The 144,179-nt window shown below is 36.7% G+C and overlaps 2 protein-coding genes across 2 annotated transcripts; both read right to left on the bottom strand.

Annotated features, from left to right (window-relative positions):
• Positions 1–41,251: 41,251 nt before the first annotated feature.
• LOC149837363 (serine carboxypeptidase 24-like) lies at positions 41,252–78,990 on the bottom strand. The gene is made up of 9 exons (XM_090005995.1): positions 78,709–78,990; positions 73,488–73,595; positions 73,161–73,256; positions 71,898–71,990; positions 52,956–53,041; positions 43,509–43,909; positions 42,897–42,989; positions 42,312–42,417; positions 41,252–41,614 (listed from the first exon to the last, which is right to left on the bottom strand). The coding sequence occupies exons 1-9, from the start codon at positions 78,980–78,982 to the stop codon at positions 41,438–41,440; spliced, it is 1,434 nt and encodes a 477-aa protein (XP_089862121.1). The 5' UTR covers positions 78,983–78,990; the 3' UTR covers positions 41,252–41,437.
• A 15,116-nt stretch (positions 78,991–94,106) lies between these two features.
• Positions 94,107–117,814, bottom strand: LOC149837362 (eukaryotic translation initiation factor-like). The gene is made up of 9 exons (XM_090005994.1): positions 117,413–117,814; positions 111,481–111,552; positions 109,560–109,655; positions 109,174–109,425; positions 96,853–96,950; positions 96,405–96,492; positions 95,963–96,313; positions 95,639–95,881; positions 94,107–95,476 (listed from the first exon to the last, which is right to left on the bottom strand). The coding sequence occupies exons 1-9, from the start codon at positions 117,596–117,598 to the stop codon at positions 94,448–94,450; spliced, it is 2,415 nt and encodes an 804-aa protein (XP_089862120.1). The 5' UTR covers positions 117,599–117,814; the 3' UTR covers positions 94,107–94,447.
• Between the last annotated feature and the right edge of the window lie 26,365 nt (positions 117,815–144,179).

Here is a 144,179-nt window from a genome sequence, read left to right as displayed (position 1 = left end):
CATCTATATTTTATGTTGTATTAGATCATTTTTGCAGGGAATATGTGGAAAATGTTATCTTCTTTCTTAGCTTAGGATTTGTAATTTCAATTTCAATTCCAATACTGTAATAGCTAGATCTTAATGAGAAACTTACATTTTCAGTTCTAGATTAGAATGAATGAGCATTTTAAATATCATAAATCGTTTGTTTTCATATCATTTTCTTCTTTTATTTCAAAAATTCATGAATGAAAACACGAATGACACGTGCACCATTCTAACGAGAGGTAATTAATCCTAAGCAAATGACTCACATTAATGGCCATAGTCAAAATGTGGGCAATGTTTAGGATTTTTATCTTTTATGGAATAACACTGGATCCACACTGAATCTCTTTGCAAAAATCAATATTTTTTAATATTTTCTTCCTTTATCAGAGTTTAACTTAAAATTGACTCAAAATATATATCAATGGCCATAGTCAGGATATATTGAGAGTTAATTTCATTTTAAACTCTATAAAGGCACCAAATTGTATTTTATTCTTCACTTGAATTTAAATATGATTACTATATAATACATTCAATGACCATAGTCAGGGATGTATTATATCTTTAATCTTATTTTAATTCATTTATAAAATGAAATATGCTTTTCAATATCCAATTTTCAAAATTCTTTAATTCATTCATAATTTAGGATAGAATTACATCATTCTTTTTAAAAGTCCAAGTGATTTCCTTCAAATATCTTCTTCACTTCTGAAATCATATTTCAACTCTTGTAAATTCAAATACTATTCTCAGATTCTAACCTTAATTTTAAAGTCCAATTTGACTTTGAAATTTCAAATTCATTTCTATATTCAAAATTCAATTTTCAATTCAAAACCAAATTCAAAGTTCAATTTTAATTCAGATTCATTTCCATTTTCAGGATTCGATTTTAAATTCAATTCAATATTCTAGGTTGAATTTCAAAGTTTAATTCAATTTTAAAATTCCAAATTCATTTCTAGATTCAAGTTCAAATTCAATTTAATTTCAAAGTTCAAAATCAACTTTGAAATTTCCAGGTCTATCACCTAATTTCGAAATTTAAATTTCATTCTCTATCCTTCTATCCAAATTTTAATCTAGGATCTCTCAGATCCAATTTCAGGTTTCATCTAGATTCCCGAAGTCCAGATCCATCTTCAAATCTCATCTGGATTTCCAAGATCTAGATCCATCTTCTAATTCCATATTTGGTTCCAAATTCAACTCCATCTTGGATTCCAGACCTCGAATCCAATTCCATTTAGGACTCTAGATTTTAGATCAAATTCTACTTTTCAAATCCCATCTTGGATTCTAGATCCAATTCCATCTCAGATTCCGGATTTTAGATCCAATTTCATCATGAATTCCAGATTTCACATCCAATTCTAAATTCTAAATCCCATCCCGATCTTTTCCACCTTTTATTCTGATTTCAAATTTTAAATCTAGAGTTTCACTCTATCTTCAAATTCTATCTTGATTCTCAATTCTAGATCCATTTTTGAAGTCCATATTCAACTTTCAATTCTTATTTCCTAAACTCCTTTCTTCAAAATTTAGGTTCATCTCAATCTTTGATTATTTCAAAACTCGAGATCTATTCTAAATCTTAAGTTAGAAAATCTAACTTCTCCAAGTCCGTCTTCAACTTTCAAAAATCATTTCTTCATCATATTCTTCATAATTTCAAAATCACTTGGATAAAATTTCCAAATTCTTCTCAAAAGAGCATACATCTTTTACATTTACACAAGCATGGTTCTTTGTGCATTTTCTAGATTGAGAATAAATTCTTAGACAATATTTAGGCAAAGTAAAAAAGCATAAATTCGATCCTTGGTTCGATTACCCCTGGTAAAGGCGTCAGGAATGGTCAAACCTCGTACCAACGAGCGAGCCCCATCTCCCAATCTTCCCGCAAAATTTTTCAAAATAGAGGCGAGTAATCTTTTAAATCTTTTCAAAAATTAAGGTCAAATGAGACCTTCGCGAAAAAATTCCTCTCTTTTCTTTTCTGGCTTTTATTTCCCCTTCAAAAAGGGAAATAGAGGTTAGAAATGGACAGAGGAGGAATAGAGAGAAACAAAGAGGAAAAATTTTGCGATGATCACACGAAGAAGTCTCTAAACATCAGTTAATCTGAGGAATATCAAAAGAGATAAACAAAACTTAAGTATGCTCAGACATCGATGAATATGATAAAAATCAAAAGAATTACCCAAACTTAAGCATGTACTACCACGACTTTATCATAAGAAACCAAAATTTTATACAACAATATAAGCATGCCAACACTGCTCTATCAGGCAAAATAAAAAATTTGACATTATAACATAAGAAGGTACTACCACTGCTACCAGCAATATAGCACTTTGCAGTATAGTAAAATGCTGGACCAAGCAAATGCTTCTTGTACTGATATACAAGAAACAATCATTTCTAAGTATATAAAAATTTGTAGAACACAACCCTTGAAGATGTATTCTTATGCCGAAAATAAAAATTCCAAACATATGTCAACCCTGCAGGGCACGCATACACTACTAGTATTCATATGCAGAAAAAATGCATATTAAAACCGCAAAATATACGTATGTTATGGGTATTCATATGTCAAATTTTCTGGGTGACCCACCCATACACACCGGCCGAACAGTTTCCAAGAAACCAATTTTTTTTTTGTTTAACAGGGAACAACAATAGGTAACATTTCAGTGTTTGATGTCCATTGACAGGGTTGATAACGTGCAGTGCGGCCAAACCACAAAGCAGGTAAAAGAAAAATAACTAGAAAGCGAGAGCTGGATCCTTTGAAATACACGACCAGCGAGAGCTGGATCCTTTGAAATATGTGACCAGCGAGCTACTGGATCCTTTGAATATGCGACTAGCGAGGGCTGGATCCTTTGAAATATGCGACTAGTGAGGGATGGATCCTTTGAAATATGTGACCAGCGAGCTACTGGATCCTTTAAAATATGTGACCAGCGAGCTGCTGGATCCTTTAAAATATGTGACCAGCGAGCTGCTGAATCCTTTGAAATATGTAACCAACGAGTTGCTGGATCCTTTGAAATACACGACCAGCGAGAGTTAGATCCTTTGAAATATGTGACCAGCGAGCTGCTGGATCCTTTGAAATATGTGACCAGCGTGGGCTGGATCCTTTGAAACATGCGACCAGTGAGGGTTGGATCCTTTGAAATACATGACCAGCAAGAGATGTATCATTTGAAATATGTGACCAGCGAGTTGTTGGATCCTTTGAAATATGTGACCCTCATAGCTAGATGTATGTGATCTACTTTCAGGATTATCCCCTTATCCTAAACGGATAGTGAAAGAATTTTTGAGATAATTGATAGAGGAATTGATTTGATTTTGCCTGCATATAGAAATTTTGAAGTAAGATAAATATAAAAATAAAATGCCCCAGTACAGAAGATCATTATTATTGAAAAAGGCTCTTTGAAGAATACAAAGGCTTAATTGAACATTTTAAGTATAAAATTTCTTCAAATATAGGGCATTGACAGGATCTGGCAATTCTACCCCATCTGCATTGATCAAACGATATGCATTGCGAGGCAGTGCTTCTTTGACCACATAGGGACCTTCTCAATTGGGTGACCACTTGCCTCGTTGGCGATACTTGAGATAAGCTGTTGATCTGAGTACCAGGTCATTAACTCGAAACCTCCTTTCGATGACCGACTTGGCATAATGTCGCGCTATCCTTTGATGAGAAGCTTGAGCATGATTTGCTGCCTTGAGTCTCCTTTCATCCAATAGGTCAAGTTGTACCAACCTCTGTTGCTGATATTGACCAAGTGACAATTCTATAAGTGAAGCAAATTTGAGAGCTGTCTTCTGAATGTGGAGAGGCAAAACCACCTCAATCCCATAAACAAGCTCTGAAGGAGTGACATTGGTTGGAGTCCGAATAGTAGTTCGGTATGTCCAAAGTGCATTTTGAATTTTCTCATGCCAATCACAACCTGTTTCCACAATTCTCTCCAAAATGTGAATTAAAATCTTGTTAGTGGCCTTTGCCTGACCATTCCCTTGAGGATAGTAGGGAGCTGAGAAATGATGACAAATTTTGAATTTTGAACAGAAGGTCTTCATCCTCTCATTCTTGAAGTGACTACCATTGTTTGACACAATATCATGTAGTATGCCGAAACGACAGAGAATATTCTTGTGAATGAAAGAAACCACATGGCGTCCTTCTACCATACACAGAGTAACAACTTCAACCTATTTGGTGAAATATTCTGTTGCGGCAAGGAAATATTTGTGGCCATTAGAAGCAGAAGGAGTAATTGAACCCACCACGTCGAAGGCCCATATTGAAAAAGGCCAAGGAGAAACTACAGACTGCAAGTATGCGGCCGACGCATGGATGGAAGGTGCATGCATTTGACATTTGACGCACTTCTTTACAAATCGATGGCAATTCTGCTGCATGGTTTTCTAGTAATACCCTGCTCGACTGATCTGCTTGATGAGTGTTTTGTAGCCGACATGACCAGCACAGATTCCCTTGTGTGCCTCTTGAATAACTTCCATAACTTCGTCTCTGTCTAAGCATTTGTCGTACTCAGAACTGAACCCACGATGGTAGAGGGTATTGGTAAGGATAAAATAGCGGGCGGACATGCGCTGGATCACACGTTGCTCCTTTCTTGGCATCTTGGTGGGAATCCACCAGTTTCAATAAAGTCCTTGATGTCTTGGTACCAGGGCTTTTCTTTCTGATTGGCCTGGTTTACCTGTTCAGCTGGAATGAAAGCAGGTTGATCAAGTCTGCCAATCTCAAAGGAATGATAGGATTCACTGTCTTTGAATGACAAAATAGAGCCCAGACATGCTAGACCATCTACTATATGATTGTATTCCCTCCTGACCTGATTGAGTTGAAATTCTTCGAAGTTGCCTATGAGAGCTAAGACAATCTTTTGATAAGGGATCAATTTTGAATCTTTGACTTGCCACTCAGCATTAACTTGACTGACAACGAGCAAAGAATCTTCAAAGGCATGTACTCTCTTGACATTGAAGTCTTGTGAAATCTTGAGGCCTTGTATTAGAGCTTCATACTCGGCCATGTTGTGAGTACATTGAAAGCTAAGCTTGAGGGAATAAGGGATCATTTCCTTTTCAGGAGTGATCAATAATATTCTGATCCCTATGCCAGACATATTCTTAGCTCCATCAAAGAAAAGGGTCCAAACTGGGGAATGTTGAATGTTGTAGATGCAATCGTTGGGAAAATCATCTTCTGCCTTGATCTCTTCTGTCAGCGGAAAAGCTGTCAACTGATCTGCGATAGTTTGGCCTTTGATTGACTTCTAAGACATATACTCTAAGTCGTATTACATCAGGAGGACTTGCCATTTCGCGATCTGTCCAGTAAGAAAAGGTTGCTCGAGAACGTACTTGAGTGGATTGAGCCTTGATAGGATTTTGATTTCTGACGCTAGCAGATAATGTCTCAGCTTTTGACACATTCATACTAAGGCTAGACATGTCTTCTTGTGATTATTGCAAAATTTTTCCTCTGGTTTCCTCCATTTTCCTTCTCTTTTCCTTTCTAACCTCTATTCCCTTTTTGAAGGGAAATAAAAATATAGAAAAGAAGAGAGAAAAGAAAAAGAAAGAAGAGAAAAAGAGGAACTCTTTCGCAAAGGTCTCACTTGACCTTAATTTTGAAAATATTTTAAAATTACTCACCTCCGTTTTGAAATTTTGTGAGAAAATGGAGAGACGGGATTCGCTCGTCGGTACGAGGTTCGATCGTTCCTGGCGCCTTTATCATGGGTAATTGAACCAAGGATCGAATTTATGCCTTTTTGCTTTGCTTAAAATATTATCTAAGAATTTATTTTAAGTCTAAAATGCACAAAGAATCATGCTTGTGCAATGCAAATGCCGAAATGTATGCTTTTGAGAAAATAGTTTAGAATTTTGGGATTTTTCAAGTGATTCTGATAATATAGTGAAGAAATGATTCAAAGAGTTGAAATTGATTTGAAAAATTTAGATTTTGAATTTAACTCAGAATTTGAAATAGATCTGGAAGAAGAGACTTGAAATTCCAAGTCTCAGAATGATCAGAGACTTGAAAATAAATCTTGAATTTGAAGGAATGAAGAAAAAGGGGAGATTCAAAACTAAGATAAAATTTTGAGAAAAATGGAGTTTTCAAAGTTGAAAATGGACTTTGAATTTGAATGGATTGATTCTGAAAAAGGAAATCTTAATTTCAGAACCTGAAAGAGGAATTCAATTTGGATTTTAGATCTAGATTTCAGGATAAATTTGAATCCAAAATCTGGGATCCTAAATGGAATTGGATCTGAAGTCAGGAATCCAAGATGAGATTGGATTTGAAATCTGAAATCCTAAATGAAATTGGATTCGAAGTCTGGAATCTAAGATGGAGTTGAATCTGAAATCTAGAATCCTAAATGGAATTAGATCCAAAGTCTGGAATCCAAGATGGAGTTGAATCCAAAATCTGGAATCCTAAATGGGATTGGATCTGAAGTCTGGGATCCAAGATGGGATTGGATTTTGAAAATCTGAATTCCAGGTAGAATTGAGTTCTAAATCTAGAATCCAAGATGGAATTGGATTTTGAAAATTCAAAATGGGACTTTGAAGATGGATTTGGATTTTGGAAATCCAGTTTTGAATTTAAAAGTGGGCTTTAAACTTTAGGAAAGATTAGATTTTGAGATTTAGAATCAATCTCAAAATCTTGATTTTGAATTGAGAATCAAGACTCAATCTTTGGATAGAACTTTGAAGATTTTGAAGAATAAATTTGATTTTAAACTTGAGTTTTGAAATCAGGAGATGAATATGAGATTTCAAAGTTAAATTGAACTTTGGAATTTGATCTGAAATGCTAAATTGAAATTGAAATTGAAATTGAAATTGAATCATGAAAATGAAAATGAATTTGAATTTTCAAAGTTGAATTGAACCTTGAAATTGAATTTAAATTGAAAATTGAATTCAGAATATAGAAGTGAATTTAAATTTTCAAAGTCAAATGGGACTTTGAAATGAGATAGAAAGATGAATTGAAATAGAAATTGAAGATTGGTTTGAGAAGTGAAGAAGATAGTTTGAAGAATTATCACAAAATCACTTGGATTTTGCAAAAGAATTTTGAAAATATAATTTAATTCTATCCTAAATGATGAATGAATTTAAAAGAATTTGAAATTTGGTTTTGAAAAGCATATTTCATTCTTTAAATGAATTGAAATAAGATTAAAGATATAATACATTTCTGACTATGGTCATAAAATGTATTATATAATAATCGTATTAAGATTTAAATGAAGAATAAAACACATTTTGGGTGCCTTTATAGAGTTTTAAAATGAAATTAACTCTCAATATATCCTGACTATGGCCCTTGATATATATTTTGAATTAATTTTAAATTAAACTCTGATAAAGGAAGAAAATATTTTTAAAAATATGATGATTTCTGAAAAAGAGATCCAGTGTGGATCCAATGTTATTCCATAAAAGATGAAAATCATAAATTTTGTTCACACCCTGACTATGGTCATTGATGCAAATCATCAACTTAGGATTTAATCACCTTTTATTAGAATGGTGCATGTGCCATTCGTGTTTCCATTAGTGAATTTTTTGAAATAAAAAAGAAAATGATATGAAACAAACCTTTTTAAGAGATATACATGCTCATACATTCTAATCTACTGCTGGAAAGATAAAAATTCTCATTAAATGAGATTATTACAATTCTCAAAATTAAAAATGAATAATAATAATAATAAAACTTCTAATCCAAAATCGAAGCCAATCTTCCATGCTTCCCTGCAAAACACGAAGTAACACGAAGCAGCAAAGTACGAAATACAAGAATGTCAAGTAAAAATGTAAGAAAGAAAGCAAATATGGGAATTAAAATGCACTAAATGAGAATGAAAATGGAAATTATATTGTGAAATTGCAAATGCAACTATATGGATGTGTGAATGACAACATGAAGTGCATAATGAAATGCAGTTGAAATGAAATGATATTTAAAATGAAATGCTATGAGATTTAAATGCCATAAGAATGAAACACGGTAAGAAAATGAAATGAGGTGAGAACATAAAATGCCATGGAAGTGAAGTAGGAAAATGAAAGGCCATGAAAATGAAGTAAGAAAATGAGATGCCATGAAATTCACCTATTCTGGAAAAATCAAATTCAGCGTGATTTGGAGATAAAATGCCATGAATCAAAGTAGAATTGCAATTCCCATCGATTGCAACTCAGGTTTTTGATTTTCTTCTTTTACAGTGAATAAAAAGAAAGAACAGGAACTCGTTGATTAAAGAATCATCAACAATTTTAAAATAGAGTTAATTTTCTGTTATTTCACAACAAATTAAATGAAGGATTCCAGCAGCATTCCAATAAAGATTTTTTGGCAACTTAGATGAAATTTTTGAGGATATGGAAAAGGCGCTTAAGGCAGCTCAGATCTGCTGATCTTTGTCGGCAGATCAAAGCTAAATCCCTTGCAGGTCAAGTTAGAAAAAGGACTTCACTGTTAGTAGAGTAGATTTTATGACTGATCAGAGGAATTCTGAGCCTTGCAAATGAATTCTCCGATAGGTTGTATGAAGTTTTCGGTAAGTTAAATGAGATATTCTCAGCAGCTCAAATCTGATTTCGAATTAATCACTGCTAATGATTCAGGGATGCCAGAGAAGCAGGTTCAACCTCCGATCATAGTAGAACTATTTTCACAGCAAATCCAGACTGGATGCCAGCGGCTCTTATTTGGATCAGGAGCCGGAATAAAGTGTTGACACTAAGCTTCATAACAGACGTGAAGATACTTCCCAACAACTGAGTCAAATTTATGATTTCTTAGTAAAATGATTCTTCCGTGAAACCATGGGATTTTTCGGTGAGCAGAGGGGTTTTTCAAGGTGAACCTGAGGTTCACCGTGAAAATTTAAATTGATCAATGCTGGAGACCCGTTGATCGATTCTCAAAACAAAACTTGCAGGAGATCTCAGTAGATAGCACCCGATCAAGCCAGAAAACTCAACAAATCAGTGGTTAATCAACTCAACAAACAGTATCCCGAAACAATCAGTAAACAACGTCCCGAAAAACTCAACAAACAGCGTCCGATCGCCGGAAGTTGGATAGAGCTTCCAAAATTTGATAGCAAATCGATCTATCAAACTGATCCAGAGATCAGTAGCTCATCGTTAAAGAAAAAAATCAGTAAATCGATCAATGTCGGAGATCATTTGATCGGCTTTCAAAGCAGAGCTCGCCGGAAATCCAAACGGCAACGGTGATCAAAAGAACTCTGACAGAGATCTGATAACACTCACCGAAGATCAAATAGAACCGATTAAAATTTTCAGATATCTGATTGCTAGAATTCAATTGATCAAAATTCCAACGATCTTTAATAAGATTGGACATTAACAAGATCTCGACAGACCACATCAAGCTGATCCAGACCTCCGATTAAATCTGAGATCAAAAGATCAGGTGATCAGATCGTCGTCGGATTCTAATGCTTCATCGCCGGAAATAAACAATAATCGATCAGATAATCGATTATTCTTTATACAAATCGGTTTTCAATCGCTAGAAATCTCATAATCAATCGCCAGAGTTCCATAACTCGACTACTGGAAATCAAACCTTCGAACGACCGTAAACAATCAATCAAAATTGAAACAGTTTGATCAGTTTCTTTTAAAGAAATCACTTACCGAAAAATAAAAAATAAGAACATGAGCAAGATACGAATAGCTAATTGAAAACAGAAAATAACATGAGCACAGGAAATCGAATATTACATGAGAGACCAAGAATATAAACATAAAATCAAAACCAGGAAAGAAGTTAAACTAACAACAGGGAAATCAAAAATCAAAAAGGAAATTGCAAAAGCGAGAAAGAAATAATATGGGAATTCAAGGATTTACATTACTGTTGCACAGGGATGTGTTGGGATTGCTATAGGCAATCCAACACATCCATGGTGCGTTAACGAGGCAAATGAAAAAGGAGAATCAAGAAAAATGATGGAGAGAAGAGAAAAAGGGGCTTACCAGACTACTTGGTGTTGGGATTCTGAAGGATCTTACCTTATATGCTCTTCTTCAGCCCCCTTTTTTTTGACGCAGAAGATGAAGAGGGATCAGATGGATCCAGAGGGGATGTTCAATTCCTTCTGTAGCTTGGATGGCAAAAGAAGGGATAAGGAAAACTTGTTTGGCGAACTCCTCTTCTTCTTGGCTTACTCGAGACAAGCCAGAGGAGAGCTGGAGTTCTGCTGCGGGACTCTGAAGCTTAAAGAAGGAGAAGGCTGGGAAGGAGAGGAATATTATGCTAATGGATGCTCTGTGAATAGTTGATCGTGAAGAAGATGGGGAGGCCGAAGATGGATGATGGGAAGAGACCCATGCGCCTCCTGTTTTATAACAGGAGGTTGTTAGAAATCTTACGATTTGAGTTCGGAAATTTTCATAAGAAATGCTCTTTTTAAAAGTTTTTCTAAACTGAGGTTTTCAAGCAAAAAGAGGTTTTTTTAAAAGGAGGTTTCTAAAACAATTTTTTTTTGTATTTTTCTTCTCTATTTCTATTTTTTTTGTTCTTTTCTTTGTAATATATATATTTGTGTTTTTTAAATAAAAACTCTAAAACTATGAGAAAACAAAGGATTTTGAAATACTTTTGTGAAATTTAAAAATATTTACAAAAGAAGGATTTTATGAGAATTCAGAGTTAAACTTTGGAAATTTCTTCAGAAAATGGGTTCAGATTTGAAATTTTGAGAAAATATTCGAGTTTTTGGATCTCGAATCAAGGAATATAGAACAGTGGATCCAAACGGATACTTGATGGACTGTCTGAGCCATTCAGAAACTATTTTTGGTATTTTTGTAATTTCAATTTGAAAATTGGATAACGAGGCTCAGATTTGGATTTTGATAATGGATCTAGATCCGAAATTGAGTCAGATGTAAAACATGGATTTGACTCCTGTCAAGTTTGAGAAATAACTAGAATTTAGACTGAAACTGACTCAATTCACTCAGAAAATGGGGGCTAGGGGCAAAAAAAGGAATTTTTATAATTTTTGAAAAATTTGGGGTGTTCACACTTCTCTATATGAGAATATCTCTTCTCGTAGTCGATGAAAGTCTTGCTCAAGTAGTAGATGACATGCTCTATCTGACTGCTTTCTTCATACTGTGCGAGAAATCCACCGCAGTCATTTTGATTGATGGAAACGTATAAGAGGAGTGGCTTCCTGAGTTTTGGTGGCTTCAAAATGGGTGGATTAAGGAGATACTACTTGATGTGCTCAAATGAAAGCTGACATTCTGATCTTCATTCAAATTTTACTCCTTTTCTTAACAGGTGATTGAAAGGTTCATATCTCATGGCTAAATTGAAGATGAACCACCGAATAGACTGAATGCGCCCTTGGAGGCTTCGCAGCTCTTTGAGATTAGTCAGAGGTGGCACTTCGATGATCGCTTTTGATTTAGCAGGATCCACCTCTATTCCTTTCTCGCTGATTATGACACTGAGCAATTTACCTGATTCTACTCCAAAGACACATTTTTGGGAGTTGAGTCTTAATTTGTAGAGAATAAGCCTTTCAAAGACTTGGTCAAGAGCATCAAGATGATCCTCTTCTTCTTTGGATTTGACCAAAATGTTATCCACATAGGCATCCATGTTTTTATGCATTTGATCATGGAAAATAACGACCATTGCTCTCTGATAGGTTGCTCCAGCATTCTTGAGTCTGAATGGCATGACTGTATAGCAAAAGGTTCCCCATGGTGTGGTAAAGGAATTTTTTGACTGATCCTGAGCGGTCAGCTTGATTTGATTGTTGTCTGAATATCCATCCATAAAGGAAAATATGACGTGGCCCGCCGTGCTATCGATCAGAAGATCAATATTGGGAAGTGGATAATCATCCTTCGGGGTGGCCTTATCGAGATCTCTGAAATCAATACAAATTTGGACTTTGCCATTCTTTTTGAAAACTACCACAATATTTTCCAACCAGTCTAGATAATCAATAGTTCAGATGAACCCTGCCTTTAGTAAATCTTTGAGTACTTCTTTAACTTGCTGCTCAACTCGAGGATCCAATTTTCTTAGCTTCTGCTTGATTGGCCTGGAATCCAGTTTCAACTTGAGGTGATGCTCAACCAAATTGGGATCCAATCTTGGCATATCCTCACAAGTCCAGGCGAATACTTCTTGATGTTGCTTAAGAAAATGGAGGAGCTTTCCTTTCTCATCTGCATTTAGGACTAAGCCAATTTTGAGGATTTTTGGATCATCTTCTGAACCAATGTTGATATCTTCTTTTAGACCATGAACCAAAGACGATGGCTCGTCTTGCTTTTGAATATGAGCAAATTCTGGCAATTTTTGAATAGTCGAATCAAACTCTGTTAGCTCTTCACTTTGTTTGATTGCCTTGCTGACCTCCACTCTTACCCTTATCTTATGAATCCTTGCCGGCTTCGAGTTATTTTGAGAAAATTCAGAATTGACAACAAGCCTTTTTATCAATTTAGGAGTCATGTTTGACAGTCCTAAAAATGTCAAGAAAGGTTTTTAAGGAAAAATTCAAAAATCCAAAAATAACCTTTTGTATAGAAGCAAAGAATAATAGCATGGCCAACCTATAAGCAAGAATGATAGATATCAAGATGTGAAGACAAAATCAAATCTTCATTGATATGAACGGAACTAAAAACAATAACTGAATATTTACAAAGATTGATAAGGACCAAAAGACCGGGACTATATTGTCCCTATAAAATGATGGGGAAAACAAAGGAAGAGAAGCAGGAAGACATGGCATCATCATTCTCATTTGGATTCTTTGATGAAAATGGTTCCTTTGTCGGACGCTCGACCCGTGAACCCCAATCCTGAAGTGTTGGAATGTCGAGCGGGGATGATCGGCTCCACTATGCCATCTTCATTCTTTCCTAGTCCCCTGAAAGGCTGATAGCCATTTTTTAGCAGAAGATCAAATCCCCTTTTAGCCTTGGAGAACTGAGGGAATAAGGGATGATCTTTGAAGAAAGTACAGTTGATACGCCCTCCCAGTTTAAAGAAGTGAGGTCCTTGCCACTGGATCACTGCTGCGACATTCTCCTTTGCCTGAACATCTTTCAGCTCCAACAGTTCCAAACTGTTCTTGAGATTAACCTCATCATTTTCCCTGATACTGGGAATGTCTGCTGTAAATGTTAGACGAGGGATCATCGGTTGTTGGAGCTTCTCCTTGGGATCTTCCCCTAGAATTGTGGTGATCATGCCACTTTTAGACCATTTGAAACACTAGTGGAGGGTTGAAGGAACAACATTGGCATTATGGATCCATGTTCGTCCCAACAAAAGATTGTAGGTGGGCGGCACATTGACGACATGGAATAAAACTGTATGTACTGAGTAATTGATGAAAATTTCTAGGAAGATCTTCCCCTTGGCAGTCTGCCCATGGTTATCAAAACAATAGATTGTGATTGGGTCTGGCACATATTCTTCTTCTTTCAGGCCCAAGGCTTTGGCTGTCATTTCTGGACAAATATTGAGGTTGCTGCCTCCATCAACGAGCATATGTGGGACAGTCATGCCCCTGGTCCTTACAACAATATATAGTGCATGGTTATGAAAAGCGTGAGGTTTTGGCAAATCCTCATCAGAAAAGGTGATAGACGCATTGGTCATCGCCTGATTCACAATTTGTGCCATGTCTTCCGAAGTGGTGCCTGACTTTACTTTGATTTTTTTTAGCAGTTCATCTAGCATTTCCTGATGCTTCGGGGACTCATGAGTTAGCTCTAAGATTGACACATTGGAAAGTGTTGTAACTGGCTTCTGGGGCAGGTTAACTCTTTCTTCCGTCGCTTTGGAGGTTTCTGCTTTCTCTGCGAGACTTTGTCTTTTGATAAACTCTTTGGGGAAACATGGATTTTCTTGGTTTCTATTGGTGAGTTTATCTGATTCAACATTGATATGATGTTCATTTTCTTGGGGGCAAGCTGGGTCTGGTAAAGAACCATAACCTGATGCTGGAGACTGATGTCCTCATTAGAGCATGGACATATATGATCTTGTGGTAAAAAAGAACATTATGAGATTATTGTTGTGGAATGATTCAGGAATGGAGCTGACAGTATTTCCAGCTTACTTTCTTCTTCATCTTCTACAAGAAGGTTTTTATCGATACAGTCTTGTATGATATGCTTAAGAACAAAGTAATGCTCTATATCGTGCCCCATTGTCCTGTGAAATTTGCAAAATTGTTCTTTAAATCTTCCCATGACTACGAAAGGATCTGCGATCTTGGGGAGCCTGACCATTCCCTGAGTCAACATGTATTCCAGGACCTTTTCTAGGGGTTGATCTAAAGGAGTAAATGTGTGATCTCTACTTTAATTGATGTGTTTGGGCTTTTCTTGAAGATCCCCTTTCTGTTGGGGGCCAGTTAGAAGAAGTTTCTCATTGTTCTTAAAGAACTTTCCTTTCTGCCCCTTGTTTTGATCCACCTTTGGGCCACTGCCACTATTGTTCTTATTTCCCTTACCGCCACTGCCATGATTGTTGTCGAAGGTATCAGCTGAGCAAGTAAAATGTGCCTTTTTCTTTTGATCTTGGGCATTCTTGACCAGAGTAATGCCTTCATATACTCTATTTTTCATCCCCATTTTGAGCCATTCGGCTCGCTCTGTCAACTCGATGAATGATTTTGACGGAGAAGTGAAAATGAGGCTTCTTAATGGCTGTGAGAAATTGTTGAGAATAATTTAGAGGGCATGCTCTTCAGAGATGGGGTTTCTCATTTTGTTGCAGATATTTCTCCATTTGCGAATGAAATCCTTGGCTTTCTTATTGTTTTCCTACTTGAGGTTGTATAGATGATTGAGCATGGGTAGAGCTTTCGTGTTAAACAGGAATCGCTCAATGAACAAATTAACAACCTTGTCAAAATCTCGCAGTTCAATGGGGTTGATGTACTCTGCATACCATTTGGCAGCTACGCCTTCCAAACTGCAAGGGAAGCATAAGAAAAGAGCACGGTTGTCCTCCTTAAATCTGACACACTCCGCCAAAAACATTGCGAGGTGGGCTTTGGGATCGCCTCATCCATCGAACTTGATGAATTTCCTGGGACGGTTTTCCAAGCTTTCGTCCCCATCCAGCCCAATATAGAAGTCTTGTCTGGTATATACTTTCTTCCCCTTGTCTCAGACTTGTAAGTTCTTGACCATCTTGGTTAGCGTCTGGACTGGGTCTTTTGTAGGGATCCCCTATCTGGGTTTGTTTACTGATTTAGGCTCTTCAACCACCTTCTTGGACTGCCGCAGATGTTTTGGGATAAACACAAATTGTTCTTCTTTAGAATCCTCTTCGGCTAATTCCATATCTTCAGAGGTGTTGTCCTGCTGGACTTTCTTTTTACTGATCTTGACAGGCCTTTTCACGGGCTTCCTTCTGACCTTGCTTTTGGAGGACACTTTCTTTGGACCTGCCCCAGCTTGTTCAAATATTATCTTTGTCATCATTTTCTGGAATAGTTTATACATGGTCGGATCAACATCATCTTTCATCTCTTGGCCCTGTCTTCTGGATGATTTAGGAAAATTCATCTCTTCTGCCTCAGTGCCGCTGTGTTGCTGAACCATCTTCTTTCCTGTCCTTGTTTGAACCATGATGAAATGCCAATGTTTCCTTGGCTGAAGGAAGTGGTTAGAGCGCGGGAGAAGCTTTCAAAACCAAATTTTGAGAAAAGGGAAGAATGGGGGGAATTGGTAGACAATTTAAAAGATTATCCCATTACCAGGGATTGGGTTGCTACAAGACTTGTGACAATTGTATTATCATTTTCATGATAGCTGAAAAATGTGCCTTGTTACCTAGGCGAGGTCGTCAACCATGATAAGAGATATTTGAATAGGAAATCAGAGAGATATTTAAAAAAAATGTCCCATTACCCAGGTGCAAACACCTAAAATTTTCCTCATCCATGCTCAGACAACCCTCCTCGTGCAGTGCCAACCCTGTTAGGTCAGTGTAGGAGTCAAACCTGAGTCTGTTTCAGAAAATCACCACTTACCCATTTTCATTAGGAAAATTACAATTTTACCCCTAGGTCATCCCGGACCCCAGTCAGTCGGAGTCAACCAAGCTCATTGGTCAGTTCAGAACAGTTAGAATATTAGTCATTTCAAGCTCACCTGAGCTCACAATGAACATACCATTTTCATTTCTGACCATTCCTGCCAAAATGAGATCATTTCTTCGGAAATGAGCTCATTTCTCACTCAAATCCAAGCCAATTGTCTCCAAGTCAGTCATTCCCAGTCAATCATATTCCCCAAAGTCTAGCTTGAGCTTATCAGGAGTTCAAGCGCTCCAGTTTCAGTTCAAAAGTATTTTCAAGAGTCCAGGAGCCCATTTTAGCTCGTTTCAGCTCTCTTAGCTGAAATCGAGTTGAGTTCAGCCACTTGAGCTAGTGTTCGAGCTTCAATTTTAGTTTATGTCAGTATTACTGATCTTTGTTTTAGCTCAAACCCAACTCTAGTTTGTAATTCACTTCACTCCAGTGACCATTCCGTACCACTTCTCTAAAAATAGATGCTTTTCTTGAAAATTTAGTTGGAGAGGTCAGTTGAGTCAGTGTCTTGTTAGTCCAATTCAGTTCTGAAACCTTAAAAACCAGCTCAATCCAGTTTATTTTAGTTCAATTCAGCTAAAACCCTAATTTTTAGTGTCACTCTAACCCAGTAGAGTCCAAAAACTATTTCTTGAACCATTTTGCAAATTTTATCAATTTTAACACCTTTTGAAGTGGTACAATGGAGAAATCTTCCTCCGCCATTGTTAAAACTTTAGACTAAGCTTCCCTGGGGGCTGGTTAGGGGAATTTAGGATGATGGACATGATAAGATGTGTTGTAAAGGGGAAGAGCTTAAGAAACGAATCAAGGGAATGAGCTCTCTTCTTTGATCAGTTGAAGCACATGCGCCAACAATTTGCCAAGAACAACAGAAAGCAGGAAATGAAATTTTTGCAAGTTCAAGACATGGGACTACTAACGTCAATGAAATCTGATGAGTAATAATACAATGGGATTCATATGTATAACCCTCTGATATAATCGAAAATGATCATTCCATGGAGAAATCACGAAAATCGTAAGTAACCAAAGCAAATGAAGGATACATGAAGCTATTGTTACATAATGAAAGGGGATGTAGAGAACGATCGGAATGCATCAAAACAATTGCAGGAAATAAAATCTAAAGAAGCAGAAGAAAATTGCACGACACCAAGTTACTAGAATTAATGATGCAAGGATGCAGTGAGAATGAATCTAAGGGATCCAAGGATAATCTGTAAACAGAAATCACAATATATATATATATATAATCTGATGCCAAAGAATAAACGATACATTGAAATCAATATGAATGTTAAAAGAAGAATCCCAAAATTTGAAAACAGAAAAAGAAGGGGAGGGAGACTTCACAACATGGGGATAAAAAATTAGAGAATGTAAACAGAAAATCAAATCAAAATATCAGCCGATTATCTAAGACGAAATCAGAAGTTATATGCAAGCAGGAAATCATAGAAACAAAAGAAATAAAAGAAATAAAAAAAAAACTAAATTATAGATTGAAATGCATTGAAGATGAAATAGCAAAACTACAAAAGAAAACAAAAACAAAATATGTTGGAAATGGGACATTCGTTTGTTGTAGCAGCAGGTGGATCGATTCTGCTATATGCAGGTCGATTCCCACCACTTGTGCCTTAAAATGCAAATGAAAGAAAAGAAATGAAGAACAAAAAAGGATCAAAACAGGGAAATGCTGAAAATGAAGGGAAAGGGATGTTTACAGAAAAATAGAAAAAGAAAGGAAGACAGTTATTTACCTATAATCGCAGAGGGTGATCGATCGGCTTCCTTCAGACGATGGAGAGGAGGACCAGAGAGAGGGAAGGAGAGGGATTGAGAGTGAAGAGGGATCAGATACAATGGGGAGGTGAGAACGGATTAGAGAAGATGAGGAAGGGTGCTGGGGTGAAACGCAATCCTGAAGAATTCCTTCAGGAAAGGGAGGTGTTCGAGAGGAGAGGAGAAGCAGATGCGGGGGTGAGAGCGGATCATATGCAATGGGGAGGTGAGAACGGATGAAGGGAAGAGGCGACATCGGCTATGTTTTATAACAGAAGTCTGTTACGCCTTCTTCAAAATGGGTCCTCCTCATTTTAAAATTTTATAAAAAGGAGGCTCTTTAACAAGAATTTTCAGAAAAGGGTTTTTCTAGTTGAGAAAAAGGGTTTTAAGCTATATTTTTCTGAGTTTCCTTTTCTTTTTCTATTTTTTTGTTCTTTTTCTTTGTACTTTCTACATTTTTTTGTATTTTTGAGATAAAAACTCTAAAACTAAAGAATTTTTAAACTATTTTTGTAAAAATTAAAAATATTTACAAAAAGAAGGGTTTTATGAGAATTCAGGGTTAATTTTTTGAAATTTCTTCAGAAAACGGGTTTGGCTCTAGATTTTGAGGAAATATTCGAGTTTTGAACCTCGAATCAAGAAATACAGAGTAGTGGATCCAAACAGATACTAGATGGACTGTCCGAGCCATTCAAAGATTATTTTGGTATTTTTATAATTTCAATTTGAAAAATTGGATAACAGAGCTCAAAATTGAATTTTGATACTGGATCCGGATTCGAAATTGAGTCAGAGACATAAAATGGATTTGGATTTCAGTGAATCCGAGGAATAACTGAAATTTAGATTGAAATTGACTCAATTTACTCAGAAAATGGAGGCCAAGGGCAAAAAAGAGATTTTTTGGTATTTTTTGAAAAATTTGAGGTGTTCACAAATGGAAAAACCATGATGGGACATTTTAAAAAAATACCTCATGAGACGAGGCTCAGGTACAATCCTTACCTGAATGGATATGAAAAAAATGGATTTCTCGTCACAATGAGGAAACTGTGATGAGACTCAAAGGAATACCTCATCAGAATGAGGCTCAGGTTTTACCCTTACCTGAATGGGAAGGAAACACCTTAAAAAATGAGGTTCAGGTTTAGCCCTTAACCTGAAAGGGGAATGAAAAATGTGGATTTCTCGTGAGAATGGGGAAACCATGATGGGACTTTCAGATTTTGCATAAAGGATCCGAAAGGGGTTGCAAGAAAAGGCAAGAAAAATGAGATTGGAGGAGGCAACTTGAAAGATGAATAAGGCAATTCTTTTGAAGAAGTATAAGGTGAAAATTTATCAATGTGAACAGATGAATAGGGCAACACTCTAAAAAATGAGCAAGGGTGATTCTTTCGACAACGCAAAGGATGAATAAGGTGATCCTTTTAAAGAGGAGCAAATGATTCTTTTGGCAATGCGAAAGATGAATAAGGCAATTCTTTCAAAGAGGTGCAGTGCGACTCTTTTCATAGCGCAAAAGACGAATAAGACAATCCCTTCAAAGAGGGGCAGAGCGATTCTCTCGACATTGCGAAAGATGAATAAGGCAATCATTTCCAAAAGGAGTAGGGCAGTTTTTTCGACAATGCGAAAGACAAATAAGACGATCCTTTTGAAAAGAAGTAGGATGATTCTCTCGACAACGCGAAAGATAAGTAAGATGATTCTCTCGGCAACCCAAAAGATGAATAAGGTAATATGAGGCAATCCTTTCGACAATGCGAAAGATGAACAGGAAAATATGAGGCAATTCTTTCGACAACACGAAAGATGAACAAGGAAATATGAGGTAATTCTTTCGACAACGCAAAAGACGAATAAGGTAACATGAGGCAATTCTTTCAACAACGCGAAAGACGAATAAGGCAATATGAGGCAATTCTTTCGATAATGTGAAAGACGGATGAGGTAATATGAGGCAATTCTTTCGACAATACAAAAGACGAATAAGGCAATATGAGGCCATTCTTTGGATAATGCAAAAGGCGAATAAGGTAACATGAGGTAATTCTTTCGACAATGCAAAAGACAAACAAGGTAATATGAAGCAATTCTTTCAACAACGCGAAAGACGAATAAGGTAACATGAGGCAATTCTTTTGACAATGCGAAAGACAAATAAGGCAATATGAGGCAATTATTTCGTAAATGTGAAAGACAAATAAGGCAATATGAGGCAATTCTTTCGACAATGCGAAAGACAGATAAGGTAACATGAGACAATTCCTTCGACAATGCGAAAGATGAACAAGGTAACATGAGGAAATTTTTTCGACAATGCGAAAGACGAATAAGGTAACATTAGACATTTGTTTTGACAATGCGAAAGACGAATAAGGCAATGTGAGATAATTCTTTCGACAATGCGAAAGACGAATAAGGCAATATGAGGCAATTCTTTCAACAACACGAAAGATGAATAAGGTAACATGAGGCAATTCTTTCGACAGCACGAAAGACGAATAAGGTAATGTGAGACAATTTTTTTGATAATGCGAAAGACGAATAAGGCAATATGAGCCAATTCTTTCGACAATACAAAAGACGGATAAGGCAATCTAGAGGAGTAGCGCAATTCTTTCGACAACGCAAAAGACGAATAAGGCAACTCTATGAAAGAAAGAAAGACAACTCTTTCGACTATGTGAAAGAATGAAAAGGCAACACCATGATATATCAAAATGGACATCAAGTTTTTATTTCATATCAGGAAAGCCAGGAAAATTTTGCCAATAAAGTAAAAATGTAACTGATTCAAATATTGAAAATGTGCACGTATGTGCAAAAGATATTCCCTCTTTTACCTAAAGTATTTCTTCTAACGAGGTTAACTCCATAGATTCAAGAGTCAAATTCAAATTTTAATGCTATTGATTTTCTTCAAGGAAGCTATCCATTTTCTTTGATATGAAAAGAGAAAAAATATTCTTAATTTCATAAAAGCAAGTAGTGAAAAGATATTGATAAAAGAATTTTGTATGAGAAAAGATGATTCATGGCAATTTTGGCAATCTTGATATCTGAGATATACCTTTTTGCACCTTTTGAGACATAGAATTGAAATCTTTTGTTGGGGTTTGGCAATAATTTCATCACATTAACCTTCAACTCGGAGATATTATGATTTTCCATAGAAGAACACTTCACACACTCCTTCAACTTGGAGATGATCAGGGTCTTCTTTGTCCCCAAAAATTGATAAAGATGTCTCTCTTGATTGAAATCTTTTGATGGTATGAATCAAATATCTTTTAGGGTTGGTCGGGAGGTTCATCGCATCGGCCTTCAACTTGGTGATGATCTGAACTTTTCTTGGAAGGATACATCACACACTCCTTCAACTCAGAGGTGATCCAAATCTTCTTTATCCCTAGGGGTCTAACTCGCATATCAGTCTTTAACTTGACGATAGTTGAGAGATCCCTTTTGCAGATAATCAATTATACTTGCTTTATTGGAAAATTTGAGTGAATTCTATATTGCTCAAAATATTTCTACTGCTTTCTTGCCAGAAGAATCAACTTTTAAAATGCATCATAGCTATGATCAATATCATTTTGCAACTATTTTTTCAATATCATTGAATATTTTTTGCTAATCATACCAAGGATATTTCTTTCATCCTTTTGGTTGATCAGCAGGGAAAAGATTTGAATTTTATCCTTTTTTTTTTGCAAAAAGCTTTACCTTTTTTAGATAAATACTAGAGGTAATTTGAGGTGATCTTCTTGTGAAATGAAATTTTGAGATCAACGAATAGCTTTGGTAGCAAATTGAAAAAATATCTAGGAATTCTTGGTGAAGAAATTTACTTGATATTTAAATTGATGGAATCCTTAGCGAAGATCTTGAAGGAAGGTCCAGTATAAAGTTGGAATTGGAAGGAGAGCCCAACCCAAAGCTGGAATTGGAAGAGAATTCCAGCACAAGGTTGAATCTAGAAGGAAAGTCCAGCAAAAAGCTGGATTTGGGAAATTGGAAGGAAAGTCCAGCATAAAGCGGGATTTGGAAGGAAATTCTTGCACAAAGATGGATTTGGAAGGAAATTTCAACATAAAGTTGGTTTTGGAAGGAAACTCTAGCACGAAGCCGGATTTGGAAGGAAATTCCAGCACAAAGCTGGATTTTGAAGGAAATTTCACCATAAAGCTAAATTTTGAAGGAGATTTTAACCTAGGGTGGATTTTAAAATGACCAGTGAAAACAGTTTTGAAATGAGACTCAAGTCGAGGATTGATTTTAAGAAGACTGACGAAAATAACTTTGGAAGGAGACTCGACCCGAAGGTTGATTTTTGAAAGAGGTTGATTTGAAACTAGTTTTGGCAAACAGGAGACCAACACGAGGGTTGATTTTGAACAGACCGGTTTGAAACCAGCTTTTATAAAAAGAGATTCAACACGAGGGTTGATTTTGATAAGGTCCTTGTTTGAAACCAGTTTTTGTAAAATGAGATCAACACGAGAGTTGATTTTGACAAGGGCCTGATTTGAAACCAGTTTTTGTAAAAGGAGATCAACACGAGGGTTGATTTTGAAGAGTGATAAACACAAGGTTTGATTTTTGAAAAGACCGGTTCGAAACCAGTTTTTTGTAAAAGGAGATCAACATGAAAAAGGTTTGATTTTTTTTTAAAAGGATTGTTGCTTCAAAAAGCACTCTGTGATCATGATGGAGATTTTTTTTTTGAAATCTTCTTGATTTTGGACAGATCCCTATAGATGGTCCTATCATTCTTATGAAGATGCTCCCAGGATTATCCTTTATCCTTAATGGAAAATTGAAATAGGAAATTGATGAAAAATTGATAGAAATTGATACAAGTTGGCGATGAAAGAATTTGATCCTGTCTGCATACAGGACATTTTGAAGTAAAGATAAATTTTCAAAAGATGCTCTAGTGTAACAGGGAAAAAGGATATTTGAAAAATGCTTTCTGAAGATAACAAGGCGATCAAATTTTTTATTGATTCGGGAGGCCCTCCGAAAGCGGTCACTTTTTGTAAAAGAAGACATTTTGCAAAAAGAAGAAATGAAGATGTTGCCAAACTATGAGGAAAATTGAAAATTTTACTGATGCATTGAAGAAAAGAGTGACAAATCAAGGAAAGAAATGAGATTACATCATCTCTTTAAATCGACAAAAGCAAAAATGGGAAAGCATTGGCATTGTCAGTTCCTTGAATGATTGGGAAAAGGCTTGCAGGACGGCTGGCTGGTTCTCTTCTTCATCTTTAACAAGGAGATTATTGTCAATGAAGTCTTGAACGATATTTTTGAAGATGAAGCAGTGGTCGGTGTCGTGCTTTATTGCCCGATGGAATTTGCAGAACTGATTCATGAATCTTCCCATGATCGTGGGAGGGTCTGTGGCTCTTGGGAGTTTCACCAATACCTTGGTCAACACGTATTCAAGGACTTCCTTGAGCGGCTGCTCTAAGGGAGTAAACTTGTGATCGCTATCCCAACCATCAGGCTTTATCTTTTCTTTTTGTTGAAAGATGGATGGAACTGACTTGTTGTTCTGCTTGGAAGACTTCTCCCCCTGAGTTGCATGGTTGTTCTTGCTACCTTTGTTGTTTTGCCAGAGTTGGCAGAGAAGGTGAAATTTATCTTCTTTTTTGAATTTTGACTGTTTTTGACGAGGGTGATGCCTTCATAGACTCTGTTGTCCATCCCCATTTTGAGCCATTTAGCTTGTTTAGTAAGTTTGATGAACGACTTGGAAGGTGAAGTAAAAAATAAGACCTCTGAGAGGTTGAGAGAAGTTGTTCAAGATAATCTGGAGTGTGTGCTCCTCTGAGATGGAGGTTCTCATTTTATTGCAGGTGTCTCTTCATCTGTGAATGAAGTCTTTGGCTTTTTCTTTGTCATTTTGCTTCAGATGGTACAGGTTATTGAGGGTTGGCAGTGCCTCAGTATTGAACAAAAACCTTTCAATGAATAAATTGACAACTTTGTCGAACTCTCACAGTTCAATTGGGTTGATGTGTTCAGCATACCATCTCGCCGCAAAACCTTCTAGACTGCGCAAAAAACATATAAACAAGGTTCTGTTGTCCCTCTTAAACCGGTTGCATTCTGCGAAGAACATGGCCAAATGAGCCTTGGAATTGTCATTTCCATCAAACTTAATGAATTTACGAGGAAGGTCCTCCAGGTTGTTATCTCCTTCAAGGCCGTCATAGAAATCCTCGCTGGTATAAACTCTCTTGCCTTTGTCCCGAGCCTGCAGATCTTTGACCATGTGAGTCATCTCTTTCAATTGCAGTTGGATCAGATCTTCTATCGGGATTTGGAACTTAGGCTTGTTCACTGGCTCGGGCTCCTCAATGATTTTCTTGGGCCGATACAAGGTTTTTTGGAAAAATACAGTCTGCTTTTCCTCTGAGTTTTCTTCTGCTGAATCTATCCCTTCTAAACTGTTGTCAAGCTGAACCCTTTTCTTGGTAACTTTGGCTGGTTTTCTCATGGGATTTCTCTTGGATTTCTTCTTGGATGACTTCTTTCCTGAACCTGCCTTGGCTTGATCTGATTGTATCTTGATCATCATCTTTTGAAATAAATCGTATATGGTGGGATCGATGTCATCGTCACCGGTCTGATCTTGACCTCTGACCGATCTTGGAGAGTCCATTTTTTTTTTACCATTGTACTGTCTTTTTCCCAGATCACAATGTCAATGCTTCCTCTATAGAATAAAAGAGATGGTTTAGACTAAAGAAATTTTGGAAGAAAGAGAGATGATGAAGGAGATATTTGAGAATTAGGTTGATAATTTGAAAAAGATATCCCATTACCGGTGATTGGGTCATCACTGAAGTCATGACAATTGCGTTATTACTTCCATAAAGGGAGTAAACAACTAAAATACACCTTGTTACCCAAGCAGGGTCGCCAACCATGATGAAAGAATGAGTAAGAAAATAGAAGATTCAGGTTGACAATTTTCTAATGATATGATCAGGGGTTTTACGAAAAATAAAGTGAAGAGTTTTAAAAATAGATGACAGGATTGAAATATAAGAATAAAAAATCTAGGAGAAAAAGAAAAAGAGAAATACACAAAATAGCAGGCAGAATCAAAATAAGGTTGGGGATTCGAGATCCAGAAGAAAGGAAGAAAGAAAAATCACCTAGAGTTTTAAAAATCTAAGGAGAGCTTTAAAAAGGATTTCCAAGGTTTTGAGAAAATAGTTATGAAGAAATAAGGGAAAAAGAAAATATACGCCTGGACTTTGAAAAATAGAGAAAAATTTAAAAGAAATATCCAAGGTTTTTTAGAAAATTATTTTGAAAAGATAAAGAAATAAAGATATACTCTTGGATTTTGAAATAAATATCTAGGGTTTAACAAAAATTGTTCTAAAGAAATAATAAAAGAGGAAAATATACACAAGGATTTTGAAAAATATAAGGGAAATTTTAAAATGAAATATCCAGGGTTTTGAGAAAATTTAATATGACGAAATAAGGAAAGAGGAAAATATATGCCTAGTCTTTTTAAAAAAAATTGAAGAGAATTTTGAAATGAGTATCCAGGTTATGAGAAAATTATACTGAAGAAAAAAAATGAAAGAGAAATATGTACCTGGATTTTGAAAAATAGAGGAGAAATTTTGAAAGAGAATATCAATGATTTTAAAAATATGAAATAAATGAGGATTACAAGATAATATCCACAAAAGAAGCGATGCTATACAAGTAATGATGCACTGAACAACACTCCTTAAAAAACTGACTCTAAATGCAATATTTGAAAAGGCTTGTAGGGCCTTAATCCTAACTCTAAGGTTTAGATCATCTGAATTCAACTAAGATATGCTGATATACTTAAGCCAAAGCTCAAAATACGTGGCATAGAAATTCTCTCTGGTTCTAAGGTAATGGTTTCCCAACATCCTTAAGCACTTGCCGATATACTTAGGACTATGGGCCTCATTATGTGGCAGGGGGGTTTAGCCCAAATAAGTGGCCCAGTTGTGAGGCTCTTTCCCGAACTATGGTTCAGTGAGACAGCCCAGCAACGTGAAGACCGAAACAATATAGGTGGGGATGTTTTGAAAATATGATTCAAGCATGCAAGAAATCAGATGGCTCTAATGCAGAGTCCTAAAGAGATAGAATTTTGAAAATCATAAAGAAGTACAAACTTGTATACATTGTTTGCATTCAATCCCTAGATTGGGGAGAGTTGTATTTCAGACCTAAGTCTAAGTGAGCATGCATAAATCTCCTCAATATGGTCCTACCAAACCATAATTAATCCTATATGAATTATGTCAGTTGGGTCAGAGTCTTGGCTCTTAAGTTTTGCATGGAAATGAAGCTGACATTTGTAGAATAATGACTCAGACAATATTAAAACAAGGTAAAGGCATTAATTCGACCAGACGAAGACGAGTCTCATCTCGGTCGCCACTTCTGTGACCATTGCAAAAAAAAATCTCTTTTCTATTTCTTCCTTTTCCTTTTGAGGAAAAAGAGAGAAGAGAAACTCTTTGCAAGGTCTCACTTGACCTTTTAAAAAAGTTGTTTTGAATTTTACTCGCCTCCGTTTTGAAATTTTGCGGGAAAATGGAGAGACGGGATTCACTCATCGGTACGAAGTTCAATCGTTCCTAGCGCCTTTACCAGGGGTAATTGAACCAAGGATTGAATTCATGCCTTTACTTTTCCTAAATTTGATTAAGAGATTATTCTGAAAATCCTGAATGCACATGGAATTAGGCTTGTGTTATGATTTTTGAACTTTGAGGAGTGTGTATGCTTTTCTTGGAAATGTTTCAGAAATTTGAATTTTTTTTCAAGTGATTTTGAAAATGGATTTGAAAATATCTTTTTAGAAATGTCTTTGAAGTTTAGAAAATGATATTTTGAAAGGTTGAAATTTGAAATGGACTCTGCTTTGAAAGCTTGTAATTGAGGATTTGGAAATTAAATTCAGAGTTTGAGAATTTTAAAATCCGAAATTGACTGAAAATCGAATTTGAATTGATTTTGAATTGAAAATCAAGATTAGAGATTGATTCTAAGTTTTGAAATCATAATTAAATTTGAAATTTAACCTTGAAATTAGAATTAGAATTGATATTGAATTTGAACTTTGATTTTGGAATTTGGAATTTGAAATTTGAAAATTTAAAAATTGAGTTTGTATTTTGAAATTTGAGACTTAACTTTGAAATTGGGAATGAATTTGGAACTTAAAACTTGGAATTGGAATCAGAACTTGAAATTGAAAATTAAAAATGGGAATTTTAGAAACGAATTTAGAAGTTGAAAAGTTTGGAATCTAAGAGTAAACTTTGAAATTGGATTTTGAAATTGGAATTCAGGTTTTGAGATTGAAATTGAAAATCGATTTTTGAAATCGAATTTGGAATTTAATGTGGGATTTTGAAATAAATTTCAAATGTTTGATTTGAAATTGAATGGGGAATTGAAATAAACTTCAGAATTTTAAAATTGAATTTGAAATTGAAAATAGAATTCGAAATTTTGGAATTTTGAAGAGAAGTAAAGGTTTTGAACTTAACATTTAAATTTTGAAATAGAATTCTAAGTTAAAATATGAAATTTAGAAATATGAAGTTCAGAAATAAGGATTGAAAGTTGGAATTTGAAGTAAGATTTAAAACTGAATGGAATTGAGAAATAAAAGGTGAATCTTCATTTGTAAAAGGGAAGTTGAAAGATGATTTTGAATCTTAGAAATGAAAACTGTATTTCTAAAAATTTATTTAAAAATCACTTGGAATTTTAAAAATGTCTTGAAATAATTTGAAAAAATGGCAAATAAAAAATGATAAATGCATTGAAAGAATTTGTTTAAAATTGGATTTTTAAAAGCAAATTTCATTCTTTAATAGAATTGAAATAAGATTAAATTTCAATATATTCATGACTATTATCACAAATATATTTTAATTTAATCTTTATTTAAATTCTAAGAAAGAATAAAATAGAATTTTTTGCTTTTATAGAATTTAAAGCAAGATTAAATTTCCATATATTCATGACTATGACCATGATTATATCTCGATTTGATCTTTACTTTGAATTCTGATAAAAGAAGAAAAAACATTTTTTTTTAAATATGACGATTTTCTGAAAGGACCTAAAGTGTAGGTCAAATTTTATTCCATAAAAGATAAAAATCCTAAGTATTGTTCATATTTTGACTATGGCCATAAATGTGAATCATTTACTTAGGGTTAATTACCTTTTATTAGAATTGTGCATGTGTCATTCGTGTTATCCCATAGTGCTATTTTTGAAATAAGAATAAAATAAAATGTCACAAGCAATTATGAGAATTTAAAGTGCAACTATATGCTCATATATTCTATTCTAAACAAAAAAGGTAGAAATTATCATTAATATAAAATTATTACAGTCTTAAATTAAAATTGAAATATTAAAACTTCCTATTCTAAGAAAGAAAATTAGGAACTTTCAAGCTTTCCTGCAATTACAAGATTATCACAAGGCAATAGAAATACAAAATACAGAAAGGAATTGAAAATGTCATGTTCAAACCAATATACATATGATTATGCCTATGCTATAATGAAAATACATATGCACATGTGAAGATGCAATGCCTATGTATGAATGAAATGCATTTGCGTAAATGACATGCCAATGCTTATGAGGAAATGCATATGCATTTGCCTAAGTACAATACTTATGCTAATGAGAAAAATACCTATGAGAATGCATATGCAATGCTAATGGAGAAATGCATATGCATTTGCCTAAGGGCAATGCATATACTTAATGAGAAAATGCATATGAGGATGCATATGCAATGCTAATGGAGAAAGGTAATGCATATACTTAATGAGAAAGTGCATATGCAATGCTTATGCTAATGAAGAAATGAATATGCATTTGCCCAAGGGCAATGCATATGCTTAATGAAAAAATGCACATGCATTTGCCTAAGTGCAATGCTTATGCATAATGAGAAAATGCATATGCATCTACCTAAGTATGATGCTTATACTAATGAAGGAAGGCATATGCATCCACCTAAGTATGATGCTTATCCTAATGAAGGAATGCATACACTACAAGAAAAATGCTATTTAGCGACGGAAATTTGCGATGGATTTTTTCCGTCGCCAATTAGCGACGGATTAGCGAGCGAAAACTATTTGTCGCTAACGTTTGAAATATTTGCAAAATTAGTGACGGAAATATCTTCGTCGCTAAAGCCGTCGCTAATTAGCGAGGGATTAGCGACAACATTTTTTCGTCGCCAAAACACTACAAAAAAATGCTAATTAGCGAGGGAATTTTTCCGTCCCTAATCCGTCGCTAATTAGCGACGGATTAGGGACGGAAAAATTCCCTCGCTAATTCCGTCGCTAATTTTCGTCCCACCTGAAGCGCGAAATTTTCCCTCCCTCCGTTCAAAAATTTTCTGCCCTTTGTTCTCCCCCTGTTCAATTTAAACCATCCCCGAAGCTCCGCTGACGACACACGCACAAAGAGTCGATCCCCACGAGAAGTCGCAGATGGAGACGTCGTAGCTTCGTCGGAGCTGAGACGTCAAAGGGGCGACGAAGAGGAGGCGTTAGGGAGCCACTGCAGCCTGCCGGAGTCGAAGAGAGTGGCGACGAAGAGGTGACTGCTGTTGGGGAGCCACTGGAGCCTGCCAGAGTCGCGAAGATCCGCGCGAAGTCGCGAAGAGCCTGTCGGAGTCGCGAAGAGCCTGCCGGAGTCGCGAAGATCCGCGCGAAATCGCGAAGAGCCTGCCGGAGTCGCGAAGATCCGCGCGAAATCGCGAAGAGCCTGCCGGAGTTGCGAAGATGCTGTACTCGTTGCTCCTCCCCCTGTAGCTCGCGAAGATCCGCGCAAAGTCTCAGCTGAAGCTGAGTGCCCCCGCCGTGAAGCTCTTCGACTGGTTCTCGTGGCAGACCTGGAACTTGAAGAGAGGAGCTCCCCCCGGAACGCGCCACAACCGTGAAGCTCTTCGGCTGGTTCTCGTGGCAGACCTGGAACTTGAAGAGGAGCTTCCCCCGTATCCGCGCAGAGTCGCAGCCTGCCGAAACGCGCCGGTTCTATGAAAAAAAAATGTTCCTTGCCGGAGAACGCGCCGGCAGCGAGCAAATTTTTTTTTAAATTTTTTTTAAAAAATTTAACGACGGATTAGCGACGGATATTATCCATCGCTAATTTAAAATAGCGAAGGACTCGCGATGGATCATATCCGTCGCTAATCCGTCGCAAATTAGCGACGGACTTAGCGGCAGATAAGTTCTAGCACGGATTAGCGTCGAAAAATTCGCGATGAAAGTTTTCAGTCGCTAATCCGACGCTAATCCGTCGCTAAACAGTTTAGCGACGGATTAGCATCGGATTAGCGATGAATTTAGGTCGTCGCTAATCCACAGGTTTCTTGTAGTGATATGCATCTATCTAAATGCAGTGCTTATGCAAATGAAGAAATGCATATGGAATTGCCTAAGTGCAATGCTTATGCAAATGAAGAAATACATATGAAAACATGATATGCATGTGCATATATGAAGTCCATGTATAATCTTTAATGCACCTGCAATATGCGATGCATATGAGATAGGAATACTATGATGCAAGTGATGAATAAATGACACAGCAGGTGGCAAATGTGTTGTGAAGCATATTGAAAGTGCCTATCTAATAGATACACGGGTGAGCATTGAACAAATCGGGTATGACAGTGAAACTGGTTATTTAGAAGCTAAAGATGTGTCAGCCACAAGTCAAAATCCACAATTATTGGTTGTTGACATGAATTACCCTCAACCAGCCACTGATATGATAGGCAGAAAGTAGTCTCCCTCCAATGAAATCAAAACTGCGCAGGGAATCAATATGGGGACCATATGTTGCAGGGTTTACAAAAGAATTGGAAAGACATTGGTAATCAAAACAAACAACAACTATTTTGGGGCAGCAAGACCCTGGTTGGAATATGCAAATGCATACACAAGTATGATTAATGCAATTTGAAGTCTCAAAAATGAAAGAATAGTGTGACTGCAATTGAGCTATTATGTATCGACACCCTGCAAATGCTAATAACAACACCACTCAAAATGTATACAAAAGAGAGAAAAAGAAAAAAAAGAAAACTCTCTACAATTGATGAGATGCAACTCAAATCGATTTCAGCAGAAGTCGATATTTTTTATGACAATCAATTGATGACAGAGATCTGATTTGATCTTTGTTCAGCAGTTTGACAAACTACAACCATGTTATCCATCTTTATCAGATCTTGGCAACAAGAATAGTTAACATTCACCTTTTTTTTTCTAATGCGATCTGGAGGTCAGTTTCCATAATTACACCTGGCATACATGTGTCAATTAGTTCTTTCTTTGCTAAACTAAATAGAGATACATATTCCAGTTTACCACTAACCATCCCTAAATCTCGTTGAACAATCTTGACTGAAAAATATTTTTATGGCCAACATTGTTGGAGTTGCTTCCTGTTGCGAATTTGCTGCTTTGGTCTGGACCATATTCTTCAATCAAACTGATCTGGCTATGTAACTTGTCCTAAGCCGAATTTGCATCTCTAAATTCCAATGATCCATCGGCAACCTGAAGGTCTTTCTTCGAGAAAACACCCAGCATAGAACACTAATTACTAGTTGAAGGGCACTCAGTGATTCATTCTACCTTCATCTTTTCATTCATCAGCATGTTGTCAATGTTAAGTTCCAATTCTAGTGCAGTTTCTATGATGCAGTTATTGATTTATAGGATGCGGTAGGTGCTAAGATGTAGGGATGAACCTATGATGAAATGTTGAATCCACACGAGATGCACAGGATGCATATGAAGCACACGGATGATAATGCAATTCGCAGATGTGATGAGGATGCTGCTATGCCCAAGATACAGAAGGGAAATTAAAATGCCAATGCAGGTAATCAGGGGAAATTGCATACAGAGAATCGATGATGCAAACACAGCAGCAAAACACATGACAGATGTATGAAGATGCGGAGAGATGAAAACACACGGCAGATGTATGCAAATGTCATAGAGATATAGAGTGAATCGAGATAACTACAGAAAAGTGAAAATTTCATGATGCACAACAGCAACTACACAATGCAGAAACACGAGGATTAATGATGCATGATGCTGGAATGAGGTGCAGTAATGACGTTGATTGCATCCGATGCAATGAAATGGATAGTGAGATGCAATTGATTGTGATGCTTAAAAAAAATCGAATGCAAATACGATTCAGATAAGATTGATATTCAAGGCGAATTTGAGCAGAAGAGGTCACAATAACCAACACAATCTAATTTCAGAACATCAGATGCTGGATTTACTAGTGAATCAATTACAGGGAATTATAGTAGACCAAATAGAGTAGTTGTTGTAAGGCATGATGCTCAATAATGCTTAAACAGATCCACACTACAACGCATTAGCATTTGAAAATTTAGATTGGCACTGCAGCATTTCCAATTTATATCATGAATTAGATTGGTCATTGATGTTCAAAATAGATCAAAAGGATAATCAGGTCACGACATGGACAAATCATGATTAATTCAAAGACATGCGGCTGATTGTGATGAACATGATATGCTATGCAAAATGTGCAAAACTAAGAGATGTGATTACTCTAAAATATGATTATACCATGCTAAACACGATTCAAATCACATCTAAAAATAAAAAAACAAAAACTAATGCAAATCTTTTCAGCCATAAAATGACACTAACCTGTCTTTATGAAACAGATTGGAAGAAGAAAACAAGGAAGGGAGAATGAGAAAAAAAAATGAAGAAGAGGACTTACCGATCTTATTTGAATCTGATGAAAGTAGATCTCATGGTAATTCAGAAGGAAATTTTTGTTATCAGGCAAATGTGAATCTAACTTTAAGTCAGAATAACACATTTTCAAGGTAAATTGAATGTGAATTCTTGCAGCAAATCAAAACAGATGGAATTCACGATGAAATTGAACCAGAGGCATCATATGATGTCACTGGGTATTGGATTTCATGATGAATTATTCAGGAGTTTTATGACAGATCAGGGCAATTTTATTCCAGAGCAAAATACTTTACGGCAAACCGATCATGAATCTAGTTTAGTTCAGCACAACAAATATGTCACGACAAGTATGGATTGAAGAAAGAAACATAACTCGATGTTGCTGAATCAAAGTAAAATGCAGTGAATGACTGATGTGCAAAATACAAATTACGAGATCTCAAGCAGGTTAATGAAATGCAAGAATGCAATAAGATGCAAAGACGGAAAAGAAAATAATGTTGTGTTACAGGTAATAAAAGAAATTCAGAGAATGCAAATGAGTGCTAGAGTGTTCTAATTATCTTGATAATGCAATAGGCAAACAAGATTGGTAATGTTGCAACCTGTAGATTGATGATGCCATATGCAGATCGATGCTACACAGTATGCTTCCGGTGAGCAATGAAGATCAAACAAAAGAGACCCTAAGAACAGAAAGGAGGAAAGAAAAAGAGTAGGAGAAGAAGAGGGACATTACCCACCGTGTATTGGTTTAGAGGGGAGAAATGCTTCTTCTCGATGCTGAGGGTGGATCAAACTCCCTGAGAAAAGAAAAGGAAGAGAAGAAGAGAAGAAGGGGAGAAGGAAAGGAAAGAGGGAGAAGGAGAAGTCTCTTGCAAGAGCTCGGTGGATGAGAGCCTTGCTCGATGCTTGGTGGATGGGAGATGGTCTCCCCTGCGTTGGTTTATAACGGGGGAGACTGTTACAAAAAATTCAAAAAGGTCCCCTCATAGTTTCAGAAAATTTCAAAAGGAGGTTCTAATTACAAGGTTTTTCAAAAAAAGGGTAAAGCTACTTTCTGAAAAATTTTCTTTTATGTTTTTGAAAGAAAAATCTAAAATATGAGGAAAATACGAGGGACTTAAGAGATATGATCCATATGAGGTTTTTGAAGAATTTAAGGAAATATTGAATTTTGGAATTGTGAGGTTACAAAAAAGAGAGTTTTTGAAATAACATAGTTAATTTTTAAAAATTAGGTTTTCAAAATAGATCTGGATCTAAGATTTTTGAGTAAATATCGAGCTTGGATCTCGAACTGAGGAAACATGAAGATTGGATCTGGGTAAAATATTTAAGCCAATACAAAGAATTGATTTTTAGAATTTTGAAAATAGAAGATTCAGGCTCAGAATTGGATTTGGATATCTGATTTGTATCCAGAATTGGGTCAAATATAGAAAATAAAATTGGATTTTAGATCTTTAACCAGGAAGTGAATTCGAGAATTAACCAGAAATTAACCCAATTGCTCAAAAGGTGGGGGCCAGTGGCAAAAAGGAAAAATTTGGGGTGTTCACAGCTACTACTGCATGTCACCGATCAAGCCAATGCACACCACGTGTTCCTACAGTCGATGCATTTTCTACTCAGTAGAGCTCTGCACTGCATATGCCTCATTTCGAAAGCTTGGCCTAGGATATTCTCCCTCACCCAAAATCATTGTCGTCCTCAACATTGCTAGTTTAGGTAAAAACATAGTCTTCACTAATATTTTAGTTTACCTTTGTACTTATCTTTGGTTTACTCTTTTCTTCAGCCTACTCAACTTGTTTTGGTTTACATCTACCATCGCCGCAACCTTTAACATGTTAAGTCACATACCTTTAACGCATCTCTAATCACTTAGACAACAGTCTTCTGCTTCATCAACATCAAGCATTTTTTGCTCGTGAGACCCCAATGCAGTCTCATACACAAGCAAGTCATCCTCGCTGACACGATAAACTTGTTGTCGTTATGCTCATGGTTGGGGTGCCTTCCAACCCCAGCAAGAACAATTCCAAGTCCTTCATGATCCTCGCAAAGAAAGACAACCACCAATGTGTGTCACAAGGATATCAACTCCCTTAAGCACCAACTTACGGTTTTCCAATGGTTCAATTTAGTCCTCAAGTCAGGAACGTCTTCTTGTGTATCACCTCAAAGTGGTCATTCAAAACGTCTTCATGGGCACTCGTCCTCACATGGGCACCTTTGGCCCAATACTGCAACTCTTCTCTCAAAGCCAGCACATTGTAACTCTCTTTCATGGTCGGCAAAATGTTCTCGCAAGAATCGATGAGCCACGAATAACAACTTTTTCTGCACACACAATCTATAGAGGATCTACCAACTCAAGGGACCAAAACAGTGTGCATTCTGCTCAACATGGGCACTCTGCTAACCCATAATCCTGGAAGAGAATATAAAAGTTTATTTGAGCTTCTCATACCCAAAGATGCAAATCCATTCAGTCGAATCCAACATGCATTCTTTGCATGCACAAGGCAAACATCATGCTCCACCTGTGAGCCTAACGCACAATTGGTAAGAATCTTTGGCTTATCTATGTTCTCTTAGCCAACTAAACAACAACCTTACACTTCTGCTTATCATCAACAAGATGTCACACACCATCCTGCTAATTTCTTGCTTATGTGCTCAGTCAACAATACTTCAACTGCAAATATTTGTGCAACCAAGATAAATCATCATTGTCTTCTTCAGTGTCATACACAATGAACAACAAGGTTTCCGTGAATCTTTTTGCTCTGATGCCAATTTGTCATGGGCTTATTTTTTTCAATAAGCCAGTGTGGTGCGACAGTCCTTCCTTACCACTGCAAGCCTTTCTATTGCTCTGTCATGAGCATAGAATGTTTCACAAACCCACAATGCGCCAAGCTGGACAGCCTAACAGCCAAAGGCCGCGTTCCAACACCTTTCCATGTGCTGAATCATTTTCATTGGCCCTGTGCACCACCTCGTGCGCAGTTGCCTAGCGAAAGCTGATCAATCACATTTTAAAATGCGTATTCCATGTATTCCATGCCTCTTAGTGCATAGTTGTCCCATATCAACTATCACTTTCAAAAGGGACACAAACTTGCCTTAGCTTTACATGCCATGGAGAGTATTGCAACTTCATGTGCATGCTACAACAAAACTTTGCCACCGAAAGAACAAGACCTTGTGGTCCTCAGTCCGAAGACCAATTGATGATTGAACAACATAGCGAAGAGCACCACCCAGGCTCATTCGCAGGTGCCTAGGCATTCATTTCCTAGCCCCGAGTCACCATACTTGGTTGGAACCACCTAAGGTGCTTCTTAGGAAAATTATCCCTAACCCGCACTCACCCCCGTGCGTCCAACCGCTACGCATGGGAACATCTTACAAGCCCAGAGGTCCTTAACCAAAACTCCAAAGGCAATATTCTCTGATCTGCTGACACTGCTTAATCAAACAATGCTCTACATATGTACGATGAACTATCGACGATATTGTTGCCTATCACATGTCATGCTACCACCACACATCACCGATCAAGCCAACGCACACCGTGCGTTCCTACACTCGATGTATTTTTCACTCAGTAGAGCTCCGCACTGCACATGCCCATTCCGAAAGCTCAACCTGGGACAGTGCCTTTGTATTGAATATATCTATTGCTCTTTTTTCTAAAAAAAAAAAAAACAACTTACCCATGCATACTTTGTTTTCTGTTTTTTTATGGGACCTCTTGTCACCATATCTCTGCAGTTTTTATCTTATTTTCAATTACCTGATTCTGTTTATTTAAAAAAGCGACTTACATATCAGAAACATACTTTGTATGCTGTTTTATGTCATTCTGTAGTGACCTCTTGTCACCATGTCTCTGTAGCTTTTATCTTATCTTGAATGTCTGATGCTCTTTCTGTTGGCGACCGCCCTGTGTAAAAAACAAATAGACAGGGAGCGTACCTGGATTCGCCATTGTCAGTGTAGGCAGTTCGGCGTTCTCCTCAGCCGGTCGACGCCCACAATGAGCCCAGGCCTAATGTCGACGGTGAGCAGGACCCGTTCCACTGAGCCTGAATGCAGAACTATATTTTGGTATGGAAAAGTTACGAAATCTCATCATTTTCGTAACCCCAAAACCACTTTATATAATGGAGAATTGGGCAGTTACGTGAATGTAGTCTCTCCACATTCACGTAACTCCCACCCACTACCTCCATCATCCAGTCACTTACGTGACCCACTAACATGGTGTCAAACCGGGTCAGACTGCGGGTTGGACCCGTAACCCATAATGTCCAACATTCTCCCACTTGACCCATTGACACCAAAAGTATACTAAATCGAGGTGTATACCGTTATCTCGATTTAATTCTTCATGTGGGTTCACATGCCACCCTTTATCACAAGGATGAATCGTATGAGTCAAGGATATAAACATCCCTTTATGAAATGTCATATTTTCTTGTACTACACTACAATTCACCTTCAGTGCTTAGGCATGTAAAGAAATTACCTTTTATGAATAGGTTGGTCTCTCACCTATTCTATTGGTCCTTTAATATTGTTATTCTGCTATTCTCTCTAACCCATATGAGAGATTCTTTATGCAAAATCAACAATAACACAAAACTTTAGAGAATCAAAACATAAACACAAATGTGATTACATAATGTATTGTCATACATCAGAAGGAATCAAAAAGACCCATCCCCTTTACATGTTGGGAATACAATCCCGGTGCTAGCCCTTTAGTAAGGGGATCCGCAGTCATTTCCTTCGTCCCAATTGTATCAATACATACCAGATGATTCTCAGTCCTTTCTTTAACAACAAAATATTTTAACTCCATGTGTCGACACGACGTTGAGCTCTTGTTGTTATTTGAAAAGGACACGGCTGCTTCATTATCACAAAAGATCTTTAGTGGTCTCTCAATAGAGTCCACTATACCAAGACCCATAATGAAGTTCCTTATCCAAATGGCCTGTGACGAAGTCTCGTATAGAGCAATAAATTCCTCCTCCATGGTATGAGCAGCAGTGGTAGACTGCTTTCCGCTTCTCCATGAGACAGCACCACCCGCTAGAAGGAAAATGTATCCAGTAGTGGATTTTCTACTGTCAATACACCCTCCTAAGTCCGCATCAGAGTATCCAACGACCTCTAGGTGGTCAGCTTTTCTGTAGATCAACATATAGTCTTTCGTTCCTTGTAAATAACGCATGACCTTCTTTGTTGCCTTTCAGTGCGCAATGCCTGGATTTGACTGATATCTACCAAACATTCTCACAGCAAATGCTATATCAGGTCGAGTGCAGGTCTGCGCGTACTGTAAACTCCCAACTGCTGAAGCATATGGGACAGCATCCATCTGAGCCTTCACAATATCATCCTGAGGACAGTCCTTCAAGCTCAATTTATCCCCTTTCACTATAGGTGCCGAACTAGGAGAACAATTCTCCATTCCATATCTTTTAAGAACCTTAAGGATATAGGATTTCTGAGATAGGCCAAGGACACCTTTTTTCAGCAACGTTGGCGAAACAATGCCCTTTGTAACTCGCAGACTCCTTGCTTGAAATAAGCCAATTTCCTGATATCTTCCCTCCACCAGAACCTCGTCATTTCAGCAATGCCAATATGTCATCTTGGTCAGTCCGACCGATGATGCATCGGTCATCGGATTCCCAACTAGCAAAGAGACTGCATCTGCAATTGGATTGCTCAAAGGAAAAAATGGGACCATTGATCGAAGTATACATACCAGTTATATTTCGTTGGTTCATTTACAAAGAAAACCAATACTTTTTTGGGTAGCTCTTTTGCTTGGTCTGAAGATAAAGACTGGTTGTTTGAATTTAGTTCCAATTGAGATTGCGTTGAAGATTGCTAGCAAGATCAGAGCAGGAGAGAGGTTTTGTGTGTATGTGGTGACACCAATGTGGCCTGAAGGAAAACCTGAATCTGATACAGTGCAGGTGATTCTTCATTGGAACCGGTTGACCATGGAGATGATGTACAGAATCATAGATGGTGCTATTGAAGAGGTCGGTATGAAGGGAAAGGCTAGTTTTTGTGATTATCTGAATTCCTACTGTCTGGAGAATAGAGAAGTTAAAAAGCCAGGTGAATGAATACCAACCACTCAAGTCGCTGGAAACCGGATGTAACTATTGGCGAGCACAGACAAATCGGAGGTTCATGATATATGTGCACTCCATGGTCATGATTGGTAAGAGCAGAAATCTTAGTTCTACACTTTAGTTCACATCATACACGACCAACTCTATGAAACCTCAATAAGTAGCTAGTTTAGAGTGCTTGGGCATCATTTAAAAGATCCAAAAAATGAATTACAATGTTTCCAACCAATCCTTCTACAACTAGAAGCATTAGAGTTTATGATCCTTAAGGAAAGTTTAGACTTAAGTCACCCAATTGCCACATAAGCGAAGGGAAAAGGAGGCCCAGTTTGCCCCACCCACTGTTGTGCAAACTGCAAAAACACGATCAATTAGTGCCTTGCATCATCGACTCTATGCTTCCAACGCCAATTGAGCCACGCGAGTCAAGTCTGCTGTAGGCCATTGTGATTATTTGCAGTTTATACTTACAAGTCCTCTACGAGTGTTCTAAAGATCAGCTGGTCCTAACTTGCTTTGTTGGTCCAGCTTGATCTGACTTGTTCCTGGACTGTGTAAAATGCAGGCCTGACCGTGTCAGTCAATCTTATCTAATTGGTCCAGTTGGTACAAACAACAAACTAGTCTGATTAACTCATGTTTCACAAAAGCCGCTGCTTGCAGATATGATCTGTGCAATGATCAGTGTGAATTGGTTATCTGAATTATCTGACCCTAGCCCTATTTTGATACGACTTTATGATATGGCTTGGCTGACCATTATGATCAGTGAGAAGATATCTATAAGATCACCCATCTAAAAGATTTATAGCATTCACCATGGGATTTGATATCAGGAATCAACACCAGTGTTGAGCACCTTCTATCTTTTAAATGGTTGGCAAGAGGGCTGTCGGACTATTTGGCGGTTACTTTATTGATAGGAAATTTGAATGCCAATTGTACACATATGAACGCACATAGAGTTATGTAATGCATATATAGAATTATATAAGTTCTGTTAGCTAACCAGTGGATTAAATTTTGTACATTGCAGTGGATGATGAGTATATAATAATTGGATCGGCTAATTTGAACCAAAGATCACTAGATAGAGGAAGAGACACAGAGATTGCCCATGGCTCATTTCAACCAGATCACATCAATTGACCAAACGGACCCGCTTGAGGTCACATATATGTCTACAGAATGTCCCTCTGGTACGAGCATTTTGCGAGCAAATACATAGAGTTCATGGATGTTTTCAATGAACCAGAGAGCCTAGAGTGCGCAAGGATGGTAAATAAGCTTGCTCATCATCTGTGGGAGCTATATACTGGAGATGAGGTGGTGCAGCTTCCAGGCTATCTGCTTCCATTCCTTGTGAGAGTTTTGGATGATGGGACTGTAGTGAACTTGAATGAAAGTGGCATTTTTCCAGACACAAATGCCAGTGTCAGGGGAAAGAGACAACGTCTCGTCCCTCCAACCGTAACTACTTAAAATAATACATTATGATTTCCTCATGTTTAGTAAGTGAGTTTGTAACTACAGTATATATCATTATTTGAAGCTGCAAATGTTTGTAACATAGTTATCGGAAGCTTCTTACTGCATGGGGAAACTTGCTTCAAAAGCTGGAAACTCCTCGCTTCCCCCAAAAGAGGGGAAGCTTTGGGAAACTCGCTTCCAAAAATGTGGGAAACTCGATTCCTTTTAGTGAGAAGCCTGTTTCATCCTCGTTTCCATAATCAATCCTCTTTTGCTTTCTTAACATTTTCCTCACTTCTTGTCACTTCTCACTCGCTTCTTCCTCACTTTTTATTTTTTTCATATTAGAAAAAAAAAAATTACAACAAGCTTGCATGTTGGTTTTATATCTATTTATATTTGTGTTTACGAAATTTCTTATTTGCTTCTACACCTGCTTCATATTGCTGCTTTTTATGTATTTAGTTTTCATTTTTCATGCACTTGCATAATTGCTTGACAATTTCCCGCTTCATACTTTTTAGCACTCCGTCCCCACTTCCCCTTCACGCATCGCTTCTTGTGTCCATTTCGTTTCCTGGTAACTATGGTTTGTAATATAAACAATTTCATATAATAAAGTTTGAAGAGAGATTTCTTAAACAAGATTGGAACTTGACTCTCTTTCTCTCAACCATTAGAGCAAAAGGAAAGAAAGTGTGTCAAGCTTTTCTTTCCTTGAATTACTCACTATTTGCATGGGAAGCGACTTGAGTGCCTACAAGAAGTTTTATCAACAATTCCAGGCAAACAGAAGAAACAACAACCCAGTATTTCATGTATTGGAAAAATGAGAAGAAAATAATTCCAATATTTCATGCATTTAAAAAATGCAAAGAAAATTCTAAGGAAAACACTGGCCACCTTCATCTGTTTCAAAACTGGGGGGGAGCCTTCTTACAGCCAAGAAAGACTTGAAAAGGCAGAATGCCCTCTTTGCTTGGAAAGTTGGAACTTGATGCCCAGCTCCTCTGACTGTAGCAAAAGTTAGCCCTTGGTACACCTCTGTCCATCCTCCCACCTAGGTAATATTTCAAGAAGCGATCAGAGAAACAGAAACCTAACAAGTTAAATCTATGCCTCTAGTTGTAGTGGATATAGGCTCTAGTCCTCATTGAGTTAAGCAGAATTTTGTGCTAGTGCTAGGAGAAATCTTGTTTCTTGTCATTTGAATATATGTTTAAAATTTTGATGACAACCAATAAACAAGAAAAATGAAAAACAAAGGTCATGTGTTTGAGGTTGGTGAAATTTGCCATCAACCAAGGAACTAGTTCAGTTCTTTGTAAATTTATTGCATAATATTCCAATAAGAATTTTGGTGCGAGGACAAGCTTACATGGGCACATCATCTTTGTTCATGGTTGGCACTAATAGATACTGCATAATCCATTTGCATAATTGGCTTTGATTCATTTTTAAAATGGAAGACTTAACTCGTAGCTTTGTTATGGACCAATTCCCTAATCCGTTTGTTTCATGTAGTTTTCATGGGAAATTCCTAAGTGGGCCTCAGTTTTTCCTACCGCCTTTCACTTGTCATGTGTAAATCCCTTCCTATATCCCTCCATATGAAAGGACTTTTATGAGAAAGTTGAGCCGGCAGGAGTTTTTAAAAACCCATGCCCTTTCCCATGAAAGATTCTTTCGTTCCAAGGCAATGAAACAAGTGAGACCCAGATTTGTTTATATGTTTCCAAGTGGAATGATAAGCGTACCTGGCCCCCAGAGTACCATGGGTACCAAGGAATCTTCACGGGGAGGTTGAGTTGGCTCAAGGAAAATCTTGTTGCAGTAACTGGGACAACTGAGTCCGTATCTCCACTGCAATGTACAACCGTAAATTCGGTAAAGCCAAATTTCAAAGGCATAGCCAATTAGCATGCTACTCTACAATTATGCACCCCCAAATAAAACGAAAAGAGATTCTGTTGAATCGGGGCTATTATCAAACTGAATGGGCTAGCTAGCGTTTCACAAAGATTGCATAATATGCCCTTTCATCCCTTTTTTTTTGACATGGAAAGGGAATTCTTTGACTGATCCCTGATAGTGTCCACTACTATTAGAAACCTTGGGAACTTGGTCATAGTTTGCACTGTAAGCAAAAAAATAATTATTTATCAAAGCTTTATTCCAAGTACATAGGGTCGACTTCATGAGTTCTTTTCTTCATTCCTCACAATAAGCAGAAACATGTAACAATAAAACATTAGGTACGTTTGACCATTCGACCATCACAACAAGGGGGGAATGATCATGTAGCATCTGATCACAAGTAGTTACTTGAACAAAAAGTTTACCTGAAAACCCAAATTCGTAGGCCAGCTTTGATGAGCTCTCTATAAGTAGGCAACATTGAAAATTGAGCATCTTTCCAGTCTTTTAGCACTTTACTAGCACACAGAAAAGCAGCAGAAAAGAGATTTGTTATGCGAAAAAAAAGCTACCAAATGCCATCTGAAATTTTCCATTGATACAATCTGCTCGATTCCTCTTCTCAATTCTACCTAAATTTGTGCCAAAGTCACCTTCATTGCAAGGCTACATTCTGACATCAAGTGAAAGATAAGCAAGCACATGAATTCCAATGCTTGCACTTCTAATGCTATCGAAAACGGAAGCTTATGAACTTCCTCAAGTTTCACATAGTAGCAATAGAAATGTTGGAGTTTGTGTACGTGCTTGCCTTTACATTTTATCTAATACCATGTAACATACCCAATGGAAAGCTCGACTTTAGACATCCAAAACGTGTCTAAGTTCATGCAAATCCTGCATTGGATCCATGAATATTTATGTTCCAATTCATTCAATGCAGAACATGCACTTGAAGTTGGCCTATAAGAAAAGTGAATGACCAATTTTAGCTTGCTAAGTAGGAATAAAGAACATTCGTTGGTGCTTCATACAACCTGCAGGTTGTCCACTTGTACGGTATTCCAGTTGAATTTGCATGCATCGCTCTTTGTACGTCGAGCCTGTTGTAGTATTTTTCTGCATGGTTCTCAGAACAAGGATCATATCCATACATTTGTCTCGCAAACAATGTGTTCTTGAGTCTGATCACAGGCAACTTGTTCGTAGATGAGGTTTTACATGGTGGTGTATAAATATTGTATGGGTCAATGTTTCCAAACTCATGGCTAACAGCATAATAGAGGATGCCAGTGCAATTGTCCGAATGGTTAGCCTCTGAGAAGTTGCAGATCTTGAGTATAGATTTGTAGGTGGCATCTGAGATGAGCGCATGGCTCCACCAGTAGTTCACTGTACCTAGATTGTCATAGTAGCTGTCTATCACTGGATTCCCCACCTGTATATGTACGTATTTGCACACACACACACACACACACACACACACACATATACATATCAAATTTCAAGCAACAAAAACGAGGAATCAGAATGGCGGTAAGTAAAGCATAAACATAGTGATTTTGGATGTGCTCCAGTGTAGACATTTTGTCGAAGGCAATTTGATTTTTCATTTACTGTTTTTGGATACGATTGAGCTCAAGTTGAAATTTGGGAGGCAAGTTTGGGATTCACATGAAAAATTCCCAGCTTCATGAATTCCACTATTGCCAACACTGACATTTGAGTTTGTCAACTTTTGCCATGTTTCACATGACATATTGATCGCTGTTTACAACACGCCAGTTTTAGAGAGCAATTAGTTAGATTCTATCGAAGCAAATTGTTATTGATCATTGAACTCCCATACTAAAAGGATTTCAAAGCAGGTATGCTGGAATGATAAAAGTCTTTTGCATATCACAAACTGAATGACGGACAAGAATGTTACCTTTTTTTTGACAGGCAAGCTGGAGTTAGGCAGACCGCTTACCAGTTCAATATTTAAAAACTTAAATTACGTTGATCTTTCTAAGAGGAAGCTAATCCATAGAAAAACATGTTTGTTTTTTTCAGTAGTAACTAAAAATGTGAGCCTTTGACACCACAAGAGCTCCTCCCTTGTTGGACGACTCGTCCACTTCTCATTAGGCTGACGGTTACTAATTTAGTTTTTTGGGTGACAGTTATTTTTTTTTAAACTCTTAATTTTTTTCTGGGTAGAGAATTAGACAGAGAGCAAGAACAGTAATTTAGTATCTCTCTCTTTTCTAGTGAACATTTAACATCGCTGCAGCCCGTGGATGTAGAGGTTCCCCTCTGAACTACGTAAATCTATGTGTGCTCTCTTACCTCTTTCTTCTCGTTCTTGATTTGTAGTTGTTCGATTGTCGGGTGTGTGTTCGTTTGTGTTTGTAGACACAGTTTACAATCCCATCTGAACCTAACAAACTAGTATCAGAGCCAGGTTTAGTGGTAACAGTCCTAGACGAATGCACAACCATGTCAGCAAAGTTTAAGATCGAAATGTGAGTTTTGGTCTATGGCATGTGAAGATGCGTGCACTCTTGACGCAAAAGGGATTGTAGAAAGCATTATTGGGAAAAGACAAGATGCCGACCTCTATGTTTGCAGAAGACAAGGAGGAGATGGATGAGAAAGCTTTGGCTGCAATTCAGTTGTGTCTATCCAATGAAGTTCTCAGGGAGGTCATTCATGAGAAGACGACTGCAGGCTTATGGCTCAAGTTGGAGTCATTAAAAGTTGGAGTCATTAATGTACATCAAGTTGCATTTGAAGCAATGGTTGTTCATGCTCCGTATGACTGAAGGTACATCAGTTAAGATTCATCTTAATGAATTTAATTACATTATTATGAATTTAGAAAATATTGATGTGAAGATAGATGATGCGGATCAAGCACTTTTATTGTTATGTTCTTTGCCTGCGTCTTTCAAGCATTTTAGAAAGACCTTGATTTATGGGAGATATTCTATCTCCATGGAGGATGTTAAGGCATCCTTGTTCTCAAAAGAGTTAATGGACAGGGAATTGACAGGCAATGCTAGTGAAGGTCAGGAAGAGGGACTAGTTGCTAGAGGAAGGCCAAAGGAACGAAATTCAGGAGAAAAGAAGAGTGATTCCAAATCTAAATCCAAGAATAGAAGAAAGATTTACAATTACTGTCATAAGAAAGGGCACATTAAGGACGAGTGTTTTAAGTTGAAAAACAAGCAGCAGAAAAATGAAAGCAAAGAGAAAATTGAAAAACCCGTTGAAGCCGGTGTTGTTGAAAGTGATTCAGATGACTTTATTCTCTTATCTTTTAGTGCTAGTAAATCCAAGGGTGAATGGATGTTAGACTCAGGTTGTTCTTATCACATGTGTCCTCACAAGTACTGGTTTTCCACTTATGAATCAATTGATGATTGGAGTTGTTTTGATGGGAAACAATGCCCCATGCAAAACTGTTGGCATTGTAATAGTCTGAATTAAGATGCATGATGGGATAGTGAGAACCTTATCAGATGTCAGGCATGTTCCAGACTTGAAGAAAAATCTCATATCTTTGAGCACTCTTGATTCCAATGGGTGCAAGTACACAGCTGAAAGTGGAGTTATGAAAATTTTCAGGAAAAGAGATCTGGAAATTTATATGTTCAGGAGGGTAGTACAGTTACGATGCCACAAGATTGTGGTATATGAGGTTGTGGCACATGAGTGAGAAGGGCATGGCACTTCTGAGTAAAAGAGGTCTATTTGGTGGTCAGAGTACAAGAAAAATGGATTTCTGTGAGCATTGTGTTCTTGGAAAGCAAAAAAAGAGTTAGTTTCAGCACAACAGTTCACAGAACCAAGGGTACATTGGACTATATTCATTCAGACATTTGGGGTCCTTCTCGTGTTCCATCTAAAGGTGGTGCTCGGTATATGCTTACCTTCATTGATGATTTCTCCAGGAAAGTTTGGGTGTTTATGCTAAAGCTCGAGAATAAAGTGTTCAAGCACTTCAAGCATTAGAAGATGTTAATTGAAAAACAAACTGGGAAGAAGATTAAGAGGCTCATGACAGATAATGGTTTAGAATTTTGCTCATCAGAATTTGAAGAGTTTTGCAAAAATGAAGGTATTGTCAGACATCATACAATCAAAAAAACACCTCGGTAGAATGGAGTGGCAGAACGTATAAACAAAACCCTCATAGAGAGAGCCCGATGTATGTTGATAAATGCCAGTTTGTCAAAGGAGTTCTAGGCAGAAGCAGTCTCTACAGCTTGCTATTTGGTGAATAGTTCTCCATCCACAACTATAGAGTGCAAGACTCCAGAGAAGGTATGGTCAGGTAAGCCTGCTGATTATTTTGATTTGAAAATTTTTGCTTGTCTTGCCTTATGCATATATTGATGATGGTATATTAGATCCTAGAGCTAAAAAGTGCATTTTTCTTGGTTATGGATATGGGGTGAAAGGATATAGGTTGTGGTGCACTGATCCAAAATCACCTAAGTTTATGTTAGAGAAAGATGTTATTTTTGATGAATCTGGTATGCTACATCCTAGGAAGGAGTTTGTTGTTCCTATTGATGCAGGTTCTAGTAGTGGCACCATCGAGAAGGTGGAGCTTGAGAGTGGTGGCTCAGCTCCTATTCAACACTGTATGTTGTCTTCTCAGTCCAGTCTTGTGCAGACATCAAGGACTACACAGGTTGAAGAAACTTCACAACATGAGCAATACACTCTTGCTAGAGACAGACATAGGAGAAATATTAGACTGCCACAAATATATGGTTTTGAAGATATGGTTGTTTATGATTTGTCACTGGAAGAAGGGACTGTGAAAACAGATAATCTTACCAAACATTCAGAAGCAGTCTCTTGTAATGATTCTGTGAAGTGGCTATTGGCTATTGGCTATTGGCTATGCATGAAGAGATTGAGTCTCTTCACAAAAATCACACATGGGAATTGGTGAAGCCTCCTAAAGGTAAAAAGATAGTTGGATGTAAATGGATCTTCAAGAAGAAGGAAGGTACTCTGGGTGTAGAAGATGCAAGATATAAAGCACGGTTGGCAACAAAGGGCAATAGTCAGGTTGAGGGTGTTGACTATAATGAAGTGTTCTCACCTGTTGTAAAACATAGCTCTATTCATGTTTTGTTAACTTTGGTTGCAACCTACGACTTGGAATTGGAATAAATGGATGTCAAGACTACTTTCCTGCATGGTGAACTTGAAAAATAAATTTACATGTAGCAACCTAAAGGTTTTGTGATTGAAGGCAAGGAGGATCATGTGTGTTTGTTGAAAAAGTCACTATATGGTTTAAAACAGTCTCTTAGACAATGGTACAATACTTTTATGAATGAGCATGGTTATTGGAGAAGCAAGTGTGATAGCTGTGTTTATTTCAGAAAACTATCTAATGATTCTTGCATTTATTTGTTACTTTATGTTGATGACATGCTCATAGCAGCGAAGGATGTGTTTGAGATCAATAAGTTAAAAAACTAGTTGAGTGAAGAGTTTGAAATAAAAGATTTAGGAGCAGCTAAGAAGATTCTCGAGATGGAGATCTTAAGAAATAGGAAGACATGGAAACTACTCTTAACACAAGAAAAGTACATTAAGAAGGTACTTCAACGATTTAGTATGTTTGATCCTAAGCCTGTATCTACAACTCTTACAGCTCATTTCAGGCTTTCAACATAGTTGTCTCCACAATCTAAGGAAGAAGAACAATACATGTCACATATCCCTTACTCCAGTGTAGTTGGTAGCATAATTTATGCAATGGTTTGCACACTACCAAATATTGCCCATGCTGTTAGTGTTGTGAGCAGATACATGTCAAATCTAGGAAAAAGACACTGGCAAGCAGTGAAATGGATTTTTAGATATCTACATGGTACTTCTAATTACTGTTTGGAGTTTGAGAGGAGGAGTGATAGTTCGACTGGTTTTGTTGATTTAGATTTTACAAGAGATCTTGATAAAAGATCACTCATAGGTTATGTGTTCACAATTGGTGATTGTGTTATTAGTTGGAAAGCTTCGTTGTAATCTACAATTGCCTTATCTACCACAGAAGCAGAATATGTGGCAGTTCCTGAGGCAGTGAAAGAAGCTATTTGGTTGATAAGGTTGTGAGCTTAGTCTAAAACTTGAAGTGATTGTTGTTAATTGTGATAGCTAGAGTGCAATTCATTTGACTAAAGATCAAATGTTTTATGAGAGAACTAAGCACATTGATGTGAAATATCATTTCATCAGAGATGTGATTGCACAATGTGAAATTTCAGTCAAGAAGATTGGCACAGTTGATAATCTTGCAAATATATTGACTAAGTCTCTTCCAGTGGCCAAGTTCAAGTATTGTTTTGACTTGGTTGGAATTCGCTGCATTTGATAAAGGCCCCAAACGGGGCGTGGAGATGGCAATGTTCGTGATGAAACTAGTTTCGTGAAGACTCGCCAAGAGGAGGATTTGTTGGATGACTCGTCCTCTTCTCATTAGGCTGACAATTGCTAATTTAGTTTTTTGGGTGACAAATATTTTTTTTTTAAACTCCTCTTCATTTTTTCTGGATGGCTCTCAGTAGAGAATTAGACAGAGAGAAAGAACAATAATTTAGTATCTCCCTCTTTTCTAGTGAACATTTAACATCGCTGCTGCCCATGGATATAGGAGGTTCCCTCCGAACCACGTAAATCTCTGTGTGCTCTCTTACCTCTTTCTCTTTTTCTTCTCGTTCTTAATTTGTAGTTGTTCGATTGTCGGGTGTGAGTTTGTTTGTGTTCATAGAAGCATTTTGCAATCCCATCTAAACCTAACATCCCTCCATTCTTGGGGCGAGCTTGGTTTGTCACTTGGCATGGGACATCTGCAGTTTGGAACCATGGGCGACATCTTTTACTTCTAGGTCGGAATTGAGTGTACACTACCCAATGGACAGGGGCACATCAAGGGTTTTTACAAACCGGAGGCCTGCCAATGTGAAGTCAGTGATGGGGGCTTTTTCCGTGGCTGAGTATAAAAAGGTGCTTTAAATCATAAAAAACAATGCAAAGTCAAGCATGTCCATTAACACACACATGCACGAGAAAACAAAGGGAACATGTACGTATGGACAGGACAGGCACACAAACAGACATGCTTCTTAAAATGATGATATAGATTATTTTGAAAAGACTTCATTTTTGGGGCACAAAAATTGGTTTGCAGTTTCTTCTTTCTTGAGCAAAAGCATTTTATAACTCTCACTCTTACAGGCCAGTGCATTAGTTACACACATTGCTTACTACAAAGTACAAAGTAGGTTGTGGTGGCGAGGCCAAGAGATCGACTGGTGCAGGCGTTCCGTGAACAGTACGAGCCAGTGCACGAGTGCTTGGCATGCGTTGTGTGTGGTGCACCTTGAGTCATGCAAAGGGGGTTGGTGCAGGGGTCCAGAGGTAGGAGTTAGGTAGGGGGAATGGAGAGATAGAGTGCGGGAATTACCCCTGTAATGGACACATGCTGTTCAAGATTGGCTCGAGCTCAAGCTGAGCTTGAACATCTAGTTTTTTAGTTTTTTTACATTCCTTTTTACCTGGTTTTTCAAAAAATCAGTTTTGGAGGGAAAACTCTCTTATGAAAATTGTTTAGTCCATATTGATCATGGAGGAAAACCTATATAGGTTCATATTGAATAGAATCACTTTAGAGTGCAATAAACTCACGGGACTTGTCAGTTGAACTTTTCACTTTAAACTTTGGACTTGACTTAGGTTTCAGTTTTGGTCTCAGTTAACTCAACCAAGCTCAGTTTGGTTTGGACTGCTGAATTTCATTTATTTTTTATCATTTTCTTAATTTTGGTCTTTATAGCAAAACATTTTGGGAGGTCGACCAGCCCAGTCAAAGCTCTTTTGACTAATTTGGTTGTGCCAATTAGTTAAATGGCTAGCACTGATGTTCTTATGTACAATGAGGTCATAGTGGGCGTACTAAGCATTTGGATCTTTATGAATGCATTCTAGTTGTTCTAGTTCATGGACCGTTGTGGTTCTATTGAGTGGCTGCTTGACAAGGATTCATATAGGTGGTAGTTGCATACAACTTTTCTAGCATAGTGCCAGCTTACCATGCTTTTGAAGGGCTTTTCTATGTTTTCATTAAATCTAACCATATAAATGTGTTCTACATTCTTGTTTTTATAGGAATTGACTCTTGGATCATCTGTAGGTAGGTTTTATAAGGTTAAAAATTGCCGGTTTAAAATTTTTAAAAATATTCAAGGCTTGAAAAATCATGTTTTTTTATCAATTGAACTTTTGTGATGGTATGTATATTCCTTATATACATAGTATATATTTTTTAATTTTAATATTTATTTATTCAACTATAAGTAATATAGATATATTGTTATTGCAATAAAAGTTTAACATTCCTAAGATGATGAAAGCATGGGTGTTAAGGGAATACACAAAAGATTGAAGAAACTTCAGGTGCAAGCATGGGAACTTCAAGCCTTATAGTACTCTCAATGAGAACTTGGCAACACATCCACCTTACATCCCTTATCATCAGTTGAAAAGTTTGATGCATTATTTTGAACTATAAAACTTCAAGTTATGAGATGTCATCTTTTTCTTATTTCATGAGCTATAAAACTATTTGTATATATTTAAAACAAATCTTTTTTTCTTTTTTTGTCAAGTAACATTGTCTCACATATTAATTCATGATTTTTTAAATATTTTACATTTTTAAGTTTAAATGTAAATATTGAATTTATAGAGGGTTGAAAGAAGAAATATACATAATTGTGTATATGTATGCTCTAAATATTGTATTTCTTGCAGAGCTTCAAATGTAAATATTACAATTATTGAGGTTGGAGTTATGGAGGTTCATTATTAAATGAATGAAATGAATGAGAAGTATGATTTAAAATGAATGAATGTATAATCTACTTCAAGTTCAATGAATGAATAAATATATGTATGAGCATATTTATTTTTTAATGAATAAAAGAATGTATGTATGAACATGTTCATTATTAATTAAATGTATGTATTAATAAGCAAATTCATTTGGTGATAAATGAATGGATGAATGATTGTATGTGTTGGTTCATATTAAATACAAAAAATGAATATATGTATGAGCATGTTCATTTTAGAATGAATGAAATAAATGAGCAAGTTCATTTCGAATTAATGAAATGAATGAATGTATGAACTGATTTATTTTTAAATGAATGAATGAATGTATGAGCATATTTATTTTTTAATGAATTATTTTTAAATGAATGAATGAATGTACGTATGAGCATATGTATTTTTGAATGAATGATTGAATGTATATATGAGCATATTCATTTTTTGAATAAATGAATGAATATATGTATAAATATGTTTGTTATTTAATGTATGTATGTATGTATAAGCATATTCATTTGATGATGAATGAACAAATGATTATAAGAGTTGGTTAATATTGAATGCAAAAACTGAATGTATGTTTGAACATATTTACTTTAGAATGAATGAAATCAATGAGCAGGTTCATTTCGAATGAATGAAATGAATGAATGAATGAATCTATAAGCAAGTTCATTTTAGAATGAATAAATTGATGTATAAGCAAGTTCATTATTGAATGAATGTATGAGCAAATTATACATGAGAAAAAAACTAAATTAAAAAAAAAAACTATCACCGGCACTAAAAAAGATCTTTTTTCTAGCACTAAAAAGTATCAAAATTTTTATTATTTTTAGCACTAATTTAGTGCCAAAATAGACATTTTTTTATGCTACATTAGTGCAAGAAAAAAAGTTAACTAATGCATGCATTGTGCCAATGAAACATTTTCATTGACAGTAATTTAGTATCAGTAAAAGTTATTTACTGGATCTACGCATTAGCACTAGTAAGTGTATTACTGGCAAGACTTTTATTGGTGAAACTACTGGTGCTAAGTGTATGAATGAATGAATGAATGTATAATTAGGTTCATTTTAGAATGAATAAATGAATATATAAGCAAGTTCATTATTGAATGAATGTATGAACAAATTATACATGAGAAAAAAACTAAATTAACAAAAAAAAAACCATGACGGACACTAAAAAAGACATTTTTTCTAGCGCTAAAAAGTATCAAAATTTTTATTATTTTTAAGCACTAATTTAGTGCCAAAAAAGACATTTTTTTATGCTACATTAGTTTAAGAAAAAAAGTTACCTGACACATGCATAGTGCCAATGAAACATTACATTTTCATTGGCGGTAATTTAGTGTCAATAAAAGTCATTTATTGGATCTACGCTGTAGCACTAGTAAATGTATTACTGGCAAGACTTTTATGGAAGAAACTACTGGTGCTTAGTGTATGTTGCCACACACGGTACTCTATTGAGTTATTCACTAAAATTTTATTTCACTAGCATACTCCTGGATTTGGCGTTTAAAATGTATAGATAGCATGTACTATTTATGTAGAAAAGGAAAGACTTACAAGAAAGCCCTTAAGGTTGATGAGAATGCTTTTGGTGATCTTGTTGTAGTCATGAATCTTCTTTGCTAATTGCGGTGCGTAATGCCCTACAAAACAATTTTAGTAAAATGAATATAAAGTTTTCAACATATCTCAAGAGTAATATTAAGAAGCCACTTTATTTATTTATGTATTGATTTTGCTCTTGCAGCGGGCAACTTGAGGCTTTCTTCCTACTATATGGAGACTAATTATGGGCAATGAAGATTAGAATGAGATCGGATTCCCATTATCATTTTTCCTTTTTGAAGAGCCGAGTATCTTGACATAATGGTGATATGTTTTTGGAGCCCAAACTGGAGAGTAGGCTACCAGGTTATGTACAAAGATTTTTTTTATAGTAATTAAAACATGTTTCTTTTGTGAATATATTCACCCATGTCTAAATAGATGGCTACCAATTTTTTTCCCTGAAGGACGAGAAAACCACCCCTCGGATCAGAGACCTAGTCGTGTTGGTTCAGTCTGCTGTGCTTACGGTCGATTTCCTGAACCTGTGGTGCACCCTTGTCCCAATGGAGTCGCTCGGCTTTGGCAGAATTAATGCATGGGTTTGACACTTATAGGAATGGAACTCTGACCACCCGTCTAGTGGCCAAGGCCTCTTCTACTACACCAAACCCATATGGACCAGATGGTTAACAATTTAATGTAGTCTCTGCCTCTGGTTTTTGAGTTATACAAGCCTGATTTGAGCGCTTAGAACATGAGCTGAGCTGCTTATAATGTGTTTACCTATACTATAAAAGAATTAAACTCATCTTTCTCAGATGAAGTCAGAAACCCAGTTTTGGCAAACTTATTTCTTTGAAAACCCGGTTTGTGAAATACAACCTAAAACTGGGTTTATCTGGGGGGAGGGTTGTGCATTGCTCTCTCCCCACCCTCTCTTCAACCCCCTCTTATGAGCCTCATACGGGGTTCCAACAAGCCAGCTGTCTCCGGTCGATCACCAGTTACAAATGGCAGAAACTTTTTTTCTTTTTTTTTTTTCATTTTGTCCATGCCTCCCCATTTTTCTGGTCATTTACGAACTGCAAATTTACTTGGTTGGCACCACCCAGTAGTGACCATATGAACCGGTGTTAACCTACCCAGTTTATAGCCAATAGATTGCCGAAAAATGGCCAGGTATTTTTTATTTTATTGTGATGCTAGCCATTTTCCAGCCATCTATCGGCCGGAAAATGGCTAGACTGGCACCAACTGGCATGGCCAATGCTGGCTGATGCCATCCCAGCCATTTTCCTACCATCAGACGGCCAAAAAATTGCCAGACTTTTTTTTTTTTTTTAGTCATCTGGCTGTTTTTCGGCAACCTACCAACTAGAAAATGGCCGACTGACACCGCTGACATACCCAATGCTAGCCGGCATCAGTTCAACCATTTTTTCGGTCAAATTATTTTTTGATTTTTTGCAAACAAAGTTTTTAGCCAAACAAATACTTGAAAACCAAAATTTTTGGTAAACATGGCTTGCCAAAATATTGATTTACAAGCAAAACAATTTCTTTAAAAACTTGGTTTTGCCCGCTACGCCAGTGCTACCACGTCTTCTATCCCAAATGCAGTTTCTGTTGCAGAGAACGGTTCCACTAATCCTCAAAGGTTTGGGTGACACCCAAAAGTTCGCTAAAAATCAGTTTTGGGTGTTAACCCGATTTAAATTGTAAAAAGCCCCATTAGGGGTGGACAATGGGCTGGGTGGCCCGATTGGCCAAGCCGACCCGACCTGCCATGGGCAGAGTTTCGGTCAATGTTTTAGGCCCCGGACCAATTATTGGGCCGAAACCCGGACTGCTATATACATGGGCCGGGTTTGGTTCGGCCCACTGGCTTCCAAATAGGCTCGACTGGTCAAAACCATTTATTAATTTTAAATGACATAAATTTAAAAAATTAATTAATTTCCTGGTAAAAGTTGGTAACTACTATTATTTTACCTAATTAGTTGCATTAATTTTATGAAACTACAAAGATAATTAGTTGGGTATATAAAAACTTGTTAATTATTTATTATTTACCTAATTAGTTGCACTAGTTGATTGGTTTTGGGTCGGGCCCCAACCCGATTCACATTAGCCCATTGAGCCAATAGACCGGGTCATGAGCTGCTCTTCAAAAAACAAGCCCGTTAAGAACCGGACCATCTTCAGGCCGGCTCCCACCTCTACTTCTTTGGGTGCCAATAAATTCAGGTGCGGACCAAACCTGTTTTTTATAAAACCGGGTTTGGAACCCAATTTGCAAAAATGACTTCCCTATTTTTTAGAGGCTAACTTGGTTTATCAGGGGAGGAATACCTGTCTCCCCTTACCGATAATGACAAAAGTCTACAATGCCAATTTGTCAATTAGATTTTTATCGTGAAAATTTGATTTTTTTTTTGTTTATCTCACATTTTTGAGAAAATATTGGCTAAGAATAAAATAAGTTAAATTTAAAGAGTATAACTGTTTAGTTATACACTGCCAGTCCCAAGCTCGGATAAAGGAGGAGGGTTGCGGTAAGCCAGTGACAGCCAACATAAAAACTTAGTCACACCTTATGAATATGAACTAATATGAGAATTTCGTTGGAGCATTCCCTACTGAGCGACGTGCAGTACTTTATAGGCCCGGAGGTAGTGATAAATGGGCAAGGGTTGCTAGGTCGTCGCCCAGAAGTGACGCATCACACCGACGCCCGGGTGTGGTGTCAAATAGGCAAGGGTTCCCTCACTTTGTTGGACGGGTGGGGGTAAAGAAGATAGTTCAAGACCATAAAATTAGGTTAGCCACTTGGAACATAGGGTCTTTAACTGGTAAGTTGGTAGAGTTAGTGGATGTTATGTGTAGGAGAAAGATGGATATTTTATGTCTACAAGAGACCAAATGGGTAGGTGAGAAAGCAAAAGTGATAGAACCTTGGGGATATAAGATTTGGTATACAAGAATAAATAGGAATACAAATGGAGTAGGGATTGTTATTAGTCATGAGTTTATAGATAATGTAGTTGAGGTTCGTAGGAAGGGTGATCGGATTTTGCTTATTAAATTAGTATTAGGTACGGATATTATTAATATTATTAGTGTTTATGCACCTCAAGTAGGTTTAAATAATTCCATTAAACGTCAATTTTGGGAAGATTTAGATGGAGTAGTACAAGGGATATCTTATGGAGAAAAGCTTTTCATCGGCGGTGACCTTAATGAATATGTAGGCATTAGTAGGGATGAATTTGAGAGTATCCATAGAGGCTATGGTATAGGAGAAAGAAACGAAAGTGGAGAAATGATTTTAGATTTTGGTTTGTCCTATGATATGATCTTAGCAAACACTTAGTTTAGGAAGAGGGGGTCTCACCTAATAACATTTAAAAGTAGGGTTAATACGAGTCAAATAGATTTTTTCTTACTTAGAAAGAAAGATAGGGGTTGTTGCATCGATTGTAAGGTTATACCGGGAGAAAGTGTAGCTACACAACATAGAATCTTAATTTTAGATCTTAGAATTAGAAAATGTTGCAAAAGGGATAGACATAGGATAGATCCTAAAATTAAGTGGTGGGCACTGAAAGGAGCTAAACAAGGAATGTTTGTAGAGCATGCAGTTAAGGAAGTTGATTGGTGTCTCGAAGAGGATTCAGAATCAATGTGGAATAAGATAATGGGTGGCATGAGAAATGTGACTAAGGAGGTATTGGGTGAGTCTAAAGGCGGTGCACCGCTAGGTAAGAATACATCATGGTGGAATGAAGATGTCAAATTAGCTATTAAGGTTAAAAAATAGTGTTATAGAAATCTAAGTAAGAGTCGTGATAATAAGAATTTGGAGAAGTATATGATAGCAAAGAAGGAAGCTAAAAAACTAGTTCAAAACACGAGGGATAAGGTATATAAAGAGGTTTATGACAAGTTGGATACCAAAGAGGGCGAGAAGGATATTTATAGGCTTGCAAAGATGAGAGATAGGAAATCGAGAGATCTGGGTATAGTTAGATGTATCAAAGATAAAACACAAAGGGTTTTAGTCAAAGATGAGGAGATTAAGGAGAGATGGAAAGATTATTTTGATAAGCTATTTAATGAAAGTCATGATTAGGATCTTAGAGACTTCTCTATTCCTTTTCATGAGATGAAATCAAAAAAAAAATGCAGAGGCTTTGAAGAAAATGAAATCAAGAACGACAGTTGGCCTAGATGGTATACCTATTGAGGCTTGAAAATGCTTGGGTGAGAAAGGTTTAGAATGGTTGACAAATCTTTTTAACGAGATTTGGCAGACAAATAAGATGCCTAATAAGTAGAGGAAGAGTACTTTGGTGCCTTTATATAAGAATAAGGGTTATATACAAGATTGCACAAACTATCATGGTATAAAACTCATGAGTCATACTATAAAACTTTGGGAGAGGGTGATTGAGTATAGGTTGAGGAAGGTTTCATGATATTGGAGAATCAATTTGGTTTTATGCCTGAAAGATCAACTATGGAAGCTATATGTCTTCTTAGACAATTTATTGAGAGATATAGAGAGAGGAACAAATATTTGCATGTGGTTTTTATTGATTTGGAGAAAGCATATGATAGAGTACCTAGGGATGTTCTTTGGTGGACAATAATGAAGAAAGGTATTTCTCTCAAGTACACTAGTATAATTAAAGATATGTACGAAGGAGTAGTAACCAATGTTCACACTTGTGGAGGGGTGACAACCAATTTTCCTATAACGGTTGGGTTACATCAAGGATCTGCATTAAGCCATTTCCTATTTGCTATAATGATGGATGAGCGTACGAGATCAATTCACGAAAATGTGGCATGGTGTATGTTGTTTGCTGGTGATATTATTTTGATTGATGAGTCTAGAGTTGAGGTTAATGCTAAGTTAGAATTATGGAGACAGACATTGGAAGCAAGAGGCTTTAAGTTGAGTAAGAGTAAGACAGAATATATGGAATGTCGGTTTAGTAAGCAACAAAGTAGTGAAGGGAGTGTAGTGAAGCTTGGAGAGCAAGAAATACCGGTGGATGACTGTTTCAAATATTTGGGATCTATCATTCAAAAGTATGGAGAAATTGATGGAGATGTAAATCATAGGATAAAGGTTGGGTGGATGAAATGGAAAAGTGCAACTAGAGTGTTGTGTGGTCGTAGAATGTTATTGCGGTTGAAGAGAAAGTTTTATAAGATGACAATTAGGCCCACTTTACTATATGGTACAGAATGTTGGGCTGCCAAGAGACATCATATTCAAAAAATGAGTATAGCTGAGATGCGTATGCTTAGATGGATGTGTGGAAATACAATAAAAGATAAGATTCAAAATGAGGAGATATGTAAGAAGGTAGGTGTTGCATCCATTGAAACTAAGATGAGACAGAATCGTTTACAGTGGTTTGGACATATTCGATGAAGGCCTAATGATGCTCCAGTTAGAAGGATGGAGAAATGGAAAAATATATTAGTTAAAAGAGGTCGGGGTAGGCCTAAGAAGACTTGGATGAAGATGATAGGAAAGGATATGAATGCTTTGAACCTCACCGAGGACACGACATTGGATAGAAATGATTGAAGGAGAAGGATTCATGTGGAAGATCTAGAATGATTTTCTTTTTTGGTTCATATCGTCGACCCCAATTGTTTTGGGATGAAGGCGTAGTTGTAGTTGTTGTTGTTTGTTGTTGTTAAAATTTAAAGAGTATGGGGCTAAATAGGATTTTTTTTTTAAAATAACACCCATCCTAGATCTTTGTTCAAAATTCAAACTTAAATAAAATCATTTAAAGCTTTTAATTTCCAAGTGTACATTGGTAAAATGTTTTATATTCTCAATAGACAACAGATTCAAAGCTTTTAATTTTCAGGATGGATTTAAGAAACCATTTTCCATTCTCAACACTTTCCAAAGTTGGATGTTTTGAAAACGTGTGCTACGCTTTAGGAGAGAGAGAGAGATGGCATTATTTATTTAAATGGAAATTCAAAAATATATAGAGTGGTTAATTATCTCTATTATTTTTTAAATATTCAGATTAAGACGTAAGATATCATGACAAAATGTGATATTTATGATTAACAAAAATATCGTAATGTTTTGAAAATAACACTATTTTGAAGTATAAAATGGTGGGCTATTATATCGTGGTTTTTTATTTCTCAATATTTTCAAAATATTGTTGATATTTATCATCCTGCCCGCACCCCAACATTGCCCCCATTACCCTCCTTTGTCACAGTGCTCAACACAACCACTGTCGGGCCATTTTATAGTCAGATGGTGGTCGGAAGATAGTCGGTCGGTACTATCTCAGGTGACTGAAAAATGCTAAAACATGTAGTCCCTTTTGTTAAAGAATTTAGTTCGTTTAGCTGTTGTCTGGCCATCAACTAGCCGCAGGATAGCCAGGCTGGTACTATACAACTTTGAGGGACCACTCTGGACATTTTCTAACTAGTGAGTGGTCGGAAAATGGACACACAAATTACATTTTTTTAATAGAGGAAGATTTGGGCCAATTTTTTACCACATGCTTGCTGAAAATCAGCCAGCAGATCATCCCTCTTCCTCTTTGTGGCAAGAAAAGGGCCGCCCTCCAGTAACCTTTCTCTGGTCGCTCTCATATATATATATATATATATATATATATATATATATATATATATATATATATATATATATATATATATATATATATATATATATAGAGAGAGAGAGAGAGAGAGAGGGGGGACCATCCAACCAAAGGAAGGTCTAAAATCTACAACCCGTGACTCTCATTCTCCAATCTTGAGATGGATCGTATCTCATATATTTGTTTTTTATAATTTATTTAGTAAGAAATATGCTTTACATGAAAATTTTATGGCATATAAGCATATTTTGGAAACTTGAAGATTCAACAGCTCAATGCATTTAAAACTTTACAATACAAACTATTGTGAGCCATTGATTTTTAGCGTTTTGCATTTAAACATCAAAAATTCATAATCTCAAACATGTCGCCTACTAAATGAATGATAAAAATCTAATATGTAAAGTTTGATCGATAAAAAACTCTAATGTTAGAGAAGGAACACCATCAATTATCATTGTTTATAGATTTTTGACTATATATATATATATATATATATATATATATATATATATATATATATATATATATATATATATATATATATATATATATATAAAGGTAAAAAGGTAGGTGCCTGATCCTTTTTGTACCTACTGCATGCCTATTAAGCTTGGATAGGGGTTTTCGAGTTGTTTTTTTTAAATCTGGCCCTACATATGTATTCTGCATGATCGATTTACTAGAAGATCACACTTGAATCATGTATTTTTTAGAAAAAAATGAATTTTTATGCATTGATTATTTTTTAAAATTGTAGATTGTTATTTTTTAATCTTATAAAAACCTAACTTGTTGTTGGAATCAGATGATCCAAAAGTTGAATCAATCTTTCCAAAGCTCGATAGGCACACGGTAAGCACAAAAAAGCATCAAGCACCTACCCCTTACTCTCTCTCTCTCTCTCTCTTAGCCTGCAAAAGGGGTTTCGATAACTAGCGTCAAGGATTTCAGGGTTCCGATGACCGGCGTCAAAGATTCCAACCACCGCCACCAATCCAACGGTGAGTGGTTCCTCTCTCTCTCTCTCTCTCTCTCTCTCTCTCTCTCTCTCTCTCTCTCTCTCTCTCTCTCTCTCTCTCTCTCTCTCTCTCTCTCTCTCTCTCTGACCACTTTATCCGCTTGTTGGGGCCATTGACGCCGATATGGCCCTGTTTCGATGCCCTTCCACCCCCTCACCAGACTCCCTCTCACTCTCTCTCGCCCTATCTCTGTGAGGAGTTTATCTTTGTGCGGCTTCTATGGCACATAATCATCATCACCGGCCGAATTTTGGAGCATTTGTGGGCCTCAATTCTCGTCAGCCTCATCGCATCAACCGCGATGCCCTGCGTGTTTTGGAGAAGTCCCTTAATGATTGAGGGGTTGCTTATTGTCTGCGACAGCATGGTGCTTTCGTTCGACTGCCTTTCCTTGTAACAACATCCTTCTTTCATCACCTCGGAGAGGTTTTCGCAACATGCCTGAAAACCAGATCGTTAATGCTCCATGACATTAGGCAATTCCTGCGAGCAGTGTGGAAGGAGGCAGCAGGGGCTTGCTCTGTCGGTTCCATCCTACACCCATCATTCTTTTTCAGGCTTTCCGCGGAGGAACTCCTTGACGAATGGCAGCTTGTTCTATAGGCATGGCAACCGTCCTTCAGTTCTGTCATTGGCAGAGCAGAAATTTCATGAGCTCGGAGGGACGATTGGTGGTGCTCATAATGCTTATCGTTGAATTTTCGCAGCCGCAGCAGTTGTTTTTATTGTGAGTGTGAGCGTCAGGGACACAGACACCCTGTTTGTTGTGCCCGACGAAGCTTTCGCCTTTCTGCTCATTTGCCTTCGGATCCGGTTAATTCGCTGTGTGAATCACGAAAGAAGGTTACCTTCAGCAATCTACATGAGTTATGTTTGTTCGAATCTTTTGAGTCCCCATTCCAAGCCTTTCGGGTGGGATCCATCTGGGTTCTTGTCCGTCGAACAAACCAAATTCCCACTAGAAAGTCTCCATTGTCGTTGGAACTTGCGTCTTCAGTGGACGACTGTTTCAAACTCATGATGGAGCGGTCGTCACAGTTTTCCATAATACCAGAGGCCCCTTTTCGATACTTAGAGAAACAATCTTCTCGTGAAGATGTTAACATCATTACTCGCTCTTAGGGGTGGCAAAACCTAACCAGACCCACCAACCTGCCTCTTAGGCGGGTTCGGGTTTGGCTTAAACGGGTTCGTGTCATAAACGGGTCAACCCGGCTAACCCGTTTATTAAACGGGTCGGGTTCATGTTAGAGGTATGCCAACCCGCCAACCCGGCTGACCCGTTTAATAAACTCTCCTTTAAGTGGTGGTCTATGAAAACAACATAAGGTTATGCTCGGTGACAAGACTTTTTGGGAAAGCTCAGACTTTTTTGAAAAGATCGGCAAATTTTTTCTTTTTTTTGTTTCTCGGTAAAGATTGGTCTTGTCTGCGTGAGTCTGACCAGGTTTGACATAAAGTCCCACAAAGGGACACCCTCTCCTATGTCCTCTGACTGTCCGATCGGACCTGGTAGTCCCCACCCCACTGTAGACTTTTGTACTCCCTGCTTATCTCCTTTAGACGATTATGTCCTCCTACAGTCCTACTTCTTACCTTTTTACCTTTCACAGAATACGTTATTGCTTTGGACCTTTTGGTCCCTCCTGTCCTATGACTTTAAGTAGTGGTCTATTACCCACGTTCATACGTCTCCCCCCCCCCCCCCCTTCTCTTGTTTGGTGTGCCATTTCTTTTGTCCTCTCCCTAGTTACATCGAAACCTGTAGTTTCACCTGGATTTTCTGGTCGGGGTTCACGAACCCGACCCACCAACCTGCCAACCCGTTTATTTGACCCAACCTGTTTATTAAACAGGTTAACCAAGTTGTGTTGGGTTACCCGTTTAATAAACGGGTCGGGTTCGTCTTTGCCACAACCGACTCATTTAATAAGCAGGTCAAGTTTGTGTTGAGGTATGCTGACCCGCCGACACGACCCGCCGACACGACCCGCCAACCCGACCCGATTGCCACCCCTACTCGCTCTACGCTAGAGGATCAGGTTTATGGCAACTGAGATGTGATCCCCAACGCTTCGTATTATGCCTACCCTGTTTTAAAAACTTGTGAGAAAGCAGCCCCTGAAGGACGTATCATTCTCAGCCAATGCATAGATATTTCACTTTTATGCCATGTCATTTTCTCGACGGTTGGCAACATAAAATACATCATCATGGGACCATTTCAGATCATCTTGGAAACTCCTACGACCTACATCTCTTCTCTCACTTCTTGTTTTGGAACAAAAGTTTTTCATTATCGGGCGGATATGGCTCCCGCCTTAGTTTGTGACAGGGGGTGGGTCGGGACCATGACTTTTTTGAGGCTCCTCAAGCGGTGCGAATAAACATTATGCACAGAGTCAATGAAGGTGAATCCTTAGAGGGAAAGGGGGATGATGACCAATTGCTTTCTCAAGTGATGGGTTTTGATGTCACGGCGACAACACAACTACTGGGTATCGATTTATCTGAATCACAACTATATGAAATCTCAAAGGATCTTACGGTACGTGCTACAGTTGTGGTTTCATCAGTTAATCAACCTTCTTTGCATGATGTGTCTTCAACGTCCTCTCATTTAGGGTCTATGCGAAATGGAAGGGATGTCAGCACGACTATATCTCACGTGCAAAGGAGAGATGTTGTCTCACCCCGTCGTTCACCCCGGACACACAGACCTCAAATTATTTTGTATTGTGTCCAATGAAGATGGCTTGCTGGAATATTCGGGGCCTAAACTGCCCGACAAAATGCTTATTCTTGTCTAATTGGATTAGACGGAAAAATTTGGATGTGATTGCTATTTATGAAACAAAAATGCAAGAGGTTTCTATTGCTTCGGTTTTAGAGCTGTGGAGGGGCGCGAGTTTCTATTTTAAAGCTACTCTTAATCATGCTAGGGGTATTTTAATTTTGTGAAAGTCTTCATTGGGGGTGGCTCAGGTGAACCTGGGCCGGTTTTTTATTTTCATCGCTTTTCCTATACAAGCTCTGAACCGTATGGTCATGCTTATTACGGTGTATGGCCCAAATTGCGCTTCTAGGAGATTATTGTTATGGGAGGATCTAAATTGAGTGCTCACTCTGGCTGGTGATTGCCATATTCTATTGGGAGATTTTAATTGTTTATTGTCTATTCAAGATTCGAACAATTTAGTAATGCCCAATCTGTCGATCGGAGGATTCCAAGATTTCATTGCCGCTAATCAATTATACGCCATGCCATTGTTTGGAGAAAGGTTTACTTGGTCTAATCGACAGACATGACCATGTTGTAGGGTGCTAGATAGAGTCTTAATTTCAACTGGATTCCTCGAAATCATCCAAGATATAAAGGGGTGGATTCTTCCCCCCAATTGTGTTCGACCATGGTCAGGTGATCGTGCAATGGGGAGGAGGCTTTAGATCAGTTCGTCGATTTTCTTTCGAGCAGTGATGGTTAACTGAACCAGAGTTTCATTTTGTGGTTGAGGGGTCGTGGAGTTCGAGGGTTCATGAAGACATGGTTGCTATTCGATATCAAAAGAAGCTTTTGCGCCTAGCTAAGGATATTAAACTTTGGTTGCAAAGGCGGTCTGTGAGTAAGTTTCATGAGATGGCTGAATGGGAGGCAGAGATCTCATCACTGTTCACCCTATTATCTTTCACCGAAGGGTTGTCGAACGCGCAGTTGCAGGAGTTGCAAAGCAGACTTGCTGATCGGACGACATTACTGAAATGTTGGAGGATAAAAGAGGAGTTGAAGTGGAAGCATCATGCTCGGGTGAAATGGTTGGTGGCAAGGGATGAAAATACTCATTTTTTCCATTCATTTGCTTTCGATTGGTTTAGATGAAGTATCCTTCAATCGATCATAATTGACGGAGTGTTGTGGGAAGGGCAAAATCTTGTGTCGGCGATCTCCAACTATTTTGAGAAGCTTTATTCTAATCTGCCAAATACGGGGGGTAATATTGAGCATGAGTTATTTTTTTCTCTTTAACTGGATCAGGTCTTAACCTTGCAACGTAGGTTTTTGGAAGCAGAAATCATGAACGCAATTAAAGATTTGTCGGGTTGGAAGGCACAAGGAGTAGATGGTTTCCCTGTAGATTTTTTCAAAGTTTTTTGGCGAGTAGTGAAGAGTGATTTATGTACAGTGTTTGATGAGTTTCATTATAACTCTAGACTGCCTAGGCAGTGTCATGTCGGATTAATCTCTCTTATTTCAAAAGAAAGCGTCGTCACGTGTATTATGTGCTTCTGACCCATTTTCATAATGGGAGTCTTGTATCGTATACTCGTAAAGTTCTTAGCATCAAAGCTCAAATTGGTGGTATTTAATCTATTTTCTGATTTTCCGTTTACTTTTATTCTTAATAGGAGAGTTCAACAAGCATATATCTCGGCTTCAGAGGTCATTCATTCCATGCATGCAAGTCGTACTCCTTACTTTGTGTTGAAGCTTGATTTTAATAAAGCATATGATTCTATGTACTGGCATTTTCTTTTGCAAGTGGTGAATCACATGGGATTCGACAACCATTTTTCCAAATGGGTGTCAGAGCTCATTACCAATGCACAAGCCATGGTATCCATTAACGGGATAAAGGGTGAGCAGTTTTTATTGCAGTGCGGCCTACGATAGGGATGTCTGTTATCTTCGCTTTTATTTAATACAGTGGCAAAAGGACTTGCTGTGGTTCTTAGACGCGCGCAGACAAGGGGCTTCATACAATCGTTGGATATCCAAGGTTTTTCTGGGCATATTATACAATATGCAGACGATATGCTAGTCTTTGGAAGGTCTTCACTACAGCAGATGCTTCGCGTAAGGCTTATTCTTATGTTTTTTGAATCTTTGTCCGGGCTGAGGCTCAATGAAAATAAGTGTTCGGTCACACTTCTGAATGGCAATCCGACCAGTCAAAACGCGGTGAAAAAAAATTCAACTATGCCTTAGGGTCGTTGCCGATCAAGTACTTGGGGCTCCCCCTACAAGTCAAGCCAACTTCTAAAACATCATGGGCACCGATTGTTGACAAGGTGTGTCTTAACTCCAGTCTTGGTGTGCCAGATATTTGTCTCTTGCGGGCAGAATTACTTTGATCAGACATGTTTTGTCAGCGATTCTGGAATTTTTTATGTCGGTTTGTGTCATGCTTGTCAACGTTGAGCAACAGCTTAAGCGCATCCTGTCAAGGTTTTTGTGGCGTGGTGTAAATGGACCTTATAAGAGGCACTTGGTGGGATGGGACTCCATCATTAGGCCAAGGACTATGGCTGGCTTAGGAATTTTTGCTTTGCGTAAAAGGAGTGTGGCATTGGTTGTGAAGCAGTGTTGGTTGGCTCATACTTCACAGGATGCATGTGCAAACTTCCTTCGACTGAAATATGGTCTAATCGATTTGCTTTGTTGTTCGTCAGGGGGCTCATGGACCATACACATCGCATTTGAGGAAAATGTGGTTTAGGGCATTGCTTTTGTTTCTTGATAGGGATTTGGACGTGGGGGTAGACATATCTTGGCTTTAATGGGCAGTCTTGAATGCGAGAGTTTTCCAAGTCCACAAGGTTTGCCATTCTCTTTTACCTCCAGGTTTGGGTTGGATCCCCAAAAATGCTTTATGGACGAAGAGACCATCTCTGAGGACCAAGGTATTGGCTTGGTTGATTCTTCATGACCGGATACAAACCCATAACAATATCAAGAGGATGGGGTTTTAGTTTCCCAGTTGGTGTGTGCTTTGTCGACAGGTTGAAGAAACTACACATATTTTTTGGTTGTGTGAAGTGTTTCGAGAATTGTTTTCTAAAACTTGGAGGGATCCATTAGTTGTTGTGCGGGAGGGCTGTTTTGCGTTAGATCTTATCCTCAGCCCTGCTATAATGTGGTGGTTCATATGGATGGCCAGAAACTACAGCAAAAAGAAGTAGAGGACTATTTGGAGAGTTTGGTTATTTACAGTGTGGTGGTTCATATGGATGGCCAGAAATTATGCTACTTTTTGGGATGTCCCGTTCAACCTTAACCATTTGACTCATAGGGTCTTGGATGATGTGTATGCTATCTTCCGCATATATCTCAAAGACCTGCTTCTGCCACCAACTGATCCTCATCTAGATGTCTTTGGTCCTTGATGAGTTTTCTGTTTTGTGTTTGTTTTTTTTTTTGTTTTTTTGTGTAAATGATGTTTTCATGTTTTGTTGTTGTGTTTGTGCTTGTGGGACTCAACGCTTTGTTGAGTTTCACTTTTAAGTAATGTTGATTGCTTTTCGGCTCTCTCTCTCTCTCTCTTTATCTATATATATATTAGTAATGTGAGGATATTCTTGCCCTAATTTTCAAAACTTTTGAGGCTTTTTCTTAATTAGACCTTATAGATATGTTCTACATGCAGTTTTTAGTCAAAACAAACTTAAAGATCATGTGCAAGTTTTGGATCAATTGGTTCCTTTATCACAAAGCTGCTCTAAAATTGCATGCATTCCAAGATGTAAAATTCATGTTGACACTTAGCAGGGTTACTAACTTGAGTTTTTTTCTTGGGCAAGGCATCAAGTACATGCATCTTTACCCATTAACAAATTCCTGAACACTGGAGAAATATCACTTTCTCATAAATTTATCTTGAATTGAGATCTTATGACTCAACTTTATCCCAATTTTACAGAGGGAGCAACCCTATTTTTAATTATGAATTGATCAAAATATGTGAAATTTCTTACTTTTTATGGAGGATTAGATCAAGTAATAAGAGGCCTATGGTTAACCAATATTGCACACCATCATTTGGCTATTGCATTTCTTTTCTTGATAGTTTCTAACATGTATAAGACCAATTAAGGCATTGGTCATGTCGCGAAAGATATTTTAGATGCTTATAAGAGTTTGTTTGCAGGTCATGGTCATAAGGGGCTAAGTGAGATCCTAACAATGTTATGCTCAATTAGCCCTTAACCTAGCTATGTTAGGTTCTTTAACCATTGTTTTCGCCCACCCAGTGTTATCAAAAATGTGCCTTAAGGCACAAAAGGCACGCCTTGCCTTGAGGCGCGACCCTCTATGCCTTATGGCGCAAAAAAAAATTACAACAAGACTTATGAGACCTAATCAATAAGAGTTTTATAGGTTAATCTCATATATTTTCCAGTATTTCAGTTATGTAATCAGTTTCTTAGTATATTTTAACTTTTGTTGGTTAATCTCATATATTTTTCAGTTATGTAATTAGTTTCTTAATATATTTTAACTTTTGTTGGTTAATCTCATATATTTTCCAGTTATGTAATCAGTTTTTTAGTTACTTTTATATGTTAATCTCAGATTTTTTAGAATAATCTCATATATTTTAGCTTTTGTAGGTTAATCTCATATATTTTCCAGTTATTTCAGTTATGTAATCTGTTTCTTAATATATTTTAACTTTTGTTGGTTAATCTCATATATTTTTCAGTTATGTAATTAGTTTTTAGTTACTTTTATATGTTAATCTCATATTTTTTAGAATAATCTCATATATTTTAACTTTTGTAGGTTAATCTCATATATTTTCCAGTTATTTCAATTGTGTAATCAGCTTCTTAGTATATTTTAACTTTTTTTGGTTAATCTCATATATTTTCTAGTTATGTAATAAGTTTTTTAGTTACTTTTATATGTTAATCTTATATTTTTTTCAAATAATCTCATATATTTTAACTTTTGTTGGTTAATCTCATATATTTTCCAGTTATTTCAGTTATGTAATCGGTTTCTTAGTATATTTTATCTTTTGTTGGTTAATCTCATGTGTTTTCAGTTATGTAATCATTTTTTTAGTCAGTTTTATATGTGAATCTCATATTTTTTAGAATAATCTCATATATTTTAAATTTTGTAGGTTAATCTCATATATTTTCCAGTTATTTCGGTTATGTAATCAGTTTATTAGTATATTTTAACTTTTTTTGGTTAATCTCATATATTTTCCAGTTATATAATCAGTTTTTAGTTACTTTTATATGTAAATCTCATATTTTTTAGTACTTATTTGAGATTTTCTATTTCTTATTGAGTGTTATTTAATCAATAAAGCATTTTTTATTTATTTGTATTTTTAGATATTTTTTATAATTTTTTTTAAGTTTTCAAATTCTTTTTTGAGGCTTACGCTTTACACCTCGAGACTTATGCCTCACCTCAGTTTTTGGTGGAGTGCCTCGCTATGCCTCAACGCCTTTCACAACACTGCACCCACCATATATACTCTATGCTTCCTTATCTATACCTATAGCTATTGATTATGGTACACAACTTCCGTTTGTTCATACATCATATGTGGATCGTTGGCATCCATGTAGGTTTTTTAAGATCTCTAAAAATCAATGGCTCACTATGTACCAAAATTCATGATTTAAAAAATCTTATTTATATGTCCAAAACACATGATCCAAAGCATGATTCTTATTGAATAAATTATGACGAATACATTTATAAGTTCATATTAAAAAGATGCAGCCGAGACCTATGATCATAGTGACAAAAGTTTTTATTGGCAATTTCTCATTTTTCAAAAACTCTCAAGAAATTAAAAAAAAAATCCATAAATCGCACATTTTTTTGGCAAAATCTTGGCAATAAAAAATTAATTAAAAAATATCAAAATTAATTTTATAAGAAAATATTAATAAAAATTATTTAAAAATAAAAATATAGGAATTTTTTTTGTGATAAATGGCCATTTAAAGCATAAATATCGCGTTTAAATCACGGTATTTATGTTTTTTTCATAAATCTCGTGATATTTTGAAAATCTCGTGAGAATTTGCCGTTTTCAACTTTCAGGCAATTTCTTGTGATATTATCGCGAGATTTTCATAAATCTCGCAATATTTGTCACACTGCCTATGATTTCTAATGGGTGGGAGAAGGTGTTAGCATCTCTCTCTCTCTCTCTCTCTCTCTCTCTCTCTCTCTCTCTCTCTCTCTCTCTATATATATATATATATATATATATATATATATATATATATATATATATATATAATGTGTATATAAATTATATATTATATATTGTATATAAGAATGGACACCACAATTTTGATCAAGTACTTTTCTAAAAATATTTCTTTCGAAAAACAAGGTGACTAGGGTCTTTTATAAAGCAAAATCATCTTTCAAGACATTTTTGGTCTTTGAAATATTTAGTTTTTTTTTAAAAACTTTTAAATTAGAAAGTTTTAGCTTTCAAATGTAAACAAAATCAGGTCAATTTGACATTAGAGTACAAAGTTATAATTAAAACAAAGTAACTTATTTCTTAAAAGTCAAGATTTTCATGTAAAGACCACATTGAGTGGGGTTTTTTACCACCAAGACAATAGAATTTGATTTTACACTTAAAAAATAAAAGTAAAAAATGTCAACTTTTCAACATAAAAAATTGCATCTCAATTCGACATCCAAATAAAAAGATACCGCTAAAACAAGACAACTTGTCAGTTTAGTTCAGTCTATTCGATGATGACAATCCATAATTGTCATCAGGGCTTCTTCAATTGTCATCAGAGACTTGATTTGTCTTTAGTATTTTCCTTAAATTTTGCAAAGAAGGTTCCAGAATGATGGATTGTCATTAGTAAGTTAAATTGTCATTAGAAGAAAATTACCTCATTTGGTTCGATGGAGAATGAAGATAAGGCCTATCTAGGTTATCATTCTTATCCTAGATTGTGATTTCTACATTCAACGAACCTACCCTTTTTTAAGTTTTCCTTTCCAACCTGCCTATCATACTTGCCTCTAAAAAACATAGCCTCAACCAATTAGAATTAGCTACTCAGCATTGGCCAATCATTGATTTGCATTTGAAGTATATGACATTGCAAGCTAAAATCCAAAAGTCTGTATATTTGAAGTTCTTATAGTGACTGATCCCTACTCATAGTCGGAGGAAAGATGCTACTTGAAAAAGAGACCCTACAACTCTTTAAAAACCAAATCCATTTCAAAAAACCTATTTTAAAAAATCTTTATTTCTTCAAAAAATCTCCAATCCACAATAGGTTATATCTAAAATGTAAAATAGATTTTATATTATAAGATGTTATTTATACACTGTGTAATATATATATATATATATATATATATATATATATATAAGTTATTTTGGAGTGAACATTTTCATGAAAAAATCACAAAACCAAGTTAATAAGATGTCCAAACCATAGTGACAAATATCGCGAGATTTATGAAAAAACTCGCGACAATATCGTGAGAAATTGCCTGAAAGCTTAAAATGGCAATTTCTCACGAGATTTTCAAAATATCGCAAGATTTATGAAAAAAAACATAAATACCATGATTTAAATGTGATATTTATGTTTTAAACGGCTATTTATTGCGATTTAAATGTGATATTAATAAATTTTATTAATATTTTCTTATAAAAAATCATTTTTATATTTTTTAATTTATTTTTTATTGCCAAGATTTTGCCAAAAAAATCCGAGATTTATAGATTTTTTTCAATTTCTAGCGAGTTTTTGAAAAACGAGAAATTGCCGATAAAAACTTTTGTCACTATGGTCCAAGCATCAAAACCAGGGTTTGAGACACTTTTAGAAACCAAGTTTTCAGCCAGGTTTTTAGAATACAAGTATTCAGAAAACCGAGCTTGGCAGTCATCCAAATGAGGCCTAAATCATTCTTATCTTCATATCCATTCTCTTCATACCCCTCTATGGAATTTCGTTTATGCAAGTTGTTATGAATAAATCCGTCTCTGTAAATGTGATCTTTATTGTCCATTTAATGAAGATTAATACTTGAATAGTCAAAATCCAACTTGTTTACAGGAATTTTTGGCAATTAAAAAAATTAACAGACGAAAAAAACACAACATTTTGTGATTTAAAAAATCTTATCTTTTTATAAAAAAATATGACCCAAGGTTCGATTCTTATTAAATCAACCATGTTGTATTGATCTATTTGATCAGACAACTGGCATCAATAAGATTTCATAAGGGTACCAAGATGGGGGGATGCATGATTGAAACCAAATTGCCATGATGCATGATTGACTTGTGGCCAAAATATATTTTTGAATGCAGCACTTCTCAACTCTTAATTCAGCCATCAATGTGGAATTCATCGGTAGTGGGGCCCACAAGGACTAATTTGGAATTTGTAAATTGGCATGCATACTCATCAATCACAAATTAAAATTCAAGTGATTCACATAACAAATTGAGCCTTACCTGCATAACTCTCCCCAGCAATGTAGAAATCTCTATATTTATAATGAGGGAACCTTGATAGCCATCTCAGCAGAAAAATCAATGCATCCCCAGCTGGCATTTTATCACAAGGGGGAACGTTAGCAAGGATAAAAAAACTCTAAAAGGCTATTTTTTGATAAAAGCAAGTTTAAATACTAGGACAATTGAGCATACGAAAGTCAGTCTATATCACCAAGATCATGCAGCCATGGTCATTGAGACCTCAAGATAACTAAGCCCTATGCTTGTTACTAGAGAATCAATTTAAGCCATTCATTTGGATCTTGAACGAGCGGGTTGGAATGTGGTGGAGTGGCTATACCCGATTCTATAAAGATGGAATGGGAGATGTTATGTGTTAGAGAGTGAACAGTTGGGAGAGGCATGTGGATATATACCTAGGGGTGGCAATCGGGTCGGGTTGGCGGGTTGGCGGGTCGGGTTGGCGGGTTGGCGTGTCAGCATACCTCAACCCGAACCCGACCCGTTTATTAAACGGGTCGGCTGTGGCAAACACGAACCCGACCCGTTTAATAAACGGGTAACCCGACACGACCCGCCAACCCATTTAATAAATGGGTTGGGTCGGGTAAACGGGTTTTCAGGTTCGCGGGTCAGGTTGGTGGGTCGGGTTGGCGGGTTGACGGATCGGGTAGGCAGGTTGGCGGGTCGGGTTGATGGGTCGGGCAGACGGGTTGGCGTGTTGACCCACCCGCCTAACCCGTTTATTAAACGGGTCAGCCGGGTTGGCGGGTTGGCATACCTCCAACCCGAACCCGACCTGTTTAATAAACGGGTTACATGGGTCGACCCGTTTATTAAACGGGTTGGCTTAATCCCAACCCGAACCCGCCTAAGAGGCGGGTTGGCGGGTCGTGTCAGAAATTGCCACCCCTATATATACCCCTATTTTTCGGCCAGAGATCAGGTGCAATCACATTGCACACTTGAGTGTGCTGCTGCACCTGATCCGCCCTCCATCTTCTGTTGGACCCCACAGCTGACAGGCTATGTATCCCAGAGATGGAGGGCTGTCACTTGCAGAGGTACACTTATGGCTGGGGGTTTGGTAGTAACCCAAGATTATCACAATCCAGCATCTCTCTCAGTCCAAATTCTTAACTGCCACAGGGAAAGAAGAAAAAGTCAAGCAATTGCGCAACTAGGGTTGCAAACTCAAGGTCACGCCAAGTTGTAGTTGTTCACCTGAATATAAGACACAAAAACCTAAACAAGTTTTACCTGTGCGCTCATCTCCAGAGTCTTCCAAGTCAGAGCTTGTATTTGTGTAAGAAAAACCAACTCCTGCTGGTGATTCAAGGAAGAGGATGTTTGCCGCTACGCCCAAAAGTTATAAAGTAAAAAAGTGAATTACTTTTTTCATGAAGGGTAAAAATTACCACCCTCGGAATCAAATAAAGACCTAGTCATGCTCACTAAGCCTGCCATACTTATGGTTGGTATACCCATGGTCTAAATGGATGGCCCACCCCTTGCCTCCAAGGAGTCACCATGCACTTAGATTGATTTTTAAAATAAATAAATAATATATATATATATATAAAGCACCTTGGTTCCATGAGTATTTGTTCAAATAAAGAGATGAACCCGCCTTGTTGATTCGAAAGGGACCAATCTCCCTGGATGCCCCGTATGCTATTGACGAACAGCCCGGCCCTACACATAATTTTAAGAAGAAAAAAAAAAGGCATTTAACACCATAACAAAGAAACAATCTCTAATTTTGCTACATTAAGAAATATCTATCTCTAAGATGGACAGCTCTGTTTAATTCTGGAAGAATAGCAAGAAAGGGTACTTAAGTCTTTGCAACAATACCAGAGTCCGACGCAAAGTTATGCCAACATACACAAGAATACGAGCCCCATGTGCTTGTATACGTAGTGCTCATTCAAAGCCCCGAACACAGACGTGGGATTCAGTGAATCATCGGGGGCGAACATACACCACCCTCTTTATATGAGGATAACCAACATATGTCAGCCATGTGTGTGTGTGCGTGTGTTTCCCGTGTTAAAACTGTAGCTTGGACAAGTGCAGCAAATACATCTTTGGAGCAACAATGGTCATGGTCTGTCACATCTCAAGAAGCAATTCAAATTTCTTTACTTAATGCAGTGAAATATTAGCGGTCCATAATCAGGCTTGCGTTTATATAACCAATTCAAATTTCTACTTAATATTCAATATTAAGAGCCATCTGACAGATAAATGATGCAAATATCCCATTGACGTTCTCTATAAATCCTTACATTACGTTTGAACGCTAATTTGGCGTACGTATTAAGACACAGTGATGCATGGTGCAGGGTGGTTGTGAAGGCTTTGAGTTGAAGACACAATGTCAAACCTCGCTGGTGAATGGGTGTGTGGCTAACTTTTTCAAATGTGGGCCACGTAAGGTAAGGTGTGGTCGTGGGGCTCCGCCTATTACAAAGTTGTAAGTGATGTTCATCCTCTGATCCGAGCCTTAGCCAAGTTTTTACCTATTTTTTTGAAACCTGAAACTGCATCCTACCGTTACAACAAAATTATTCGATTGAAGGTAACTCTAGAATGATATCAACCTTCTTCACAGTCTAGCACTTCTCTCAGACCTGCATAGATCCTCTAGATCAGGTCTTATAAGTTTTAGACTTATTTGAACAACTCACCGAGCCCAAACTGTACCTACCCAGTTAATCGTTTGACCCCATTCTCCTATTATATATCCTTTATATTACCCACAAAAAACCTACGGCCTCTACCCCCACCATGTCAACCAGGGTGCTAACCCTAGGACAGGACATGCAACCCACAGGTCTAAGGCTGAAAACCAACAGGTCCGATCCGCTTGAGTTAGATAAACTCTATTTGATGTACCTGTCTAGATCTTTTACTATCACAAGCAACATTGAAGAACCATTAAACATATTATAAAAATTACTTTAAACTTCTTATTTTACCCTTTATGTATGAGTGTTTTCCTAGCTTAACGTTTAAAAGTACTTATTTTACCCTTGAACGTTAGACTTGCAAATAATTAAAACGGATCACACTTTCCACTTATTTTAACCATATTTTCAGTTTTGGGTGACAACTGAGTTTGGACCATACCATTATATATATATATATATATATATATGATCTTGGTTCGAATCAAATCAGCATTATAGCCTATTTGAGTAAAAATCAGGTAAGTCGAACCTTTTTTCACAAGAAAATTGATGGGTGTAACTCTATTTTAGCGGACCCCATAACTTACAGCCCAACCGGTTTCAAAGCATTATTATGAGACCTAAGTGTATATATGTCTAAAACTAGAGCCAAACATAAAAAATTGACCCATATTTTTTACTGAATAGCATATATATGAATTTGAGTTATATTTAACAAATATATTTGGGCTTATTCATAACAAGGTTAGAACTGAAAATTAGGGTTGCAAACAGGTTGGATTCAGGAAGCCAAATTTGCAAAATTTGGTTGTTCCAGATCCAGACTGATCTGGATCCGATCCATTTGCTTACTAAAAAATACATTAAAATCGGATTTGGGTCTAATGACACCCATTTTACTACTCGAAGTTAATAGGCTTATCATGATATTTTAGCCGGATTCAGATCTAAAATTAAAACCCAAATTCAAAATCAGATATAACCCATATTTTTGTAAAGGTCCATACAAGCATGGGTCAGATCCATATAAATATATTGATGAATGAAAAAGAAAAGAGTACAAGGATATATTTGTCATTTTACAATATGTCACATAGGATAACTAGGTAACGTTAGTGGTAGGTTAGACCAAGTCCTTGTTTGGCTATTGTCAGGAAAACGTAGGTCAATATCAGGCACTTTAGAAAGGGTGATACCTGAAATGAAATTTCAGGCAAACTGTAGGTGTATATCAGAAAATTACCCAAAAATACTTACCCTTTCCCGTAGGTTTATTCTAAGCAAAACTGAAGGGCCTACTCTTGATGGAGACTAAAAATCCAATGAAATCAAGGGACCATAGATAGCTAGGGTTAACTGGAACTTTTATCGTCCATGCCCAAATATGCGAAGCAGGTTATATGCCCCCCCCCCCCAAAGACAGCCGTTAGCTACATCTCGTGTTTGGGGGTCCCAATGAGTGCCACGTATGTAACTACGTGCAGCTTGTATCCCCATGTTTGTCATCATCAGTCTGAGTCTGGTGCAGTTGCAAAAACTTAAGTACCCTTTCCTCCATGGGTGCCATAAAAACGACGATTCTAAAAAAGGAGCGGTTGCAAAGACTTAAGTACCCCAAAGATGGTTATTTAAGACCCAGTCCCTACACTACAGGATTATCCGAGAAAGGAATCCACCCTGAAGAAGGCCATGAACATCAACTCTCTCTCTCTCCCTTCTCTTTTTTCCTCTGTGCACATCCAGCAAACGATCCTACACTACTCCATCAAGCACTGACTGACCAGAACACTGACTGTATAATGGTTCAACTTGATGAGTTATGGAGCCTGACTCAGAGTTTTTGCCCTTACAGGAGGGGGGTCCAGGGGCTCCCCCCGGCACGGGTCCCGTTGCACAGTCAGCGGGGGGGGAGGGGGTCCAGGGGGGATGCCCTTGGCGGGGGGGGGTTCTGGGGGGCAGCGCAAAAATTTTTTGGGGCCTTGTATAAATTCTTTCTTTTCTTTCCCTCTTGTAACTGTCGAAAAAGAGCAATAAAGTGTTTTGTTTGATCGTGGCGCTCATATGTTTCCTCCGGTTGTTTCTTACTCGAGGTTTTCGTAACACCCTTTCTCATGATTTTCTACTTTTTTTTGCTACACGATTTTCGTAAATCGCTACTCGATTTAGCGATTTTTCATTTTTTTTTTCGCTACGTGATTTTCGTAAATCGCTACTCGATTTAGCTATTTGCCATTTTTTTCGCTACGCGATTTTCGTAAATCGCTACTCAATATAGTGATTTACGAAAATCGCATAGAAATTTGCCATTTATTTATTTTTCACTACGCGATTTTCATAAATCGCTACTCGATTTTGTGATTTGCCACTTTTTTTGTGCTACGCAATTTTTGTAAATTGCGATGTCGAACATCACCCCCTTGAGCGTTATCTTTACCGTGATCAGGTTGTAGTCGACAGTCGTCCCGATGGCAGTCTTAAGGTCCGTGATGAAGAAGTTGGAGAGGAACGCGCCATTCCCGACGCCTATGTTGAGCAACGTCAGGATGGCCTGAAAGGCATAGCCCTGATCAAAAGTATTGTCGATGTAAGGGGTAGACGGATTGTACTTTGAAATACTTCGTTGTAGGTGTACTGGAGGAAGATTCCATTGTAGGTGTCCCTCGAAGGCGACGGAGGGACCGCCGCAGTCGGTTGCCCACTGGACGAGGGCAGCATTCTGGCGACTGCTAGAAGAAAGAGGATGAGGATCACCATCAGATCGCTGGCTTTTTGCCTCCCTTAATTTCTTCTCTAGAGAGAGAGATACAGAGAGAGAGAGAGATAGGGTTTTACAATGTTTCACGGAAAAGGAAGAAGAAGAAGATGACAATGAAAAGTTCAAATAAAAAAGAAAGAGAGAGTGCTTCAGGTTCGTTTCGTTGTTTAGACTTTGAAGAGTCAACATCATCCTCGACTTTCTAGATATAGGACATTTTTGTTCTTTTTTCAAACTGTTGTTTTCCTTTTTTTTTAATAGAGAACATTTTTTCATTTTCTCGAACCGTCGTTTCATGGCAAGAATAGAAAGAAAGGGTACTTAAGTCCCTTCAACCACACCGGACTCTGATGCTAAGTGATGCCGACACACACGGGAATACAAGCCCCATAAATACATGGCGCTCATTTGGACCCCCGAACACGCACTGTGGCATTTAGTGCGCCTTTGGGAGAGAACACACACCACCCTCTCAGTATGTAGGCCCCATTCAAAATGGGGTCATTGGCTCTGGCACATATGGTATCAATTAAGAGATCCCTTGATCTGAACTGAACATGAGACTCCAGATGGGTTTCATCATACATTCAATTCTAGCCATCCAATGGCTAAGATTGAATGTATGATGAAACCCATCCTGCTTCAAATGATGGGATCCGTTTCCCTCAGGTGGGGTTAGGGAGCATTCAGGTGCAATCACATGGCACACAATTTGTACATTAAGCACCTGATCGCCCTCCATCATGCTTTGGGCCCCACAACAGACAGGCCCTGTCCCCAAGATGGAGGATGATCAGGTGCTTAATGCACACAAATATTTGTGCAATCATATTGCACCTTATCTTTTCACGTGTTATTTGTATTCAATCTTTGACGTAGTACGTGACAAAAGTAACAGTTTCCTATTATAATTAACACTAGAAATAATAGATGAAAGGGAGAACTTTCTACCATGCAAATAATAGTATGCAATCATATATACGGTTCTGCATTTTAACTTCTGTTTGGAAATTGGAATATATACCTCCCATTTCTTTTTACCAGATTGGATGGTTAAAACTGTAAAAAACTTGAGAACATGTGAAAAGAGAGAAGTAGCTCCCTCGTTTCCATCTCTTTCAAAAGAACAAGAAAACCCCTCGTTTCCATCTCTTTCAAAAAAAAAAAAAAAAAAAAAAAACCTCGTTTTTCCCTAAGCACCACAAACATGAATCACCCATATGCATATTACGTCCCTAGCCTTCATGATAAGCAAGACCAATTCTGATATGATTCATATGAATAAGAAGCACCTTGAAGGCCCTTACCAATGAACAGAGGTATACTTTTTAATAACTAAGTGGAGAGAGAGAGAGACCTCCATTAAGCCATAGCACCAAGGGTTTGGCTGTAGGGTTGGGAGTGGCCTCTGTTAACCAGTAGAATAGAGCTCTGCCATGTCTCTTGTTGACGGTGACGTAGCCGGAAAACTGGGCAAAGCTCACCGGTGGCTGCCCTGGAAGCGAACCTATTCTGTCATACTCTTGCTGCTCCTCCGGTGTTGGTGCGGCATCAACGTGCCTTGGTGAATGAAAAAATAGAAGAAAGACGAAGAGAAACAAGCACCAACACCAACACCTAAGAAAGCTCATTTCTGTGTCTGTGTGTGCGAGTGAGTGAGTGAATTTATTCATGATGCAGGAGGGAGGAGGCTAATTATGGAGAGAAGGTAAGAGGGTCTGGCATTGCAGTGTTGGCAGTTGCTCTCACGCTTCAATGACATTAAATAAAAAGCATAGATATTTATAATGGAGATGGTAATGGTTTGGTGCGACCTACTAGCATTTAAGGCATATTGTATAAGACATGTAAAAGGAAAGAAGAAAGCAGAATCATTAAAGGTAATGCGATGATCTTTACTTGAAGGTGACGATGCTTGATGCATATGCATGCGGGGATAGAAGCACCAAAACAGATCACTTTCATTTCAGTTTAGAGAGAGAGAGATAGCTTTGAAATTTTTTGCAAATTGATAATATGGTCATCCACGCCGTACACAACCATATTCGTACTTCACCTTTCCGATTAAACTCAAGAAACACATATTATATTTTTTGCTTTTTATAATTAATCAGGAAAAACCGTTTTGTTCATCGAGTTTTTACAGTAGTGCAAACTCAAGTCTCCGTGCTAACAGGGAGCACAAGGGATGCAGGTTATATGCCCCCCAAGATCCATTGTTTGCTGCAGTGCATGTTCGGGTCCCAATGAGCGCCACGTATAAAAGCTTTTGGGGCTCGTATCCCCGTGTGTGTCGGCATCACTTAGCATTGGAATCCGGTGCAGTTGCAAAGACTTAAGTATCCTTTCCCGCCATTCTTGCCATGAAACGACGGTTCAAGAAAAAGACAAAAATGTCTTTCATCTAGAAAAGTGAAACGATGGTGCAAGATCCTCCATCTAGAAAAGTGAAAAGTCGGTTCGAGCTATTCTGGCCATGAAATGACGGTTCAAGAAAAGGACAAAAATGTCCTTCATTCAAAAAAGGAAAACGATGGTTTGAGATCCTCCACCTAGAAAAGTGAAACCCCGATTCAAGAATGATGTTAACTCTTCAAAGTCCAAACATTCTGTTTTCGTCCTAAGCAGTAAAGTTTTGCACCATCTGTTGTAACATGAGCTCCCTTTGATGACACACTATTTGTCATCATTTGTTGCTGCCACCGGACCCTCATTTGCCATCATCTGCTGTTGTTGGAGCATCCTTTGCCATCATCTGCGCTGAAGCACCCTTTGTCATCGTTTGTTGTCGTCGGAGCACCCTTTGTCATCGTTTGTTGTCGTCGGAGCACCCTTTGTCATCGTCTGTTGTCGTCGGAGCATCCTTTGTCGTCATCTGTGTAGTGTCTGCATTGTTGCCACCATCGGCTGCATCTACCTTCTGGGTGTTTCTTCTCCACTGTCGGCTTACCAAGGTTTCGTTATGCAAAAAAATCGATTTGTAAATCTGAATGCTAAATCTTACAACTGGGTGGTTGTCTTTATGCTAAATAACACCTATTTTTATACTGAAACAAATTGATTTGTACCTATCTACCTTCTGGTCGTCGAAAAACAGTTAGCACGATTTTTTCTTATGAAGGCCAAACATTTCAACGATATGTACTTATGAAGGCTAAATTTCTACATGATTTGTATGTTTGAAGCATGAACGATTTATAGATTTAAATCAGTAGCGATTTGTATGATCGATGCAGCAACGATTTATACATTTGAAGCAGTACACTACAAGAAAACCGTGGATTAGCGACGGCCTCTATCCATCGCTAATCCGTCACTAAGCCGTCGCTAAACTGTTTAGCGACGGATTAGCGATGGATAGAGGCCATCGCGATTTTTTGCTCGCTAATTAGCGAAAAAAATTATCTGTCGTTAATTCCGTCGCTAATTTGCGACAGATTAGCGACGGAAATTATCCGTCGCTAATCTGTCGCTAAATTTTAAAAAAAAAATAAAAAAAAATTGATCCTTGTCGGGCGGTATTCCGGCAGCACTAAGCCGGACTTATACCGCACCCGACAGGCATTGCATGCACATAACGATCGCTCTGCCTCATCGCGAACCGGCGTCGCCGTCCTCCATGAACCGGTGCTCTCCGGCGTCGCCGTCCTCCATGAACTGGCACCGTCATCTTCCGTGAACCGGCGTCGCCGTCATCCTCTGTGGACCGGCGTCATCGTCCTCCATGAACCGGCGCCAATGTCCTCCAGCGATCGTCGACCGTCCTCCGTGAATCGACGTTGTTGTCCTCCGTGAACCGGCGCCGACATCATCCAGCGATTGCCGACCGTCCTCCGGCGTCGCCGTCCTCCGTGAATCGGCATTGTCGTCCTCCGTCAACCGGCGCCGACGTCCTCCAGCGATCGCCGACTGTCCTCCGGCGTCGCCGTCCTCCGTGAATCGGCATTGTCGTCCTCCGTCAACCGGCGCCGACGTCCTCCAGCGATCGCCGACTGTCCTCCGGCGTCACCGTCCTCCACTCTCATGTACATGCTCTCCAATAAGCTCTCCGACGTCGCTCGGTTTAAATCGAGCGCGGTCGATTTAAATTTCAAACAGGGAGAGAGGGAAAATTTCGCGCTTGGTTTAAATCGAAAATTAGCGACGGATTAGCGACGGAAATTTTCCGTCGCTAATCCGTCGCTAATTAGCGACGGATTAGCGACGGAAAATTTCCCTCGCTAAATCCCTCGCTAAAATGTTTTTCTTGTATTGAAAATTAGCGACGAAATACTTGTTGTCGTTAATTCGTCGCTAATTAGCGACGGATTAGCGATGAAACAACTTTCATCGCTAATCCGTCGCTACTTAGCGACGGATTCATTAAGAAAGTTTTCTCTAGCTAATCTGTCGCTAATTTGCGACGGAAAAAATCCGTCGCAAATTTCCGTCGCTAATTAACATTTTTCTTGTAGTGGTAACGATTTAATGAAACTACCATGATTTGTACTTAAGTTTGATAAATCGTACAATAATATTTACGTATGAAGCCAAACGTTACAACGATATGTACTTATGAAGGTTGTGATTTATACAACGATTTGTAAGTTTGAAGCAGCAACGATTTATACATTTAAAGCACTAGCGATGTGTATTTATGAAGTTACCTCAATTTGTACTTAAGTTTGCTAAATCTTACAACGATGTCTACTTATGAAGCCAAATATTGCAATGATTTATAATGTTGGTGATTGTTTAACGAATGAGATAATTTGTATTATTCTATACTTAGGGAGACAGTTGTAACATATAATGATGCAGTTAAATTTATGTGTTGTGTAGGTTAGCAATGTCTAAAGCTCGTCAGACAAGAAATCCCTGTCGTTCTATGGGATAACTATTAGAGAAGTTATCCGCCAATCTCATCTATATGAGCGTTATGAAAGGTACAAAAATATAATGAAGATTGAGAATGATAAAGACAAGCACAAAGCGTTGAAATTGTATTATGCGGAGGATTATCTATCAGATATTAAGGCTGAAGAGCAAAAAAAGAATGAGGAAGAACTAAAGATGAAAAAGGATGACGAAGAGAAGGAAAAGCACAGGAATAAGGATGAGGAGAATGAAAAGCAAAGAAAGAAGGCGGAGGAGAGGGAAAGGCAAAGGAAGAAGAAGGAGAATGAAAAGCAAAGGAAAAAAAGGCAAATGAAGAAGGAGGAGGAGGAAAGAGAAAGGCAAAAAAAGAATAAGGAGGAGGAGGAGAGAGAAAGGCAATTAAAAAATGAGGAGGAGAAAGAGAAGGAAAGGCAAATGATGAAGCAAGAATATTTTGAAAAGCAAAGGAAGATAAGGCAAATGAAGAAGAAGACGGAGGAGAAAAAAAGGCAAGAAAAGAATAAGGAGGAGGAGGAGGAGAGGGAAAGACAAATGAAGAAGAAGGAGGAGGAAGAGAAGAAAAGACAAATGATGAAGATGAAAGAGGAAAGGAAAATGAAGAAGCATCAGAATAAGGAAGGAGAAAGAGGACGAGGAAGAGAAGGAAAGGCAAAGGAAGGAGAAGGAGGACGAGGAAGATAAGAAAAGAGAAAGCAAGAAACAGGAGGAGGAAGAGAAGGAAAGGGAAAGGAAAAAACAGGAGGAGGAAGAGAAGAAAAGGGAAAGAAAGAAGCAGGAGGAAGAAGAGAAGAAAATGGAAAGGAAGAAAGAAATTGAAAAGTAGAGGAGAGAGGCGAAAGAGTGAAAGAAGGAAGAAGTAGAAAAGCAAAGGGAGGCGGCGGAGCAACATGAAAGGCAGAGGATGGAGTGAGGGGATGAAGAGGAGAAAAGTGTGACCAAGGTACGTAAATTGATTCTGTCTATCATGATTTATTGTGATAGGTATTACTATAATAGTGATTACTATGTATAACGATTATTGTGATGGTGATTATTGTGATAGTAATTATTGTAAACGATTTACTATGATAGGTATTATTATGTATAACAACTACTGTGATAGTGATTATTATGTATAGCGATTATTATGTATAGTGATTATTGTGATAGTGTGTGTGCACTGATTATTATTTATAGCAATTACTGTGTACAATGACGTATAAAAGTACAAATAGGACTAATTTATAATTGATACAAATAATATGCTATTTTGTGTTACAAGGAGGTCAGAAGAGAAGTAGAGCACCAGGTGAAAAGCTCAGAAGGCGGTGTCAGTGGTCTGTAGTTCTGTCGTGGTATGAACAACTAAGTGAATATCAGAAGGATCAATTATGAAATATGTACTTTGGTTGCCTTTTGGACCAGCATTATTTTGAAATGTGCTGGAACACCATGACCCACCTAGTAAATAAGTGGAATCATAAGACAAACATATTCCAGTTTGATTCTTTTAAGATCACCATGACCCTAGAAGATGTGATACGGATTACGGGTCTTAAGTGCCATGGAAGTGTTGTCCTATTACGGGATTCAAACTATAACGCAAGAGACAAGTGCATGAATCTTCTAAGAATGTCGATAGAGGACTGGGGTCAATGTATTTCTGGTTGAAGCAATTTCACATCGATGAAAGTTTCTTCTTTCCATAATAAATGAGAAAGTTGGTTTGGTACATGTGCATCTGAAAGAGCTGACCAAGAGTTGTGCGGCCTCCTTCTTTATTTTTTTGAACTTACTTTATTTTCGAATTTGTCTGTTTCGAGGTTAAGTTACCTATGACTGCAGTTCTTGAAAGACTTTGATGAAGTCGACAACTATGCATGGGGTGCTGCTATACTCGCACACTTGTACAGTCAACTTTATCATGCGAGTAAGGGTACAAAAACCATCGTAGGGTTTTAGCCATTTATTCATGTAATTGTTTATTACATATTTGGTAGTTATAGACTAAGATTGTTGAAGGTTATAGTCTTACTAATATATTGATTTTGTAGGCCTGGGCGTGGGAGCATATTGTCACATTTCGGCCTCAGTGTGGCCCTGCAATTTGTGGTTTTCCAAAGATCAGTTGGTGGGATAGAATAAATGTCAAGGAGGATAGTGCTAAGTTTATTTTAGATGGTCTGCAATTAAATGAGATAAATGGTTTAAAATCATTTACAATCATTTCAGCATTTATCATTCATTAGTATAAATCGTTGAAATATTTGTTACTGATTGATTGGATGAATGTCTGAGGTATTTTTATGTTACTGAGCGTTATTTCTATTTGTATTTTGTTCCTAAACATCGTGGCTTTGTTTAACTCAGTTTTTGTCAAGAAATGAGTTCCCTGATTCTTGAGTTGTCTAAGATGACTCTAAATAATTGACTGTATCAGCCTGGATACTGGTTGAATTCTAATATTCTTTGTCTTCCTGGAAAGCTAAGACCCTGACCTTCAACTTTACTGTTGAGATCTTGGCCCGAATCGGCCAGCAGTATCCTTAAAAATCCTTGTCAAACTATCTGATGGATAGAATCAACCTGATACCTGTTCTGTGCAAAACCCCTCTGCCATTGTTCTGTGTTTAGTAGTTATTTCCTAGTTTCTTGCATGAAATTTTGAATGGTTTGTTTTATTGGAAAGTTATTACATAGTTCTACAACTTTTATGTTCATGGTTTTTGTCGAATAGTTGCTTCTGATGGTCTAAAATCACTCTCATTCTTGGTCTGCAGAAAATTATTTATTCCAAATCCTGCTAGTTCTTTTCCTTATTAGACCTTAGTCCTTGCTGGTTATCATGGTCATTTTTGCTTATTTCTTGAAACAAAACTTTGTTCTGATTAGCTAATATCGTGTTAAAAATTATTCATGTTTTGAGTCTTGCATGAATCAAACTTTTGAGTGTCCAAATTTCATCTTTGACTGATTGCATGGTTCATATCTTGTTTCCCATTTTACATCAATTAGAACAGAGAATGTCTTAACTTCAAAAATACGTAGAGGCCACTAGGTTAATCCAAAAATTTTGATATTTGGCATTCTAGAAAGGTCTCGAGTCGAACTTTAAATTGTCAAGGAAGTAGACTTACACCTTGGTTTTCATGCCATAAATATCAATTTTATTGCTGAAATCTGTTTTTTGTTGCGGCACGTTGGAGACCGAGTTGACGAAGAGGAAGATCGATGGTGGAAGAAGAGACCGGTCGGATGCAGGGGGAGATTTTTCGGTTGTCGATCATGAAAGTAGATAGTGGTTCATACCAAATTTGAGTTGAAAGTCTTCAGCCATATATACCTGCAACAAAAATGAAACCAAAACAACGAAAATAAACACGCAAATAATGAAGGGAAGAAAGATCAGAAATCGCAGGTGAGGAAGAACAAGGAAGATGAAGAAGAAATCAAAAAGCAAAAGGGAAGAAAGGATTTGGGAGAGAAAGTGGCGTAAAACCCTAGAGGAAGACAATGAACACAGGTTTGGATGTTCCCTATATGTAAAAAAACTTTTTACAATTTCCAAATCAAGGCCTATTTTACACTATTTATAAATTTGTACCCAGAACTTTTAAAATTTGCTATAAACAACTTATGTCAATTTTATAGAAGCTTTTTAGGATATTATTCAGGTGTTGATCTTGGACTTGGGTATGGATTGATGTGTGAACATATCTCAATGCTATTTGCATAATTTTGGGTTGAATCTGGATCCAAATCGCATCAGTATGGATCTGATTTCTCAGAAAATGCTCTAATTTCTTTGTTTTAACTCCAAATCTGATGAAATTCAAATCATAACTCCTTCATACCTAAAACAACATAAACAAGGGTGTTTAAGCTATAAAATTTTATATAAATGCATAATTTTATGATAATATGATATACATTTCATTCTTTATTAAATGCCCCCATTCTTATTTGTTTGCTAGTCCCCAAGCAAACTAAATCTAAACTACTCTGCTAAGAAATTGGAAATAAATAACGCATGAATTTAAAAAAAAATAATAAATAAATCCTAACTCACTTTTATAGGAATCACGGTTGTATTTGGCATATGCAACAAGCCCTTTAAACCCTTGGGTTACCCTAGTGGACGAGTACGGTCTCATGAGGGTTTGCAGTGATGCTACCCACAAACATCTTTGTCATACATTAATGAGATTTTTTTTCAAAAAGCATTAGGCAATTAAGAGATTAGTTTAAACAAGACTTTGACATGCCTTCACAATAGAAAAACTTTTCTTTCACTCCTAAAAAATTGTAATTATATATGCTTTTTCCTCAGATGATCAAGTATAATCATGTTATTGTCCATTTATCCTCACTTGTATATTTTCTATATAGTTTTTCATAATTATATCTAAGCAATGAATTTTTTTATTAAGCTCTTATTCTTATTTTTCTTTCTTTTTCTTTTTCTTTTTCTTTTTCTTTCTTTTTCAATTTTCCACCTTTTTTTCTTTTCATTTTTTTTCAATTGAGCACTATTTCAATTTATAGGTTTTCATAACCCATGTAGCGAGCTTTGGGTCAGTGACTCTCAGGCCAGATAACCTTAGGGCACCAGATACAGAATATCCCTCAGACTTAATTGCTTGAGTTACTAGACCTTAGACTTTTATAGTTATGTATAATCTTCTTCCTATCATGTGCAATGTCTATATCTCTTAGAGTCTCTACTAAGTCCATGTAACGGGCTTTCAGGCCGGTGGCTCCCAAACCAGATAGCTTTAGGGCACCAGGTGTAAACACCCCTCAGGCTCTACTTGCTCGAACCAAATACGCCACAAATATCGACTAGATAAAGAAGTGATTTCCTTCATTGTCCTTTCTTGGTCTGTCCAGCAATGTATGGCATTTGAGTGTTTCAAAAAACATCGTCCAAGTATTTCAAAAATCTATTTACATATTTATAATTTCAAGCACAAAAATCCTAAATTAGTTTGTGAATAGTATATTGAATACATATTTCATCCCTTGAAAACCCTTCATTATCAATTTCGCTTTTCATCAAAGAAATTAGGAATTCGAGTAGCCATTTTCCAAGAAATGACTTCCTACTTTGGGAAATCATATTCATCCAAATTTCTAAATTCATTTTTGCATTGAATGACTCATATCCTAATCGCACGGATTTTTTAAGAGATCATTAAAGTCTTCAAAAAGCATTTACCGTTTCTAAAATCTTCAAAAAGGCATTCCAAATTTGTGAATCTTATCATATCCATTTTTAATCTTCAAGAAATACTTGCTCATATCACATTCACATAGGTATTTTAACAAATCAAATGCTACTTTGATGAATCCTATCTCATTCACACGAATTACTCAAAGCATCAACTTCCAATTTATAAATTCATTCATTTTATAAGGATTCATTTTCCCGTTGTGAATTTCATCACTTTCATATGAACTTTAAGAACCAAAAATCAAATTTTTCACATTCACATGAATTATTTTGAAAAAAACATTTCTTATATATGAATCTCATCATCTTCACATGATTTTTTGTGAAATGAAGTTTTAATTCTCACATTCACATGGATTTCTAAGAATCACTTCAATTTAGAGAGTATCACGGTTTTCTTAAGTAGGCTTAGGTAGAATTTAAAAATTTGTGAGATGCTTGACTTTTTAAGAATGAAGATTCCATAAAAACAAACTAATTTTTATGGTTGATCATGGTTCTTAAAATGAGAAAACACCATTGGAATTGGTGCTTCTCCATTTCAAACATGAATATTGCCCAAAATTGTGTGGTTCAAGAAAGAGACATAAGGGAGAAAGAGATAATAATATGCACTTTGTCATATCCACATGTGTTATGGAAACACATGTTTATATGGTTTGAGGAGAGAAAGAGGATAGAAGAGAGATGGGGGTTTAAATAATTATCAAAATACATAAATCCCTTCACTACACTAAGGTGGAAAAAGAGGAGAATTGCAAAAATCGTGAATGAGAAAGAAAACAAGAGAGAGAAAGAGCTTGTGAACTCTTGGATGTCTCTCCATAAATTAATGGGATATTTATAGGGTTAAGGTAATAATTACATCCAAGATGTGTGGCTTGGATCTATTACAAGTAATAAAGTGTTGAGATCTAATCATCTCAATTCTCAAAAAAATTCTCTCAAGCATAACCATTGACCTTCATATCACATGTAGACTTTTCTTAATATGGAACCTATTCTAAGCTAGAGATTCTAGCTCTTCTACTTTATTTGTTCTACCTATGATATTTTTTGAGATTCACTTTGGAATTGAGTTTATCTTACTTGGATTTAAAATCCAAAAATCATCATTATCAAAAATTACCTCCCTCCTTGTTATACTTCTATTTAGTTCAAATCAAACTATCCTAACTACCTAGTTACATTTTATCTTTACTTTATTTAACTATTGTTTTATTATTTATTGGTATTCCTTTTAACAACCTCAATTCATGATAATTCCACATTAGATCTTATTTTTCTCAAAATCCCATATTGAGTTTTTTTTTCTAAAATTCCATCTTGAGTCTTTATTTTCCAAAAATTCTATTTTCAGTCTTTATTTTTTTGAAATTCCATTTTGAGTTTTTATTTTTTTTTTTAAATTCCATTTTAAGTCTTTTTTTTTTTTAAATTCCATTTTAAGTCTTGATTTTTTTGAAATTTTATTTTAAGTTTTATTTTTTGAAATTCTATTTTACTACTTTCTTTCTACTTTGGACCTTCTAGCTTGATCTAGTCCATTAGGTCAGAAACTTTATATAAATACTATAATTTATTTTTCTTTAAATGAAGTCATGGCTTAAGGCATAATTTAGAAATAACTAGCTTATTATAAATTTAATTAGACCTTTTTTTTAATCCATTTTAACAAATAATTACTAATTTTATATTTTTGGTTAATTAATATAAAAACTATATATTCTAAAAATATATGTAATATATAGAATCAACATTTTTACATTTAAAATTTCTCTATATTATATTAAAATACCTGAAAATGTGTAGGTCTTACAAAGAGTCTATATAATGTTTAAATATTGTCTATATTCTTGATGCATAACTTAAAATCAATATTACACATTGATGCTTGTGTTTTTTCTATATTTATCATGTTTTATATTATGATGCACATGTTGTCATAATGTTCTTAACTGACTCATTACGGGAAAATAATTCTAGCCCTCAAATCGAATCACCTCTGACCAAATCCTTTTATGAAGACCTTATAGACATTGGGGAGGTGTCTCAAAAAAAATGGGCCCTAATGGTGGTACGAAATTAAGGGTTATGACTGCTGTAACACAAAACAAAAATTGTGTCCTGTGTGCAGAGCAGTTTTCAATAGTTAGTTTTACAGAAAATCTAATAAATCAAAGGTTTATTGTTTATGGTTGATTTTTGGATATGTGATGTAAATCTGAGAAAAATAATAGAAGAATAAGTTTTATTTTTTGTGAATCTCAGAATCTTACATAAGTCATATGAAATTCAAGATTCTGCAAAAAAAAATTAGATCTGGAATTGTCTAAGGGTTCGGTCCAGAAAATTTCAAAAATACATATAATGGAGTTTTTTTGTAAATTTAGATGATTTTAAAATCTAACAAGTATAGATAACGCCAAAAAATTTGGGAGGTTTAGATTGGGTCTAGTGACTGCTTCTTTATAAAGCAAATTGTTGTCAGGTTCTGATAGAACAGAAAAATAGTCTATGATCCATGAATTTCTACAGGAAAATGAAATTATTTTTCTTTAAGCTATCACTTGAGAGCTGATACCCTCTGTATGACTATGATTTTTTATCAGTACATATTTGTTCAGGATGATGGTCTAACAGATCTGTGAACAACATAAAAATTCTAATATATGTAATCTTTGGTTTGGGACAATGTCATGTCTTGTAAACCTATTTTGTTTAAAATCTTATGTTTGCTTATGATATGAGATGTTAATCATGTATTTTTTTATATGTGATATTTCATGTTTATGTTATATGTAAGAATGTTGATTATTTATGCATGGTGACATATGAGACTACATGTTAACATATGAGTTTTAAGCATGATAATTGGGCCATGTAGTATGCATAGGCATACATGTGTTCTTTTATGAAATTCATGGTTCATACTATATTAAAATGAGTCTCATGCATCATGTAGTGTAGTATGTTACATGTGATGTGTTGTAAGTCATGTAATGCATGCATTCATGGGGCTCAAAGGTGAGTTAGGTTCAGTGGAACCAGAAGTGCTAGTGAACACCAAGTTAAGTTATAATAAACATGCTCACACACACTTAAGCCTTAAAGAGGCATAACTCTTGGGTTCTACTTAAAGGTGAGCACGTACCTTGAGATCGATCAAATGGGCTATATTTAGTTGCGCCTCAAGAAAGTTCAAGGGTGTGGGTTGATGCCTTGCGATGCAATGGGATATGCTACTTAGAGTAGAGCTTGGGGCTAAAGAGTCTGGTGTTGAGTGCACCTAGTGTTGTAGTTGAGCTCGGTGTGATAACACCCATTAGCCCATTTGAACCTTGACCTACCTTGGAGAGGGTAGGAGGTACACACGATCGACTGACAGTTATATTTTTAGGAGGGCAAAGGTGCCTCCTTAGTCTCCAGTCGTCGGTTGTAGGGGACTAAGATTGCCAAAGATGTCTAGGTAAGTACTTTGTAGCTCTGCAGTGTAGAAATTGATTTTTTAAACCACTATGAGTCTCTCTAGATTAAAGACCGCTCTGCCAAAGATGTTTTTCCGACTATTTGAATCAATGGGGTAATTAAAATATAAAGCATAATAAACTCTCATCTTATTGCTGAGTTTGAGTAGGTTCTTGGGAGTGTAACCTTACAAAATAAAAAATAGTAACAATGCAATAGATGAGGTTCAGAAGTGTTTAAATATTTTATTGAATGTTGGCATAAATGTCTATACATGTCACGTATGATTTCGAATTCATGCATATGTTGGCATATATGGCTTTGTCTTGTTGTGATCTTGATTATTAATGATGTGGATGTCGGTCTGTTATTTGAGTCTAGGAATGATTAATTATATAATCTCGTATGTTTATATTTATCATTGTTGTAATCATGATCCTTGTTGTGCTTATATTTTATGTTAATGTCATGCTATGAATTATTTTTTTGGGGAAAAGATGTATGTTTTATGTATTTATATTCTTTTCATGATTGTGTTGTAGGTTGTTTCCTACTAGGGTCGTTGTTAATGCCCCTACTTTTAATATTTTTAGGTAATGAGTAAGTTGGTTGATGTTGACAGGAGGCGCAGGGTGGTGCCAAGAGAGTCACATTCTTTTAAGGCTTCTGTGAGGACTTGAAATATTTCTTAATTATGATTTGAATTCTTTAAACATATAAACTCTCATTAAGTGAGACTAGTACTTTGATTTATTTCATTTCAATTCATGGTTTGATTCAGTTATTCTAATCTTACACGCATGAGTTGAAAATTGTAACTCGCTTAAGGCTTGATCTGTAATTAAAAAGAGTTTCCATTGTTTTTATTGAAAATAGGGTAAAGAGATTTTTAAAAAAATCTTAAATTTTTTGTTTAAAAAATTAGAGTGTTACAGTCAACAAAGTCATTTTAAATAAAAGATGATAATATCAACTTCAAGCAAGCCAATGCCAAGTGTCTTTTGCATTGTTTTCTAAAAAAAATGATCTTTTATGCGTGCGTGTGTATGTACCTTGAGATGGATCAAATAGGCTATATTTAGTTGCATGGCAGGAAAGTTCATGGGTGTGGGTTGATGCCTTATGAGGCAATGGGATAAGCTACTCATAGTGGAGCTTGAGGCTAAGGAGCCTGGTGTTGAGTGCACCCAGTGTCATAACACCTATTAGCCTATTTGAACCTTGATCTACCTTGAAAAGGGTAGGAGGTACACACAACTTACTGACAGTTATGTTTTTCGGAGGGTAAAGGTGCCTCTTTGTTCTTCAGTCGTTAGTTGTAGGGGATTGGGACTGCCAAAGAGGCCTAGGTGGGCACTTTGTAGCTCTAGAGCGTAGAAATTGATTTTTTGAACCATTGCAAATCTCTCTCAATCAGGGACCGCTCCAATGAATGTTTTTCGAACTATTTGAATCAATGAGGTAATTAGAATATAAAGCATAATAAACCCCCAACTGATTGTTGAGTTTGAGTAGGTTCTTGAGAGTGTACCTTTACAAGATAAAAAAGAGTAACAATGCATTAAATGAGGTTCAAAAGTATTTGAATGTTTTATTGAATATTGGCATAAATATTTATGCATGTCATGTATGATTTTGAGTTCATGCGCATGTTGGCATATATGGCTTTGTCTTGTTGTGAACTTGATTACTAATGATGTGGATGCAGGTTTGTTATTTGGGTGTAAAAATGATTAATTATGCAATCATGTATGTTTATATTTATCATTGTTGTAATCATGATCCTTGTTGTACTTATATGTTATGTCAATGATATGCTATGAATTATTTGTTTGAAAAAAGATGTATGTTTTATGTGTTTGTATTTTTTCATGCTTGTGGTGTAGGGTGTTTTTTACTGAAGCTGTTATTAATGCCCCTAATTTTAATATTTCCAGATAACGAGTAAGTTGGTTGGTGTTGATGGGAGGCTCAAGGTGGTGCCAAGAGAGTCACATTCTTTTAACGCTTCTATGAGGACTTGAAATATTTTTAAATTATGATTTGAATTTTTTAAACTTGTAAACTCTGATTAAGTGAGACTAGTACTTTGATTTATTTCAATTCAATTCAGTTATTCTAGTTTTACACGTGTGAGTTGTAAATTGTAACTCGCTTAAGGCATGATCCGTGTTTAAAAAGAGTTTTTGTTGTTTTTCTTTAAAATAGGGTAAAGAGATTTTAAAAAATTCTTAATTTTTTTTGTTTAAAAAAATAGGGTGTTACAGTCAAAAGAGTCATTTTACATCAAAGATGATAATATCAACTTCAAGTAAGCCAATGCCAAGTCTCTTCTGCATTGTTTTCTCAAAAAAAAAATGATCTTTTCATAGGTCAAAAAATTTGTCTTAAAGAACTTGCTTCAAGATCACCTTGATTGAAATGGGTTAAATCATAGCATTTTATCATTCATCATCATGTCATGTCATTTATATTTTTTTTTCATGTTACAAGTTTTTTTTGCAGTTGACATAGCTCTTAGGAACCCAAATTCAACCTGTAAATAGATGAACATTAGGTTCATAGCTCAAGCTGGCTCGGTTATGCATCCCTACTCTCCAGTGGACAGGGGGATCTCATGGTTTTACCAGTTTTAAGCTTGCTAACGAGCAGTTGGTGAGTTAGTTAGGGAGGGCAGTGATGTGGATACGTTTCTAAAGAAATCTAAAAAGAAACATCTGAAATTGCCCCAAAAATTATAATGAAAACAAGAAAGTTTTAGATGAAAATAGCTGCATCGGCTTAGCTCCAACGCCTCGTTAATTACCATTTAGCACCCCTCTTTCTCTCCCTCTGCCAGAATGACCTCCAGGATGGTAGCGTGCAGCTCCATGACTGGTGTGCAACAGACCAATCTAATCTAAACAGTACTGGATGCTCATCCTCAGCTAGTCCGCAAAGCACAAACAGCTCAACAAAGCAAATCCTTGAATCTTTATATTCAGCAAACCCTAAGAGAAGTCATGGAACTCGGTAGAGAGAGAGCAAAAAAATGTGGATCTCCATCCAACTACCTTATGTTTTACTGTAGTTCACCTTTCACAAATGATCTAAAGTAAAGTCGGTTTATGCACAAAAAAACACTAATGCTAAAAATAAGTAGTGCACCTGCGATTCTCCAAATAACCAAACCCAAGACTAGCAAAGAATACAAAGACTAAATACGAAATATCACAATAATCATATTAAACTCAAGTTCAACTCGAGCACTGCCAAAATTTGCAGTAGCTCAAGGGAGAAAATCCGGAGCAATTTTCTTTCTTTTTCCGAATCAGTCAACACACCTCGTGATCTCGAGAAATATACAACTCGTAAAATTGTCTTAACAGCAATGCTTAAATATAATTGTAGCACAAGTTGCTTGCCTCAAATAAAACAAGAAAAAGAAGAATAAAAACAAACAAAAAAATCCATGCTCATCTAAAGTTACACAGGTTTGCAGGAGAGACGCCGCTGCCAACCAACCAAACTCCTACCCTGCATAGTTAACCATCATAGTTTAAGGCAGAAGACATGCTTCAACGTCTGATCCCTGTGCCCCTAGAATAGCTTGTCCTGCTACACTCGATTTGATGCTTTTAATTGCAGCATCAAACACTAATTTCCGATAATATGTATCCTCAACCCTCTGCAGGGTTTCCTGAACCAGCTTAAAATCCAGTGCACCAGCTAAAATAAATCTACCCATCACCTCACCAAAATTGCTTGGAGCCGTAGGCGCATCTAAGGCTATATCATCCAACATTGCCCCATACTGCAGACACCCAGCACCAAGATCTTGCACAGTTAATGCATTCTTGGCAATCAGGAACTCCAGGAGCTTTGAGATGGGCTCTACGCAAGGTGGACTCTTCTCAAATGCCAGGGCAATCGCTTCTTTAACAAATTCCGGGAGATATTCGGGGCTCCTCAACTCCTCTACACATTGCAGTGCTTCATTTAGATCACGAATGCTAAAGTATTCTTCTAATAGATTGGTTGTTTTTCTGTTCAAATCAGCGGGGTTCATTTTTGAGGTAGGTGGTGGCTTATCAGGTACACGAGAAACAGGAAGGTCGGAGGGTTTTGAAAACCCAGGTGTGCTAGGAGGCCTTGTCGGGACTGGATACTGGCTTTGTGGTGGAGTTGTCGGACCACTACCCTGCAACAGAGCACTGGTCTTCCCAGTGATAAGGCCACCACTGCCTTGTGGTAACAACCTCGAGTTCAGAGATGCTTGCTTTCCAACAACTGGAGGTGAAGCACGATTGCCTACAAGACCACCTGACTGCATTGACAGAACATCCACCTTTGACATGGACCGGCTACGAGGAACTTCCCAGTTGTCATTGTCAATGCCAGGCATTCCAGGCATCTTCCTGGTTCCAGGCATTCCAGGCATCAGACCACCAGCACCCGGTCGATTGATTGGAAGCCCAACAGGGCTAGCTCCTCCCAGAGCACCCGTGGCACGGCTTGCTGCTCCAGGTCGCAAGCCAAGGTTCTTTTCTGCTTCAGAATGAATTTCACTGATAGTTTTAGCTTTCACCTGTAGAAACAATTGGTATGTTTAAATTTGCCATGTTTTTAAAGGAAACCAAGAAAGCCATAGCTATGCGTGCGAGTGGGTGTGTGAGTGGGCGTGTCAGAAAGAGAGATACTAAAACCCAATAACAAACTAATATCAAGAGATCATTGCCTCAATCCTTACCTCTTCACGCCTAGGGACCCAATTATTGGCTCTCAGATCCAGAACATCGCGTAACATGAACCTCAACCTCGGTGCTAGCTGAGGATTTTTATACAGCTCTTTCAGACGACTGAAGTACATATCATTAATCCGGCGAGATTTTGGGCCTTCATCAAGCTGCTTACCAATGGTGACAAAGAACTGGCAGATGGCCTCAACATTATCCTCATCTGTACAGGATTTTCCATCATGTCCCAACAGTTCCTGTTGTCAGAGTTTTGGTCATTGATATACAACATTATTAACCATTCAATGAGAGGGCATGCAGGTTAATTCTCCATATACCTGAACGATATGATGAACAATTTTCTCATGCACCATCTTCTGCTTCAAGAGTTCACCAATAAGTCTGATGTTACCAAGAGTTCGAAGCTTCACCATCCTCTCATTGTCCTTGCGTTGCAATTCTTGTTCTGGTGCAGTCATCTGCTTAATTTCAGCTCTCAATTTGTCAGAACTTTCAAATGCCTCTTGACAGTTATTCAGGAGGACACCCTTAAATGTGATTTCTTTGCCATCAGGTTCATCAGAAGGAAAAGGTGGGAGCTTTGTGTTTAGATCAGAACATAACAGAGCATACATAGGGCAAAAGGTAGGCTCCAACACTGCCTTCTCAAATATGAGTGAGATGACACCCTACGCAGAAAAAAGCAAAAATAAATTTGTGTAAATATTATACAAAGAGAAAGAAATCTGGGTATGAAACATTCAGAACATCCATAAAAACCTTAAGAATATCAGCTGATGTGATCCCAGAATCAATAAGCTGGCCTTTAAGAACATCAAATTTTTCAGGTGTGAGCTTGTTAAGTATCCTGCCAATAGAAAAGCCAACCTCAGGTAAAACATATGAGAGTTGATGGTTTACAATCACAAACTACAACACATCATTGTTACAATGAATCAGATATAGCAATAGTTAATGTTCATAACAAGAAGCCTGTTAGCTAAGCGACCGACCACAGGTAACTGGAGGCTCAGAAAGTATTCAACATGATCAAAGAACCCATTTGAGCACAATTATCATTATTCATAAAAAAGACATTCAGATAGGTGATAAGAGGTCATTCTAGTCACTGTTAGGTGGCCAGAAAACCTCGCACTAAATTTTGTTTTGGAATCCCCACCGACTTCTCTAGAAAATGAGTGTAAACAAATATGAATCAAAGTAATACCCTTTTACTGTCTTCAGAACCTGCTCTTTTTCTGAAAGACTTCCTCTTCGTGCCGACCAAGGAACTTCAGCCTTGATAAGAGCAGGTGTTGGTCCCACCTATTAGATAAAGATTCATATAGAATCATCAGCTTGAAGAATAGCAATTTATCTATATAAAGAATAAGTTTCTGGCATGGAAGTGCACCGAATCTCATTATATATGAATTTTTGGTAAATACCAACCGCACAGGCGCACAGATGGTGAATCATCAGCTGGAAGAATAGCAATTTATCTATAATAAAGAATAAGTTTTTGGCATGTAAGTGCACAAAATCTCATTATATATGAATTTTTGGTAATGTCAACCACACCGATGACATTATTATGGTCCAATTACTTATGAACTTACTTGAAAGCAGTGAATCAAAATATTCTTATATTTTATACAAATGTACAAAAAATGGTCTAGAGTTGACAAAAATAAATTATTAAAACAAAGCTTTTCAGATACAAATTCTTTGATGAAAAACATGATTGGTACTGAATGAACCATTCTAAGTTATGAAACCAAGCATGTAGATCACATCCCTACATTTAGATTTAAGAGAAAAGAATAAAAGATCCATGAGAATTGTGGTTCACACGGTATATATATAGAGAGAGAGAGAGCGAGAGAGAGATTTAAGAGAAAAGAATAAAGATCCATGAAAATTGTGGTTCACATGGTAGGTATATATATAGAGAGAGAGAGAGAGAGATTTAAGAGAAAAGAATAAAGATCCATGAAATTTGTGGTTCACATGGTATGTATATATATAGGAGAAATGTGGATTATGTTGACCCCTTTTTCATTAGGTCACAGTTAGGACCCTTCAAAATTCAAAGTTTTAGGTGTTTTATGCTAGATTTGAACCATTAGATGTGTTTATCACTTTTTATTCAATAGAAAACATGTATTTGATTAAGCATTCTTATCGTTCTCCTATGACCTACTTACAGTTATGTCTAGAGTCTGTTTTGCTTTGGTTGAGTCAGGATGTAAGTGTTGAGTCAGTTGTAACTTTATTCGGGTCACCCTTGCACTTTGGCTCAGGTTGATCAATACCCTGAAGGGTTAACCCGTAGATCTGAACTGTAATGATCCTGCGGGAAAAATAGCGAATAAATGCAAATGTGTTGAGCTTTCTTTGTTCACCCTCTTGTGATTACCTTCAAGTGATTGCAATTTTTCTCCCTCTCTACTCTTTCGCTCTCTTGCACTCTCTATACTTAAAGCTTCTGCAGCGGCAAGCGAGCAATCGGAAAGGCTTGCGACGGTAAGGAAGGACTGTCGCGCTGCACTTTCTTGTTGAAGAAATAGGCCTGTGACAAGTGATACCAGAGCCCATTCTCGAGCTGGAGAAGGGACTCCAGAGTCTGTGTCGAGAGACGCACCGACAGGCCGCGATTTGTGAGCAAGACATCATGGCGCCCCAATACAACTTGCGAAGCACCAAAGGTAAGGCAGTTGCCAAGACTGAGGAGATGGGTTCACCTCAGGGCTATGATCAAATGGCTGAGACTGTCAATAAACAGGTGGCTGATGTGACTTCGCATAAGAAAGCGATTTCACAGACAGCTGAGTCATTCAAAGCAATGAACGATGAGGTAACAAGCCTGCGAGAGTATGTGAACTTGCTAATGGGACAGGTTACGTCGCTGACTACGACAATGACTGCCGTTAGACTGAAATAGGAGAGCTTCAATTGAAAAACCGCACTTTACAGCAAACGGTGGTGACCCTAAATGGTGGAAGTGGCGATAGGCCATCAAAGATAGATGTGTCGAGGCCAGCGAAGTTCAATGGTTCCAAATACAGCAAGGTCATAGAGAATTTTTTGTTCCAGATAGAAGATTATCTGGATATTCAGAACGTACTGGCCGAGGACCTCAGGGTGAAGGTTGCAGCAACTCTGCTTGACGGATGCCATAGCCTGGTGAAGACGAAAACATGGCGATATGGAAAGAGGGCAGTGTGTAATTGATACTTTTTAGGCCTTCAAAACTGAGCTACAAAACTACTTTATACCGTAAAATGTACAATGTCAATCATATCGAATAGTGTCAGAATTGAAGCACACTGGAGCCTTGATAGATTACATCAAGGCGTTCCAAAAGTTCATATTGGACGCACTCAATATACCAAATGAAGACAGACTCAACTAGTTTATTGTGGGACTACAGTCGTGGGCACAGACTAAAGTGGAAAAGAGCAATCCTGAGACTTTGAAAGATGCATATGTGACGGCCGAGTGCCTAGTAGATACTCAGCGTAAGACCTTCACTCCATCGACCAAGGCCGAGAAGAAGCCTGACCATGGAGACAAGAAAGAGGATTCGACGCGACAACAAAGGTGAGGCAGCGACCCAACACCACTTCGACAAGAAACAGAATTACAAGAAGTACAATAATGACAACAAAAGGCAGGTTGTGACTTGTTGGTTATGTGGCGATAGGCATATCGCAAGGCAATGTCCAAAGTGCCTCGTAAAAGACGATGAACAGGCCAATGCAGTACAACCAGAGAGTAGTAATACCAAAGTCGTGCAGCCCAGGACGGGGGTCATGCAGACCATAAACGCGGTCAAAAGCGATATAGTGGAAAGCATACTGGTCAGCAAAAAACTCATGTACTTGAAAGTCATTACGAATGAGAAGTCTACTATAGCAATGGTAGAATCTGAGGCTACACATAACTTCGTCTTGCGGGAAGAGGCAGAGCGGTTGGGCTTGAAGCCCAGGCCAAAGCAGAGGACCATCAAGACAGTAAACTCTGAGGCCAAGCCCGTCCTTGGTGAATCAAGGAATGTGGCTATCCAAATTGGGAGTTGGGTCAACAAAGTCAACTTCTCAGTGGTGTCCTTGAAGGATTTTCGGCATGGAGTTTCTTGGCAACCAAAATGTAATGATGTTGCCGAAAGAGAACTCATTGACAATCATGAGGTCAAACTCTTCGCATACGGTGCAGTGCCTTACTCTTGGAGGCAAGACTTCAATGTTGTCTGCTATATAACTGAAGAAGGGTGTCAAGCAAAGAGAGCAAACATTTCTAGTTGTTGTGCCGCAGAAGAAGAAAGGTTGAAGCAACAGTGTCGCCGACCCTTAGCAAAGTTTCAATAAGTAATGCCTCCGGAACTGTCGAAGCATCTGTCACCGAGACGCAAGGTAGACCATAGAATTGAGTTGTCCCCGAGAGCAAATCTCGTGCCATGGTCCCTTATCGCATGGGATCGGATGAATTGAAGGAGCTACATAGGCAGCTAGACGAGATGTTAGAAGTAGACATCGTATGTCCTTCAAAAGCACCCTTGGGCGCCCCTTACTCTTTCAGGTGAAACATGATGGTTCCAAAAGGTTATGTGTGAATTGTCGTGCACTGAACAAGGTCACGGTGAAGAACAAGTATCTGTTGTCACTGATAGCAAACTTGTTTGATCAGTTAGGCAGTATCTGTATCTTTTCGAAGATAGATTTGTGATCGAGTTACTAACAGGTGAGGATTGCAGATAGTGAAGAACCAAAGACAACTTGTGTCACTCGCTATGGTGCCTATGAATTTCTAGTGATGTCATTCGGGTTGACTAATGTTCCGGCTATGTTCACGACATTGATGAATAAGATTTTTTACCCTTAAACAAGTTTGTGGCAGTCTATCTTGATGACATCGTGATCTACAGCAACAACATGGAGGAACATGTCGGGCACTTGTGAATAGTGTTTCAGGTGCTGAAGAAGAATGACCTTTGTGTCAAATGAGAGAAGTGTGTCTTTGGACAGGAAGAGATCAGTTTCCTTAGCCACGTCGTGAGGCGTGGTTTGTTGTGTATGGACGGGCAAAAGATAAGAGTCATTCAAGAATAGAGTTCGTCAACCAAAGTGTCAGAGTTGCGGTCATTCCTTGGTTTGGCAAACTACTATCGACGGTTCATCGAAGGTTACTCCCTCATTATTGCGCCCCTCACGGATTTGCTAAAGAAGAATCGAGTATGGCTCTGGACAAGAGCTTGCCAAGATTCCTTCGATGGCTTGAAGAAAGCCTTGGTGAGGGAACCTATGCTGCAATTGTCAGACCACACAAGACTGTTTAAAGTCCACACAAATGCTTCAGACTTCGTCATCGGCAGAGTTATCATATAGGAGGGTCATCCAATTGCTTACAAGAGTCAAAAATTAAAGGATGCGAAGAGGCGCTACACTGTGCACAAACGTGAGATGACGACCATCGTGCATTGTATCAGGACCTGGCGACACTACCTTCTGAGTGCCGAGTTCGTCGTCAAGACAGACAATGTCGCCACGAGCTATTTTCAAACGCAAAAGAAGCTGACGCCCAAGCAAGCTCGTTGGCAAATGTTCTTAGCAAAGTTCGACTTCGCTTTAGAGTATAAGGTGGGGAAGACCAATGTTGTTGCTGATGCCCTAAGTCGCAAGGTTGAACTAGCGGTTGCACGGGCATAACCTTCCGAAGTTCACTTAGAGGGTGCGTTGTTGGATCACATCCACGAAGGTATGCAGCAAAACACAATGGCGCAACATCTTGTCTCTCCAATGCAAACGGAAAAGACTCGATGATTCTGGCTACAGGATGGCCTCCTTGTGACTAAAAGGGGACGCGTCTTCGTGTCGCGGTGGGAAAGCCTTCGTTGCGAACTGTTTAAGGAGTGTCATGATACACTATGGGCCGGTCATCCAGGACAGGAGTAGACTTTAACATTCCTTAAGCGCGGCTACTATTGGCCGCAGATGAGAGACGATGTGGAGGGGTATGTATGAACATGTATCCCCTGCCAGCAAGACAAGAGGATCAACCAGAAGACTACCGACCTCCTTAAGCCTCTACCTATTTCAGAGCGTCCTTGGGAGAAAATTTTCATAGACTTCATTGTTAGTTTGTCGACGGTAGATAGCTTCAGCTCCATCCTGGTGGTGGTGGATCGTTTCTCTAAATATGCCACCTTCGTCCCAGCTTTCAAGAAGTGCCCTATAGAGAAGAATGCAGAATTGTTCATCAAGCATGTTGTGAAGCACTGGGGTGTACCAAGAAGCATTTTGAGTGATCATGATGCTCGCATCATGGGCAAATTCTGGTGTGAAGTATTATGACTACTCGGCTCTAATCTGTTGTTTTCAACAAGTTTACACCCACAGACGAATGGCCAGACGGAGTGCATCAAGGGATTGTTGGAGCAATACCTCAGGCACTTTGTTAGTGTCAATCAAAAAGACTGAGTGAAGCTCCTGAACTTGGCCGAATTCTGCTACAATCTTTAGAAGAGTGAGTCTTCAGGCCACAGCCCGTTCGAGATAGCCATTGGGCAACAACCGCTGACTCCCCATACTCTAGCCGCACAGGAGAAGGGAATGTCATCATTTGTCTATCAATTTGTTCAACACTAGCACAAGCATACTGAGCTGGAGAAGGCGTTTCTGCACAAGGTGGCTAAGAGGATGAAAAAGTGGGTGAACAAGCATCGTCGGCCTGCCGATTTTCGTGTTGGAAACCAGATGTTGGTGAAGCTTTACCCGGATCGCACAAGCATCTTCCGTGGGCGACACCGCAGACTAATCATAAAGTACAAGAGACCATTCACCATCACCAAGAGACTGGGCAAGCTGGCGTACAAGCTGAACCTACCCCAAGACTTCAAGGTGCACCCGGTGTTTCACATGTGCAACCTAAAACCGTTCTATGCGAATGAGGGGGATCCAGAACGTAGCGTGTCACAAACCGCTCCTATCCTGTAGAAGGCCCCGACAACACAAAGGGTCGAAAAACATCTCAGCAAGATCCTTCGCCACAAGGTCAACTACTTGGGCGAAGCGAAGAAGTATTTTGTGCAGTGGGAGGAAACAGCGGAGCCGACATGGGAACCAGCATTCCGGATGAAGAGTCGCTATCTAGATGAAGTCAGGGCCTACCATAAAACAGATGGCGCCGAGGACAGCACATGATTTGAAGGGGGGAGCTTGTTCTCCTGTAACCTACTTTGTACAGTTGTATCTAGAGTCTGTTTTGCTTTGGTTGAGTCATGATGTAAGTGTTGAGTCACTTATAACTTTCTTCGGGTCACCCTTGCACTTTGGTTCAGGTTGATCAATACCCCAAAGGGTTAACCCGTAGATCCAAACTCTAATAAGCATGCGGGCAAAATAATGAACGAATGCAAATGAGTTGAGCTTTCTTTGTTCACCCTCGTTGTGATTACCTTCGTGATTGCAATTTTTCTCCCTCTCTTCTCTTTCGCTTTCTTGCACTCTCTATAATCAAAGATTCCGCAGTGGCAAGCGAGCGATCGAAAAAGCTTGCGGCGGTAAGGAAGGATTGTCGCATTATACTGGCCTGTTGAAAAAATAGGCACGTGACACTTATGCTCGTGTATTTTAATGATGTAAAATAGTCAATGGTTGATAGGGAAATGAAAACCTACAAAATGGGCACGGTGTCAAATGAAACATGCTATTGGATTTCTAATGCGTTTTTTGAAATTCTGACCGTAGAGATGTGATCTATATGCTTTTTTTATAGGAATCACTTCTTGAAGTGTTTGATTCCGATGAATGGATAGGTTTTTATAAGGTTTCAAAAATCAAGGGCCAACAATTTTCATAAATTTTCGAGGCTCCAAATACCATTTTTCATCCAAAATGCATGAACCAAGTGTCAATTTCTAGTAAATCAATCATGCTGAACACATCTATGGGGTCAGAATTTCAAAAAAAACACCGAAAATCCATTAGCATGTTTCATTTAGCATCATGCCCATTTTGTAGGTATATATATATAGGATCATGCAAGTGTGTGTCTGATTTTCAAAGCTAAAAATTTAGAATAATATTCATCATATTAAAACTTCAACTTCAATATAAGAATACACATAAGATACATATACTGGAGCTACAATCAATGAAAGAATACACAAAATGAAAGCTGTATTTGTGCAATTTCATTAATGATTATGTAATACACTGGATGCAGTAACATAGGGATTCCCTATTCCAAAATATGCTCATAGGCCATGACCCACAGTAGACAACTTAGAATCCATGTCTCAGCAACTGCTGAAAGCTATTAAGTAGCTTCTGCAAACTTGTAAAAATTATTATCAGGGAATATGATCTTGTCGTTCTTTCTTTTTTTTTGCCATGTGACCTTTATTAACTAAAAGAAAGTGGAAATATTAAAATAAATGAAGGGAACATTTCAAAATGAGTTTCTTAACATTATATGAAAGGCCAACTGGAAAAAAAGGAAAATGGAAGGAACCTTTAGTGAAGAAATTGTTATTGTTGGTTTGTTTCCGGGAGGCATCTATTCATAAAAACTATCCAGCAATATAACCAAAGAATATGTCAAAGACATTAACCATCATTAGTGAAAACTAAGAAATCAGACAAATGAAATAGTTCCAAATCATACATTGTGAAGTCCAAAACCTCCACAATTTATCCCAAAACCAAAACGCATGTAGATATGTTTTACCATATTTGATCCAATATCTATGTTCCTTATATTTGCTTGCATTCAAACTTGTTCATGTGTCGCTGCAACCCTAATTGGTCTTCCATGTTCAACATCTCTATAAGACAAGTATAATTAATCATTTGTACATATTCATATATTATTTTTGTGTGTTGATACAAGCAAAAATTCACCCAATATTGCATTAAGGTGTTTCTGCATATTGCTAAATGTGACCCATGGCTTGATGATCATAAAGTGAACATCGACTAAGACTCCAAATTTGAAACTTGAAGACTTTGTGTGTGTCCAAATTAGAAATGTAATGAGTATTATGATGTAAGAAGATTAAAGAAGTCTTTCCACAACATCAAGATAAGACGCCCACACACACATGTATGCAAAAGAGAGAGAGAGACGATCACTACTCTTGGACAAAATGGGGGTTTTACTGCAACAGGACAGGAAAAAGATCCCAGTTGCAACTACAATGGCAGATGAGAAGTCCCCGAAAGATAAGAACAAAGTGAACAACTTTAGGAATAAATGGCCTCCAAAAGAACATCAAAGGTTATGCTCAAATAAATAGAGAAGATAGTGGTCTAGGATGGGGGCCCCATGTTTTATCATTTTATAAAAATAATAGCAGTTTATACTCCAGATTAAATGTCTGAAGTTATTGATTTTACCCAATTTCGTTAATTTCAAAAAATCATAAACAGCAATCTAACAGCCCAATTTATCTTTCCATTATTTTCATTTTACAAACACACACAAAAGATCCCTTTCTTCAGACTAAACCAAAATTGCACATCACTAAAAAGATTTGATAAAAAAAGAAAATAAAAGACCAAAAAAATTAATAAAATGCAACAAAACCAACTGAAATAGAAGTTGATACTAACATAAACAACTAAAAAGATAATTTTCGATTTTAAAAAAATAGAATCTAAAGCCTTGATGACTGACAAAGGAACAATGTATGGTCTCTTTTGATGAAAAATTCTGAAAGTTGAACTAAATAAAATTGGTAAAAAAACAAATTTGAAAATACGATGGCAAACAGTGTCAAAGCTCCTTATGGTTTTCCTCAAGAAGACTTTCTAAATTAGCTCTAACTAATTCTTGTCTTGTTTTACTTGTCACCTCAAGATCTAGCAGGGCTCTGATTTGAACTGTAGGAAGGATACTGTCATTTAAGTAAGGAAGAGGCATAAACCTCATACGCACCTCTGCTTCTCAATGATGTCCATGCCACACTAAAAGGAAAAATGAACTACTGTAAGTTGAAAAATACTTCATTTACTTCTCTTTCCTTTTTATCCCTAGCAAGCATAGTATCCACATGCACTTTGTTCATCCTTGAGGAACACCATTAAAAAAAGTTCTGCAAAAATTGCACCATACTGTACAATTTATATCATATGATACAATATGGTAAATCATAGTATTGTGTGTCCATACAGTATGATACCCCTTCCCTTTCTTCCCCAACCCACCCACCCCCACCCCACCCAAAAAAAAGAAAAAGAACAGAAAGTGGTGCATAATACCATATCCTAAGGTATGATACCATTAAAGATGTGTTTAAAGAGAAGAGCAAGGAGGTAACAGTGGGGAAATGTAATGAAAAATGGTTCTGAAAGGACTAAACCAACCAAGGAGCGAGCACGAGTTCCTAATGATGTAGTTGGAGAATCATCCATGCAGCCATCTCCATGTTGATGGGCTGAAGAAAGTGTTGCATGATACAAGCCACATCTTATGTTAGAGCTACTTTTTAGTTTTTTTATCAAATTTTCAGATAAATTCTTAGTATATTTTCACTTTTAGCGATAGCTTTTGAATAAATAATACCTTATTAGAGTGCTATTAACCCTACTCATAAGCTAACAAGAAATTTTTTTTTTCTTATGGAATATTATCGAGAATATGTATGACCTAACCATAAAAGAGTAAGACGAGAAAGAAGAAAATGGCATCCACATACGGTGCTGAATGATCAATAAAGATATTGAGAAACCTTTTTTTTAATATTCATTATTACTTGTATTCTTGAAGTAAATATTTGAATTGATGATTTGTATACAAGTGTATATGGCATTATTAACACTGTATTAAATATTATTTATTTTTTAAATGCTTCAATCCTAAACCCACTTTGGTACACACAATAGATACATGTATACAACATCGAAATTATCATTATTTTTATTGTTGGTTCCATCTATTAATTACTAACTATTATATATTTACTCATGACCTGTTTATTTCATAATTAAGATTACTCATCACAGTTTGATTGCTTGATATGCTTTTTTCCTCTTTCTATTCAGTTTATTTTTAGTTTTTAAACTTTCTGATTTAAAATATTTTGAAATTATTTATAAGTTAAAATATTTTTCACATTTCGATATGATAGGACAGTATGATAAACCATACTTTAGACCATAGTCACAATTATCAGTATCAGCTATATCTCGGCGAGGAAAAATCTTGGGATATTATATGTTTTTTGATAAAATCTCATTAAAAGCTTAGAAAATAAAAAATTTGGGAAAAGACGGAAAATAAGAAAAAAATACATGTTAAGAAAAACGTGAATATAAATATAAAAAAGAAAAAACATGGCTAAACAAAGAAGCAATAAAACATTAATATAAATTCCCAATAGTATCACGATAAATTTGAATGTCTGATATTCTCAACATATCATAATATTTTAGCTTTGAAATTGTTTTTATATTAAAGCTTATGTCACAGGGACTCAGCCAACTGGGTGCCGCACCCGCGTCAATGCGACGCGACGCAGGTGCAGCACCCGGTGCGGTCAACCTGACACTGGGTGCGGTCAATGCACCCAAGGTCATTTATGTCCAACTTTTGGAATTTATATATATTTATTTATTTTTATTTTTGCCGCACCCCCCCACCAGCACCCATGTGACATAAATTAAAGCTTTAATATCATGATATTTTCAAAATGTCACCGATCTCTTTGACAATGCTTTAGACCCTTTTGGCATTCGTTATGACCTATGTCACACGGACTCGGCTAGGGAGGCGCCGCACCCGAGTCGACACGCCCCGACACGGGTGCGGACACGGGTGCGGCTTCGGACTCGGCCCAGATTCGGTCAACGCCGAGTCGGACTCGGTCAAAAAGTCGAGGCCGAGTCAGTCCACATTTTGGACTCGGTCAACTTTGACCGAGTCCAAAAATGTCCATTTTTTAAGACGAAAAACAAAAAAAATCAATTTTTATATAACTTTTTTTTTTAAAAATATATATAACCAGACTGCAATGCAGGACTGTGCAACTGCAACTGCACAGTCACAGCCTGCATTGCACAGTCTATGCAACTGCAGTCTATGCAACTCTGATCCATTTGATTGGGGATGTGTAATCTTTAAGGGGAAGCATGATTCCTCCAGCGAAGGGTGAGCTGCCTACTAGAAAGTTGCTTCTCAGTGTTCAGGACCAATACTTAGTAGATGTATATGCATAATTTTATATTCTTGAAATATCTTTCAATTTATCAATTTAAAGGAATATAAATACAATACAATCAGGATTTAGCCAGAGCAAAGGTAACTGAAACATGAATGTGCCCCTCTTCCTGTAAGATGTATATTTTCATATGCAAGTCATATTTTCTCTACTGAAAAACTTGATATTTTTATATATTCATGTACTGATAAATGACAATAAAATTGCTAATAAATTTTTTCTGTTGCTATGTTATTGCTTATATATATATATATATATATAGCCGAGTCCCCGTGTCCAAAATTTTTGAAATTGCGCCGCACCCGTGTCGCACCCGCACCCATGTGACATAGGTTATGACATGATTTTTTGAAAAAATACTTAATATATTTCTTACCACTTGGGTTTTTAAAGGATACAATAATAAAACATGCTTCTATTAACCAGCTTGGTCGATCCTAGATCAGGCAAGCAACATGAAGGCCTGTTATGTTGCTAGACCAGCAACATCCAAGACCTAACTTGAACTAATAAAGAAGCTAAAGAAAGGCATCTTATTGTCATATTTGTGTCAATCTGAACCATCATAGATACCAAATTCTTGGGAAATCCAGGTAACCAAGGAGATGCTTGATCATGTCTTTGTGTCATCAGAGATAAATTCCAGGCAAAACCACCACCAATGAATCTTTAACTTGCAAGCAAACATAAAAATGATATACAAAGTTTTAGAATGCATAGCCATAGGTCACATGATTCACTAAAAATATAGAATCAGCAAGCTAGAGTCCCATGATCTGGGATGCTTGCCAAAGCACTCAAAACCACAGTTTAAAGAACTCAAAAACAATATGTAAGTTGTTCTAGTCTATCTCATCAACCAGGTCTAGTGGTAGTCAGATATTATCGATAACATGACCTCCCTATATTTTTAAATGACAGTTTTTTGTATTTGTCATCTAGAAATTTCATATAAGAATGACCATGCATAACTCTCCCAATTATTTGAATGCAATCATCAAGTAGTCATTGGTTATATAATGGATGAACAAACAGATATTAACAAGTTCACATACATTCGTTCTCAATTTTGATACTGTGGTCATGCTCATATTAGTCAGCTTCAACGTGGGTGTTGTAAGTTAATCACATTTGAACTGTAATTTCCAGGATAAGGGATACAATTTTAAGAGGTCAATTGACCACTCTAAAGAGTGCACAACTGCACATACACCACCGTTCTGAAATATGTTAGGATAAACAAAATGAGTGGACTTGTTAATGTTTATTGTATCGTGTACTAACAGCTTCCATAAACATAACCATGCGTGTGGAAGAGAGAGAGAGTACTTGTGCAGAAACTTGCACTCTAGAAAACTGGGAGCTTAATTGATCTGCAAGGTTTGACTGATAAGAATTTGATTCTTGTTGCCTTGAATTTGGTACATATGAATCAGGTTCCGATCTTCTGCTCAGGTATTCTTTGTTATCCCGAATTGTTTCCCAAGATCTCTCCTCTCCAGAAGATGGAATTTGTGCTGCCCGACCACGCCAATCACGATTATCAGGCTCAGAGTAACGGCCTTGTGGTTTACTCTGTGACTGCACACAACAATGAAAGTGTATTCTTGTCACAAACAATCGATGGAAGACCAAACACTTGGTTATTTAGCACAACCATTGAATCAAATAAAGGCATGCATGCACACATGGAACAACAAAAAGATTGAGCTTACGTTAGCATCCGTGCGACCCCAACTCTGGTCTTCACCAAAAATTTCAGATTCAATCTCTTGCTTGATCTTCAAAATATCTTCAGGAGGTTGAACAACCTACAGCCAACAGTTCAAAACAGTGAAATATAACAAGTTCCTGCACAACCAAATAATAATAATAATCCTATGAAATTGATACTATCATCTCCTCCAACAAGCAAATAAAAGCTCGAAGAGAAAAAAAAATAGAGAAACAACAGTCAAGATTTATGTTTATTCAACAGGATGAAATGTCACAAGAATTGAATTGAGATACCCTGAATTTGGGAAAGAAAAAATGTAAAAGCAAGTAGCAAACTAAATTGTAAAGTTTTTACAAGCAAAACTAAATTATTTCAACCAGTGTTGTGAAAAGTGTTGAGGCGTAGTGAGGCTCTCAACCAAAATCTGAGGCGATGCATAAGCCTCGAGGCGTAAAGCGTAAGCCTCAAAAAAAAATTGAAACTGAAAAAAAAACTATAAAAAATATCTAAAATTATAAATAAATAAAAAATGCTTTAGTGATGAAGAAAATAACATGGAAAAAGTGAATCACGTAGAAGTTTTTTGTTCAAATAGAACTGGACAGATTTTTGTTTTTTTCAACAAGGGAACATCCAATGAAAATTTAGGAATTTTCTAAAGACCAGTGGAAAAATCTCACTATATTTATACTTCTCACACCATCAATGATCATCATGAGACAAAAAGTTGAACGACACAGCAATCAAGTGTGTGCACATGCTAATAAAAACCATTCATTATAAATGAAATGCAAACAACACTCATTTCAACACTTCTATGCACAATTGCAGAGACAAACTTATTCATATTCCAATAATCTCAATACTTCCACATACATATGATAAGACATAAGAACGAATAGCAATCATGAAAAGTATCTTAACCGATAAAACAAGAGAAACATGAAAGAAAATTCAGCAAACAAGAAAAGAGTATCCATATTTTTCAAAGCATAGAAAAACTGGAACTCTAGATATCCCTCTACAAATCGAACTGACAAAATTCACCAAATCAGGGCCATCTCGAATAGAAAAATGACCAAAAATGCATCAACGACTAGAAGAAAGAAAAAAAAAACTGAGATTATCCAAGTACAAAAAGAAAACAAGTAACCTGGATAATCCAAGAAAAAAATGAAAGGGAAAAGAGGAAACTGAGAGAGAGAGAGAGAAAACGAAAGGGGAAAGAGCAAAATGATTGAGAAAGAGAGAGGGGAGAAAGAGCATCGACGATTGAGAGAGAGAGGGGGGAAAGAGCACACCTAACCTCCGGAAGAGGGAGGGAGAGCGAGCGAGCACAGCGGTGGCAGGGGTGGCGACATAGGCGACAATAGTGAAGGAGGAGCATGAAGGTTCAACCGTGGCAGCAGTCGCAGTGGTGGCGACGTGGCGAAAGTGGCAAAGCGTGAAGAGCAAGCGGGAGAGGAACAACGTGAAGAGCGAGCAGGAGAGGAGAGGGAGATGGAGCAGGCGAAGGAGGAGCGACAAGGGCAAATTGGCCTAATTAGTTAAAAGTTTTAACTTAAAACTGCATGAAAAAACCCTATTTTTTGGTCAAATGGGGGCTCTGACCCTCATTTGACCAAAAATTTGAGGCTTATATGCCTCGGCTTGAGGTGTGCCTCGCCTCGAGGCGTGCGCCTCAAGGCGTATGAGGCGCACGTCTCAGAGCTTTTACGCTTTATATAAGAGCCTCCAGGCAAAGCCCCTCGCATCAAGGCGAGGCAAGCTTTTTGCACCTTGAGGCGCGTTTTTAATAACAATGATTTCAACATACAAGCAAGTAGCAGAAACAACTTGGTTTTGGCAAGATAATCAAATATTCTCAACAACTTCTAGATTTCGACTCTATTTAAGAAACAAGGGGAAATAATAATTACCTCCCGGAGCTGCAATAATTGATCTCGTGAATATCGAACACGTTCATGCCCCTCAAACCGGACCTCTCCAGTCTACAATACAAATGAGAACATTAGATATGTCAAAATTATATGCACTATAATCAAAACCAAATTGGAGGAAGGGATGAAGAAGCAGAACAAATGAATTTTGCATCCAAAATACTATGCATTCAGATAACCCAACCTTTAACATGCAAATGTTATAAATACTGCCATTACCAAAGAAAGACTAAAAAAACATGAGGAAGAAACAGAACAGAAGCTATCATTAACCATGAGTCATATATTAGAACGGCCAGAAACTACAAAGATTCTTTAATTTTATGATAGTCAAAATACTAAGCCACAAATTTCATCAATTTCATGAAACAGCAGACCATACCTTTAAGTAGAAGGCCATGAACAAATCACAAAAGAAAATTTGCAACAAGAAAAAAAAACATAAAAACAGTTGGAAAATCCAGCATCCATGGGCATGAGATTTCACCACACTGGAAAAGCAAAGACTAGATCGCTGTTTGATGCAAAGCTACACCCTAAGGAACACATGCATTCAGGACGATTAAATGAAATTTTGCATTACACAAATATCTAAGGAGTGCAAAAGGGGATCATCCAACAAAACAGGAGACTAGCATGGAAGAATAAAAGAAGACAAGATTCAGATTACAGAAGATATGCACATGCAACAATAAACTATCCACATAGATAAATCAAACAAACTATGCCACACGGATTCAGCCAACCAGGTGCCGCACCCGCGTCGATGCGACACGACGCGACTGCTCGTGCGGGTGCGGCACCCGGTGCGGTCAACCTGACCCTGGGTGCGGTCAACGCACCCAAGGTCATATTCATCCAAATTTTAGACTTTAAAAAAAAATATCGCCCGATGAAATGGGCTTGAGCCTAAGGAATAGGGCAAAACTGTTTTGCCCTCTTTCCTATCTTCCGAGCTCCGACACTACTGAGCTGCGACACCCCAACGTCAGCGACGCCTGATACCGTCCGTCGAGCGCAAACTCAGTCTCCATCTCCAAGGTACGTTATTCTCTCTCGTTCTCTCCTTCAATCTATCTCTCTCTCTCAATCTCTCCACTCGTCTCAATCTCGCCGCTACCTCTCTCTCTATTTTTTTCCCCATTTTCATACTGTGTACCTCTCTCTCAGTAGTCGATCTTTTCCCCCCTTACTGTGTACATCAATCTCTCTTAATCTCGGCTAAACAAACCCATTTAAAAAAATATATATTACCCATTTTAGGGAAAACTCATTAGTGTTACTGTTGTTAACTGTTACAACTTAAATATATATATATATATATATAATTTTTTATATTTTTGCCCTCCCGCACCCAAGTTTTTGTAAAGTGTTGCATCCCACACCCGCACCCGCACCTGCACCGATGTGACATAGCAAACCAACACCTAGAAAGAATCAGGGTAGAAGCGAGACATCAGTATAAGTACCAAGAGAAATATAGAAAATAACGGCATGACCTATCCCAATATGCAAAATCAATGAACTATCAATGCAAAACCAAGCACTTTTTGGACAAAGGAAAAGCGTCTCGAACCTCTTTGCATCACCAAGCAATTTTCCACAAGATGTTTTCAAATGAAAGGTGCATAAGCACCATGCTATGTCATGTGGACAGTTGCCACAAGTCCTCTGTAGACACTGCATGACACTAGGCTCCTTCCTCCTCCACTCTCAGACATGAGTAGTTGCCTAGCTTATTTAGGTTTCAGCAACTTGATTAGGTATTATAATCAAGAAAGTAAGAGTCTGTGTATGTGCATGCGTCTATGTGTGTAAGATATATGCCCAGGTCATCGCAAGACCAAGCAATATGCAATTTACAGGGCAAGAATGTCTCAAGTCCTGCCAAACAATAAATACTAGCCTATGTCACATAGGCACGTGTGCGGACACAGTTGTGGATGCAGCGACACAGCACTTTAAAAAAACTTGTGTGGAGTGTGTGTGTGTGTGTGTGTATATATATATATATAATTTTTAACAGTTTTAAGTTAACACTATGCTTATGTGTGTGCATTTATGTATTTATATATATAATATAGATAAAATTGGACTTGGTTAGGGTTAATTGAATCTAATTTTGGATAGAAATGGACCTCAGTGTGGTTGACTAAACCTGACACAAATGAAGTCATGTTCAAGTACTGCACCCGCACCCAGTGCCCTGTTAGAAGAGTCTGTCTTACATAGATACTAGCCTAGCCATAATGCATGTTGACAACCTTTTCTAAAGGATGATAACAGTTTCAATCTCCTCAAATGCAAAGAAGTTCACATACCCAAGCTTCACTAAACAAGCAAATAGATAACACCAGCAGGTGCATTTTATATGTACATACATACATACTTAATGAAATAGAAATCAAATTTTCATTAAATTGAATTGATTCAGTGCATGCATTTTAGTAAATAAGCCATGATAAACACATCTACAAGTTTGGATTAAGCCAAAAACACTTGCTACTATGTCTTTTAGAAGTGTTTAGATCAGAGTTACCAGAAACACCTAGGCAAGTGGGGAAGCGCGCTTCCCCGAAGCGCATTTTGGAAGCGCAAAACATCACGCTTCCAAAACGCGCTGGGAAGCACTATTTTTTTTTGGGAAGTGCGCTTCCCAAAAATGGGAAGTGTGTTTCCCTTTTATGGGAAGTGTGCTTCCCCCGCACTTCCCCATTGCTTCCTCCTCACTTCCCCCACGCTTCCCCCACGCTTTCCCCTCGCTTCCCCCTCTTTTTTCTAGTATTTGTAAAAAATATTCTTTGAGTGTACTCTTATATCTCTTTGTAGTGAGCAAGAGCAAGATTGGTATTGCATTCATATGGATGAGAGTTTAGCCGATAGCAGACTACTAGGAAGTAGATGCATAAAGTCAAGAGCAGATTGAGCTGATATATGATCATTTCTAAGCATTGATTACTTGATTCAAGTTAAAAACCTAATCAAAATCCTTCTCTATTAGTTGAAACAGCCCTTATAGCTGAATTGGTAATCCATACTTGTTAAGGTGAACCATTCATGTATTCTTTAGTTGTAGACCGCGGATCCTAGCTTAAGGCATACTCTTCAATGACTAGGGAATTGCCACAAGGTTTGATGTATTCTGCATATCGAGCATTCACAAATAACATGACCCCACTTCATTTTCTTGTAATGCTTGAACTTGTATCTTAGGTCAATTGGTGCTATAAAAACAGAGCCACTCTGCTATTCTAGTACCTGAGGCTGCTACTACTGGGAAAGTGAATATTTAATCACTGACGGGATGAGTCAGAGTTGGAACAGAGATGTATGTAGCATATATATTGTGTTTACTTTTATTTGCTAGTTTTTGTCACTTGGCTCGCTTTTCCCTCGCTTCCCCCATTTATGGTTCATTTTTTAGTATTTTTTATTTTTATTTTTATATTTTTCCCTTTTCTCGCTTCCCCCTCACTTCTGGTTCGCTTCTGAGACGATTCCTGATTCACTTCTAAGTCGTCCCATGCTTCTCGCTTCCTAAAATTTTGAAAATGCCTTGCTTTCCGCTTCCTAAAATTTTGAAAATGCCTCGCTTCCCGTGTCGCTTCCCACTCCCGCTTCCATGACTGGCAACCGTAGTTTAGATGTTTAGGACATAAACTGTTTAAGAGTTATATATTATATAAGAAAAGTGCTAACTGCCTACCACCAATCTTACATGAGTGAACAAACATTTTTAGGTTTAGTTTCACAAATCTGACCCTGCATATGTGTTCAGCATGGTTGATTTGCCAGGAAACGACACTTCGATCATGTTTTTTCAATAAAAACAATCATTTTTAAGCATTGAATATCTATAAAAATTGTAGACCGTTGATTTTTAAATCTTATAAAAACCTACCTACATTTCAAAATCGGACAATCCAAGAATTCATTCCTATAAAATCAAGCAAGTAGAACACATATGTATAGTCAGATTTAAGGAAAACATGGAAACCCCTTTAAAAGCCCGGTAAGCAGCTCTCTCTCTCTCTCTACAAAACAATGAACAATAACGGGCACAGGGTTATCGGAATCACCATAGTACATGGGGAAGCGCACTTCCCTGAAGCGCATTTCAGAATCACGAAATGTGGCTCTTCCGAAACATGCTATGAAGCGCCAAAAAATTGGGAAGCTCGCTTCTCTTTATTTTTTCATTTTTTTCTTACTTTTTTCTCTTTTTTCGCTTCTCCCTCACTTCCTAGATTGCTTACAGTTCGCTTCCTAGATTGCTTACGGTTCGCTTCCTAGGTCACTTCCGGTTCACTTCCTATGTCGCTTTCGAGACGATTTATGATTCGCTTCTAAGTCGTCCCACGCTTCACGCTTCCTAAAATTTTGAAAGTGTCTCACTTCCCGCTCCCGCTTCCCCGACAGGCAACTCTAGTCATGCACCACACGTCCATTTTTTGATGTTTTAGTGGCTATCACGACCGTCACTAGAAGTGTTTTTTGGCAGATTTTTTTTCCCCACTGCTTATCACCAGTTGAAGATAAACATCCACCCAGCTGTTCGCTGAGAAGGGTGTTCAAAGTTACAATATATATATATATATATATATATATATATATATATAGAGAGAGAGAGAGAGAGAGAGAGAATGGGGATTATCTGGAACAATGTTGTCAGTATCAGTGTGAATTAGCCTGAATAGCCTGATTCAAATAGTATCATCAGAAAATAAATATGAAACTCGCCAGAAGCAGCTAATTTAAAAAAAAAAACTGAAAATGGCCAAAAATAGTTTTTAATATTATTTGACATGTGTCTTTCTGTGGTTAAAAGTTGGGCTATTCAAAATGATTCAGCCCTGAATCGGTATAGCCTGATTCACCTGAATTGCAAGTAAAGCGATTCATACAGACGCCATTGATACTGCCCCATTTTTCGTTAAATATATATTCCTAAATGGATTCAAGAGGACAAAAGTTTCAAGTATTTGTTTAATCCGAACTTATAGATGTATTCTCTCTAGCTTACTTAGTATAAAACGTGTATTAGATTAGGCATTTTTCATGTTTAGATGTGTTTGTAGAACCATAGAAAATCAAATACTCATACTGCACCAAAAATTGATGAAATAAAAACCAAAGTTTTTTGTTAAATGGACTCAATGCAAAGCATGAATTTTAGTGAATTAGAGAGAGAGAGAGAGAGATAAAAAAAACAATTGCAATTCCAGCTGATCCAAAATACTGCTGAAAGGTAAAAGGCTTTCATTCTCCCGTAGCATACATGGAATGCATATGAGTTTCTCAACCACAAAAAGAAAATAAATTAATTCTCTTTCAGTAGCAAAACCAATTAGGCAAAAAAAAAAAAAAGATCTTAACCAATGGCCGTCATCATACCCTTCATAAAAAAACAAAAGACCACGGCTCAAACTAACACCAAAAAGAAGCCAATTGTTCTGCAATCTTATATCGAAATAAGACTCACCAGAAAGAACCCCAAATTGCTGAAAAAGAAAAAGAAAAATTGAACCTTTGTCGCTGCCGAGAAGCATCATAAGTCCAGATTGAACAAAATCAAACCGAGAGATAAATTCAGAAAATCAACAAACACAGCCACGATACCGCGAAGAATTTATCAGAAAAACAAAGAAAAGCTTCTGAAGACACAGAAAAGGAAGAAAAAAAAAAAGACCTCAAAAACATTTATATAAGACATGCGAATAAAACGAGGTATTACCAATAAAACCAAACGAAAGGCAAAGAAAGAAAGCAAATTTTGTGGTTCACATCCGCTGGTCGATCCTAAACAAGGAAAAAATCGAATCTTTGAGGAGAGAAAAGCAGGAGAGGAGGAAAAGACCAGAACGGAAGCCTAGATCCGAGGGAATTTGTCCCCAGGGAGGAAAAGTGCGACCTTGAGCTGACCGAAGGAGAAGCCGCTGCCGGAACCTCCATGAGGGCGGAGAGACGGCAGATCGGAGGAGGATATCGCCGCAGTGGAAGTGGCGGGAGCCGAGTCGAAACGAGGAGCAAGGAAGCGCCCCCGAGTTCCTCCTCCACCGCCAGGCCTCAAGCTGAGCACCGTCTGATCCGCCTGCATACCTCTCTGCGTCCACCCGTGTGCGTCAGATTCCGGCCGATTCGCCACCGTAAAAACGGCGATAAAGATGAAGAACGAGAGAGAGAAGGAAGAAGGGAAGGAGAAGAATAAGAGGATGAGAGAGGGAGGTCAGCCCAAGCCTTCTCTCTCCAGCTGCTGCCAGGAGAAAGAACAAGAGAGAAAGAGAGATCAAGAAGAGGAAACCCTTTTTACGACATCGGTTTTCCTATTCACCTATGTAATTTATGAAAGTTTTACCCAAGCGCCGCACTAACTTATCAGTTATTCACAAGAAGCCCCTCAATATTTGAGTCATTACCTTCAACCGCCTGCTTTATTTGAGGCATAGTTACAAAAATAGGGCTTGTAAACGAACCGAACATATCGTGACTCGGGTCTTAGTATAGCCGGGCGAGTCGAGCCATGAACAGCATATTTAGTTTAAACAAGTGCCCGAGCACAAGTTCGGGATGAGAACAAGTGATATATCACAAAACCACATCTCTTGTACGGAGGCATATCTGTGGCACGAAAATGCCCTCCCAAAATGTGGTACGAAATTGCCCTTGAGAGGAGCCTAAAAGGACTTCCCATGGTGGTACCAAAATGCTTTCGAAGGAGACCAAAAAATGGTGCGAAATGCTCTTGAGAAGAGCTTAAAAAGGTCTTCCCATGATATTGCTCCGTACCACAATAATGAGAGTGGATATTCAAAAAAAAAAAAAAAGATGGTTGTGATTTTCAGTATATCACCATATCTCAACCCACTCGGATAGTCTTAGCTTGAAGGAGCTCGTATAGATAAAATGTATATTTATATTTTAAGTATAATATATAAAAAAAGAATACATGAAATATATATACAAAGAGAATGATGCAAAAAAAATAGTTAAATAAAATATAAACTATTATGTGTAATATATAAAATAAATATATTTTCAGCATAATATAAATATATATATATATATATATATATATCATCTCATTCAATAGCAAGCCAAGCTCAACTTCAACTGAGTTACGAGCTCAATCCTCTCGTAAATGAGTCAAGCCTGAACATGCCCTGTTCAGTTCGATCAGCTCGTCTACTAGCTGGCCCTAGTCACAAATCTTGTTATTGAAATTTTACTTATCAATGGAAATCTTTGGAAAATTAAAGAAATTTTTTAGAAAAATGACACAAAATATAACTATATTTATATTTCAATAATATATGAAAAATATATAAAAATATAAGAAAGCATTGAAAATACAAATAGATGTATATAAAGTATTAATATCATGTTAATAACATGATAATATTATGAAATTTTCAAAATACATCTTTTTCTTAGGATTATATTGTCTTTTTAAAATATCTCAATAAAATCAAATGCTTAAACAAATTTTCAATACTTGTTACTATGATTTGAGGTACAAATTAAGAAGTCTTTTTTTCTATAAAATATTTTGCTTGTATCATCTTATGCACTTTTTTAATAAATCAAAGATTTGGGTTTGATAATTGAGCAAACTTATTGGTGTAATAACCTCATGTTGTCATTGCCCATTGAATAGTACACATAGTTTCGGCCTTGCAACAAAAAACATGCACCCAGGGGTGTCTGTAATGCCCCAAAAATTTTAACTTATGAATTTTTTGAGAAATTTAAAAAAAATTGTAATCAATCAATTTTTCAGAGTTAAAATGATAGTTCAGCAGAATAGTAGCTTGAAAAGACCAAATTAGTGAACCCTGAGTGGGTTACATGCAAAATTTTCAACAAATAGATTGGGTCACCAAATGTCTCAGATTTGGGCCTGTATTTCTGCATAATCATTCGAAACCACAAAAATTCAAATAAGAAGTTGGGTAGAAATAGTTTTATACAAAAGTCCTTATACAAAATGTTAAAATGTGTTGAGGAGCGAATAATAGAAAGAATGGATTCTTAATGTTGTCACGTCATCACACCATCAGAATGGATTCTTAATGTTGTCACGTCATCACACCATCGCTTGAAGTAGTAATTTACTCATTACCTTCATCCCATAAAACAGGTCAAACTCATAAAAACTTATAGGTACAACGATGTTAGACAATTATACAAAACTAATTCAAGTATTTATCATAGTTCAAAATATCATACATCATGCAATCAAACGATATATGAATTTGTTTAAGTAGGGTATCGTTTTTATTTTGAATAAGCAATGTGTGCATCATGTCTTTGTTTCAATAATTACCAACATGTGGATACTCGTAGGATGAAATCGTATAATCAATTGAGATCATTCGGAGGTTTATTATTTTATGTAAGTTGATAACCCAAATGACTAGCTAAATATGATCCAAAGAGGACAATGTAATAATCGATAGAGAATTCTCCAGAGGCAGAAATAAATGGGGGATGCATCCTAATTTCTGCAGAAGTTATGGGATCTATTACCTAAGATAATAATTGGTAGTCATGTCCCCTAACTTTGATGACCGGGGACATTAAGTCATTGTCACTCAAGAATTATAATTGTTAACAACATTATATTTCGATGTTTGTACCTCATATCCTCTCTCTTGATAGAACTCAAGGTTGAATGAGTTTATTAGGTCTTCTTTTATTAAAGCAACTCATTTAACATGCACTTGTCTTTTAAACTGAATCGAACATTTTGCTTGTGAAGGCGGTCTCTATATTTGCATGTGATTTTTCTATAATACTGTGCATTGTTGCACAAAGAGGTTTATCATAAATCTCTATTCATTCATCGATATATGAGTATATCTCGCATGTCTGATAGTACCAAATACAATGAGAATCAACCCTGGTTTTCTAAAAGAGAATCAATTAGAAAATCTAAAAATTCATGATTTTCCAAACCTTAGGACGAGGGCATATCTGTGTCATCTTCAGAAAGACTTGGCATAAGTACGACCAAAGTCTACATAGTCAAAGTCTTGTTTTGTCTATCCAAGGAGTACACTCAATTGTGAATATCTGAATCATGACAGTCTCATCTTTTTAAAGTTCGAATATGGTAGGAACATTGTTTCAAAGAACACTCCAATATTCGGAGGATGTTTGATGCATATGGATGTAGCATCTTTGATGAGTGCAAGCATGAGAGTCCTATTTAATTTGCGAGATAGGCAATGCATGTGGATGCCAAAAATCCCGCGCATGCGAATGTAAAACACTTGTTTTATTCTGTGAAACATCAGAGGCACGCAAACTTAGAGTCTCTTATGTAACCTTTTTTTCTTAAATCAAATGAAAAGTACGCAAAAACTGTGAAATTTAAATAAATGCTCACATAATTTAAAGTAAGCAGGAGTACACAGTATTGCGTACTCTAAATAAATTTGTGCATAATTTAAAAAAAGCATGAGTATCGCAAAATCGTGTACTCTAAGTAAATCATACTTATTATGTGTATATATATTTACACATGTAACAAAGTAACATCCGCCAAAAGGCCATCATAAATAAAACAGATGTATACAAAACATCATAATTTAAAATAGTGCATATGTAATTTAAATAAAGCAAGAGTACACAAATTTGTGTACTCTGAATAAATATATACATATATATAATTATATGTATAACAAAGCATTGTTCGCCAAAAGGCCATCATAAATAAAGCAGAAGTATGCAAAACTATGCACGTGAAATAAATACATAATTTAAATAAGGCCAAAGTATGCAAAACTGCATATTTAAAATAAACGCATATGTATCTATATATATAATAATATATGTATATATTTGGCATAAATATAAATACATATATTAGAGGTGTTCAACCACCATTATCACATGTATTTTTTGCTACCTCATAAATAGTCTAAACTTTTGGCGATTTTGAGTGTAGGTGCTAGCTTGTTCGTGCCTCAGTATTCATGTTGGAGGTAAGAAATCTCATAAGCTATGCATATTGAAAAATTTTATCAAACAGTGGAAAGAACAAAGATTAAAACCTATTTTTAACGAAAGACGTGACTCTTGTGTTGTCGGGGTCAAATCTAAACCTTGTTCGAGTTGATTAGACCTAGCCTAGTGGTGTAGTTTTTATAAAAATAAAATTTAAAATAATATTTTTCAATAAAAACTCTCGTATAAATTATACACCAAATAATAAAAAGAAACCAACTTACACTAGTGGTAAGACCAGGTCGAACTCAGGGAACAGAATAAAGCAATACATAATTCACTTTAATTAGTTACTTTATTAATATCTCAAAAATAAAAGAATTCCAACGACTATAAATTCACAATAATAAAGAATGAAATCCTAATCTAAACTCTAGGACTTCAATGTCAGTTGAAGAAGTCACATGATCGACCATCACTACCCGCCCTCCTCCATATGCATTCGAACCTGCAAGATAATGTCAGTACCTATATCTATTTAACACTAAACAAGATTATAGAAGCAATAAATACTTAATGAAACAATCAACTAATTATCGAACTAAGAGAGCAAATAAACTAATGTTATCATTGATGCAACTACAACTACACTAGTCACTAACTACTTGTTAACTACAAAACAAGTAAATCATACAATTAAACAAATACTTGAATAATTAATCTAAACTATTTACTAACTTTTGACAAAACAACAGAATCTAATCTAACAAAAAATAATAAGAAAAGTAGCAGAATTAAAAATTAAAACCTAATTCAAATGTAAATTACTAAACTACCCTAACTAATAGTCAAGCAGGACAATTCATGATAGGTTTTGGAAAATCAAGAGTTTGAAAATGTAAATGATATCAGATTGCCATGATTTTTTATAAAAACATTATGGGCACAATCATGGACCAGTCCCAATTTATAGAGTTTAAAAATTCTTCCAAAATCTACATAAAATTATTTTTGAATTTACAAAAAGGTTTCTTGACAATAATAAATCAAAACAATAATTTATGCAGAACCAATTTTTGAAATCGAATTAATTACCTGACCAAATCAGCATGAAAAATTCTGAAATTTGGCAAAGACATAGTAAACATGCTGATAAAATCAATGTAAAAATTTCAGGTCAAAACTCATTAAAAACATACATGAAATGATGACCCGAAGTTGACCAAAAATCCAAATTTTACAAAAATTCTATTTTGACTTTGCTTGACTAATTAATTAACTAAAAATATCAAAACAAAAGAACTAATTAATAAAAACTTAATTACTATTAAAAAGAACAAAAATGCAAGAATTTAGATCTAATCTAGAATAGAGAATTAAGTAAAACAATTAATTAAGTATATAATTAATAAAAATTAACAAAGTACTAAACTATGCTAACGACTATACTAAAAATTCTAATCATTAATCAATAAGAGCTAAGTGAAATCAATCGATTGACTAAACAAACACAAAGTGAATCACTACTAAACGAACACTAAAGAAATGTAAATGACCTAATTGAAATATAATTACCATACATGAAATTAAAAGAACTTAAGTAAATAGAAGGAACCAACTAATCAATTACTAAAAATGTATTATCTAACTAACAATAAGCAATACATTACATTGAAACAATGAAAGTAGCTAACCTAATACACTTAGTCAAAACTATAGCTAATTTAACTTGAAATTCAAAAGGAAATTAAAGATACACTAACCTACTTAAAATAATTTAAAGATAATTTAAAGCTAGTTACAAATAATGAGGTTACAAAGGGGCAATTATTGATTTGATTTAAGATTAGATGCTCATGCCCCTTAGAGGACCCCGCTATGGACTAGTACACTTAACAAAAATAAAAAATTGCTTGAACAAATAAGGAAATCCAAGAAATAACTTGCTAAGAATAAATTACCAAAAATAATTCAATAAACAAGCAAGGCAAGAATTGAATGGAATATTGAAAATGTCTACCCTAGGGCTCTCTTTAATTACCTAACAAAATAAAACTTGCTTTGATTACACACAAAAAAATGAAATCTAGACAATAACCTAAGAATTTAAAATAGGAAAATAATTAAAACTTGAAGAAGGAACTCAGCTAACTTACCTAAATTAGTGCACTACACGATTTTGACTAAAAACCTAGTCACTGGACCCCAATTAAACCAAGCAAGTAAAATATGGAAATCATGCTAATCAACCCAAAATAAAATTCTAACCTAAGAATTAAAGTATAAATTAAACTAAGACTTAAGAAAGGAAACTTACTTAACTAAAATACACTAGCCGATTTTTAGGAAACCCTACCTAAAAGTCTAATTGCTACTTTAAACCTACCAAAAGTTATAACAAGGAATCAAAATCTGGTAGTTAACCTAACAATTCAAAATACAGAATTTACCTAAGGTTAAAAGAAGCAATAAAATGAACTACCTAAAACACACTACATGGTTTTCAAAACCCTAATTCAAAGTCAATTCTTACTAAAAAATTGAATTTCAAAAGAATTTCTATGATAATGTAACGCCCCAGATTTTCAAAACAAAGCTAAGTTGAAAATTTCATGAATTTTTTTTTCTTCTTTGCAACGGAACTTAGAAAAGGTTTTAGCAATGAAAATAGACAATAATGAGTCGTCGATTTTAGAAACTTCAGGCAAGTCATAGATATGTGGCCAAGCTCTCATTGACCATCAAGGTGTTTCATTTACCAAAACCACTTGTTTATTACAAACATCACTACTTAGAAAAGCAATATTTAGTTTTAATAAAGGAAGCAATACAATATTGTATAGAGAAACCCTGGAACTCGATGCCGCCTTGCTTTGCATATCGCAACGTAGGTTCAATACCAGAAATCCCCCATTAAACGATGTCAGAACCACTGTTGGTCTGGTAAGTAAGCATTCATCCATACATTTAATCAAGCATCAACTCATGCAAAGACCACTCAGGGTCACAGTTTGCAACAACGACGTTCAAGCCTCCACGACTTAGTGTATATTGTGAGAGTCTCCTCAAGGCTACGAGTTGAACACTTCACTCAAGTCTCATGACTTGGTGTGAGCCTCTTCAAGACTGTGATTTGAACATCTCGCTCAAGTCTCCATGACTTAGCATAGACCTCTTTAAGGCCTCATTTGGGATGCCAAACTCAAGTCACCATGACTTGGTACATCTGTATTCCACGAATCTAAGTGCGAGCTTCTCGAGCTTAGCTTGGTCATGCAGATACAACATGGGTCTTTGCTCTATCGATCCAGTAGTATACCGATCATGACACCTTTCTCAAGGTTATGGAGGACTTGACAAAATAACATGCATTCATACATTGTCGAACTTAGAGCTAATGCATTATTTCGATATTAGCGGTTCACCCCCTGTTACATGGAAAAAGTTTTGTTCATGCATCAACACGATGTTATGGGAGTTGATTATTCCATGTATTTTAGATACCTCAGAGGCATGTTGACCATATCCATGGTAGGGCGGTAGAACTTATATCAGGATAATCCTAATAGACCGGTTCAAATGCATCGTCAACTGTAGTAGTCGGGTTCAATCCTTAGATATTTAAGGATAACCACAACCTCCATACTCCCTGAGTGACAGGAGGTCACTTGAACTCTATCAGGTTCATAATCAAATATATGTCACTCGTGGTTATACCATCATCGTCTTCCATGATGAGCAATAGTCTTGAAGGGGTCTACCGGTCTAACATTTACTTATCAGATATTCGCATGCTATTCGGGTAAGCCAGTGCAACCCGCACTGAGGAATTACATACCCGACCCCATTCAGTATTTCCCTAACACGATCATCAACCACGAGATTCATTCGACCTTAAGTCTTATTCATATGCATGCTTGACTCTGCTCTCGGCAACAACGACCATCACGAGCATCTCACCTCCTTCGGGTGGATAACATACTCCGGCCTTTAAGAGTCTAATTGTGTAACAGTATCTCAATGAGCATGCATATGATGTGATCTCTATGGATCAACTGCTCGGCGTATATCATCACAACGAGCACTTGGCATAGTTAAGGTGCAACGAGCACTTTGGCTCTTTGGCCCTTATGAGTAAAGTGCCCTTACAGGCAAACATAAAAACAAGTCATTCTTGCAGCGTTATGACAAAGGGTCATCCTTGTATCATTCAATCGGTTCAAGCATTTTTTTTGCCAACCATTTCAACAATACTTCTTTTGCTTTGACGGGAGAAGTATGACAACCCTTTCTACATTGTAGAAAGTACTTGACAAAACTTGGGTAGCACCTCCTCTGTATGACGAAGTAACATGCTATGTTCTTTATGAGCTTGTTGAGCTTCTTCAAAAAAATTAGCAGCACTTCCTCTCTTTGATGGAGGAAGCGTGTATTTCTTTTAAGCTCGGTGAGCATCTTTTCAGAAATTCCAACAACATTTTTCCTCTTTGATAAAGAAATCGCTACACTTTAACTGGAGGATGGATGCACACCATTGTGTGTACTTTGTATCCATCAAGTTTCGTTGAAACCTTGGGCCAAATCCAGGCCATGCGCAAGTGACTTAGTTTTTTATGAAAAAGTGGTTTTTGCATAAAAGCAAAGCTTTTCAATAGAAGCTTCATTCGTCAAGCAGAATCTTGACCGAGGAGCAACAATGAAATCACATTGGCGATTTGGGGTTTGATCTTCATTTGAATGCTCATTTGTGCGCACTATATGTAATATAAGTAGAAGCCTGGGCTTTATAATGCGGTGGCGTAAATGAGTGCATATTTAATATTCGGCAGCAAAAAATGAATTAAATAACTTGTAGAAAGCAAATACATATATATATATATACAGAAAGCAGGAGCCTTGGCATTGTTCGACGCGATGACAATCTTAAATGCATAATTTAAATTACAGAAAGCAGCAGCCTTGGCATCATTAAATGCGACGACAATCTTAAAAGCATAATGTAAATTGTAGAAAGCAGGAGCCTTGGCATCATTCAACGCAATGATAATCTTAAATACGTAATTTAAATTATAGAAAGCAGGAGCCTTAGGATCGTTCGATGCGATAATAATATTAAATACATATATACATGAACACCAATATCCAATGATAGTCGCAAGGCATGTGCATGAATACCAAAGTGTCCTAGAGGGCATAAACCAAGGACTAGGGTTAGATACCATATTTAAGAACACATATACTGTGTATTCAAAATATATTTGATGATAGTCGCAAGGCATGCATGTGAACATTAAAGTGTCCTAAAGAGCATAAACCAAAGACTAGGGTCAGATACTACTTCAGAATGTATATAATGTATATCACAACATAAATAAGCAAATACTTGAGAGATCAGTGAAGCAAACTTATCCTCTGATCAGTAAAGAATGGCTCAGGTACGCCCTTTTTGCTTCGAACGGGGTTCAAACCTTCTTTGTAGAGGTCAACCTAGGTCAGATGAGTTCGACCTAGTTGAGAAAGAGAAAGCGCAGGTCAAGCTACTAAACCCAAGTGGTTTGAACCAAATTGGGTTCGGTCCAAGTCAACTAGGTTAGGCAGGTTCAGACTTAGCCCAACTAGGCTAGGTCTAGGTTAAGTGAATCAAACCTAAGTTTGGGACAAAAAAGAACTTTGACTTTGACTAGACCCAGCTAGGCTCAAGGCAAGTCAAGTGGGTTCAGACCAGTCAGGCAAGCTCAAACCAGATCAGGCAGGCTCAGACCAGGTCAGAAGGGCTAGGCTAGGTTGGGGAGGTTTTAGAGAGAGAAGAAAGGAGGAGAGAGAGTGGAAGTGGCGATATTTAAGAAAAGGGGGTCTCTCCAATTTATATGCCAAGGAAGCAAAAGCTTCATTGGCTTTCTAAAGGATAAACCTTATCCTGTTAAAGGATAAGGCTTAACCCATTTACCAAACTACCCCTTGCTTTAAAATAAAGACAAGGAAGTTCTTTTGGTGTGGGGCCCGCATGGAAATTCTATGGAATATTTTATGGGTCCCACCAGATATTTTTTGAGGAATATTTTTATGGGTTCCACCAATATTTTTGTAGGTCCTACAAAAATTTTGGGTTTTTGGCATTTTGTTTTTGAAAAAATATGAGTACACCACTCTCTTCCTATTGATGTAACTAACAAAGTTGGCTCGTACAAATCTCTTGATTTTACTCAGGAAGAAAGTTATGGCTCCCTGATTGTTTAAACATATATTCGCAAAGATACGAATATTCTAAGTATAACTGGTTCATAGAAATCGATTTGATTCATATTTCGAGTTCATAAGCTATTTTCACATGGAAATGCCTTGTGAATTTATTTAGAAAGTTGTTGAAAAATTAAAGATTTTACATCATTACCCCCTTAAAAGAATTTTGTCTGCGAAATTCAGTTAAGAGTATTAAGTAAATAGCTCAAGATACTTATCCCGCATGTTGGATTTGGGCTCCCAAGTGCAATCATCGATTCCATGATGCTGCCATCTCACTTTAACAAGTGGAATAACCTTAGTCCTTAGCACTTTTTCTCGATGGTCCATGATTTTTATAGGTCTTTCTTCCACTGTTATATCTTTTTGGATGTCGATATCTTCATGTTGGATGGTGTAGGAAGGGTCGTAAACATATTTTCTAAGCATTGACACATGGAATACGTTGTGTATCAATGCATATTGCGGTGACAATGCTACTCTGTAGGCGGTCTCTCTGATTCAGTTCAAAACTTTGAAAGAACCAACGAATCTGGGTTTGAGCTTTCTCTTCTTTCCAAAACGGAATACACTCTTGGTTGAAGAGACCTTGACGAAAACCTTATCTGCAACCGAAAATGTGAGCGCCCTACGCCTTTTATCTGCGTAGCTCTTCTGTCGGCTCTAAGTAGTCAGTAGCTTCTTTCTGATCATATAGACATGCTCAGTGTAATGTTGCAACACAATGAGCGAGTCTAAGGTTCGCTCACCCACTTTGCCCCAATGGATTGGTGATCGACAAGGTCTTCTGTACAGAGCTTCGTACAGTGCCATCCCAATGCTAGCGTGATGGTTATTGTTGTAAGCGAATTCAACGAACGCTAAGTGAGAATCTCAATTCCTTTTTCATTCCAACATACAGGCTCTTAGCATATTTTTAAGAGTCTTATGGTTCGCTTAGATTGCTCATTAGTTTGAGAATGAAATGTTGTACTGAACTTGAGTTTCGTCCCCAGGGCTCTGTGCAGCTGCTCCTAGAAGTGAGAGATGTACTTCGGCTCATGGTCAGATATGATCGATATTGGCAGTCCATAGAGTCTGACGATTTCCTGAACATAGAGTTCTGTCAATCTTTCGGTTGAATATCTGGTGTTGATTGGTAGAAAGTGAGCAGACTTGGTAAGTGTAAACACTCTAAATTTTTCAAGTTCATTCCGGACATTTCTTTTCACAGATGCCAAAACCCTGCAGGGCAGTATCGAGTCTCACCCCTAGGTTCACCCCGATTTAGAGATCAGTCTACCCTCACTATGTCAATAAAATTACCATTTTACTCTTAAGTCATCCTTAGACCTTTCATCAGTTAGGTTTAACCAAACTCATCCCAAGTTCATAGAAGTTAGAATATTTGTCAGTTCTAGCTCTCCTGAGCTCGCGAGGAGTGAATCTTGATCATTTCTGACCATTTTAGCTAAAATTAATTCATTTCTCTTGAAATAAGCTCATTTTTAGCTCAAATTTTAGCCAGATTGTTTCTGAGTCAGCCAAACCCAGCAGATCCTATCTCCAAGAGTCTAACATGAGTGCATCTAGAGTTTGAATGGTCCAATTTCAGTTCAAAATCACTTTTTACACACTTGAACCTTTGTTTTAGCTCATTCGAGCTCAATTTAGTCCAAATTGAGCTAGCCTCAGCTGATTGAGCAAGTGTTTTAGCTTTGAATTTAGTTCATATGAGTATAACTAGCTTCAAATTCAGTTCATTCCAATCTAATCCAGTTCAAATTAGTTCAGACCAGTTTTGTATCGTGTTTCTACCCAGTAGGGTGAAAACAACAAAATATAAATTTCTTTAAAACACTGTTTATGACATTTTTTTGAACTGGGACAAGTCCTAATTCAGACTCGAATCAATTCCTTCATCTAATATCTTATAAATATCCGAGATCGGATCCATTTTTAATTTAAATATTGGATCCAATGCTAGATCTGGTGTCTAATTTCTTCCCAGACCTGGACTTTTCATCTAATTCATTCAAAAATCCATATCCAGAGTCTAATTTAGTCTTTTAAACCTGGAATATCCAATCAAAGATCCAAGATCCAATTAAACCATTTCGGATCCATTTCAGTCTGGATCCACCTTCTGATCCATTCAGAAGTTCAATTCAATTTCTAAACTCAGATTAATCTAACATATGAGATTCAATTTCACTTCTTGGATTCTTATTCAAATCCAAGATCCAATTTCATTTCTTTGAACTGAATCCAAGATTCAAAATGAAAAATCCTAATTTTCATTATGAATTTGGGGTTTTCCATTTTTTAATTCTTTAGAAATCCATATTCAGGGTTCGATTTCCATTTCAAACCAATTTTCTTTAAATCGAGATCCAAATCCAATCTTTTTCAAAACCTTAGATCCAGATCCATTTCAAAAACTCAATTTTTATCCTAAATTCAGAATTAGTCTTTGAATTTCAAATTCAAATCCATCATTTTGCAAAAATCCTTTGAAAAATACTCTGGATGTAGTTCAAAATTCAGTTTGGATTTTAAAATGTCAAAATGGACCCAGATCCAATTTTTATTCAAAATCAATTTGGGGATTTCAAATTTTAAATCAAAATCCAATTTTTATTCCCAAATTTAAAATAATCTTTAAAATTTTAGAAACCCAAATCAGTATTTTTGTAAAATTTCTCAAAGTTCAATTTTGATCCGTTTTTTACCCAATTTGAATTTCATAAATCAAGATTGGATTTTGAAATCCAATTTTTTTCAAATTCCTCTTTTTATTTTTCATATTTCATTTCCCTTTTATCTTAATTTTCAAAATCAAAAATAAAAAATGTTGTTTTTAAAGAGGGGCGCCACTTGGTTTTTTCAAAATCAAAATATAAATTATTTTTTTAGCAAACCCTTAAGAACCTTCTTGCTTTTAAAAACCCACATGAGCATCACCCACAAAGTGATGCCATGTGTCAAAATTTTTGAATAAGTGGCCATTTTACCTATCTATAAAATAAAAAAATGACTCACATGGGCACCCTCTTGCAAGAGGGTTCCATGTGTTAAATTATTTCACAAAAGGGCATTCTTATCCATGCAACAAAGCACAAAACCCATATGAGGTTGGCACCAACCCCTCTTCCATGTGAGTCGTGCCATGTCATCCCTAAGGGCCAAAAATATCTTAAATCCACCATGCCCATTATGCCCCCACCTTAGTTATAAAAAGCCCCCATGGGGGGCGAGTTTTCCAAGAAGACAAAAGTGGTGGAACTCCCTCTCTCTCAAGCACTTTTCCTCTCTTCTCTTGGTGGCTGGAGTGAAGAAGAATAAAGCCCAAGGTAGGCCCTCTCTCTCCTTTTTTCTAATTTTTTTCTTTTCTTTCTATTTTTTTAAATTTCTCAAAATCGCTCATGTTTTCTTCTCTCCTTTCTTGGAATTTCCTTTCAATTGTATTTAGTAGCAATGTAGATTAGTCTTAATTCTATGTTAATTTCTATTTTTATGTTTTGATCTATTCAATTTGCTATTCACTTTATGTATTTTCATTCTAGCCATTTAGAATTGGGATTCAATCTTTAATAGATCAACTTACATATTCTATGGGCCAAATCAATTTCAATTTATGCCCCAATGCTTTCAATTTTAATTTTAGATAGTTTAATTCTGTTTTTGTATCATTTTCATTATCATCTATGATCTAGAATGGTAGATCTCATGTTTGATCATTGGATCAATTCATTTATGAGATTCTATTCCATTCAATTACGTTAAGATGATATTTTTAATTCTGGTCCATTTTTGCTTTTATCATTTTGCATATAATTAGATGTTATTTTGAACTAATTTTTTTACTGAATTTTCATGCATATGCTTTCAGGAGATCCACCAAAAATTAGATCATTCTGAGTTGGTTTGGTCCCTCAAAAAAATCAGGATTCGGACCCTGCCATTTGGCCTCGTCCGAATTTGGCATGAAATTAGACCAACTTGTTGGAGTCATTTATCCCTAACCAAAGATGATCTTTCAAATCTGTAAAAAGGGATGTCTCCAAAAATAAGTCTAGTTTATTCACACCAAATTTCATCAATTTATATGGTGTTTTCATGCCCAATTTTGGTTTAAAACCGCAACTCTATTATACTGTATCACTTTTTTGGGTATGGTTTTCAATACTATTTGTCAAAGTCATATTTTCCTAATGGGACATCATTTTCGAGATCTGTAAAAAAGATATCTTCATCTTCATGTCTAGTTCTTTTTAGTAAAGTTTCATAATTCTATGGAGTATTTCTATTTCTTTTATATTTTAAGTCATAACCTTGTTTATTTGTAATCTCATGCATTACTTAGGCTTAAGGTTGACTTGTTGTATTCATATCTCCCTAATGGGAGATTATTTTCCAAATCTGTAAAAAGAAAATTCTTATTTAAAATGTCTAGTGTATAGATGCCAATTTTCATCAATTTTTATTTCTTTTCCACTGGACATTCGGATAAAAAACTAGAAACTTGTTGATTTTCTTTCACAGGTTTTTGACCTGATTTGTTTGGAGATGATATCCCCAATGGGAGATCATTTTCTAGATCTATAAATTATAAACTTTTTATATAAATGTCTAGTTTATCTTTGCAAAAATTCAAAAGCTTTCATGAATTTTTCATATCTGATTCTGGTCTAAAACCAGAACCTTATCATTTTGCCTCATTTTGCATTTCTTAAATTTTATCTCAACTTGCTGGGATATGATCTCTCTAATGAAAATCATTTTCAAAATTTGTAAGAAGGGTTCTTCTTTAAATTTTGTGTAGTTTTTTCAAATAAAATTTCATAAACTTCTATGTTGTTTTAATATTTCAAATCTATCAAAAACCGGAATAGGTTACAAAATTTCAATTTTGGTAACAAGTTCAATTCTTGAAATAAAACAGTGACTTCTCGAAGTCACCATTTTCAAACCAAAAATTATTTGCCAATTCTGTAAATTGGGAATGTTTGATGGTTGAACTGAGCAAATTCTCCCATAAATTTGAAAGAAATTGAATCAGTTTAGCCTCTGAAACTCTAAAATTACAGAAACTTATATGTGAAAACCCATTTTTCTAAATTCAAAATTTATTCTTTAATGTTTCAGTCATATCTCGAGTTTTAAAAATGCTTTTCAAAATCTTTAAAATGAAGATGCTTTCTTGATGAGTTAGAAATTTATAGAGTCATTTTCAGCTCAATTTGAGTTGCTTTATTCTTTAATTAATTCAAAATACTCTAATAGGGTGGATTTGCATATCTTGATTTTAAAATATCTTGTTTAAATTAGATAAAAACCCCAAATTCAGGTTTTACTCCAATCATTTTCTATATTTTTTTATTGTAGAACACTCTTAAGGTTATTAGGAACCTTCACATCAAATTTTATCAATTTTTAACATGTTTATGGATTTTTTTTTTATTTTTCGGGGCATAAAAAGGCTAAATTATAGATTTTTCTCAATTTTTCTGTAATTAAAGAAAATTCATAAATGCTTAGATTTATTTCTAACACGTTTGATCATTTTGAAGGATTTCCCTTTCATTTCTTTTCGTATATTGTAATTCATTCAAGGGTTGTAATAATTATATTAATAAGAATTTTATTTTTATGCTTAGTTTAGAATGAATGAGCATATAGATTAATTCTATAATTAATTTCTTGCATTTTATTTTCTTTATTTAAAAAAAAATACTATGGAAAACACGAATGACACGTGCATCATTTAATAAAGGATAATTAAAGCTAAGTAAAGTTTATATTTTCAGTTCTAGTCAGAATACAAATAATACTTAGAGTTATTATTCTTTATTAAATAAAAAAATTTAATCTACACTTTAGATTATTTTCGAAAATCATCATTTCTTTCATAATTCCCCTTTTCTTCCTTTATTTAAATTGAAATAAAAATTAATTCAAAATATATTTATGGCCCTAGTCATAAATATGTTAAAAAATTAATTTTGTTTTAATTCTATAAAGGCACAAAATCCTTTTCTTTATTAGAATTTTAAATAAAAATTAAATTAAAGTATAATTATGACTCTAGTCATGAATATAGGGAAATTAATCTTGTTTTAATTCTATAAAGTATTCTTTAAAATTCAAAATGATTTTTCAAAAAAATAACATATTCTTCATTTAAGATAGAATAACATCATTTTTTTCTTATTATTCAAGCTATTTTCAAATTCCCAAGTGATTTTTAAAAAAACAATCATCATTTCTAAATTCAAAGTCATTTTTCGATTTCCATTCATAAATTCAAATTTATTTTTCAATTTCAAAATTCAATTTTATTCAATTTTAAATCTTATTTCAAATATCTATTTTTAATTTCTAATTAATAATTTCTAATTTCTAATTTCTAATTTCTAATTTCTAATTTCTAATTTCTAATTTCTAATTTCTAATTTCTAATTTCTAATTTCTAATTTCTAATTTCTAATTTCTAATTTCTAATTTCTAATTTCTAATTTCTAATTTCTAATTTCTAATTTCTAATTTCTAATTTCTAATTTCTAATTTCTAATTTCCACTTTTTAATTTTTATTTCTAAATTTCCATTTTTTCAAATTTCAAATTCCAACTTTGAATTTCATTCCAATTTTAAATATTAAATTCAATTCTTTAAAAATTCCAAATTTTGAATTCTATTTTTATTTCGAATATAATTCTAAAATTTTAATTCTCAATTCTGAATTTCATTTCCAATTCTCAAGTTTTATTTCAAATTAAACTTTGAATCTCATTTTTTTGAATTTCTAATTCTAAATTTCATTTTCAAAACTTCAATTTCAATTTCTTTAGTTTAAATTTTAAATACAATTAAATTTTTAGACTTCAAATTCTTTAATTTCAAATCAAAGTTCAATTTCAAATTTCAAATCTAATTCTGATTTTCAAATTTTAATTTTAAATTCCAAATACAAATTCAAAATTTCAAATCTGATTTCTAAATTCAATTCTAAATTCAAAAACCAATTCCAAATTTGATTTTTCAATTTCAATCAACTCAAATTTCAAATTTCAAAATTTGACTTTGAATTTAATTTCAAAATCTTCAATTCCATTTTGTCATTTTTAATTCAAAATTCAACAAGAAATTCCATTTCGAAAACAAATTCAATTTCAAACTCTGATTTCCATTTCAGAAGTCAATTTCAAGATTCTAAGTTTGATTTCTGAATTCAATTCTCAATTCAGAAATCAAACTCCGAATTCGATTTTCTATCAATTCAGATTTCAAACCTCAAAGCTTAAACTTTGGATTCAATTTCAAAATCTTCAATTTTCAAGATTTCAATTCAAATTCATTTCAAATTTCAATTTTTCAAATGTAAAATCGATTTCTGAATTTTAAAGTCATCTCTTAAAAAATATTTTCAAATCCATTTCAAAATCACTTGAAAAAATCCAAATCTTTGAAGCATTTTCAAAAGCATATATATTTTCAAGTTCAAATTCATAGCACAAGCCTGACTCAATATGCATTTAGGACATAGAAAAATTTCTTAAACACATTTAGGCAAAGCAAATGCATAAATTCGATTCTTGGTTCAATTACCCTTGGTAAAGGCGTTAAGAACGGTTGAACCTCGTACCGACGAGTGAGCCCCGTCTCTTCATTTTTCCACATTTTCTAAAAATAAAGGCAAGTAAATTTTCAAAATCTTTTTCAAAAGGTTAAGTGGACCTTGCGAGAGTTTTTCTCTTTCCCCTAAAAAGAAGAAAGATTTTTTTTTACAATGATTATAGTAAGTCTATCCACAATCACCCATATTGAATAGTGTTGTCTTTTGGATCGAGGTAATCGTATGATGAAATCCATCGTAATACTCTTCCATTTTCATTGTAGAATTTCGATCTGTTGTATTCTATCGCGAGGTCATTGATGTTCGATCTTGACTTGCTGGTAGGTTAAACACTTTGAGACAAACGTAGCCACATCTCTTTTCATACCCCTCCATCAATACTTTCTCTGCAAATCTTAGAACATTTTGATACCTCTAGGGTGGATCATGTATTTGCAATTGTGCACTTCCTGGACTATCTTATCTCTTAGCTCAGTGTTATTTGGAACCCAAATTGTAAAACCTGCAAAATTTTGACAATGATCAAAATAAATAAATATTATAATTCCTGGAAATGGATATGATAAAGGGATGTAGAGTCGATCCAAATGGATCAAACAAATCCAGTAATTGGATTCAAATAAAATATATGAATTCGGATCTCGGATGGAGTCAGAACCCACTTAAAATTTAGTTTCAGATTTTCAATTTCAACTAAATTCTTAAAGCACTTTTCTAAAGTTTCAACTAAATTAAAATAACGAGTTTTTTTCCTCGTTTGGGAACCAAATTCGAGGATTGACTAGTCTTATATTTTATAAATTGGACTTATGATTCTCGATAATTGATTCCTCATAAATAGTACTCATGCCACTTCATACATCTTACTTAGGCAAGTTTGGACCTCGCTCGTCAATAAGGTAGTTTTTGTTGCAAAGAAGAGCAACCAAGTGAGAGTTGGCACACTGGTGAGGTTGGTTGCCTCAGTAAAAAGAGAATGCTGGCTCGAATCCCCCTGTGTGCCAAATAGTTTTGCCAAAAAAATGTTATTTTGGCCAAACATGTCAAAAACGTTAATACAGGTTAAGTAAAATTTCATTGCAAAGATATGTAACAAAATTGAGTATGGTGCATTGGTGGGGCTCGTTACCCCTTACAGAAGAGGTCTCCAATTTGAGTCCCTTGTGCGCCACTGAGCCTTTTTGCTAAAAATGACTTTGAAAAAAAATTGTGCCTTTTGAAATTCAAAACGATTTGGAAACCTCCTTATTTAAGAAGGGTTTAAATGAGAAAACGCTGGACCATCAAAGGGGATGGCTGGTTGGTTTCCAAAAGAGGAAACCCAAATGTTTTCCCCTTTGGAAATATCCATTTTCCATATTTTCAAAATCTGAAAAAATGGAGGTGGGTGTTACAAGAAAAAAAAAAACATTTAAAAGTGGCCATCCGTTTTGAGGAGGGCCATAATGAAGAAACATTTTTTTTTTGAGAAGATGCTACAAGATCGAGGTGCCTTGATGGCTCCTCTCCTTTCCTCTCTCAACTCTCTCTCTCCCATGCCTATTCTCTCTCAAGCCATTCCTCTCCCACGCCTACCCTCTCTATCCCCACTCCAGCCATTTTCGTCCATTGTAGTGTTGGAGCCATCCGGTTCCTTGGCTATTTTTGGGAAGAACACAAGCGAAGATGCGTGAGAAGCAAGGGCTATCTCCCTCAACCGATTTCTTCTGGTGACCTTCAAGATAATGTAAGAGCATTACAACTTTATGTGTGTGCCTATGCCATGAAATACAAGTATGAAATACGCATATTGAATTATTCATGTGGTGATACTTGGTGGTTTCTCTCTTTTGGGTTTGTACAAACATAAATTTTATTTTGTGCATTTGGACCAAATAGTAGTCACCATGGGATCATGTGGTTTAATTTCAAAACTGTATAAGTAGAAGAGTAAATATATGTGAGCGGACCATATAGCATTTTAATCGATACATTATCAAGTCATCATGGGACGCATGCTAGATCTGTATAAACATTGGAATAGTTTTAATTTTTTTGAATGACCTGAGCAAATGGAGATTTACCATATACCCTAAGGTGTACTGGTGGATTTGGGTTAGATGCTTGCATCCAGGTGTAGTAATATATATATATATATATATATATATATATATATATATATATATATATATATCAATCCATTGTTACGGTGAATCCTTATTCTTTTGTTTTGATTCATGTCATATTTATGAGATGGACGGATTTGATTGACACAAACTTAATTAAAAGAAACTATTAGCATCATATAGATGATTTATAAGTGTCGACCTACATGATGGTTGTAGACATACCTATGCACGTAATGGTTCCATACCCTGACCAAGTATATGAATGCACAAATCCATTCATCAAGGAAAATTTTGAGTCAATTCAAGATGTGACCAAGGCCGACTTGACCTGGGGTCAAATTTCCTTTTCATCAAAGTGCTGATTAGATTTGACCATGGTGGTGGATCTGGTCCAGCTTGACATCGGCTGAGTAGAACCAAGCTGGGGTTTGTAAGGGCAGAGACGTTATACTCTGATGTTGTTGCAGTCTTGAGCAATCTGTTGTAGCAATGTACTTTTGGCCAATGGCCACGATGCACAACAAAGCATCTTGTGCCCTGTTGAGCCTATTCGGATGGGGTCCCATCGCCCCAGTCGTGGTGTCTTACCAACAGTGTTGGCTCCACTTCTTTGGCATGAGCAGTTGGTGCACATGACCAGGTGTTGGGACGTTGCAAGTTTGAATTCCCATGGTACAGTTGCATCACTAGTTGGGGTCAGCCAGACCCCAAATGTTTGTTTCTTGGGTAGTAGTCTACAGGCCGTGCCGCATGGTGACATGTGCTGGATAGGCCAGCCATGCCGATCAGCCCAACCAACATGACCTGAGGCTCTATCAACCCTATTCGGGTTTTGTGCGGCCACGCTTTTGGTTCATAGCCAGTGTAGGGTGTTATGTTGGCTTCCGCGCGACAAACCGGAACAACACCATGTGTTGTCACTATGGGGTTTGTTGCGGTACCAACTTGACTTTCGAATAGATATTGTTTTGGTTTAGTAGGAAACTTTATAACCGATTGATAATCGAATTTGGGTTGTTTATGGAGTTGCGCATTCAAACCCAAACCCAAATCCGACGAAATACTGCTTGACCAAATTAAGTAAAAAAATTTCAGGTTTTAAGGTGGTCCATTCCTAGATTTGTTATTTTAGTTAAATTCAAACAAAATTATGAAACCAAACCAAATTAGCTAATACCTAAAGTCGGATTTGGTAATGCCTAAACGTGACTCGAGTTTGGTTCATATATATATATATATTCATATTTGTGTTTTTTTAAGAGACCTTCCTATGCCTAGTATTAGCTATAGCGAGATTGCTACATGTGGATGACTCGTTGCATCTCGACTATGGTCTCAAGAGTATAAAGATACATATAATAACTCCCTATGAGCGACAGAGGTTTTTATGCAAGCTTTAGATCATAAATGCTTGAATTTGAAAGACCTCAATTTTATACATACCCTCATTTTTATTCGACTACCTAAATTAATATGGGAATTCAAATGGTTGTTCCTATCACCGTGTACACACCCACTGGGACATGGTTGTACGTATTAAGAATGTACGTATTGAGGATTGAACAAGATAACAATGATGTAGTCACATCACCTATGGTTTTTTTGTGGCTTGTGGTTAAATACACATTTTTATTATAATGACACTAATAGAAGAAAAACTACAATGGCACAATGTTACAAATTACAACTGAGCATGTCAAATCCTTGTGATGCCATATCGGCACCTATGGTGCTATGAGATTTGCATATAATTGAATCATGATTTCATGTTAGGACATGTTTATGGGCTAGCAGATCTATGTGTTCTGCAAAAGTTTGCATACATGAGGACATTTTCAAGTCATGATCATGTGAAAGCTCAAAACTGAGCTTACGGTCTTGCGGGACCATTGTAGTGCCATACGCGTACTTATGAAATGTTAAAGTTGAGATATGTCATGTGGTAGCATAACCAGTGGGGTACAATATGTATACCCCAGTACAAAAACAAAAGCTAAATTAATACATGACATAAATGAAAAATCTATATCCTGGGTATACCGGAAAGACAGTATATGTTACCAGTTTCTATTTGGGATTCTGGGTATACCTGAAAGATGGTATATGTTACTGGTTTCCCAGGGTTTTGGGTACATCAAAAAGATGATGTATGTTACTGGATCCATACAAAACAAGAATGAAAATTATGCACATATAAAATAATTAGGGGATTTTTGATATACTTGAAAGACAGTATATGTTACTGGTTTCCCGAGACACTGGGTATACCTGAAAACAATATATGTTACTGCTTTCCCAAGGCTCTGGGTACACCTGAAAGATGGTGTATGTTACTGCACCCATGGTCTACCTTGGAGAGGGTAGATGGTACAAGCTCCGTGGGACAATTTTTGTTTTGGTGAAAGCGAGGCGTCTCACCCGGTCCTCAGTCCTCGAAGTTAGGGGCCATGACTACCAATGCGTCATAGATGGTAGATCTAAGTCTTCTGCAAAAGTAAAGGGTGCATCATAATCCTACTTCTATCCATTGGGGAGTACTCTCTCGGTCGTGAACCGTCCCCTTTGGATATCCGTACGACTAGTTACACGGGTTATAAAATAATAGACCCCCGTGTGGTCTCGGTCCGCTACGATGTCGAATGCCTGTGCGTACCCACAGGGTAGTTAACAAGATCAAACATAAAGTTAGTGCATTAAGAAAGAACTTCAAGTAGTTGCATACTACTCGATGTTGAAATTGTTGGAGTAAGTTGTGACTCCTGTAGAGCATGATTCAAATCGGTTTTCCTTTACATGAAAATTGTGATAACTTATGAACGATGTGTTTGGTGTTTGTGCTTTATGCACACCTTACATGAAATGCTTTAGTTAAGTCAGGTGTACATGCACATTAGTTCAAAAGTTGTTATTACTTATATGAATATGGTTTATGCATATGATGGATTGTGCTTTAATGTTGATGAAATATATCATGAAATGCTTGACTCTAGTGACCTGTACATTTATCAATTGTTAAATGGTTATTAGTTCTATTTAATCATGTTGCACATATACATGTACACATGACACTGTGCACATTCATATGGATATTATGCTTCTTACTCAGACGTGGTAGTCTGACTCTTTCTGAATTAATATTTTCAGGAAAACAGTATAGCAAGCAATTGCGGTCGTCACTGCGGACAGTGCCATGTGACCATATATTTTTCGAATGTCTTGAGGATTTCTGACTTGTAATAAATCTTCAAGTTGTAAATGGTAACTTGTAGTATTTCAATACAAGAATTTATTTTACTTAATTGCCTTGTGTCTGTGCTATTACTTGTAACCCGCCCAAATAATTTGACTAAGAATTTAATAAAGTTTTTTCGCTGTTGTTTAGAAAAAAAAAATCATTCCAAAATTTTCAAGTTAAATATTTGGGGCGTTACAATTATGGTATCAAAGCAGGACAAGTATATATGGTTCATGGCCCATCCAGTGACCCTGCAAGAGCTCTGTAAGTATATAATATTTGAATTATGTTCTTATTTCTTGAAGAAATTGATTTATTGTGTGATAAGCGAGAACGTAGATATGTTGCTAGGAACATCATTCAATATGTGTTGTGATCAAGATGAGTGGGAGACGTATGTTGTGTTGTTGTTCGAGTAGATGGATTCAAAAATGGATTTATATATATATATATATATATCCTAAATAATAATAATATTAAAGCACATAGATTGGATCTTTGAAATTACCCGAGAGATTTTCATTTGATAACATATTGGGAAAAAACCAAAATTTTAAAATACAAGAAAGATACTCCAGTCTAGTTGCTTAGTTCTATTAATGAATTTCGTGGATGAAATTCCTTTTTAGGGGGAATGGATGTAAAACCCACAAAATTTTGACAATGATCAAAATAAATAAATATTATAATTCCTGGAAATGGATACGATAAAGGGTTGTACAGTCGATCCAAATGGATCAAACAGATCCAGTAATTGGATTCAAATAAAATATATGAATTCGGATCTCGGATGGAGTCAGAACCCACTTAAAATTCAGTTTTAGATTTTCAATTTTAACTAAATTTGCAAAGCACTTTTCTAAAGTTTCATCTCCCGCGAATATCGTCGTTGTTATGACCATATCCGATTGATATACGCTTTCCAGTAATTCACATGAAATAACAAGATTTTTTTCTTGTTTGGGAACCAAATTCGAGGATTGACTAGTCTTATATATTATAAATTGGACTTATGATTCTCGAGAATTGATTCCTCATAAATAGTACTCATGCCACTTCGTACATCTTACTTATGCAAGTTCAGACCTCGCTCGTCAATAAGGTAGTTTTTATTGCAAAGAAGAGCAACCAAGTGAGAGTTGGCACACTGGTGAGGTTGGTTGCCTCAGTGGGAGGAAAACTTTGGCTCGAATCCCCCTGTGTGCCTAATGGTTTTGTCAAAAAAATGTTATTTTGGCCAAACATGTCAAAAACGTTAATACAGGTTAAGTAAAATTTCGTTGCAAAGATATGCAACAAAATTGAGTATGGTGCACTGGTGGGGCTCGTTACCCCTTAGAGAAGAGGTCCCCAGTTTGAATCCCTTGTGCGCCAAGGAGCCTTTTTGCTAAAAACGACTTTGAAAAAAAATTGTGCCTTTTGAAATTCAAAACGATTTGGAAACCTCCTCATTTAAGAAGGGTTTAAATGAGGAAACGCTGAACTATCAAAGGGGATGGCTGATCAGTTTCCAAAAGAGGAAACCCAATTGTTTTCCCCTTTGGAAATATCCATTTTTCCATATTTTCAAAATCTGGAAAAATGGAGGTGGGGGTTACAAGAAAAAAAAACATTTAAAAGTGGCCATCCGTTTTGAGGAGGGCCATAATGAAGAAACATTTTTTTTTGAGAAGATGCTACAAGATCGAGGTGCCTTGATGGCTCCTCTCCTTTCCTCTCTCAACTCTCTCTCTCTCTTCCATGCCTATTCTCTCTCAAGCCATTCCTCTCCCACGCCTACCCTCTCTATCCCCACTCCAGCCATTTTCGTCCATTGTAGTGTTGGAGCCATACAGTTCCTTGGCTATTTTCGAGAAGAACACTAGAAAAGAGGCGTGAGAAGCAAGGGCTATCACCCTCAACCGATTTCTTCTGGTAACCATCAAGATAATGTAACAACATTACAACTTTATGTGTTTTCCTATGCCATGAAATACAAGTATGAAATACACATATTGAATTATTCTTGTGATGATACCTAGTGGTTTCTCTCTTTTGTGTTTGTACAAACAGATTTTTTTTTTGTGCATTTGGACCAAATAGTAGTAACCATGGGATCATGTGGTTTAATTTCAAAATTGTATAAGTAGAAGAGTAAATATATGTGAGCGGACCATATAGCATTTTAATCGATACATTATCAAGTCATCATGGGACGCATGCTAGATCTGTATAAATATTGGAATAGTTTTAATTTTTTTAAATGACCTGAGCAAATGGAGTTTTAGCATATACCCTAAGGTGTACTGCTGGATTTGGGTTAGATGCTTGCATCCAGGTGTAGTAAAAAAAAAAAAAATATATATATATATATATATATATATATATATATATATATATATATATATATATATATATATATATATCAATCCATTGTTACGATGAATCCTTATTCTTTTGGTTTGATTCATGTCATATTTATGAGATGGACGTTCTTGATTGACACGAACTTCCTTAAAAGAAACTATTAGCATCATATAGATGATTTATAAGTGTCAACCTACATGATGGTTGTAGACATACCTATGCACGTAATGGTTTCATACTCTGACCAAGTATATGAATGCACAAATCCATTCATCAAGGAAAATTTTGAGTCAATTCAAGATGTGACCAGGGCCGACTTGACCTGGGGTCATATTTCCATTTCATCAAAGTGCTGATCAGATTTGACCATGGTGGTGGATCTGGTCCAGCCTGACATTGGCTGAGTAGAACCAAGCGGGGGTTTATAAGGCCAGAGACATTATACCATGATGTTGTTGCAGTCTTGAGCAATCTGTTGTAGCAATGTACTTTTGGCCAATGGCCACGATGCGCAGCAAAGCATCTTGTGCTCTGTTGAGCCTATTCGGATGGGGTCCCATCGCCCCAGCCATAGCGTCTTACCAACAGTGTTGGCTCCACTTCTTTAGCATGAACAGTTGGTGCACATGACCAGGTGTTGGGACGTTGCAAGTTTGAATTCCCATAGTACAGTTGCATCACTAGTTGGGGTCGGCCAAACCCCAAGTGTTTGTTTCTTAGGTAGTAGTCTACAGGCCGTGCCGCATGGTGACATGTGCTGGATAGGCCAGCCATGCCTATCAGCCCAACCAGTATGACCTGAGGCTCTATCGACCTTATTCGGGTTGTGTGCGGCCACACTTTAAGTTCATAGCCAGTGTAGGGTGTTATGTTGGCTTGCGCGCGACAAACCGGAACAACACCATGTGTTGTCACTATGGGGTTGGTTGCGGTACCAGCTTGACTTTCAAATATATATTGTTTTGGTTTAGTAGGAAACTTTATAACCGATTGATAATCGAATTTGGGTTGTTTATGGAGTTGCGCATTCAAACCCAAACCCAAATCCGACAAAATACTGCTTGACCAAATTAAGTAAAAAAATTTCAGGTTTTAAGGTGGTCCATTCCTAGATTTGTTATTTTAGTTAAATTCAAACAAAATTATGAAACCAAACCAAATTAGCTAATACCTAAAGTCGGATTT

The sequence above is a fragment of the Nuphar pumila genome, chromosome 5, assembly GCF_984573655.1.
Source record: "Nuphar pumila chromosome 5, dmNupPumi1.hap1.1, whole genome shotgun sequence".
Lineage (NCBI taxonomy): Eukaryota > Viridiplantae > Streptophyta > Magnoliopsida > Nymphaeales > Nymphaeaceae > Nuphar > Nuphar pumila.
The sequence above is the reverse complement of the archived record's forward strand: the minus strand, read 5'-3'. Positions and strand labels throughout refer to the sequence as shown.

What these genes read in the sequence shown, in the direction of transcription:
- LOC149837363 (XM_090005995.1), bottom strand. Translation starts at nt 78,982, where the DNA reads ATGAGCTTTCTTAGGTGTTGGTGTTGGTGCTTGTTTCTCTTCGTCTTT. An exon ending in GGTGCTATGGCTTAATGGAG is followed by an intron (nt 73,596 to 78,708) that starts GTCTCTCTCTCT and finishes AATTATGTGTAG; the next exon opens with GGCCGGGCTGTTCGTCAATA. An exon ending in CTACGAATTTGGGTTTTCAG is followed by an intron (nt 42,418 to 42,896) that starts GTAAACTTTTTG and finishes TGTACATTGCAG; the next exon opens with TGGAGATACGGACTCAGTTG.
- LOC149837362 (XM_090005994.1), bottom strand. Translation starts at nt 117,598, where the DNA reads ATGCAGGCGGATCAGACGGTGCTCAGCTTGAGGCCTGGCGGTGGAGGA. An exon ending in GGGGTCGCACGGATGCTAAC is followed by an intron (nt 109,426 to 109,559) that starts GTAAGCTCAATC and finishes TGTTGTGTGCAG; the next exon opens with TCACAGAGTAAACCACAAGG. An exon ending in GTTCTGAAGACAGTAAAAGG is followed by an intron (nt 96,493 to 96,852) that starts GTATTACTTTGA and finishes TTCTATTGGCAG; the next exon opens with GATACTTAACAAGCTCACAC.